Consider the following 144,179-nt stretch of genomic DNA (forward strand, 5'->3'; position numbering starts at 1 on the left):
CCGGCATTTCTGATCCAGAAGTGAAGAAACAGCTGAGCACAGACCTGAAACGGTTTGTTCAAAAGGCGACAGCTGAGGCTCTCTTCCCCGCCATCAAGAAGTTTGCTAGATCATGGGGCCAAATGACCCCAACTAGCACCTCCCCGCTGCCCTGCACCTCACAGGCGCCAGGGGAAGACCTCAGCCAGCTGACCGCAGAGCCTCTCAAGGAGCTCTTTGGCATCACAGAGGAGAAGGTCCAGAGGGGTTTGGAAAGCTACTTCCACCAGGTTCTCTGTGATGTGGTCGGCGTGGACAGAGTCGGCAGGTTATCTGGACAGTTCACAGAGATCATCGTTGAGCATGTTGTGACACAGGTGAACATGCTGTTGACAGTCTTGCAGAACTATCCGGACATCCTACGCCCTGAGTTAGCCTTGCAAATGCAGGAGGGAGTTGCCAGGACCATGCAAGCCTTCCTGCAAGCAAAACTAGAGGCTGTCAGGACACAGAAACGCTCAACTCTGTGTTGTCACACCAATCCCTCACAGGATACAAACACTGCCAAAGCAGTTTCCACCGCAGCAGAGGAGCTGCCTCAGAAGTCTCCAGGTGAGGCACTTTCATCTCAGTGCAGTTCCTTTAGCCACTCGACGCCTCAAGTGCATGGCAGAATTTCGGCGACGTCTCTCGTACCCGTAGAGATCACAGAGGAACAGATGCCTCAGCCATCCCACACTGACAACCACAGCATGAAGGATACCGTTTGCTCTACTGTCAATCATGTAAAGCTGGCCGTGGCAGAGAACAACTCTGCTCTGCCCACAGACAACAAACATGGTGACAACCCAGAGCTGGACGGTCAGTCTCTAATGATTGCTTGCTGCAGGACCTGCAATAACCTCCTGGAAGAGGTTTTGCAGTCCATTAAAAACTGGGTGGCGAGGTCAAAGAAGAAGGACACAGTTGCAAGGAGGGCGCTCGCATCTTCTCTCAACTTGTTGATGTCAGTCTTTAACAAGCCTGAAACACCTGAGGAAGAAAGGCCGTCCTCAACAGAATCTGCATGCTCAGACATCTGGGAGAGGCTGGAGGATTTCTACTGTGTGGCTAGGACTCCTCAGTCCTGTGTCATGTCTGAGCTGGATTTCTGTCCAATCCGGGCCTACTACACTGATATGGACGAGTGCCACACTGTGGAGTGGTCCTCTGTGCAGTCTGTTCAGCAAACAATGTCCAAAATAGCTGACACCATCATGGAGGAGGTGGGCAGCAAAGACCCCGTCCAGGACATCCCGGCCGCTGAGGCGTCCTCACCACAGACGCTGCAGACGCTGCTGTCCAGTGGAGCGATTCGCTGTTCTTCACCAACGCTCACTGACAGAATCTGCTCTGTGATTGAGGGCGAGAACCTGCAGACTCAGGAAATGTTCCTGATGGCCAGTCAAACAATTTCTGAGTCTGTGTTCCCGAAGACAGTGGAACTGGAAGTCCCAGGCACATCCAGAGATGACCCCGGCGACCTCAGGCAGATGTTTGCGGAGGAGCTTTTAAAACGGCTTCTTAGTCTTCCTCTGAGCCTGTGCCAGAGCCCGGGTCATCACCTGACCAACACTTCAGATGACGCCTCTGAGACGCCCTCCCAGACCCTCGGCCAGACCACTACGGCCGAGGCTCCCACAGAATCTCCGGCCGAAGGCAAGGAAGACGCCAAGCAGGCTCGCAAGACCAAGAGCTGCTTCAGGTGGATCCGCAAAGTCTTCTCAAAAAACAAGAACAAGAAGAAGGAGAAGGAGAAGGAGAAGGAGGTTCCTGCTGAGAACCCGGCTGCTCCCGAGGACCAGGCCTCTACCACCAGAACCAAAATGTTCTCCTACATGGTGAGAACATTCATCCGAGGTCTGTGCTGCTCAGTGGAGGTTCGGCCTATGTTGCCTTAAAAGCAGAACTCCCTCCTCTCCAGGGTCTTCAACAACAACAAGACAGACCCTGACGGCTGTTCACACACACACACACACACACACACACACACACACACACACACACACACACACTGCAAAACCCTCTTCCCCCAATCCATCAGATACCTCAACTCCCAGTAACCTTTCCCCAACACACACACACACACACACACACACACACACACACTGCAAAACACTCTTCCCCCAATCCATCAGACACCTCAACTCCCAGTAACCTCTCCCCAACACACACACACACACACACACACACACACACACACACACACACACACAATGTGTTGATAATAAACAGTCGTACTCCTAAGTTTGACTGACGTTGTGCAGTATACTCATTTTTGTTTTATAGAATGTTCATATCTTCAATATTTGTTGTTTACTGTCAGTTTTTTAAGTATTTTCCTTTATGGCCGTCAGCAGGACGGAACAACATTTCATTCTGCTGTGCTCTCGTTGCGTGTGCAGTCTGGACCACAATCAAGTTCATCTTGAATCTGTAATCTTGTTACACCATCTTCACCTCCGAACGTCACGTGGTTCAGTTCCTATGGGTAGCATTTCCTGTTAGCTTAGCATAAAGACTTGAAGTCTATGGGAGTCGTTAGCCTAGCTCTGTCTAGTATAAAGGAATTAAAGCTGTCAAAGCTTTATAAGTTGAAAGGCTCTGACAGCTCAGCAAATTCAACCAGTTCCTTTCCAAAACCATGGGAGACTCATACCTACTCTACTATACACTCATGTCTGTTGTTATTTTTTGTTTACTTTTGTCAGTTCTTATTATGTGTTTGCCTTGAAAAGGAAACACATCTTATTTTCTATTACAGCTGTGGAAGTGAAAAGAGCTGAAGAACACACACACACACACACACACACACACACACACACACACATATATATATATATATATATATATCCTATTTTAAGAATATACTATATCAGCATATGATGTTAAGATATTAATATAATATGTATATTAAATAGTAATTTCAGTCTTCTGTGTCCTAGACTCACCGGAAATACCGTTCATATGCATAGAATTGAACCTCCACTTCCGATGGGAACTTTCAAAATAAAACAATAGTGTAACAAAAAAAATTGCAAAATGTCCGCAAAAGGTCACCTCATCTGCCATCCGGCCAATCAGTGAAGCTGAAATGACAGAATTGACAAACAGAAAAAGTCAATTCTGATGTCTGAACTCCCAGTGAGAGGGATAGATATATAGATACAAGGCCCAGACGCCCATACACATTGAGAGGTACAAGTCCCCCCCAATGTTCAGGCACTCCAAAAAAAAAAAAAAAAAAATTGCTGGAATATATTAGCAATTCAATGTTCAGGCATTCCCAAAATGTCTGTCCCCCCAAATGCTGAAATGGTGGTTTTGGCCCTGCCCCGATTGGCCGACAGACTCTCGGCTGGTGTCTTATGATGTAGGAGGTCATGCTCTGCAACCTGCTGGCTGGGTGTTTGCAGGTCTGCCATTTTGTAAACTAAAATAACTACCTAAACTAACTAAACTAACTACAATCAAGTAATTGACCCTGACCCTGATCTTTTTAAATCTTTCTAAACCTTTGTTTGAAGGCAAGCAAACAAACGAATAAATAAAAGGTAGAGAAAGGGATTAAAGAACCTTTGCGAGACAATTTTTCTTGATATCCAGCATCATAGTGCACCAATCTGCAGTGCATCTGTTACTGCGTCCACTTGCCTCGCTGTTGACTTGAGGTTATGCAAGAAAGCGTTTTCATAGTGACATTGTCAGATGTTCTTGTTGGAATTTCAGCCACATTAAGCCGGGATGCTTTTCACTTGAATGCTAAAATTGGGGCCGTGCGATGTGGCTTATGGAAATGTACTTGGTCTGCAGTCTGGAAATGTGTGAAATCTTCTGCCAAGACCGCTTATGTAAAAGCTTGCAGGGAGGGAGGGATTCCCCTCGCCACTCACCATGAAGGGGACAGAGCCACAGTGTGTTCATGTTGACTCAGTCAAAAGCAATAACAAGAGCGTCCTCCTCCGTGCTGCAATTGTGTAGAGTAGGCACAGCGGGCCAAGCAGTTGGAGACTCACTGCTGATTGTAAAGACGTGGGATGATGACACTGATCTCATAATATTCATCTTTTGTTTGTTTTTTTCTTTTTCTTTTCTTTTTTTTTTTTTTTTTGATTACTCAGGGTCCATCCAGTCCTGAGAAAATGTAAAAAAAAAGACACACAGCATCTACAGTGTTGAAGTTTGAAGCCTTTGTCCACCATCACCTGCATCATCATCTGATATAGCTCTATTCAGCTACAATGGAAGAGACACTGAGGAAAACACACACACACACACACACACACACACACACACACACACACACACAATTCTATAAATGTTTTTTCCCTCCCACATTGACGCCTTTTAGTAAAAAGCCTTCATATGATGTGTAAGTACGTCAGCCTATGTATAGCTCAGTGGAAATGTATACTGTAGATTGGGAACTGCATTCTGTGCTGTGGGAGGACAGGAAGAAAGATTTGTGCATATTTTTCTTTAGAATTAAAACTCCTTATATAGCTTTGTTCTACAATACCCGCTAAAGCCTTCCATAAAGAGTCTATAGTTTGAGCATGTTGTCATGTCGGTGCTCGGAAAAGCGTATCGAAATTGCAGAACGGAGACGCTGTCTTTAAGAGGGGACGTGGTTTAAACTCTTATTTAATCAGGCGAGCTGACTCAGAACTACAGAGAGACTGATGTATCAGCTCGCCGATATCTGGAGCCGATACGGGCCTGGCCTTTCATGGTTTGCTGACTGATAAAGAGAGATGCGATCTTTTTGCAACAATTCATAAATATAATTTTATCTTTGTTATCTTTGTTATTTTTCTCGAAAGGACAGAGTATATTTTACCCCTCCCTGAAGTGAAATGCTAAAATGCATTCGATGTTTTGTAAGACTTAAAGGGACAGTCCACCCATTTTGACAGTTTTGATATTATCTCACTTCCCTCTAGCTGTTCTATAGGACAGTGGTGGTGCTATCTTCTGAGCCTGAACGTGATCGGATCGAGCCTGGAACAGATGTGAAATATGTCTTCAGTGACTGACAGCTGCATTAAAATGAGGCTGCAGTGGCCGTAGAGGGTTTTTTTTTTATATTAAGCCGGTAATTTTTTAATAATGTTAGCCTTCAGTGGCAGGAGACCAACAATTAGCAATTGGAGCATTCGGCTAGTATCCAGCACTCCTACTGGATCTCATCAATTTCTATACAAACAACACAACCTTATACTTTCAAATTGCCTGCAGTGCATACGCTGAAGTCCAATTTTGTGTGCAGGTGATGCACCAATCCTTCCCAATAAGATGTGTGGAGAGCAAATGTCATCAGCAAGGCAACATTTCACTGATCACCTTCGAGCAGAGAGGAGGGACTGATCAGTGACATCACCTGCTGGAGTTTTTGGTGGGAATGAAACCCCGCAGCCTCTTGGCTCTCCATGGCACATGGTTGCCTACTTTTGAACTATGGGAAGAAATGAAAGAATATCACATTTTTGGAAATGGGTGAACTATCCCTATAAAGGTTTCATAGAAATACACCGAAGGATTGTGAATATATCTTGTACGTGTGTGTGTATATACTGAAACAGCAGATGTGGCAGTTTATCTGCAGATTTTAGCGGTGTTGGTTATGTTGGTGGCAGTGAGGCCTCAAAGAACATTGAACAGTGTTTAGTATCTTTAATATCTTTCCTTTGAGGTATTCACCTGTTCACTGTCACTTGTTGTGGGTTCTGTGAATAGTGGAACACTGTTTTGGTTTGAAATCAGTATGGCAGTGTCATCAACAACTACAACTGAGCCGGACCTGAACCCGACAGACATTCTTTTTTTTCTGTCCAAACCCGACCCGAGCCTGAGATTTGCCTGTCCTCCATCACTAAGTTACATTTACCACCTGAAATAGCCTCTGTGTTGCCTTAAGCGTCGTCACGTAAACTCCAGCACTATACATGAAGTTGCCCAGAACAAACAGTAGGTCCATCATTTTTATTTATCTCACACTAGAGTTTCACTAAAATAACACCGATATGACCAAACCCAACCTGAACCCAAACATCATTTCTAAATTTTTGTCCCAACCCAGCCCAGCTTGTCGGGTCCTGATGGGCTCAGGTCAGGTATTGCACACTCTAAAGGACAGGAAGCCCTTAACCTGGGCTGACTTTAAATGACACATTCTGTTTGGATTCAACAAAAGCATGCATGAATATGATTTATTATTATCTTGGGTTTTGACTGAGAGTTTTGGTTTCCCTTGATGGTCTAAGTGCTGTTTTAGAGCATGCTGTTTTTTCCACCTTGAAAACAATAAAATTACATACATAAGTCTATAGGTGTGGTGCACAAAGTCGAGTTCTAAGTGTGTTTTCAGTCAAGGAGACAAACGCATGAAAGGCAGACAACAAAGATACTTCTTATCACTGAGGTGACAAACTTTACATCTTGAAAACTGCCTGAAGATAAATGAAAAAAAAAGAAAATGAAATAAAGTGCATTATGCACACAAACCGAAGGACTACAAGAATCTTAATATATATATATATAATTTCACAAGAAAAGAAATTGTATGCATTTTGGGCCAATGGGAGCTTTTCAGATGCTGTTTCAGAATTTCAAAAATGAAACATGATCTTTCGACAGCATTTTACTTCACTCCGGGAAAGTTGACATTTTGCAGGGAGGATATAGACACCTGACAGAAGGGTTGTGTTTGTGAATGAAGGAAATATTGAGAAGTTATCTGTGGCACAGGGTCTTATTTGTACGTCATGATGTCTCATTCTTACTAAAATACTGGTGTCAGTGTGGACCCCCCTGCTCTTGTTTTTGAGTAATGCAGTTTGGCAGCTAAAAGTATGGTGACACCCCTGTTTGTCATCGCTTTGATCTACAAAGTGATGTGCAATGGCATTTGTAAAGCACAAAGATGGAGACAAAATAGAACCAGGGCTAACACACACACACACACACACACACACAGAGGGTGATTAGGCAACAGAAGCACCAATACTCCCACAGTTTGAGCTGAGTCATAGAAACGAAGGGCCCAGAGGCCATTTTGACTTATTTGTTTATTCCGTCTCCCTCTCTCTTATCTCCTTCAACAAGTTGGACAAGCCACCATCAGCTGTCACTTCCATCACGTCTAGGCCTCCACACTTCATGGATACTTCAAACACTCATCTGCTGGAACGATAAGATTCAACAGGCGGTTGAGCGCAATGACAAAATGTTTGCTCATGTAGTCGCATGTGATCGAGGTCGTGCAGTATTCTGCAATTTAGCAGAGAGATGATTCTGAGCAGTCAAGGTGTCGGCTAAGCAAGACGAGTTAACCTGCTCAGGAGAGACTTGCTTAAAGGGGTAGTTCACACGTTTTGAAAAAAATGATATTTCAATTCCCCCTGACTGTTCTGCAGCACAGTAGTGGTGCTGTCTTCCTCTCATTGTTACTGAGTGCTGGATACTGGCTGGATGCTCCAAATGCTAACTGTTAGCCTTCTGCCATTGAGGTGGACTTCCCCCCAGCTAACATTCTGAAAAATAACTGCCTTAATCCTCTCAAATTGTTAAATAAATTTAGAGCATTCAGCCAGTATCCAGCACTCAGTAAGAATGCGAGGAAGATAGCACCACTACTGTCCTACAGAACTAGATGGGGACTGAAATAATATCATTTTATTTTATAAACCTTAACCTATGAATTATACTGTAAGCAACATGATCAACAAATCTGTAGACGTCCAGCCAGGCGAACGTGGCTCATGTGCAGGTGCTCACCAGAAGCCTGTCAGCCATGAAAAGTTGGCCAGGGCTGAACTTTGCCCGGTCACTGCCTGTCATGAGATTTCTGTGCCTCCTTGTTTCTCTACCACCGTGATTTTACCTCATGACTTCATGATTATGCCCTGGAAAGTGCAAAAAAGGATGGGAAGTCAGTTCCAACCTCTCAGTTCTCCACAACTTTTATTTGAATTTGAAGAACTGCAGAACTCAAGGTCTCAGCAGTCGGACACATGGATTACATTTTTCTGTGTATTTGCGACTAACACAAAGGAATCCCCCATGATGAGATCTTGCTGAATGACTAGATAGATGAAAATGGTAAGAAGAACCCTATCTTTAAGGAGACTTTCTGATGTTAAAAGACCCAAAGCATCCAGTACCTCCATGGAGAATAGCTGTATAATCCAGGAAAAAGGCCACATGATTAAGAAAAGTCTCTGGTTTCCACTATTTTTCCGAGCCCCTGTGGCTGGACTGCAGTGGCAGACACTTTTGGGCCGACATAGTGTGCGCCTTATCACAAAATGGAGAACATCAGACATCATTATGACCTTGTAGTGGTCAGATGAACATTGTACTTTATTACTGCTGAAACACTAGCCTACTTCTTTATAGCTACTACAATGACAGAATCAAAAGTCACGATTTTACTCCGAACTTTTTTTTTTTTATTACAAAATAGAAATGGAAAAAAAAAGACAAGCTTTTTCTTTACTGCAAAAAAGATGTCTATAACAGGAGCCAGACATCAGACAAAACAGTTTACAATGAACCCAATGAAACATCTTTTTTTTCTTTTTCTTTTTCTTTTTTTAGGTTTGGCATGCTATGGGCAGTACAGTACAGATGATAGTGCTCTCAGTCAAAGTAAGGTAAAGAAAAGAGGAGAGGGGAGGGAAGAGCTGATAGTTTAGACAGTGAAATAATCAGTTTGGTTGAATCTTAAAAAGTTTGGCTTGCCTTCCTCACAACCTTAATTGTATACATATGTATATAAGCTATGTTACAGTAAATGTGGGAAACTGAGATTATCCAGATTTCCTAGTAAATTAAACAATTCAGGGGAGACGATGCACATCACTCAGAAAAAAATGCATATTCAATAGCTACGTGCTGAATGTGCATATTGACTGATTATGCATCTTCCCCAACCAGAAAGGAAATCTGGGAGGTATTCCCACATCTCCTGATGAACCAGATGAGTGTGGCTGCAGGTAAATAATTACAAACCTTGTGAAACGACATCATTTTACACACGGGTGACAGTGATTTCCTGTTTGCAAACAATGTAGGATTAACCGGCACAACCAACCCTGCATCAGTGTCTTTGCCAGCATTACCATATTTAACACATGCTATCTGTATATCACATAATCACATGTGCTGCGTACTTCAAACAAATCCAATTCATCAGTCAGACATTTAACACATCACAGACACAGAGTCAGAGAACCTCAGAGGGGGATTTAGGATTTTCAAGCCTTCTAATCTGAAGCTGGACACAAAATAATGATTTGCACGTTCATCCAGCCCACATAAATTTACTCAGCTTTCCTCAGAGCATTCCGATTTTGAAAACTGAACTTTCTAGTTGACCTACTTCATTCCATCACAGACATCCAGTGTTTGAGGAACCACCCTTGAGTTCTTTACTTTGACAAATAACCTAGAACCCCTCTCCATTTCTGAGCGAGCCAGTGTAAGAACCGAAAGCAGACACTTCTCCATAGAGGAACAAACACTGCTGCAGCTGCTCCATGAAAAACGACTCGTTTCTTTATTAATTTAAGGAGGAAAAAAAATAATTATTTTTTGAAAACATAAATTGGTAATTTTGTGTTTGTCTAACCAGTGAGGTTTTCCCTTGTTTTAAATAAATAGTAATGAAGAACCATTTGATTCTAGAGTTGTGTATCTTAAAAGTTAGATATCTAAATGCAAATGCAGTTATGTGGTGGTTACAAGCCAAAGAGCCACAAACTAATCTTGTGAAATATTTCCTCCTTATTTGGCTGCTGAGGCTGAAGAGGACAAACTGGAGGATGATAATTAAAATCCACCATACACATCATTAATTCTGTATAAGGTCATCTCGTTTGCTTTACATCAAAAATTTAATTATTTTTCAATCAGTCATGCAAATGAGTTGTCAGCTAATCTGTTTAAGACGTGCCGGATTTTTAAACATTAAAAACCACAACGAAATAAGGCAGACGCCCCTGTCTCATGTGTTTTGGAATTATCCTAGGTTTGTAATTATCCTATCTGTCATTTTACCAGTCAGAACTGCAAGGTGAAATACTGAACCTCTAGCCTAAACCATTGATCACGAAGAAAGGTTACTCTGCTTTTCCAGCTCACACTATATCACAACATCAGCTATGATCATGAAATCCAGTAATTATCAAAAATACAGCCGACGGTCACACAGGTCCACCAGGAATCCAGTGCTGGGGAAGGAAGGGGTGACGAGGGCGGACACTCGTGCCATTCATTCAGGAGCCGATTTTCCGATAAAGTTTGAAGGTTTCGCGAAGGACTTACTTTTCGCGCGGATGCAGAGGTGTGTAACCGCACCGGCTGTGCGTAAAATGAGGGACAGGACTGGAGGAAGGCAGGCGCACGAACAAAAACAAAACTAATGTCACGGCGGTTGAAAGTAGGCAAAATTTCTTCTACTTTTATTGCTTCACTTCCCGACCTCGTCAAGCACTTTGCGGTTGAGCTGGGCCTGCTCCCGCTGGCTCTCCATTTTGGCCATCTGGATCATGTTTCTGAGCAGGTGGAAGGTCAGGTCGATGGACAGCGGCGGCTCTTCGCTCCGCTTCCACAGCTGCGCCGCCGTCCTCGCCACTTCTTCCGCCGTGTTGCCCTCGTCCTCCTCCAGGGGCAGCAGGCGGTGAGGCTCCGGGTTCCTCCTCTGGAGAAACCTCAGCATGTTGTCTCCCAGCATAGCCGAGGCAACGCTGTCTCCGGCGGCGGCGGCTCTGAGGAGCACCTCGTCCAGCTGCTGAGTCTGGATGCGGCCGCTGTCATCCAACCAGCCGGGGAAGATCCGCGGTCTGCCGGCGGCGGTGCGGAGGTATGACGAGAGGAGGACCGCGGAGAGGAGCAGGAGCAGAGGGACAGGCTTCATACCCTGAAATCAGAACGCACCTCAACTTATTTTTCACCTTTTTTTTTTTTTTTTTTTTTTTTTTTTTTTTAGCAGAACAGTTAGTACTAATCCACATTTTCAGACTGATGTAATATTTTCCTAGTAGGCCTGGCTAAATCAACAAGTATCAATTTCAGTTTCAGCTGTATCAGTTTTAATTGAACACTGCAGTACATCAGTGATGAGTAAATAGCACATAGGTCATCTTAGTGGTGGGCTGTCTAACCTTGAGTGTTTTTAGTAGCTGTTTCTATAGGCTGTACTATTAGTGTGCTATTATTCTATTTTAAACTTGGCTAAATCCCATTGCTTTTGCTGCTGCAACCAGATCATTTTCACACAAGAGTAAAAAAAAGTTTCATCCTGTGTGGTGTTATCTTACGCACAAGGAACCAACATCTAAGAGGTGACTGGATTATATTCTTGCAGGACAAAGTGGAGATTACAAATGCTTGAAAAATGCAGCAGCGTATTAAGACAAATTTTGAAACTTGACTGAAACTGCACCAGGCTGTTGTCTAAGATATAGAATATTTTAGACTAATTAGATGCACATTCCATGAAGTTCCAATCAATCTTAAGGCTGCTGCCGTAGCTTGTTATTTGTCACAGGCCATATCAGTGGCTCAAACATGATGAATCCAACAAAAACTGAGGAAAGTGAAATGGAGACACTTACTTTATTTTCTCAAGATGCTGCAACAAAACTTTGTGGTCGGTCGGTGAGATGTCAAGCCAGAGCCTGGTCTGGGAAGTCCCTGTGAACGGCGACGGGAGAAGCCGGGGGTTTTTTATACATCAAGGCTGTCCCTGCTTGACGTCAATGCAAGTGCAGATACCGTTTGGACACCAGGAGACTATCGGGACGAGAGGCAATATTGTTTTCAGGGACAGCTGAGGATGCTCTGATGGAAAGAAAATAAAAGACTTTTTTTATTTTTTATTTTTATGATTATTATTACTATTTTTTATTTCTAGTCTCTAGCCTGGGGGTTCTCAAAGCGGGGTCTGGGGCCTCCTTTGGGGCACTACGAGAGGATTTCAGGGGTCCTTGACAGGGTTCCAGTACAGGTCCTAGAAATGAAGTTATTCAGTTTGCCCACTAAATCAACAATTAAAATGTTCGCATATAGACTAGACTGAGGCTAATAAAGTGGGGGGTCTGTGACACGGAAATAAGTGTCCAGTCAGACGCTGGAACTGTCCGTGGTGCTGAATCTCCAAGCTGTTTTAGCGCTGTTTTACAAAAGCTGTACACTTACTGATGAGCATAATAGCTGATAAACTTAAGGTTCTCTTATTTTAAACATCAATGACCCTCTAATAGACCCACCTTAGACTACAGACCTCATTTGATCAGATTTAATCCCATGGATCCATTGATTTAGTACTATTCTATTCTAAATACCTTGGCAAGTATGCAAAAACACTGGGTGACGACTGAAATAATGAAGTCCAACTTTCTGGGGAGAAGCTCATCCCTCGGGGAACAGGCTATTTGGCAGATTTTCAGTGGATTCGTCAGACTCTTCCTCTTTGCTAAGTCCCTAACATAGTCCAAGTGTGTTTGTGTGTAAAAATATGAGGAGTTAATTTAGTTGACAGCCTAGCCTCAGTGGCTTCCCTGCCTCTTTGCAAAACAAACCAGACCAAGTGCACCAAGAACATTAAACTACTTCATGTAAAACTTTAAGACGTTTTATGCTTGAAATATGATCTTTAATATTGCAATTATGCACATTTTAAAAGCCATACCAGTGAAATAGAGCTTAAAGGAAACATCCACCCTGAAACATTAAATAATTGTCAAATAACTGTTAGCAATGTTGTTTGCATTTCTTGATCAGCTGTATTTTTGGCCAGTTATCCACAGGAATAAAAAAAATACATCAAACATAGAAGATGTGATGTCATGTCCAGATATTTCCAGAAGCTACAGGAGAAATAGGATAAAATTTCTCCATGGTCTAAACCATCAGTGCCAAATATCAGTCCATCAGACTCAAAAGGCCTTTGCTTGTCTGGGTGTCACACAGAAAAATAAAAGGTGCCAGTTGGAATCTAGAATGGTTCTTCAAGTGATGCCTTAGGAGTACCTTTTCTGGTTCCACAAAGAACCTGTCAGACCATGGGTCTTTAAAGAAACATTTTTAAATGCTTCAAAGGTTCCTCAAACACCTATGAAACAGTTCTTTGAATCAGCAATGGTCACTTCAAATAACAAAGAGGAGAAAAGGTACAAGAAAACAGCAGTTAATTCTCTTATGTGTCAACTGGAGCTGAAAATAATTCTTCATAGTGGTGCTAAAGGAGAACCATTTCTGATTCCACAAAGAACATTTCAGACCATGTTTCTTTATGGTCTTCTTTCACTGCCTAAAGAATTCCCAAAGGTGTTTAAAAGACCCATCAAAGAAGTCCTTTGAGGAACCAAATATGGTCTCAAAAGTTCTCTTAAGGGCCTCCAAAGTAGTTCTTGTGGAGATAATTGTTTCAGTGAACAATCCTTTTCAAATGTTTTCTTTTTTCCCTCAAATGAGGAGCCATCCACAAAATAAAGTGGTTCTTTAGTAGATGAAGGGGCTTCATGGACCCACACAGTCTTTTAGAGAACCATCTTACACCACAGTGTCTCACCTGGTAGAGTGTACCTTGTATAAAGGCTGAGTCCCGACCTCAGTGGCCCTCAGTGGTTCAGTTCCAGACCGAGTTCTTTGCTGCAGGTCTTGCTCTCTCTCTCCCTCGCCTTTCCTGTCTCTCTCCGCTGTCACTGTTGAATGAAGTAAAAAGGCCCGTCCAAATCTGACCCAGCACCTTTATCTCCCATCCTCTGTCACCTTTCTCTATACTGTGACAAATAATGTCAGAACAATGCAAAAATCTCAAAAAGTAATTTCTGAGAGACTAGCAGCCTCAACAGACCAACGCAGCCTGAAGGCATGTTGTGTTTTAATTAAATGACAACTGGAAAACTGGAACAAGTTGATGTGCTATTGCTCTGTCCACATACTCACATACATACACATACATACTATCAAACAACAAAAACAACAACAATAAAAATAACACAATTTACTTATAAACACCTTTCATGTCACCCAAGGACACTTTAAAAATCCTGATGAGACAGTCAATACATAATAAAAGAAAACAGTGGGAAGAAAATATGATAAATTACAATGCTTCCATTACAAATTAATTCCTGAAATACGTTAAACATCACAGGTTGTGAAGAGTCTAAAAGAATCTAAAAAGTGCAAGAGATTACATGGGAGGATTTTTCCTTTAATATTATGAGATTATTTATGTTATCTTTTAACATATCTATGAACGAAATCATTTCTGCTAATCAACAATATACTGTAAGGTTTAGCAAACTCTTCTTTGACATCAGTGTGTCAGCATGTATGTGTGTGTGTGAGTGTGTGTGTGTGGCTACACTTTCCAGTAACAGCGCCAAGTCCTATTTCCATAAATAACAAACTTTCACAGACATTTCTGCAACTGCAAAGTGAAAGTTTGACTTTCAAGTGTGAATTTGTCATTCGGAGTAGACAAGTATTTTCTTCTGACCTTTATAAGTGACTCAGTCACAGTTTTACACATTGGAAATATCAGAAGACTAAGTAGCCAAAGTAAGCTCTCTTCAGGCCAGAACAGCCCAAATCACACTACAAGTGAGTGCAAAGTCATCATCATCAACACTGACAGTCCTGAAGGGTTCCGGGCAGAAATGAAGACTTGAGATAATCCTTTACATCTTATTGGCCTTCCAGGACAGGTAGGAGTTCCAGACAACAGCGACGATCTGGACAACAGCCAGTCTGCAAGGAAGACACATTAGATGCCTTTACTTTTGTTGCATTTACCAAAGGTGACCGATAGTTTCATCAAAATGGAAATAAAGCTTTTTAACACACTTTTAAAGCAGGACACAGTGACACGAAATTTTAAGGCCTCGAAAATTGATTTCCACATTTAAAACACTTTTATTGAACTGTAAAGGCCCTAAATTAAATTATATAACAAAACTGCAAATTTTTGAAAGACCTGGATTAGACCTGGACTGAGCTTCAGAAATAAAATGTAACTTTATTCAAAACCAGTAGAATACATCACACAAATGTCTGGAAGAAAGGTTTGCAGTCGTAGTGGATGAAGTTGAAAGGGAGTCAAAAATTCAGTCATCAATATAATGTAGCCGATATTTCATAAAGATTTCTTTCAATGTATTGAAAAATCATGCTCAATTTTTTCCATTTAAGATTAACAGAGTTGAGAGCTCGGGGTGTTCCTGTAGTAATACTTGGTAAAACAAAATAATTCTTAGTTACAATAAATTCAGTGAGACCAAATATGAAGTTAGCCAGAGGACAGTCAATGTTTGGACAGATAAACTGTAGAGCTTCAAGACCAGCAGAATGCAGAATGAATACATGTGATGTGACAAGCCAAACCTGTTCATTTGGATAAAATGGCCAGTTTATCCAGAAAATCACCGCCATTCATTAAGTAAGAGGATAAAACGTAAACCAGGTGATACAGTACATGTGGGGCCAGTGGCTTGGCGTGAATTTTCCACTAGGTGGGGCTACAGCTCTCAGTAGCTCTATGTAATTTGGTCGTGTGTGGGCGTCCCTGGCAGTGGACCTGATAGAGCACGTGCTGCTTGTTGAGGCTGAGTCATGACCGCAGCATCCCGGGTTCGATCTGACCTCAAGCTATGTGCTGCATGTCATCCCCTCTCTCTCAGCTGCCTTTTCCTGTCTCTCTCTACTGTCACTATCAAATAAAGCAGAAATGCCAAAAAAATAATCTGCTGCCTTGTACTGTGCATGTTGTGTATGTATGTATGTATGTAGCCAGCTTCTGGTTGTTAGTGGCTAGGCTAGCAGCTTCTCAAAGTTTAAAAAAGTAGCTTTTGCTGGTGACTTAGCAACTGCTTTCACTTTACAATGATCAACGCAGTGCCACAACCTTAACATTGTGGACATTCATCATCAAAACCTAAAACAATAAATATGGAAATGCTGCAGGTTCGACTGTGTTTCCTGTAGTCCTGGCAACTGTTTGGTGTTAATCATCAAATGGGTGGAAAATCACCAAATTTAGCAACATTGCTTGGGTGTACATTTTTCATCCTCAGAGCCAGTTATTTTTGGCGTGCGGTGTTACAATCAGAGGCCACCAGGAAAAGCGAAACATATTACACACATAAAGCCACTGAGCAGAGAAAAGAAGGCCTTTCATCACTCAGACAAAGACTGTAGGCAGCGCTTCTTCATTAGTCATATCACATTTCTGTAATAATGTCTTCTTTATGGAAGACTAACAACTGAAATGTATACACAAACACACACACACACACACACACACACACACACACACACACACACACACACACCACAACAAAAGTGTTTTTTCATTTAAATATGTATTTCACAATTGGAAGTGCAGGAGGGGTGATGCCCCCTTAATGAACCACACGCCCCTGTATGGAAGTCCACATGTAACTGAGAAACTGGCCTCACTAAGGCAACATTAGTAATCAAAATAAGACTAACAAAGTCCAGGCTAATAAAAAGCATAACAAGCAACTCTCTCTTTCTCCCTGTCTGTGCATGTGAATAGCAATAGGAAGAACACAAAGAAGCCTTGCCTTTTCCTCCATGACTTATTCAAAGCTGTCCTTAAAGCACAACTGAACTCTGAGTTGTGCTTTAAAGACAGTGTTGGGTGTTGGGTTGTGTTGGGTTGTATAGTTACCGGGGGGTCACATGAGCCCACATCTTGGTGAAAAATCCTCATTAGTTGCTCTGTGCACAATGCTGTATTTGTATCTCTTCATTCACTTCCATAGTGAGGCAAAACATGCCCCAAAACTTAGCAGATTATGCCAATTTAAAAACAGCAAGTCTGAGAGCCCAGATTTTTTTTCAGGAAAATAAACATCTCCTCTTGTTATTTTTCCATCTGAACTGAAATGTAGATCCAGCAGGTAGCATCTGCAGGTATCTCCCACATAGTAGACTTGCGCAAGGAACAAACAACCTGATAATACTTTCACAAATAATTACACAAAAACAAGTCTAGGTCAAAGTCTAGGTCAAATCCTAGTACATGGCTGGACTGTGGTCTGGATAGTTGTGAAGTGACATGCTATGTTGAAACTTCAAAGCGGAGTAATCCAGGAAATATTTTGTGAGGTGCATATCAAGACTTATATCAAGGACGTATGTGCTGACAAAAGAGCAATGGCCAATGGGGAAACTCCACCACTCAGCCCATCAATGGTGTAGCTTCATCACTCAGTCGCTGACGGACATTCATGTTTGTAGGGCTGACCCTGCTGCTGTGGCTCAGCCAATAATGGGTCCCAGGACTTGTTTTTTATATTGGCATAATCTGCGTTGTTTGCCATCATTTATGTGCTAAAAGTGTTGATCAAAATTCAATTTTGCTGTAACTATGTCTGAGCATTTCCATGACCTAAAAAAGGTTCTTGCTAATGTTATTTTAAGTCGGGCTGTAAACCAAACGCAATCAAATGCAATAAATGTGTGAGACATGTTTGAGAAGATATCGATCTACATTCTTGCATAGTGACTGATCTGTAAAATTCCCTTACTTTCCCTATCTGGAATCAAATTCCATGATATTCCACAAATTTCAAAACAAGTAGAAACCCTGGTAGGTGTTTTCACAAGATGAATCACAAGACAAGATAAAAATCTGCTATAACACTTACATTCACAATACATTCACTAAAGCCTGGTTGGCTAATGTAGTTAGTACTAGAGCAGCAATTTGAATTCCATCCAAATCTCCCATGTACTATCTTTCATGGATTTTTATGGATTTATGGATTTTGCATGCTGGCGCCAGTAAAAATAACCTCAGGTAAAACTAGTTCCGTCTGAACTGATACATCTGAGATGGCTGGCGAGTACTGTGTCATTTCCTTTGGCAAAGGACCAACTGCTCGAATTACACTCAGATGCACCGTCTCAACTCAAGTCCTCTCATAGATTGCTTGGGCACATTAACATCAACTGTGGAAGTTACATATGACACATGGTATATTTTTGGTGTGACGACGTGTAACTGGAATACACCCTCCCATTTGTGAAGTTTTGGTGATATTACACAGATCTCTTATCCATTTCCTTTACAGATGTTCTGTGTTAACAATTACTAATAATTACTATACATACCATCCTGAAAACTGATTTGGTTCATTTAGAGTATAGGTGCTCTACATTGTACAATATAATGCCTTCTGCACAAATAGTGCGTTTCTTAATGAATATGACTGGTTATTACTGTGGGGATAATCAGCCTGTAGTCCCTTACCTGTGGTGCAATGGAATGAAATAGAAATTGGCAATCTGGACAGGTGGCCATAGCTGAAACACACACAAAAAATGATTCACAGTAAGAATGGACAGTAAATGGAGTCTTGGACTGAGCCACTGATTCTGACTGCACAGACCGCAGTCAGTCAGTGTGCATCTAAATATCAATGAGTACAATGACAAAACATGCAGGGAGAACTTACATAGTAATTTGAGATCAAGGCGTCTGTATAGTCCTGTGATGAGAGAAAAAAGTGTCACTTTTTCTGTGGAGTTCAAGTCTTAGGGACATTTTTCAGGCAGTAAATTGCTTATACAAAAATAGCTGTCATATAAATTTCTTGTTTTAGACCAATACTACTATTTTTGGTCTCGAACTTGTGATAACCAATATTTTAGTATTTGATTTGTTTTTGCTTGTTTGAACAAAGTTAAAAAAAAAAAAATAGAGAAATGTATATCAGAAGAACCCTGTAAAGCAAAATGGCCAATGTTAAATGGCTGAATGTAGTTAGAGACGCCCACAATACACCTTTATGGATTTTCACACTATATTTAAAAAGTGGTTGGATCTGAAATCCTGTATTTGGGATGAAAAAGAGCATCATGGCTGTTTATGTCTGCTGACATGCTCTCCTTTGAGCAAATGAGGAAGATTGGCCAGGCCAATGAGAAAAATGTTTCTGTTCAACTGGCTTGAACTGAGGAGGTCTGACTAGTTCAGTGCCCGTTCAAAATGTGCCTGTTCAAAACAGGGTGATTGCTTGGCCTCCCTTCATTGCTGCTTTCAGCTCTCTGGAGAACTGCTCCTCCAAACTTCACAACGGACACCGCACTTCCTTGGACCTCAGCAATACACATGTGAGGACAAGTGTATAGAGTGTGAAATTGATCAGATGGATGGTTGTTGAGAAAAACTGAAGCAAAGACAGACATATAGACAGACAGACTTTTCATTTTAGTTAAGATGTTGCGAAGATATCCCCAAATTATTCAGACTTCACGACGCCACTAAATTCATGGTGAGAAGTATCCCAAAACATCACTTTGGGCAGCACCAGCTGTCTGAGAGTGACCTCTCTGTCCCAGAGAATGAAAACCTAACTGCTTCAATATTGATCTGCACTTCATTAGTGAAGAATTAATAAAAATTTCACATTGCTGTCTAGAGTTTCAGCGATCAGCTCAGTGTGGCACAGACTCTCCCAAAACAGAACTACCAATGCTACAATGACTCTTGAGTGCAGAAGTATTATTTGACCTTTAGAGGTCTGTTGTCCTGTGTTGCATGTGCATCAGTATATACTGTTCTATGTCACAACTTGTTCCACTGTTTTCAAGATCTGAAAATTGAGCAAATTTCCCACCCGGAGCGATGCAATCATGGTTCCCTCTAAACAGAACAATAAAAAAGAGCAGAAAAAACAAAATAACACACTGACACCCTGGTGGAGGACAACCTGATCGTGGCAGTATCTGTCTATCCCTGTCTTTCTGATTCCACCTGTGACGGTTATCATGAACAAGAGCAGCGGTTCCCAAACAAATCAGATTCTTGGCCTGCTTTTTACATTATGGACTTCATTCAAGAGGTAGCAGTCATTTTTGTTACCTTGTATTGTCTCCCTTCACCCTGGAAGACCACCTGAGTGATTTCACATTTTCTTTTAATGCCATTAGTTTTACTTCAAACCCAGCCTCTCACTCTTCATTCCAGATGCTATTTTGTCACTAAGTGTTGTAATTTACTTTTTCAGTTTGCCACTTTCCCTCAATCTGCCAGTTCAGTTAGTCCCCAGAGGATGGGCTAAAGATGTATTATTTTCAGTCAAAGGTGAAAAGCCTGGATATTACTGCTTCATGTGTTGTTTGCCCCCACTGTGGCACGACTGCTGGCTCCCAGGCTGTGCTTTTGTGCTCATATTCAGTATAACAGCACGACTTCTTGTGTGATGTTGTTTAACTAATGCTGGAAAAAATGATGAGTCTAGAAAGAAGCTCTTCCTCTTTAATTTTGAGGGACTGACACCATCTGAATGTGATGTCACATTTGACCAGTTATCCAAGGAAGTAAGAAAAATACACCACCAAAAAACAAAATCAAACCAAGAATGCAAAGTCAAAGAACTGCTTTTAACAGTGAAAAAAGTGTTTTAGGGTAGATTTTCCCTTACATATTCTGTTGATGTTACAATTTCATCCCCATCATTTAACTGTTAAAGCAATATGTCGATATACTTTGTATACATATGCATGTATGAGTAAAAGGATAAATGCTTACACACACACACACACACACACACACACATACACACACACACACACAAACACACCACCACCACCAAACTACCCTTCCACACAAAATTCCCTGTGTCATCTACCTAAAGGTCAGCTCAACATGTCTCGACATATAAAAGCAGAAAGCCAATGTTCCAGCAAGTCTTTTTTCTTTCTTTCCTTTTTTCTTTTTTGATGGTTTTCTGGGGCGTAACGGTTTTCTAATTATGGCCAAACAAGCTACTTTGCCACCTGAGGTGAAATTGCCACTGGTGATCACTGCGTCACAGGGACATCACAATTATTCCTCCAAAACTAGGGAATGCGGTACCTGTTTCACACTCTCTCTAGTTTTTACGCTGGCCGTCGATGCATTTGGCAAATTTCCCTCTGTAGTTTTACATAAAGGAGTCAATTGGAATTATTTTATAGAGGTAAAGATCCCCTTAAGCCTGTTTTAAACAGCTATTGGCAATACAAAAGATATTTTTAGGTTCATTGGTGGCATATTTTTCTCGTTCCTATGGATAACTGTCTATAGTAAACCTGGACAACGTGGCGTCACCTTTGTCCAGCACAGCTACAATGGAGTTTGATAGCAGAAAAAAATTCACCTATCTAAAACATCAGTGTTAAATGATTTGGTGTCAATCCCTCAGAATAAAAAAGCAGGAACTTTTCAACAGCTACCATTACTATGCACTATCCACAATCATAAAGGGAGAGATCCATCACAGAAAAGGCAATTTCTTTAATGAAAACACACTATAAATTGACATGTGTCCGTTTGTCTGTTCATCAATGTGGTACTTCCAAACAGATGCTCTGACTCCCACAAAATTTGGCGGGAAAGTTGGTCATGGGCCAAGGAACATGTGCCTAACTTCCAAAAGGGGTTTGCCAAAGGGAAGTGTGGCATTGTGTGTGGTATATAACAACAGATTAAGTGGAATAACTTCCAAACGGATGCTTGAATTTCCACCAAATTTGGTGGGAAATTTTAGTCTGATATTCAGACTGAATGACCATTCTGGTTCAAGTCCATTATTCAGTCTGAACTTACCTCCGTGTTGGCTGATTCCTGCACACTAAGGGATTTGAATCCTGCTGAACAATCACTAGTGACTGACGTGTCCACCTGCTGTGATGTAGTTTTCAGTCGATAAAGCAGGTACTTTATCCAGTTTACAGCACCAATGCAAATGAGTTTATCTTAGCAACTTAAGCCAACCACAACAATGTCAGTCAATGTGCTCACTCTGTGCTCTTCATGCAAAGTAAATTTGTTGCTGAAAAGGATCATAACAAATCCAAGAGGTCTATATTGCCAAAAACAATAACAAATATTAAGGGAAATGATTCATTGAAGTAATTCCAGCTCTGGTCCAGGGCATCAGTGTCCATGACTAGCCTATTATTATCCTAGCCTTCAGGCTAATAACAGTCTAGCCAAGGAAACTAACTCCCTGGAACAGTGCTGAGCTAATTTTAATTCAAACAAACCAGGGGTCCCATCCAGCGATGATAATAGATAAATTAAGTTTAACTTTTTCCAAATCCCATCAGCCGAATGCAATAAACATCTTGCCCTCTAAGAAATCTCGTGTTTTTAGTTTTATATATTTAAAACACAGTCAATAACAGCATCTCTAACTTTATCATCCACTTTCTGTGTTGTTAGCCAACACTGTTGGTCCTGCCTTACTGTACAACAGCACTGATTGGTGCTGTCAATTTTCAACCAAGAAACTGGGCAACACCAGACCCTCTGAATTCCTAGCATTTTGATAAAGTGAAGGGGTAATTCATGAGTCTGTAACCAGGGTCTGAGAGTTGGTCTTGACACAAGCTTTGTTCTGGAGGCTAATTTGCATTTGCTAGGATAGGGATGGAATTTTCTACATTTTGGGTGGTCATTTTGGTTCACTGGTCAAGGATAGGATTAGGTATTACTTGGTTATGGCTAACATTAGGAAAAAGCTGTAGAGAATGAATCGAAGTCAACTAGGAATTCCAAAGCTATCCTAGGAAACGAAAATTCACATTCAGAACTAAGGAAGAACATATTAACTTCTCACTCTGATTGGGCCATGCCCCCTTCACCCCAGACCACGCTCACTTCCATTTTCTTGCACATTCTCTAAAGACATTAACACTAACAGCTCACCAATAGGAGTGGATGCACCACTGGTGAGGGACAACACGTGCACTTGTTCCTTTTGTCTTTAGACTAAGCTAAGCTAAGAACTGAGAAGCTTTGAGTGGCTGTAATCAACTTTCCATCCATTCTGTATTGGCTAGTCTGAACCATTGTTCATGCAGTAAAATTACTTCCAGTAGAGAAACAAGGTTTGCACAGCAATCTGACTGATTGCTGACAGCCAAACTGTTGACAAATTTTTTTCTGGACACTGAGCTCTACAGGAAATGAGAGTACTTCTACTGTCAGGTCCCCACCACCTCATGCTGCACTGCTCCATCAATAAACATAATGTAGTGGGGGTCATTACCAGCCACTTCCACCAGACAGAGGTGTTGTTCAACTGGTCAGTCGCTCCACTGCTTTTCATCACACATTTCCACGGCACCAGGCCCGCTGTAAGAAACACGTCTGTTATTTGTTTTCTGTCTTTCCTGACATTTAACTAGTTGGCCTTTCAGACCCTCACTCTAACTGCCCGTCTTTGCCTCTCCTTCCGTAAATAATTGATGGTGAACGGTGGAACGGTAAGTAAGCAAGGCAGTGATGGACGTTTGAGCTACTAGCAGAAGATGCCAGCTAACTGTCACCTGGCGCTGCAAACACATGAAGCAAATACACACTTCAACTTGCGCATCTGTCTGTCTGTCTCTGTCTCTGTCTCTCGCTCTCTCTCTCTGTCTCTCTCTCACACACACACACACACACACACACACAGAGGGACAATCACACATGTACACACAAGACATGAGTCACCCAGACGTTGCTATATTTTTTCCACTGCGCCCCCCCGCCCCAGTCCTCCTTTTCTTCCTCCATCGGAGGAAATAACTTCTAATAATAATGAGGGGTGAGAGCTAGAGGTCAGGCAACTTCAAAGAGAGCCACACCATCTCCTTTGTTGTAGTTTAATTTACCTGGAAACTTGTTAACAGGGCACACTGGTAATGCCTTCATTGGTCTGAAGGACTTACAAAACTTTTCAGTTGCTAACTAGCAATTGTAAACAGGAACATCCACTGAAAAAAAAACATAATGTATTGTCACACTTATGACCAAGATGGATGTGTTTCATCATATAATTGCCATGACTACTGATTAACAGCTGAAAAAAGTAGTCAGTGTGTGAGTGAGTGTATTACTGTTAGAAATACTGAATAATATAGTATTATAACGAAGCTCACCCTCTTCAGCTTGGTGACGTTCTCCTCCACCGTCAGTCCATTCAGAGTGCCAGAGATACAGAGGAAAGCTCCCAGGAAGCATGGAGCAAAACACAACTACAAAGACACACACAAATACAAAAACAAGGGATGAAACCTAAATGATCCCTGCTCTGAAACTGATTTATGGAAGCAGCAAACAGCAACAGGATACAGCACAGGAAAATGGAAAAATACAAATACAAATACAAATACAAATAAAGCAAACTTAACATGCTGCTTAACATAATGCAACCAACACTTCCAAAAATGTATTTAAATTATCAATATCTAAATATAATCATTAACTCAAACTTTTGCATGCATGCAAAAATCCCTGAATGTATAAATAACAGTTAAATAAACACTTGTCATACCAATTATTCTTCTTTAGTTCTCCAAACAATTGTTCATGGTTCGGCAAGCAAACTGATAGCACAGTTACTTTTCTTTACTAGCAACAGAGTTGCTAGTAAAGAACCCCAGCCTGGGGTTTAAACGGTTTAAAGTTTTAAGAGGTTTAAATGCCATAATGACTGGTAAGTAGCTACATACATTTAGTTACAGAATTTATCTTGCTGCTACTATGACATTAACCTAAAATTCTGAGTTGAATAAAGGTCCCAATGATGTCCATAAAAACAATTTACTGAAAAATTTCAAATTTTAGTTTACCATAACTTAGGTAAGTAAAATAACAGCTTTCTGAGAAACTAAAGAAAGAAGCTGCTTGTGTGCAGTAACCAAAGTAGAAGGTAAAAATAATCGCAATCCATACTTTGTCTTTAACATAACAAACTGCTGACTTGACTGGCATTACTGCTATGTAACACTGCAATACCTCTCACATATACAACTTACATAAGTACAAGAACCTGGCTTCCATCTGTTATTTGGAAATGACAATGGTGCTCCCTGTAGCTGCATTATTATCATTCTTTCAAGTCACCAAATAGCACTATATGAGCATAGGTGCAAACATTTTGCTCTAGTAAATATTTCAGCAGGGGGAAATACTGCTGCTCATCCAACTTTGAAAAGATAAATCTGAAGTCCTGTTTTGTTGTGGCCTTAGTTTGTCCTGTATTTATCCTGCTGCCAGTCGGCAATTTGCCCAAATCAAACAAGGCTGTGGCACAGCAAGTAAAACTGTTTCCCCTGCAGGTCCTTCAGTTTTCATGTAAATAATTTGTTTTCAGGAAGCTGCATTTAAATGTTCACTATACATCCATTTTAAAGCCAAGTCAAGGCTGTTCATATAGATCCTCATCACAGAAGCATTCTTCATAGCAAGACTTGACAAAGAGTCTGATTTTCTTTGCTCAATATATAAAATATACAAGTTATTAAACCATATAAAATGCAGGTTTTCATGAGGAAGACACCATGAGAAAAACCATTAGAGACAGTAATAAACAAAAGTAAACTTCGGCCAGTTATCATTTTGTCACAGTTGGCATCTCATCAGAGATCAGAGTTTGGGATCAACTAAAACAGGAGATGAAAGATAGAAACATACACACAAACACTCTTCTTTTGCACTGACAAATGCTAATTGAAAAAAAAAAAACCCACCATGCTCAACTTCTAGCTGACTGTAAACTTGGTGCAAAAAACAAAAAGTCCACAACATCAAAACATAAGAAGCATGGAAGAAACAAAGTATGATCAAAGGTGCTTAGCTTAGTCTAAAGCATTTTTCTTTTTCCCAGTTCCACAAGTGCAGACCATTTTCTGTATTTTTATCTTCCATTATTCTGCTCAGTCAGCCACCAATAGCCTGTAACCATTACAAGTGCAGTCTTTTTAATTTTGAGTAGGGAGCAGACCCACCTTTTAAATAGCGCTGCTGTTTTAATTTCAGCGAGAGGCCAGGTCACTTCATTTCAGTCCTTTCTGAACAGCTTGATTAATGAATTCATATTTTCAAGTGTTAATAAACACTAACAGCTCACATATGGCTGCTGTCAGGTCTTGTCTCTCCAAAATGTCAACTTAACAGGAATGACGAAGAAAAAAAAAACTGTTTTTTCTTTGCTTGACGATAACACCATTTTGTGTTCGCCTAATTGGTTCTGAAAATTATTATAAATTTTTTTCAACCCACAGAGAAGCATGTATTACCTCAGCTTAAGTTAAAAAATGAAAATTACATGAACCACATAAACATGAAAATTACCTCAACCACGAGGTTATCTAACAGTGACACTATATTCATTTTCGCTGTTAAATATGAATTCTGTAATCTATATTTTTAAACTTTGTTTAATAAACACCAACATCTAATAACTACTTAGATAATGATTATGATTTATTTAGAGCTATAACACTGCAAGACCGATGATATATTACACACAGAGTCAAATTTTGCTTAATAATACAAATTTTACTTAATATGTGCTGGACACGTTTACATAATGTGCAGTGGCTAGTGAAATGATAAAACAATTTCAAATCAACCACTGGATTGGCCAATTAGACCAAAAGCGCATATAAAGAGAACAAAAGAGGACTTCTAAATTTAGTCTATGTGATGCCATATATGGAGGAAGCCGTGTGTGAAAAAAGCTGCATCTGTGAAAAGCTAGTCCATTCTCTGTAGAGGATGTAATCCTCCCCAGGAGAGGGCAGCAGCGTGGGCCTCATTGTCCGCCTCTTCTATATTCTGCCTGTTACCAGGGAATTATCCAAGACTCATGTTCTCCAACCGTCAATGGGAAGATTAACCGACACAATCCCAGGAGAGGTGATGATGGCAAACATGGGGAAGCTGAAACAAACCCATCCCTCTTCTGCTCTAAGACTGATGTCATTGTAGTTACCGTGGAGTTCTACATCAAATTCAAAACTTTTGAATGACCTTCAAGACCTTGTCAAGTCAAATTCAAAATTTGCATATTTTAGGCTTAAACATTACACTGAAGTTTCATTGTCATGGTGTATGCATTAGAGTTCTCATCGGGCCTGAAAATTAAGACCCGACCCGAACCGGGCCTGACTGGGCCAGCCCGAGTCCCTACCCGACCCGACTAATTAGCTGAACTTTAGGCCCGACAGCCTGATAAAGCCCGAAAAAAAAAAAAAAAAAAAAAAAAAAAAAAAAAAAAAAAAAAAAAATCGCCAAATTCGCCATTATTTAGCAGCGCCGGTCGACCGCGGCACCGGAGCACCATCAGTCGGCATCAGGCCGGGTGGGCGCGGTATCGGACGGTGCCACGATCGGCCCGCCTGATGCCGACTGATGGTGCCGCGGCATGTGCGGGTCAATACGGTAGTCTAGAAAACTGGCGATTTTTTTTTTCTCGTGCTCCCCCAAGTAGATTGCGCCCTGGGCAGTTGCACTGCCCATAGCAAAAACCGTCCCTGCTGCCGAGTCTGCCAGCACAGCGGGATACTGCTGCAACTCTCTCTCACTTGTTTGCGCTGCGTTCGCACAGCTGGTTGTCTGTCTGTCACTGAAAGTTTAGCCTCCAAATCCAATCCAGTCTCTCACTCTCTCCACCAGTCACATAAAAATGAAACGTCATAATCAATAGCAGAACACATAATTCTATTTTTTATTAAAAAAAAAAAAAAAATCCCCCACAGAACCCGAAGCCCGACCCGACCCGCCCAATTCACGTAAATTTTAGGCCCGACCCGACCCGAAAATGTCGGGTCGGGTCGGGTTCGGGCAGAATATGAGAACTCTAGTATGCATCAAAAACGCAATGGCAAGCTTGTTCCCAGTTGGTGTTGGACTACACCAATGCTATGTTTTGTCACCAGTTCTGCTTGTGATTTTCATGGCCAGGATTTCAAGGTGCAGATGAGGATTAGAGAGTGTCCAGTATGGTGACATCAGGATTGGGTTTCTGCTCTATGCAGATGACATTGTTCTGATGGCATCATTAAACTGTGACTCCCAACATGCATTGGGATGGTTTTCATCCAAAGTGGTCAGGATGAATATCAGAAACTCTAAGTCCAAGGCCATGGCTCTTGAGGAAAAAAATTAATTGGCCCCTCTGAGTTGGGAATAAGTGATTTCCCAAAGTGAAGAAGTATCTTGTAGTCATGTTCACAAGTGAGGGTAATGGAATGAGAGATCGACAGATGGAATGGTTCAACAGGCTCTGATCTGTGGTTGTTGTAGCCTACCAGGCTGTTGTGCTGGAGAGGGAAATGACGGGGGAATATGGCCAATGTGGGGCTGCAAAGCCAGGCACATCAGCCAGACCAGAAGGGTCTTAACATAGTCATGCACCAGCTGGAAATTGAAGCAATACAGATTGTGTTTGAGTTTGGAAGGATGTGGGTGGGCAGGCAGGACTGAAGTCCTGCCTGCCCAGGGTGTTTTGCCAGGGTGTTTAGGTCGGCGGACACGGCTCTAGGTGGCTGCATGCCCTGGTTACCTATGATGAACAAAGCTTTTGATAGTGACTGGGAGTGTAGGATTGTGGATATAAGCTGCTGAAATAAACTTCCTTTGTGGGATGGCTGGGCTTGCCCGTATGGAAATGTGAGCAGCTCAGACATCTGGGAGGAGATCGGAGTAGATCCGCTGCTTGTCAGCACCGAGAGGAGCAACTGGATGAAAAGCAACAGATTAAGAGTGGCTCAGGAATGCTCTCACCTGGTCAACCAGCATTTTCTTCATGGCAGCACTTTTAGTTCCTCCAACCACCAGTCGATCCAGCACCTTATACCAGCCTCCTATTACTGGACCCTAGGTTGAAAAAACAAAACAAAACACATTTTAACAACAAGTGGAATGTGTAAATTTAAGACATTTTGAGACCTTCTTCAAGATAAAGTATATTTGAAGTAAAAAACTTTTTTACTCCAAAATAAGCTGAACAGCTAAAAGAAATTCAGAACACAAAGGCTAGCACAATATACTTTATGGTTGTGTGGAACTCACTGGCAAAATGGTACACATACAACCTTTTTAAGACTTGAGACCTCTTAAAGTCTTGTATGTAGATAATATATTTTGAGACCAGCAGACACAGCATTATGACATAAAAATACTAAATTATCCAAGGAATCATGTTGCAATCAGTTCTGACACATTTCTATTTTTCTGGACCATTTTGAAGATAAATATGCCAGTGAGCAAATATGTCCCAATATTTTTATCCTTTTCTGGCTCCCGTTTGTCATTGAGAAGCTTTGTTTTTAAGATGAGTATCTTGACATGTTTATTCTGTATAAGCTAGAGCAACACAATAGCCTGTGGCTGGAGCATAAGATGATTATGGTAATATAAATAAACTTTGCCAGCATAGTGGTGACGTCAAAACTTCACGAAACACACACACACACACACACACACACACACACACACACACACACACACACACACACACACACACACACACACACACACACACACACACACACACACACAGGAGAACAAATGTACTAGGTGAAACTAAGCTAAGTATAATTCAGAGGAGATGATCAGAGAAATAAATACACAAACATACACAAAAACATGCACATACACTCTGCTCATACATGGTATCCCTACAGTATGCACAAAGGTAGAGGTTTGCATACATGCACCCACACCCACACCCACACACACACATAATTTATAAGGTTAGGTATTTTGTTGGTATGAAGATAATTAAAATGTTGTTTATATGACCATATTTTCCTTATTGTGGTATTAATATCCCATTTGACCGTACTAGTTGCTGCTATAACCACCAATCTCCACTCAGGGAGTTACAACTGCACACATATAGCGCTACACACACACAACACTGGTAGAGAGGACGGATGAGACTCACCACAAAAAAGAACCCTATGCTCATCATCCTGGCCGTCCGTCGCACGCTGTGATTGGCTAGTCCCCTCCTCTCAATCAGCTGCTGAGAGATGACGTCACCAACACCCACCAAAGACCCTGGAGGAAAGACAGTGGCTCACACACTTGAACATGGGTGTAAAGGTCAAATTATTCCAATGGATAACTGGCAAAGCACAGACGATGTCATGTCACATCAAGATATTTCCGGTGTATTTCTACTACGGAGATGCACGGCAAAAAATGTTTTGGGCAATCTAAAAGATCAGTGATACAAATTACCAAGAAGAAGTAGACAATGCAGATTTAGAGAAAGTGGCTACACCCAAAAAGTAAACGATCAAACATCAAAGACCAACAATGTTAGATGTGAGGAGGGGATTTATTTGATTCCTGATGTGATCACTGTTATGTTGGATACATACAAAAAGGAAGAAGGACGATAAGTAGTAAGGAACAGAGAGACAGAGAACGAATGAAAGTCAGCTTGAGTATCATGACAATCAGCTTCACCCACTTTCACAACAGTTCTAATTCAATTAGCTCCTTAAGACTGTTTTCATACTGTGTAAAAGGCATATTTTGTGAAAATTGATCTCTGATGTACTCAAAAAAGCATAAAAGTTGCATGTTTAATTCATACTAGATGCCTAATTAGTTTTCATTTGGGCCTATATTTCACCCAGCTTTATGCTTATTGTACTTCATCAAAAGCTTTTCACATTTAGTATGAGGAAATTGGTCCATATCACTTCGTATTTCAAAAACGCAAGCATATTAAAATGACAATGTAATTGCACCATTTTTCATAAAAAACACAATTATGTGGAGTTTTGAGAATGACAGACAGAGAGGACAGTGATAACGGATGGTGGTTAACAACTCCCTGGAATCATGAGTGTGTGTGTGTGTTTGTGTTGCATAGTGCCAATCAGGAAGATGGAGCACATCATTCCACTCTGGATGAAATGCCATGGATCCCTCATCACTCTCTCTCTCTGTCTCTCTCCCTCCCTCTCTCTCTCTTTCTCACACATTCACACACACAGCCTAAATGGGCGTACAATTAGCAAATACAATTTTAACGAAAATGGTTCTATGAAGTGCCAAAAAGGGCACTTTTCTGAGCGTGTATCATGGTAGGATACTTTGCAAAAATATTCTCTGTACAAATCCATCAATCTCCAAACAGTGTGTGGCACCATCATGGATGCCCATTGGAGAATTGGTTGTGCAAAATTAATGAGTAAAGATATGACAACCAGGTCAGAAAAAGAGATACCTAAAGAAGACTGTTATGGTGGGTTGCAGGTCCATTGAGTGACATTATAGTTGTAGTTGGAGAAGAATCAGCCTGCACTCATCTTCTGGCCTTTTTAGCCAGCTAACAATTCAGCTACGAGCAAATCAACTGATGTTACAGGGTAATACCTGTGTTTTTAATTGTTTCCTTCTACCACGAATGCCTTCGCAGGGTCTAAGCTCACCTGTGTGTTTATTAGAAGCCCTTACTTTCTGTTCTGCAGTAGGTTTGCCTTGCAGCAATGTTATGCACAGTCTCTGAAAGCAGCTGGGGGAAAATACGTTGTCTAAAAAGACTGGTGGACTGTCCTGATGGCTCAGTTAGCTGTCAACAGTGTAAGTCTAGGTTGAGATCAGCCTTTGTTGCTTTGTTACAACTCCTTTCCCCCATTTTTACTGTCTTTTTTCAGGTGTCTACCTGAGCCTGTCTACTGTAAGCCCCTGAAGCTCACATGCACTGCTGAAAAGCAACAGCCCAGTTTAAGAACATGCACTGTACCCAGCTGGACGAGACCGTACCTTTCCCCTTTCCTTAAAATGTCAAGGGAGAGCTAATAAAGGTAGTAAGGGTGACTGGGTAGACACATCCTTCTTACACACACACACACACTGACAGGACAGCAAATGTCAATTGTGCACCTTCAGAGACAATAAATGTGTGTATTTTTTTTGTCACTTTGACTCAGACCCTATGACTGGCAGTAGCAGAGAAATGACTGAATCCACTCAGGCGGTGGTGGGAAATCTTCTCCACACATAGGAAGTGACAAATCCAAACAAAGTAACAGCCCACAACATTTTCATAACAGTCATGGTATGCTACTCTACCACAAACAGATACTGTATATTACCCAATAATAGTGGGTGGAGTTTGGAGAACTTTTAAAATTTTGGACAGCACTTAATGGCTTCAAACAGAAGAAGAACAGGGTTGTTTGCATGAGCAGCAATAGCCCTAATGGCAGAACAGACAAAGAGGAGGCAACACCTTTACTAAAAAAAAAAAAAACAGTGACTCTCAAGGATTACCACTCCATCGGTGACCAGATTTTTGTGAGTAAATCCAGGGACGTTTGTCTTTCACTGAAATATACTTAACACGATAAACATATTCCACAATCTGATAGGAATTGTATGTACAGGGCTGTACATTAACTTTTTGAGCAGGTAGCACTGAAATAAACACCCATACTAACATTTCTATAAAGTGCTGATACAATTTTAAATGTGACAAAACACAGACGGAGTGTTAAAGGTTTTAATGTAAATGTTCCTTTTGTGAAATACAGAAAAGTCAATCACTGTCCATCAATGGGATGTACTGGACAGATCTGCATGAAACTTGGTGCAAAGGTCACCCATGGACCAGCAAAAACGTAATCAACTTTTTGGGCGTCGACATCAACCTCACTGACCTTGGGGGCATGGCAATGTGCAGGGCAGTTGGTCATGGGTCAAGCTGGCAGTGGTCTACTGTCCACACTGTTTGGCTGATTGATGGCGCCCACCATGGCAGACATCTTTGTGTTGCCCTTCCGATTTTTTGGGGCATTAGTATTTGAATTGAATTTTGGGGGGCAGCTGCGTGCTGTAAAAACAATGTTGCCTTAAGGGGGTGGGACCTCGCACAAACAGGACTGAACTTTCCAAACATATCCACCTAAAATCACAAAAGCTGGTGGGGAGGTTAGCCATGGGTCAAAGTGGCACTGACCAACTTTCCAAACATGGCTAATGAGGGCGGGGCCAAGCACAAACAAGGGTGTAATGTCCACCTGCAAGCTTGTTTGTTTGTTTGATTTTTTATTTGTACCAGTCATGAATAATGCATCCCAGAATACAAAGTATCACCTCAGAAAAGAAAAAGTTTTTGATAAATAATGAAAACAAATAGTTCTTGGCGGACTAAGACTTTTGGAAACCATCTTTCTCTGATGCTTTCCCACCATCTAAATTAAGACAATGGCAATGAGTCATTTCAGTCAGTAGTAGCCTTTGTTACATAAGTATTTTAGACTGAAAACCATATGCATGCACATTTGCACACAAACACACAAAACACTTATTTTTAATACTGGTCATTTGGTTTGACTAGATCTTTGAGATCTTTATCTGCTATATACTCTGCTTCACTGCAGCTTTTACAATATTAAAAAATGTTCATTTGGCTTTCAGATGTTAAGTACCATGAGAAAATACTGTTCTTTCATTACCAAGTTGGTTTTTACTATGATGTGCCTGCTAATGGAACAAACTGATAAAGCACTTTGAAATGATAATTTCTCAAGTGTCTGCTTTCATCATTAAAGCAAAGACTGACTGAATGGTATTGTGGAGTTTCTTTGTCATTTTTATGATACAAGCCCCACTCTCTTGTCTCTCTTGAAAAACATCTACGATGAGAAAGGACAAATAAAAATAAAACTCGCATGTGTAATTTCAGTTTAGAACACACTGTTGAAACACTGACCCCCATCACCAATTTTGTTCATGTTTTAGTAATAAGTTTGAAATAAAATTATGATCTTTTGATACATCAGCTAATGGTATGATAGTTTTGCAGTGAATGAAGAGTTTGCTTATATTGGTTGGTTTTATAAATGTGACTTTAAGTTGCAAAGGGAAAAAGGAAATCACAGTTTTCAGGAGCAAACTGAATTAAAACTAATGGAAAAACAACAAATTGAATACAAATGATCTAAATGTGTGAAATAAATGTTCTGGTATAGAACCCTGAAGTACTTCTGGGTGCTCCTGGCTTACTCCTGAATTGGGAAGGTAAGGCCTGAATTATAAATCTTTGGTCCACTGCCTCCATCTAGTGGTAGTCAGTTGTACTACACTGAAAGAATCATGACTGATGGATATGATGCAGTTTGACTGAATACATATTTACTGTAGAACTGACCAATACTATTCTGGTACTCTAAGGGAATCCCTTAATCTGAACCAACTCTTGGAGACATTATGCTCAGATTCAGAGTTTTTAACCTCCAAAGTCCATGTAGAAAGCATGGAATACATGGAGTTGGAAATTTATTTTTGGGCCAACAGGCATCTGCTAATTTCTGGCAGAAGATGTGCCCATTCAGTGGTGGGCCTTCAGCGGGGTGGGGGCACAGATGGATGGACTTGAGCATTATTTTGTGCCCCTAAAACTCGAAAGTACAACCAAAATCTTATAAATCAAAAAAGTATGATTTTTTTTTTCATCTCCCCTTTTTGTAAAACTTTATTGTAACGTCACAAAAATTAAATTATGTTGTGAGATTACAAAGCTATAGAATTAGCATGGATTTTAATGCCAGAGGAGAACTGGTTGAAGCTACTTTTTACCTGTTCTTGATTATGGTGATCTGTTGCATATGAATGTACTGTCTTTGTATGTTGGATACCCGCTAATTCTACTGCTAAAACGAGTCAAAGAATCAGTCAAGTCCAGAATAAAAGGAGAGTAAACTGTAAACAGGGCCATGTTTCTTTTTTTTTTTTTTTTTTTTTAATTAAAATATTACACAGGGAAAACAAATGAGATCCCATATCTGACCACAGAGCTTGCTTACAAGTTTGGACATATCAATCAAACCTGACCTCAGATCTGACAGTTGAGATCGCTGACATTGCGTTGAAAAGACAGGTGTAACCCTGGCCTTCGATGGGCACCTTCAGTCACAGGCTCATGCTGCAACGCTGCAGCACTGAAACTTGAGCCTGTCACTGAAGGGGGGGATTTACTGTTGAACTCCAGCAGTGACTAGGGAAAAAAAAATTGATACAGCACAGTAACGCGATCTTTTGTGTGGCAATATTGTATTGATAGACAGACGCCAAGTATCGATATTGTATCACCAAGAATCGATGCAACATTTCTGACAGGTTTTTATGACAGAGTTGGTCAGTCTGTCTGCTTGACAATCCCATTTTGCTGCAGTAAAAATGACTGAAGTGAGATGGACAGAGTGAAACCCTTGGGGGCATAATTTGCAGATGCAAAAAGTAATAAATCGCATTATATCGCAATACTTTATAATTACTTAATTATAAATATATAATTACTTAATTCATATTATTACTAATTTATTACCTTTTTACTACCTTTGCTGTATGTATACTGTTGTGGCACCCAAAGTTTCCCCATGGGGAATCAATAAAGTATAATCTTATCTTATTATATTTAAAGATATTCTCAAAAAAAATATCCGCACTCAGTTTTATTTTAATTTATTCATTGCTCTAAGTGGCTAACTTACTTCTGTCTAAATGTGTGAGGATGTGACTGAATCAAGTTGTGCCACACAACTTCTTGATTTTGTTGCAATTAACTCGGCTTTTTAACTTTCCTGCTCAGTCTCCATTCAAAATGATCCTGAGCGGTCAAGAACAGACTGCTCTGCACAAAGGACCCACTCTCCTAACCCTGAAACTGAAGTGCTGGCTGCACGCTGGATCAAAGGTCAGTGTACAATCAACAACAGTTACATAGTGATGGTCTACAAGTATTTGGACAGTGACACAATAGCCCCTGAAAATGGGGTGATCATGTATAAAACTGGCTGTAATTTCTAAACAGTTAATGCCATATTTTTGTTTTGTTTTGTTAAACCCTTTAATCTAAAGCTGATCGGCTGCAGTCCAATCACGTCTTGATTACTCCATTTCAAATACTCTGTGGTGGTGTACAATGGCAAAATTATGAATGCTATATCACATCTCCAAATACTTGTGTCACATCTCGCTGGCCTCCATGTCAGTTCAACAACACCTCTAGGTGAGCTTCAGATGGACAAAAATTTCTGCACCCCTTAGTTAACTATTTTCAAAGTCAAGTCAAGCCTTTATCTTGTCCCAAGATTTTCAACTAAAGTCAAGACCACGTGTTATTAGATATGCAGTGTGTGTGAATGGATGTGAGAAATATTCTTACCTGCAGTTACTATCTGTACAGTCCATGGGTATTTGGTCATCAAGGCCTGGTAGGATCTCCACAGGCCTGCCATTGTCCTTCCTTTAGGACACACACATATGTCAATATATATCTATCTATAGTGGGGTTAGCCCTCTCACTATGAAATGCATCTGAAACCCTGAACCCGTCTTCCCTCAGCAATCAAACGTGACTCACATTAGTCATGCTAACAAGCCCCATACCGTTCTCCATTACCGCTTGGTTCACTTGAGGGATACTTCCAGGCTACTGTAATTGTCTGTCTTGTGGCTCATGCTATTCTATTGACAGAGCGTGACACAGAGCCCCTTTAAAAATGTTAGTTTAAATACTTCTCTGCCTACTGGTAAAAATTCATACTTAATAGAACCCGACTAAAAACGTTTTTTTAAGTGTTTTGTGTCTCCTCGTCAATTCGGCAGGGAGATAATTGGCTAAATAGCACTCTCTTACAATAAAATCTGAACTTTGAAAATTTGTTCACGATGCTTGCTACTACTTTCCTCGCTGTTTAGTGGAAAGAGACATGGTGGGAACAAAAGGTGAAATGATTACAGAACTTTTCATATTATCCTAAAAACTGCTGCTTTGTTGGTTTATATGGACGCCGCAGTAAATAGCTTCTCAGGAGAAAGTGTAGCAGCTCAAAAGTCATGTTGTACCTGTTTTGTAGGTTTTGCGAAAAGGTTGAAATGCTGTTGTAGTATTTTTTGAATGGAGGCTGGCGTACGGTTCTCCTTGACCCGACTCGTGCTTGGTTAGGTGTACTTAGTTACCAAACGCAAAAACACAGTCTTCATAGCTGTCCAGCAACTATGAAAAGTGTTAGCTAACTGCGCCAAATTTAAATTCTTTCTAAGTCAAATGACCACAACAATATTACCTATGTAAACTATAATGTAGTATGCAGTTTCGCTAGCGTCCTGTTCCCTAATTCAACGCATCTCTCAAGTGTGATTGACATGCTGATCAAAAGCCTCCACTACGCACTCTACGTACTGCTGTGTACTTCAGGAAACTAAAACAAGACAACTGTGTGTTCACATGTTCACAAACACTCACTGTGTCACTATGGGTCAATAAAAACACACCGTGTTAGTGTATAACAGCATTCACTAGCTAAATAAAATAAAGAGAATAGTAGTTACATGCCTTCTGCAAACCGACCTCACGTTTAGATCCAATCCTGCTGCTGCCTTCACGGTCTCACTGGAACCTCGGACTATGTCTCTGAACACATCAAGTGGTTTTGGTGGGAGATAACATTATTGAGTCAGAAAGATTTTTTTTTTTTTTTTTTTTTTTTTGGAAGGAGGCTGTTGTTTGTGCTGCAGTAGCAACATAAAGAGTAGAATATGAAGAGTGAAACTGCCCCTCATTTACAGTGAATGCCAGGTAATACCATTGAATGATTCTGTCATACTGGTCTCCAACTTGATATGTTTTACAAATAAACCCTACAAAATATTATTTAGAGATATTAAACAAATTTTGAACACTACGCTACACACTTCCAAGAATAAAATTTGTATTTTTGTTTTATCCTATATGCAATGTCTTGAGTTTATCTTTCATAACAATATTAATGATAACGATATTGTTATTATTATCATTATTGTTATCATCGTTCACAGTCTTTCCCACTTTTCTAGTCTTACTTAGCATTTAGCTATCTCTTGCATTTATTCCTTAATCGTAACTTTTGATATTTCCGATAGCAATGAAAGCACCATCAAATACCGGTTACGTCACTTCCGCTGTAAACAATGAAGCGGATACATGCTGCCCTCTTTAGGTCCAACACAATCATTTCATTTTGAGAGTGTAGCATCCCTCCTGGAGGTCTCACTGTATACTGCTGAGCAACCACCAGTAGGTATATTCAAACCAAATTAGTATCACAATATAATACCTCCGTGGGAGGAAAACAGCAAGAACATAGGACAAATTAAGAGTTTGAATTTCAACGTTCACACTTAATTGTGTGAACATTAAAAAACTGCAATTGCACTGTGCATGTCTTGTGGCATTTGATGATTTATTAAGGACAACCCCACTTATTAAACAAAGAAACAGCTATAAGTCTGTACATGGTGCTTTGAAAAAGCAAAACAATATCATCAGCAACCTCGGTTTGGAAAACACTGTCAATGTGTCAAACACTTATGACCAGTTTCCACTGCAGACAAATATTCTGTGGGGGATGACAAATGGGCCTATACAGGAGGTAAAAATGGTTTTTCTTTCAAGTTCTTAATGGTTATGAATGGGAAGAAGAGCTGAACAGAAATAACAAAATTCCATGAAATCTCCTCTACATCACAAAAAAGCTTCAATTTTTCTCTGATGAGGTTGGAAACAGCCCAAATGATGACATAAAATGTTGGACTGGATAACCAACTCCCACATGTTAGTTCCATGACAAAGTGTGGAACTGTTACCTTTGGACATTCAAGAATGCCTGTAAAATATGTCCACCACTATTGTTTTTGTATAACTATTAGAATATCATATATATTGTTTTGTATAACTTGTATGACCATTTATGAGACTACCAAACATGCCACAACCAGTACATGGTTAATACAATTACAATAAGACAAACTCTTTAAAAGCAGCTGGAGGTTATGGCCATTTTGTCAGGGCAGGCTCTAGGGTTATTGGAGGCCTTGCCCTTATTCCTCAATTCAAGCAGTCTTTGTAAAACGAGTTTCAGTTTCAGTTATGGCAAAATTAAAATGACAGTTTAAAACACAAACAATAACTTATACAAAAGAAAAAATTCAAGTATAGATAAATGGCTGTTCTGCAAAACAATGCAAAAAAAAAAAAAAATAGCTATGAGCAGCAAGAAGTAAGGCGAACTCAGAGCAGTGCCCCTTTCTACGTCTTTAATCCATTTTGAATGTATTTCTATTATTAGAATTCATGCAAATACAAATTACGTGCTACAGTGGGACTGTTAAAAATCTTTTTCACCTCTTCTTTTCCAAACCAGGAGCCAGGTCTGTCAATTCAATTGTTAACATTTTAAACTTGAAAATTGGACAAAATTTGCCAGTTTTGTATCAGTGACACCTAGTGGTAAGACACAGTAAGTGAGCTTTAAACTTGGTGTCATAGGGACTTGGGGCTCACGAGGCCTCCAAGCACACAACAAGCATTTTTCTGCTGCTCAAATACAAAGCTCGGCTGTTGCTAGGAACAGGTAATAATGATAAAATGCAAGGAGCACGTCATTGCAGTACTGTACCGCACAACGTTTTGCAACAACTTGAAAGCTATCAAACTGGTATTAGCTAGGTAGCCTTATGTAACACAAGAGATAACCTCTCTTAACAGTCTCCCCTTTCTGTGCTTTAAGAGCCCTCCAGAAAAGCCAGGGTTAAATCTCTGTCAAACTGCTGGAGAGAGACAACACAGACAAAACAAAACAAAACAAACAAACAAACAAAAAAAAAAAAACACATAAAGCAAATCACATTAAAGGGATAGTTCACCCAATGTTAGCTGGGGGGAAGTCCACCTCAATGGCAGGAGGCTAACAGTTAGCATGTGGAGCATCCAGCCAGTATCCAGCACTCAGTAACAATGAGAGGAAGATAGCACCACTACTGTCCTACACAACAGCCGGGGGAAGATGTGAAATAATATCACATTTTTCAAAATGGGTGAACTATCCCTTTAAGTCACTGTAGTTCTTCCATGTGATACTCAGATCTGTGGCAGCAAACAGTTTCAGACAACGAGCAACAGTGATTAACAACTGCATTTCACCTAACTGTTGAACAGAGACATTTTGAATTAAGAACAGCTACTCTGCTGACAATATCAAAGTGTTGGCTGTAACTCCTGAAACTGGGCAAAGTTTATGCAGCCCTTTAGAGTTTTTCAGTGTTTATTAGAGAATATGAAAACTTGGCACTGTGCTCCACAAGACGCATTTACAGTAACTGCACCATGTAAATAAAAACATTTTCACCATGCACTTTCAGCAAGGACCCAAAAACAAAAAAAAAAAAAAAAAAAAAAAAAGAGATTATTTTTGCATGAATGTAATGGGTCCCCTTAGCAAAATGCTAAAGTAGGCAACCCAACCCTCCCACCTCATCATAGGAAGTGATGTTTCGGCTGACATGTGGCAGTTTAGTTACAGAACTTGAACTGGAACAGAACGGACGTTCCCATTTAAATCAACGCAGCAGGATCAGGATCAGCAGGTCAGAGAGGTCAGTCACTACTCAGATTTATTCACTACTTTCAGCAAGCAGCCACAGCACATCTTCCTGGTTGTTCAGAAGGTGTGACACACTTTACTGCGCTGAATGTGCGCTGTCGTCATTTTATTCTGAAGTAGCCAAATGACCACAGCACACAGTTCCATGCCCGTTCTAATCCATTCAAGTTCTGTGAGTTAAGCACTTCCTTCCCCGTACAGTGCTGACAGACTGCAAAGGGAATGAGGTTGCAAAGAACAGCAACACTTAGTGCAGAGGGTGAGGAGCCTATTCTGAAAGAGAAACAGAGGATGTGACATAAAGGGCCTTACTGCTGTGGTAGACTACTGTAAATAAAACAATAAGAAAGAGAATTAAATACAGCAATAGCTGAGAGCATTAAAATCTAAAACAGACAAAGCAAAATATATATAAACATCCTCAAATATCTGCCTATTTCCCTTGACTATCAGTCAGTCTTTACTCTCCACTATAGAGCAATATTGTCCCTTTTTTCTGAATACCACCTAAAATAAAATTGCCTTTATGACAGCATAGATATCTGCTCATGAATGATATAGGGGGCTTAACTAGACTTACAGCCTACAGCTCTTTCTGGAGGTTTCCCTCTCAAACATCTGCAGTTTTCTGAGGCACACAAAAATTAAGAGAAACTTTGCTTAATCGAGTGATGTGGTTTATTTTCATCCCTAAATTAATCTGGTCGACCAGTTGCTGACTTTATAGAGATGCATCAAACTATATATGATGACAGGTAGTCAAACACACCTTGCAACTGGCAGGGAGGCAATTATATAGTGGCATTAATTCATAATAAATCATGGTCCATCACAGTATAATGTTCCCTACATAAACCACATCCTGGATAACTGTGGTATTGAGAGCTGCGTGTAAACTTACTCAACTGCATCACCTCTCAAGTAAAATGTCTTCCACATGATTACCTGAAGAAAATCTGGCCTATTCCATACCACCTAAATTGAGAATAAAAAGTCCATCGGTCAGAATAAAACAAAATAAGAGAGCTAAATACCCAAAGGTTCAGTCATGATGGTAAAAGCAGCACTGCACTAAAAGTTGGAAAAAGGGCCACTAAATTAAGACTGTCAATAAATGCATAACGCATGTTTTCAAACACTTCAGTATCAACCACGTTCCTTTCTAAATTTCTAAGCCTGTGAAAATGACTGTTACTTGTCAACATCATCCTCCTCAAGCATTTTACTTAATAGGTAGCTTGGCTGTTAAAATCACCTTGGTGCCACTGGCTTGCACTGGAGCACCTGACATGTAGAAAAGTGGTCTGTGGGAAGCCGATCCAGTTTTAACAGAGTGGGCTGGGCTGTGTGCTAACGGCGTCCCAGCCTGGTGAAGCCTGGCTAATATCATACATCTTCCTTAGGAGGAAAAGGTAACACTGTGACCTTTCACCCATTAGGGAGATAGATAGATGCACAAACCACGGATGAGCACACTTAGATTTCAATCCAGTTTAGTTCCCTCATGTGAATGGAGATGCCCATTCTTCTCCCACTGATCTAAACAGGATTGCTCATTAAGGTGTCCGAATGGAGACGTCGGTCACAATTCCATGAATGTAAACAGGGAAGATCTTCTGAGATTCTTGTGTTTCTGATGGAAATACTGGCTGAATACTGGCTGGCTTCAATGAAATCACTGGCCTAACAGTAAACCCCATTCAGTTTCCTGTGATTTCAATTGGCAGCCGTTCAAATGGCATCTCCTCCTGGATAAGAGGACGGTGACAGAGCAGGGCAGTGAGGGGAGGAGAAGAGCCGTTTCATGGCATTAATGGCTAAGCGCTTAAATGATATCTCTCCATTTCCATTGATTCCCCTCTGTCTTTAGTAGTCCATCCCTTCATCGCTTTCATACCAGTCTGAAGGAGCGTCAGTGCCAAAGTACCGATCTCCAAAATTACCTGGAGAAGAGAGAGCGGGTGGGGCAGTGGGTGAAGAAAAGATCAGATGAAGTAAGAACATCTATATAGTGCAGTTTAACTTGCTACATATTTATTGTAGAACTGGTTGTTTACAGAAAGCCAATTCGAATCAGGGCTTTGAGATCTGGACAAAATTAAATATCACAATATCTTTGACCAAATACCTCAATATTGATATTGTGATGATATTGTAAGGATGACTGTGGGCAGTTTCATAAGATATTTATACACAATATTTTTGTTAAACAGTCATTACTAATGTGGATATGATGACCAAGGAGGTACAGACAATTAAAACAGCTAGAACAGTATAATAAGTAAAGGAAAAGACAACATTTATGTCATGATATTACAATATCTGAAATCCCAGATGATACCTAGTTTCATATCACGATAAAGATATATATCGCCCAGCCCTAATTCGAATGACAACTGATTCTGTAAGACTCCTTTATCAGATTTAAAGTGTGGATACCTGACCCGGGCCCGTCAGAACCCACTGGGCAAAAAACAGCATTTGCTGGTAGACCTATTTCATATTTTAGCATTTTTGTTCATTTAATTAAGCCCAAACACAACCTATTATCATAGTTCTAGTTAGTATAATTGTTCCTCCTCACCGATGCCTGGTATGATGTGGAACTGGTCGTTGACCCCCTTGTCCACGGCAGTGGTGATGATTCGGACCTTAGGGAAGGCATAGGCCACTGAGTGGACACCCATCTCAGCCATCAGTAGGGACAACAAGAAGATCTTGTCTTCTGCTACATCATGGTCCTTTGCAAAGGGTTAGACAGATAGACAGAGACAGACAGACAGACAGACAGAGATAGAGATAGAGAGAACACTAATTAAGTATGACTTCTTGCCCTGAACATCAACTGCTGTGTTTCTATCCAAGTGGAAGTAGAGAGGTTGAATGAAACTAAAGCTGGAAAAACAATCTCATTATCACAAGAAGTTTCTTGGACTTTCTTGAGGTGGAAAAGGTTGCACTGATAGAAGTATCTTAGTTCTGTGACAAACTTGCACCAATGGAAAAGGCCAACTAAGCACAGTCCTACTATAAACAGCTGAAAAGAGGCTTTGGTTATTTTGAAATACTGAAAAAAGTCTATTCTACTGCTGTATTGTGGTTTTCTGACCATCCGTGGGCAAGTCAGAATATCACACATGCACAACATATCTAAGAGTGTCTTGCTTTGAGCGTACACAATAGCCAAAGTGCAGAGCTGTGTGCCAAGGAATAAACTAGGAAAAGCAACGTATGCCACGGCCATGTGCGTGGGTGCTGTGAAACTGAGTTCAGACGCGGTATGTTTACAAAGGCCTTGTTATAATCTATCCAACTCTGACTAAGTCTGCTTTTTGCAGGTTTGAGTTTACGTTGTGGCTCTGGTAACGAGTCAAACTAATTTTAAGCTTGCTTCAAGGAAAAGAAAATCCTGGCCTTATGTCGACTGACTGAACTCTCCACAAACAAGAAATAGTTATGGTTAGGACAGTATTACAGAAACTTCCTATCTTAAATATGAAATTTAGATAAGTAATATTTTTCTCATCTCGCTGAGCTGTTACTTTGAAACTGTTGGTTTTTCTCAAAGAAACTTTTGACTAGCTACAAGCAAGACTTTGCTAGTTGCTCCCCTGGTAAACTCCATTACACAGCAGGTTGAGATATTTTTGCTCTGTCAGCCACTTCACTTTGAAAATCTCCTTTTGTAAAATTGTGACAACGTGGGCTTAAGATCACCATTTGTCACTTATGTACCTGCTTATTTCTTAACCATTTCATTAACACCGTTGTTTGTTTAGTTTCATTACCTGTTACAGTAGTGGATGGTGCATCCAAGTACGGTAGGAAATTTGAGTTTCTTGTAATAATTATAATGTATGTTTTCTCATTGCTTTGTTTGAGATATTTGGTATGCCCACCCCTGTAGTGAGGATGGTTAGGGCCTAACACAGCTTAAGGAGTGGTATGTAACTATAAATTCATAGAGAGAGAGAGAAGGTTAGGCATTGTTGAGGCCAGGACTTGTGCCAGTATTTTGACTGTGTGGGGTTTTGAGTTGATTTATCCTCAGTTACATATTTTAAGTTATTTTTTGTAGTTTTTCTTGTCTTTGCACATTACCTGGATGCACTTGTAAATAAATGTCCACCGATGGGATTTCAACAAAGCCTCTTGAGTCTGCCTCCTACCTTACTATAGACCCTCTGGCTACTACTATCTTACAAAAATGACTGAATAAATAAAACAAAAACGGTCATTTGCTGGGAGGATGCAATGTGGCCTGGTCAGCCTCGGCAAAGCTAGTGGCGGTTGCTGGGCTATCTCAAATATCACAGCCGGGGGGAGGAGCCTGTATAACGAGCGTGCCATCATCAACCCACACCACACCATTTGGTCTGCCATAAGCCTTTTGAGATTAAGCTCTGCTTGTCAACATTCTTTTGGCTAAAAGCAAAGGAAGAGCAGCCTAAATCAAGTCCTAACCCTAATCACCATGGTTCTTAACAGTTTAAATAGGACTTTTCAGTCAAGACGTTTCTGTAGTATGGCCCCAGGTGTCCGTGCAGAGGAGCATCCCTTTTGCTGTGACAGTTTATGGTCAGTTGTTCCTGCTCTGAGCTCTTAGCTGCACAACATCCCTCGCAGTAAGGTTACAGACGTGGTGTAGACCTACCAGCAGAACTCTGACAGCCATGAGGGCAGCCGCTCCGGTGGACACAGTGCTGTCCATCAGAATGACATAGTCTTCACTGATATCTTTTGGCAGGCGAAGGTAGTGAAGCTGGAGGAAGGAGACAAGTCAGTAACCGTAGAGAACACGCAGTAAGTTGAGCGCCAACAACTACAGGCAAACAAAAAATAACTCATTCAATAAAAAGTAATAATATTTAGTGCCAACATCAAGTATCTTTAAAGGAAATAAAGCCACCTTAAACTTTTGAACTGTAAGATATCACCAATTTGTGATTTTCAGTGCAAATCAAGAGATTTTTTTTTGTATTATAGTATTATAATATATTATATATATATTATATATTATATTATATAATATATTTAAGTATTATAATATACCTTTTGATGTACACACTAGAGAGGAAACTTTCTTCATTTCCTTCTCCTTAAGTTAATGAGTTCTTGCAACAACCCTCCAACAAAGGGCATTAAAGCAAAATTGAACTTTGGTAGAGTGGTAGAGTGGTTGTACAGTTACCTCAGCATCCACTAGGTGGTGAAATATCTTCATTACTTGCTCCATGCTCCTCTAGGCTGCTAATCCAGAGTAATACATTTCTTTCTCTCCATTCATTTCCACAGGGTGGCAAAACAGCTCCAAAAATAACACTTCGAGTCTGAGTATCCTTTTTTTTTTTTTTTTTTTATTACAAGAAATTACAAGAAAGACAGAAACACATTATTGTAGATTAGCAGGGAGCATGGAGCATCTAATGAGGATATTTCACCACCATGTGGACTCAGGTCACACCCAATATTCTACCACTCTTCATTTTTGCTTTAACGAGGCGTTAGCTGCTGGTTATATACAAGATTTTTCCACCTGAGAGGAAACAAAAAGTCATGCCCCCTACACAAAATGGACCTTGTCTTATGGCTGCACATTATGGACACTGTCGGTGGAGAAACCTCTCCGTGTCTTCTAACACTGGATTTCACCCTGCATGACCATTGAATGTACTGTAGGTCTAGAAAGAAGCTACTGCTCTATGAGTCCAAGAGATCGATACAAAACCTTACATCTGCTGTTGATGATGTAGATAGCCACAGCATTTTCTGCTACTAAACTCTTTGTATCTGCACTGAAGATTCACTGATGTGATGTCACATAGAAAAGCTATCCAAATGTTTAAATGTTTGGGGTTTTCCTTTAAATTTGACCATGGTTATGCCAAAATGTCTTATTAGAATCAGTTAAGGTTAAGGGCTTCCCATAGATAACCGGTGTACTATTGACATATTCTATAATAGGTAATCAATTAAAGATTATAAGCATCGTATCAGCGGTAGTCCAAACAACTGGACCCAATATATTGGTGGAGCCCTAGTGTGACACAATTAACAGTAGTAGTAGGAAGAGAAAGAGGAAAGGGTTGAAGTCATCATCATACAGACACACACACCTCTGGTTCCCCTGTATCATGGTTGGTCTGGATCAGGATCTTCCCCAGGCGGATATCTTTGCAGACAGCCATCAGTGCCTGCTCCATGGTCTCCCCGGCTCTCAGGATGGACACACCAGTTATCTACACACATGCAAACATCCAAACAAGACAGATGACAGAATTCAGCAGCCTTAAATGGAAAAATGGCTTGTTAAAAATGGCCACTGAAAATTCTGATTTTGCTATTAAAATTTACTATAAATGTCTCAAAAATGAAAAAGCCCTAGTTTTAGCAGCAAGGGCTAATTTCAAGAATGACTTCTACACAAAACCTAAAAAACTACAGCATTACAGCTTTTTATATATGCATGTTTGTCTGTATATAATTCCTCTTTGGAAATTTACTCTGTGTATGCTAGCCAAGAACATTTAAATGGACTTTTTTTTTTTTTCCAAAAGGCTTCATCCAAAATTGATTTTGATATAACAACATTTTCAGTGATATCTAATCAATTCAGTTGTGGAATAGCTTAAAACATTTCAGATTTTGCAAAGTACTTTTCTTCACACTTTTATCTCATTAATGCCTAATGGCCAAATCACTTTGTGTGTTGTTGCCCAAACCAAAACTGGAGTGAGGGTGCACGGTACAAATGCAGAACTTGAGCAGAAAGCCATGGCTGTAAGTCTCAGTCTTATTGAGCCGGTTAGAAAGCCTCTCACAGCATGAGCTGCAATAAAACAGCTCTAGCATGCAGGAGGTTTAGTGCCTGAAGGAACTTTTCAGAGGTTGATGAAGTGGAGGAGAAAACTATAAAATTACTCCAAGCTCACAGCAGCATATGATGAGATACAACAGGCTACAAGGTGGCTGAAGTGTTCCATCAAAGAAAGCTTGTTGGCAAACTCTCATGCCATCTGTAAGAGACATCATTGTGGCAATTTTGACATCTCTTTTAAAATTGGACAGCAGTATTGCAAAGGCCACAAACTCACATGTTTGATATCTAGGCATTTGACAAACAAATCATCCTATCTGAAGGGTTTACTCTTGCCGCTTTTCGCAGCACATGGTACAGCTCAACTCGACTCCACTCCACTTTACTCTACTCGCCTTTGGTACCAGGTACTTTTCGGGATTTTCCACTGCAGATAGTTCCACCTCAGTGTAGCTGGTCGTTATAGCAATGCCACATGAAACTGCCATGAGGGAATCTTCAACATGACACATACAGGAACAACAGAGGACATCAAAGGGATGGTGTTCTTCGGTTGCCATTTGATCATGTCCAGTGAATTTAAACAACTGAAGCTGTTAAGCTGCAATTGTTTCAGTTCTGCCAAAATGTCCACATGTGACATCTGTAGTTTGTAAGGGGATGTACACATGGGATCCGAGACAAATGAAGCAACCAGTCACTGAAGCCAGTGTTATCGTTATGACAACCAAGTGATCACTGATGGACAAAAGCAGACTTACCCTTTTACCACTGAGCCTCTTGCCTTCATAGACGCCACCCTGGGGCGTCTCTACTGATACTGGCTGGAAAGAGAGGGAGTGCAAGGTAAATAAACAAAAACAGTCGAAATCTGGATTAATCTGAGTCTTTCTAACTTTCACCATTTCAACAGCAGTAAACTGTACCATATTTACTATGTATTTTGGATTTGCTACATATTCACTACACAACGAGGTTTGAGCTGGAGTAACGCAAGCATGAAGTCAGTAATTCTCACACCTCTCCTGCACACTCACCTTGAGCGGTAGAAAAGAGAGGGCATGCTCTATCAGCAGCCTCATTAATCTCTTGGAGTAAAAGATAAACTCATCTCGGTTGGTCTCCTTGTTCCTACACACACACACACACACACACACACACACACACACACACGAGCAAGACAAGAGACAAAGTTTAAAAGGACGAATAAAGACAGTGTGTGTGTGTGTGTGTGCATGAGAGATGATGGATAAGGATTGTCAGCACAGTAGCAAATAACACAGACAAGTTGCTGAAACCCTTTGAGAGGATGCTTGAATCTGAGAATAGCAGAGAAAAGACAATCAACACTGCAAATGAATTCAGGTTAATCTTAAAAGATTTGTTTTTCTTCATGTTGCTGACATATGATCACAATGTACAGCAGCTCAGTCAAAGGTTTAGGAGCTTTAGCCAAAATGTTTTTTGTCAAAGCAGTTTTCATCAAAATTTTTAACACCAAAGTTTCCTTGGCAATAAAGAACAAAATAATTGTAGGTTCAGGAGGTTTCACAATCTCTATGGATGCTTCACGATAGCAGATCCACAGTATCTGTCAGTGTATCAAGTGTATCAGGAAGTTTCATGATATACTGCATTATCAATATATTGTTCCGTTCCTAGTCTTACATACACAGTTAAGTTTTCTGGTCGTCTATGAACCACTTCTAAACATCTGTTTGTCCTGACCTGATGATGGTGTGCATGCCGCGGACCTGTGGCGTGCTCTCCATGACACTGAGGGTCTTGGGTAAGGGCTGTCCCTGGTGTGCTGAAGCCAAGGCCGATCTGCAGCAAACACAAACGCACACGCACAGACACACAAAGTGAGGAACTACACTGGTACGTCTTGGAATAAATAAAGTAACATACTGTGACAGTGGACTATATCTGTCCCCAACTAAAGACAATGTTAGTCCAAAGGCTAGTCTTGGGTTGTGTTGACTAATCAGCTCATCCACATGATGGGAACCTCCTTTTTCTGTACTGAGCCAATATTTTCTGCAAATATGAAGTATCTTTAAATCTGATCATTTTCATTAAAATTTTTCAAACAATTTCAGCAAATTTCATTTTCTAAGGGTGGAGCTGCTAGAACAGCATTTAGACCATCATTGGACACTATATCCAGATTACATTATTTTGGGGAGAGCAGCGCTTAAAGTCTTAGTGACCCACCCCACCTACAAAACAAAGAAATAAACACTGCCTAGCTAATGTCCATTATTTATTACAAGGCCACTATTGCTCTTGTATATAGAGTTACACATTTTTAGACATTTTTGGACTAAGTAAGTGTTAGTCACACACATCTCAGGCAGTGATCTGATTAGTCAACCAACCCATTAGCTGACCTGCCCTGCTATATATAGTTTGGTCCATAAGTATTTGGACAGTGACACAATATTTATCATTTTGCCCTTGTATACCACCACAGTGGATTTGAATTAATTTAAGGGGTTGAACAAAAATATGGCATTAACTGTTCAGGAATTACAGTCAGTTTTATACATTGTCACTCCTTTTCAGGCTCAAAGGTAATTGGAAATTTGACTAAAAAGCAATTTCTTGGCCAGCTGTGGCCTTTTCCCTCGTTATTCCATGACAAATTAAGAAAGTAAAAGGTCTGAAGTTCATTCCAAGTGTTTGCATTTGGATTTGGAAGCTGTTTATCAGAGCCCTCCACATGCGATCCAAACAGGTGTCTGTGCAGGTGAAGGAGGCCATCATCAGGCTCAAAAAGAAAAAAAAAAATCTATAACACAGATAGCAACAACTTTAGAAGTAGCCTAATCAATGGTTTGGTATATCCTGAAAAAGAAGGAATGCACTGGTAAGCTCAGCAACACCAAAAGGCCTGGAAGACCACAGAAGACATTTAAAGTGGACTAAAGAATTCTTTCACTGGTGAAGAGAAACGTTAACGTTTGTGAGAAAATAAATACAGAGGGCATATAGCAAGATGCAAACCACTGGTGTCACTCAAAAACAGGAAGGCCGGATTAGACTTTGCAAAAAAAAAAAAAAAAAAAAAAGAAACATCTAAAAAAGCTTGCCCGATTCTGGAACAAGGGTCCTCGGACAGATGAAACAAAGATTAACTTGTAACAGAATGATGTGAAGAGAAAAGTGTGGAGAACGAAAGGAGCAGCTCATGGAACCGGGTCACTGGTGTTTACTGATGATGTGACTGCTGATGGCAGTAGCAGGATGCATTCTGATGTTTATAGGGCCATACTATCTGCTCAGATTCAGCCAAATGCCACTAAACTGACAGGACAGCGCCTCACAGTGCAGATGGACAAAATATACTGCGAAAGCAACCCAAGAGTTACTGAAAACAGAGAGGTGGAATATTCTTCAATGGTCAAGTCAGTCCCCAGACCTCAACCAGGCTGAGCTGCTTTTCACCTGCTGAAGACCAAACTGAAGGCCCAAAGACCCACAAACCAGCAGCAGCTGAAGGAGCTGCAGGAAAGGCTTGGCAGAGCAACTCCAAGGGGGAAAACTCAGAATTTGGTGATGTCATCCATGGGGTCCAGACTTCAGGCAGTCATAGATTCCAAATATTGAAGATAATCCTTATAATTATAGTTACGTATGTTATATATCATTTGTCCAATTACTTTTGAGCCTCTGAAAATGGGGTGACAATGTATAAAACTTAAAAGGTTAATGCCTTATCTTTCTTCAATCTCTTAAATTAAAGCTGAAAGTCTGCACTTCAATCATGTCTTGATTACTCCGTTTCAAATCCACTGTGGTGGTGTACAAGGGCAAAATGATACATATTGTGTACCTGTCCAAATACTTATGGACCTAACTGTACAAAGCTTGGCAAGTCATGGGCCATTCAATCATGATCCTGTCCAGTGCCTCTCCACCTTGAAGCCAAAATCATTTCCTGGTGTAAAGAGGTATACATTCATTTTCAAACCACAATACTTACACCTTTTGACACAACAAAGGTAACAAAGTTGTGTGTGTTAGGTGTTAAGGTTTGACAGCACTAATTATTTTTCAATTCAAGCTGCTGACAGCCAATATTTTCTGTCAGATAAGCTTGTCAGGGTGGAAAAAGCTCTGAAGCAGCATTTGGCCACTGGACACAAAAAATGCTCCACTGGTTAGTCTATTCAACCTGGCAGCAGCAATAAACCATCAAGACTACACTGGTGTTATAACCCAAATGATTCAAATTAAACATACACTGAGTTTGGTTCCAAACTCCAAAGGTATGATTTGAAAAAAATGCATACAGAGTCCTACAACACTAAAATAACTAGCGGTAGTAAAGGATGTGCTTTGACAGATTTATGTCAAGTGCAAGTCCTCGATTTGCAGAATTTGAAGGGCTCAATGTGTTCAAGTGTTAATTTTATGATCAACCATATCAAGATCAATTCTCCATCTGGGAACTAGAGACAGCATGAGCTAGCTGAAAAACCCTGCAGTGATGTGAATGTAGATCTATTCAATGATGTTGTAAGTGAATGTGAATGGTGTGGTAAGGTAGAGGAAACTGCAGTGTCTTTAGTCGTAGTCTCCGAATCACTGAGTTGTAGCTTGAGAAGAGTTTAGTCAATGCTTTGCTAATTACTTGCAACTACGGATACTAGCTTCAACTAGATACATCAGGTAGTGTACAAATGTGTGAGCCACACAACAGCGAAGGGTAGCTAGCCAGATGCTATTATCTACTTAGCAAGGTGCCATCATGTAAACATAAAATCAATCAGATGTATCTGATGAAATGTTCAGGTCTGCGGAGACAGACATTACATACTTCCTAATACCTCAGCAATATCTGCACACTGTGTATAACTGCTGCTACCAGGTTGGGTAAAACTTTAGGAATCACGTTAAAGAGATACTTCATCCATAATGCATCATTTTTGTATCAAATACTCGCTTTTGTGGAAGTGGTCTTTAAAGTAAGATTTTAGTGAAAATGTGTGTGTTTGGAAAGAGCTGAGCATTTGACTGAATACCAGAGACACTGGTTAAACTGCATGAAAAGTGTGAGTTTTTCTTATTTTTTAAAAATTTTTTAACATAACGTATGATAGCATTTTGCTGTAAAATTGTAAAATTACGGCCCCACTTTTTTTTCTCCATTGGATCAGAGATGGCGAGCATTTTTTTGTGGAGTTTACCGCGAAGGCTTGTGAGTATAACTTTCTTCATTAGGGACTGAAGGCAACACACAGGTGAGTATTTGATACAAAAATTACGCATTATGGGCAAAGTATCCCTTAAATCAGCACAGCAACATGAAATGGCATAATAAAAATTAAAGTCTCAAACAAAATTTCAAATAGTTGCTAACAAAGTGAAGAAGCTTTGCCTACCAAAACATCAAGGACAACAAATAAGCATGCTAGCTTTACCACTGTGAAAGCATTCATTAAATCAATTACATTCATTTTTTTAAAAAAAAACTGCATATGATACAGCACGTTAGCAAGTTAACATCCATATAAACTTTAAAATGCTAGGATGTATCAGAACTATAAAACTAAAAGAAGATGCACAAGTTGACCCTCACATATCCCAACGGAGCTTCCTCTGAAGAAGATGACATTCATTTGATGAGATAAAAATAATGACAAATGGGACAAGGAAGAGAATAAAGCAAACACAAGAAAAGATAGAAATGGCAAGAGAACACAAAAACAAAACAAACAAACAAACAAAAAAAAAAAAAGAGAGGCAGAGAAGGAATAATATTAGAACACTGGTTGTGTATAGCCCTCCGACATCACTGCAGTCAACCCTGGGCAAACTCTTTCTAGGTATGGGCAAAATCTGAGCAGCCAGCTCAGTCTGATTCATGTTGTTCTCATCTTAGGACTTAGTTCACTTTTAGCAGCTAAAGTCATTATCACACAAGCGAGCTACTTCGAAGACCTGTAATCGAGAACAGCCATTGTTTTCTGCCCAGGTTTGCTGCAGAGAAGAGATCAAAGAGAACTCAGACCAGCCTCCAGCCCTTGTGTCTTCACCAAACTGATCCAAGACCAGAGTTTCTGGAGACAAATTCATCCAGCAACTCAGGGCCATTTTCACACTGCTGAACCATGCTTTAGGAAACCTATATAAAGATGAAAGTACATTTTTGTATCTGGCTTTCGAAGAGAACTCTGGCTGCAGACAGAAATTTCTGAAATGTTGAAAGTGTGTTAAAGCAACACTGAACTTTGGTAGTGTTGGTCTGTACGGTTATCACGTGGTGGTGAATATCCTCAGTTCCTCTGTGCTCTCCTGGCCTGATAATCAACAATGTATATGTCTCTCCTTTTACTTCTATAGCAAAGAAATCACTGGAAGTGTGGAACAGGATCTGTTTTGCGTCGCTGTGTGAAAATGGCCTTTGGAAATTTGGGGATGAGAGTCCACGCAATGTCATAGACAGTGAGGATATTTCTGGGTTTCACAGCTCTGAAGGAAGACTGGTACAGTCATGTTGTGAATAATGGAATACAACTGGCATGGAGCATAGGGTAGGACAGAAAGTAAGGCAGAGGATATAAGGTTTGACTGACACGGGGCTTACTGAGGGCCAGCAGCAACATTTTTGGACAGAAATTGCTAATAGCCAATACTCTGTGCCCACAGTTAACATGGATTAAAGTGGATGACAATCATGGCCTTCAAAAATTCCTATATTTTATGCTTAGCAATTATATTCTTGGCAAGATGTAAAAGCCTTTACAAGATCCATACATCTGGAAACTAAAATTCCACTGAAATCTCATAGAAATAACATTTTATGCATACATGTGTGGAATCTTATCAAAATGACCCATTAATCTGCTGAATTTGTTGGGTTGACTTGCACGTACAATATGTTAAATTTGAATAAAGACCACTTATTGTGCTTCACCTGCAAGAGACAACGTCCATTAGGAAAATATACCATCTTGCGTCCAGTTTTGTTTTGGGATAAGATAAATCCAGTGCCTTTAAACTACTTCAACAACATTTAATAATATTCATCATTTCATCATTTAATAATATTTTTGTTTAGGTCTTATTGAGAAGAGATGGACTGATCCACCTAATATTTCAGAGCTTAGCAGAGACAGAGAAATCCTCACATGACAAAGGCTGCAGCAAAGACAAAAGGAAACACAATGTCATGACACCATCATCCTTTACAAATTAAAATGCCCTGAAACATAAATTATAGGAACAATCCACCCTTAAAACACTAATACTGTTAAAAGAGCAACTGGTGAAAGTTCTTGCATTCCTGGGTGCATTGTGTTTGGTAGTGTATTTCTCTTACGCTCACAGATAACTGCCCAAATAACAGACTGTGAAGTAATGTGAAGATAATACCAGTGCAACAAGCTGAGTTTGAGCACATTTTTCAGCTATCTAAAACATAAATATCAGGGTAAATATCAGGTTTTGGTGTCAGTGTCTGAGAATCAAAAAGGAAAGGCTTCTATCTAAAGATACCATTTTTCACTGATGATCAACAATCATACGTGGAGAAATCCATCATAGTAGAGGCACAGAGACCAATTTCTACACCTACTGCTGCAGAAAAATGCAGGGTTGCAACTAATAAATATTTTCATTGTTGAGTCATCAGTCAGTTATTTTTAACTGCTTGTTCATCTATAGATTGTAATAAAACTAGTGACAAAAGTATATTACATTCTCATGTCTAAAAATTACACCTTTAGCTTGACCAACAACTAATAAATAAATGACTAAATAAATGTTTACTTTGTAATGACACATAAAAAGCATGAAGCCCCAATTTTATTTAAATTTAAAGAACTTCCATATTTTATTATTTTTTTTTAAAAGTTGAAACAGCTAATCATTTGCATGATAAAAAATTATGTATTTGTGAATACAAACAATACAATACAATGAGACTTCTATTTATTTGGATTCACTATTTATTGTGGGGTATTATTATATTTAATGGTTGCACTATATGATGACTACGCAATGCTGTGAATGCTCCAACATTATCTCGTTGTTTTATAACAATGACAATCAACTACTGAAACTGAAGTTGTCATAGTTCTTGCAGTGTGCAGGACAGCTTCCTTCCTACATTTTGTCAATTTTTGTTCCTACCATCAGTGTGCAGAAGTTGTCAATTTGCATTTTGTGATGATATGAAACTGAGAAAAGCAAGTGATTTCTGCTATAACCAGCGAATGTTATCAGTTATCAATCATATTAATAATCAACTAATTTTCTGTCTTACAAAATAGACTGCAGTGCAATGCAACCAGAAGCCATGTTTGTTTTGAGTAAGCTGTGTGGCCACAACATACGACACACACCAGTCTTTACAAACTAGTTGGCTATTTCTATGACTTTTATTGAAAGCAAAAACCTCACACCCATTCTCTACGGGCTGTGGGAAAGCGATTGTGAGAAATTAAAGAAATCTCTCACAGAGGAGTTGTAGATGAGCCTGTTTAACGAAAAATGGATGCATCCAATAAGTCAATAAATTACAAAACAACATAAAGTGAATCCTCAAATGCAGTCAACATCACAAATTTGGTGACATCTAAAAGTGTGTCTGAGGGTGGAATTTTCCTTTAACAGCAAACATTTGGAAATCTAGGTAAATAAATTCTCCAAATTATATAATCAATTTAACTTATACCTATAAAAAACAAAGACACTGAGTCTTCATTTTGTCTTTGCTGCCCCAGCAAATGTGTGTGAACACGGAGAGAACAACAGACAGAGCTGGGTGAGAAGAGGAGGAGGGCGGAACAGGCATACCTCACTGTGATCTCGCGCTGGAATGGTTAGACAGCATTTAGCCAGTTACGGGCATCGTGCACAGACAGGCACACACATACACATGTGCATGTGCGCACACACAGTGAGAAACATAAAGTGAAGAAAAAAAAACATGAGACAAGCCATTCCTTAAACACAAAACCAAAAACAAATGCCAAATACACCAACTCCCCTCCAAAGCAAATACTGATGACACCAAAGCCTTCCATTTTGTTTCAAATCAGAACCCACCATTTTATGAAAAAGGTTCAACCTTTTGTCCTACCTCTTGATTTTAACAGAGCAATCCTTGCACTATGTTTCAACCATTTTAAAAGGCACAAGAACCAGGACTGTCTTTAGCCCCCACTGTGTGTCTGGCTGACGATCTGAGGTGAATTTAATAGCAAGGACCAGTGCTCACTGCAGATATTCAATATGAAATTGCATACTGTCTAGGTAATAAAGGCAGGCGATTAAGTATTCTGCTCTGTCTATCTCTGGCTATAGGCAGAAGACGCTTTAATCTGCCGCTCTGTATTCATTTAGCACGTCAGATAAGGTTAAAAATGCCCATTACATCCAGGTGACATCTTAAATTTAGGTGATGTAATGAGGCTCATCGTTAACTGGAACTGATATCTGTCTCTTCTCACTGGAGACCATTCATTACTGAACACACACATGCCACTAAGTGAGAGGGGAATGAGGTGCATCGAGTCCATTTAGCACAGGACCGACAAAGTTTTGCTATAATGTGTCTGAGCTGTGTGTGTTTAAGTGTATTTCTGCTTGTCTACATTCCTCGTGTGTGTGTGTGTGTGTGTGCGTGTGTGTGCGTGTGTATGAGAGAGTGCATGTGATAGATGTCCTATGCTGGTCTGCCAGCATGATAGATATGTAGAAGGCTTAACAGATTATAGTTTGGCATAGCTCATAAACCTGGCTGACAGCACAATGGACTGCAGAGAGATGGAGGGCATGACTCTTGGCCTCACTCACTATTCCTGTCTTTCTGGGGACAGTGTGTTGACTTTACTCATTTACTTCACCCTTTCCCTAATCTTAACCATGACCAACTCATGCCTAATCCAAATCCTGACCTTAACCTAACCCTAATGTGAACCTTAACCTTAAGTTTCACTGATAAGACAAAATTTGCCTTTTTCCTTTTTGAGGACCACCCAAAATGTCACATTAGGGCCATTTGCTCCGTATCGTGCTAAAGCAAAAATTCCCATCTCCCCAGTTGCCGGTTGGCCTGCACTCACTTTACCTAAAGCCCAAACAGCGATCACACTAGTCAAATAATCCGGATTTTAGGGGCAAACGTGTTTGGGCACGGTACAAACTTGGTAATGTGAGCAGCTCCTATACTGACTGATCTCTAAGACCTAAGAACCTAAAGTGAAATGGAAGTGAACCTGACTGTCAGCAGTGCCTGCCACAGATTCATAATGCGGGGGTAAAGGTTAAAGACAATGGGGAGAGCTCAGGAGAGAGGGCTGCAGTGTTTCATGTCCACACCACTCATAATGTGAAATAGATTTGGTTGTTTTGAATGAAGCAATTGGCCTTCTCTGATGAAAAAATGAATTAGACTGACCTTTAGGTGAGGGTGCACTGACCACATACAGGTATGAGTCATTTATTTTTAGTACTAACTAGCACACAGTATTTTGGATTTGGTTTATATTAAATGGACCATTTATGGTTCTGATCAAAAAGAACATTTATTCTAAATTTTTCATGAACACTACATTCAGGGCAAAATGCTCCAAAATAGCTCACATGTTGGATTCATAAATTTTACAAACAGTTAAAATGTGCCTGCCTGAGGCTCCAGGTCAGAATAAAGAGTCTACCACTGGGTATATTGGTCATGGGCTGACTTTATCAGTGTCAACTACTTTGACTTTAGCCTGATACTAACTGTGCTCTCCTTAAGGTGTATGTCCTATGCAAGTAGCAGCCTATGTTGACAAGCCCAAATTTATAAAACCAATGGAACAACAGGATCAAGGTGGAGGACTCTGAGCTTGATGTTTTGGCATGTCAAAAGACTTTCATTGGACGAATAAAGTCTTGTTCAAGTCATATTGGATTTGCCATAAAATTCAACTGTAAACTGACACTGACATCAAGTTGTAACTGCAAGTAGGAAACATAGGACTTTATATATCCCATTTGAGGTAATGGATTTGCCATGTTTGCTGTGCCTATTTACAATGCACCAGTGTTGGCAGCGTCACATATGTTAATAGTAATCTACTTCCTCCGATAATGACAGGAGCACAGCATACCCTAAATCTCTAGTGCTGACACTCATCTAAGTAAGAGCACTGCCCTCTTTGTGTTTCTGACCCACTGGAGGGTTTTCTCATGGATGTTAGACCTCAGTCTAGTCACAATACACTGCTATGTCAGGTTTGCATGTGCAGGCCTAACAGCATTAGCCTCACGACAGGCTTGCCCTCGAAGCAAGTTAGCATTTAACATTCACACTATTCCACTTTATCATGCTTAGTTTTAACTGCTAGTGCCTTCTTATATTAAAAGTTGATGTGGAATGACCACAAGGCAGATGAAAACTTTGATAATGACACCAGAACTGGTGTCTATGTAGGCACAGCATTCTTTTCAGAAGTAGGAAAATTCAGCTTGTAAGGGAAGCAGACACTTTACAACAACCAGAGAGTAAACAGCCAATGTAATGATACAAAACCTGGAAGACGTTGTTACACTGATGAGCATGAGGCACGCTGGCAGTGTTATGTGAGATTTGGAAGTTTTTTTGGGTGATGGCCATGTCCTCTCTGCTCATATTGGCAGCAACTACAAGTGTGCCCTGTGCAAGCTGAACTTTTTCTACAGAGAAAGCACAATAGTGTGGATACAGACGAAAACTTGTCAAGGGAAACTGAACTTGAAAAACTGATCGTTGAACCAATTTCATAAAACCTTGTTTGAGCCCAACTCCAAACTCAACAGAGACACAAAACAATATACTGTAAGTCATTCTTACCTTCTCCAGCTGACTGTGGACGTGTTGGACAATCAGATCTAACGCTACAAAGTTCTCTCCACCTGTAAATAAGATAAGGTCAAGACACAGAGGACATCCCAAGGCTTGTTTTTGGACTAAAGATGCTGATTAAAGATATTTTGTTTTGCTAATATTCCATATCTTTTATATTTGATCATTTTCATATAAACAAAAAAACTCCCAAAAATGAGGACACGGCAGTAAAATAACTGCATCACATCCATCATATCAGAGGCAAATGACAACAACAGGCAAATATCTGATTTGTAAAGGCAGAAAGTGTAGCATCAATAAGTCATTGCCACATTATTTGTAAGACCAGGGATGCGCCGATCTGTTGACAATGGTAACTAGTCAATACTCATTGTCAATTTAATTCTAAATCAGAGACAGTAAATATTTCTCTCTTTTGGTGAGGAAAACCAATCAATGACACAAAGCACACGACCGATCACATGTGATGTGATGTGAAACGTGACTGTCTCAAATGTTAGTGAAGACACTCATTGAGACACACACACACACACACAGTTTGAACAACATCAGCAGTTTGGCAGTTTTTCAGTGTGTAAGGCAAATTAAACACAAACCATTTGCAACGTATGTAAAGCTAAAGTGCCTTGCAGGGGAGTCAAACTACAAGCTTTCAATACAGGAAACTCAATAAGAAACTTAAAAACACATCATCCTGTGAAGCACGGCCAGTTCACACAGAGGGCAGCAGAGGCAGCCTCTACGGCAGCGAGGCGATCAGTGCCTCGCTGCACTCTACACTCTCTCAAACCAGAGGCTGATCAAGCTTTACCACTCACCATCACTTTCCAAAACCAGGCCCTAATCTTTATGGACAGATAATGCTGGTTAGTTAGAGCGAAAGCAAAATTTGATGATTAAAGTAATAGGTTGTTGGCATACCATTGTCCTCCCTACACTATCACTGCCATGAGACAGAGACAACCAGTAATCATAATAAGTCCAGTTTCTTTAAAGTAATTCTAACATGGTATCACAATTAATTTCACACTGATTTATTATCAAAAATAACAGTACTTTTAAATAAACGTCAATACTGACAGCGTATCAGCTAAACAATTTATTGGCAAATTAATCTACTTTAAACCCTTGTGGAATCAGCGCTGATTATCAATCTATGTGTTTGATGTATTTATAGGAGATGGTCCTCATTCACCAAGTTCCACTGACCTCTGGGCACCACGATGTCAGCCACCTGAACTGTGGGCTCAATGTACTGCTCAAAAGCCGGCTTTACAAACTTGTTGTACTGTTTGATGACGCCACTGATGTCCCGCCCACGTTCTGAGATGTCCCTCTTCAGCCTCCGTACTAGCCGGATGTCCGAGTCTGTGTCCACAAACACTTTCATGTCCAACAACTGGAGGATGTGAAGAGGGAGATAGAGACAAAAAAAAAAATTTACTAAGAGTTTTAAGATCATCAAGTTCAGTCTATGTTTATAGCAGATGTTAGTGCAATTACAAAAACAACGACTCAGGTTTTTGATGACCAATACTGATAGCAGTATTTTTAGTTTAATGGGGCTAATAACTAATATTTTTCATAATATTCATTATTTTTCAAGTTGACCATCTTTGTGCAAATTATATGAGTAAGAATCAAATATTCAGTGGTTATCCAAGGAAGTGTAATCTTGAGTCGTCTGAAACAGAGGTGCACTATGTACATTCTATAGTTGGGATTCTGCTTCTTTATATTTAAGTTGCCATCTATTTTGCACCTACTGCACTTCCAAACCAGTTTGAACTTGCCTCCCAAAATGTAAGTGTGTCACAGTGGGAGTTCACTGCTTTTAAAGGGGATGTGAACAGCTGATTTGATTGGTTCCCTACCACACCAACTGATAACAATCCTTCTTGATCTAGCCCCTTTCACCCGTGTGCATTTGCTCCTGGTCATGAAATCACCATAAATCTCTTGGTCATGCCCATGTGAGCTTTGACATCACATAAACATTTGGCCTTGAATTCAGAAATGCATTAATTAGAGAGGAAGTGATGGAGATGAGAATGAGAATGAGATGAAAGCAGACAAAAAAAAACAAGAAACAAAGTGTGTGAATGCTGCATCTGCTACTACTCTAAAAAGCCGATAGCAATGTTGCTTTTCTGCAAAATTTAACAGCAAGTCAGCTGCCTATCCATCCAGCCAACCCCACTGAAGCTATATTCAGCAGCACACGAGGAACAATCAATGACTCAGCATCATAGCTCTGCTGGAGCAATAAAAAGGCAACAGCCTCGCTCACAAAAAGAACTATTGATGACTTTTAAATGAAAAAGACTGGGTGACTGCTTTAGGTTAGAATGACAGAGGGAACACAGGTATAACTCAGTTGCCCAACAAGCCAGTTGATTTTCTCCGGTGTAAATCTGACAAGCTTATCAACCAAAACAGGCCATATTGCAGGGTCAGCGGAGCTGTCAGCCTATGGGAGGAGGTGAATGAGAAGCGGTGTGTTCTGATAGGTCAAAGAGCAAGGCCTTGGCTATAGATCATAGTCTAACCTGGTCCTACAAGGATACAGTCACTTTTTTTAGCCTTCGTTTTGAACTAGAAAACTGTTAAACTGTTCCACAGTTTTATAAGCTTTTGGCAATAGTTTCTTGTGGGTGCATGGGCAGAGTAATATACGGACACATTGTTACTCATCTGATGTAATCAGTAGGCTAATCCATGCTTGACCATATGATTATTCTGATTTTCCATTCTCTAACACTTCATCCTAATTGCAAGTGTAGCAAGCAAGCATCAACAAAAATGTGCTCCCATTATAATCAAAGACACTGTCTAGACAGGTTGCAGGCGTAGTGGACAGTTTGATCCAGAGCGGCATCTCTCAAAAATCTGAATGAAATTTCATGACAACATTCATGATGCCTAAAGGATGATACCTGGCAATTTTGGTGACCCCATGACCTTCACTCTAGCCTCACCAGTAGGCCAAATTGTCCGTCTAATAACTAAAGAACTGTAGCAGCTAGAGATGTGGAACAAAGTCCTATTAAAGACTGGGCATACTACACTAACTGAATGAATTTTGTAGATCACAGACTCGCCACTTACAACTGAACCAAACTGCTCATGCCAAATTCATCTGAGAACACAAGATCTTGTGTTACTATAAAAACAGTTGAGAAATAAACTACAACTTTTGAGGTTTGCTCTGTGTTATGCTCTAAAAAACAGAGATTAGAATTTAACAAAACACAGTTGGATTAAATCCTGGAAGCACAGATGTAAGCAATATGGGCTATCTTCAACAGGATTCCAGTAGTACATATGCATGGCATTCCCCAGTGTTTGATTTTAGATCAGATGGATGTTATTTGCGCAGTATGTCCTGTTTTGCCCTTTACATGTAGTAAAACTAAATATGGTTGTGGAAATTACGAGGAGGAGGAATTATGTTTGGAACAAGGTTAAAAATGCCTTTTTTTGCCGCTGTTTAATTTTCCCGTCCAAGTATGCAGTTCTCCTTCGAGACAGCAGATGGCGCAGTGATCAGCTTTGGCCTTATGAAAAGCAATCTATTTCACAGATTATACATATTTTTGGTAATGTTATTGTTAATAGTATGAGTAATATTTATAATATTAATATATGTGTACATATATATGAGATTCAGAGAGAGACACATGTACAATCCATGTCTGAACCTGTTTGAAAGTGAAAAATACACATTGTGGGTGAAGGAAAAAGTCTACTTGGCTAAGAGACAGGTAGGCCTATATGGTCTGAAATTAATGTTATTATAACACACAAATGTACAATGTTATGTGTTACGTTACACAACTCCAGATCCTTGCCCATACAAACTTGCTTGGCTGATAAAACATTTTGATTCAGAGGTGGAAGAAAAACTCTGCATTGAAATGTCTGTGTGTGTGTGTGTATGTGTGCATGTAGAGCACGGCAGTATGACACTAAAGAAACCAAAGAAATATGTGTGACCTGCGTCACAATTTGCTACACTGAACCTCTCCATCAGCATTTCCAATAAGCAGCTATAATTGACTCAAATTACACAGATGTACACATAATACAAAACAATTAATCACCATGGACAATGGCTGTTATTAACTGAATCAGAGGGTAATCAACTCCACAGTCAGGTCCCTGGGGAGGCTGAGTGTCTTATCGCCACAGTCCAGCTCACACAATCCCCTCTCCCCATTACAAAAGGCTGAGGGAATAAATCAGCATAGGCAGGAGCACTGTGCAATTGAAAACACAAATACTCTCCTTTTCATTCGTATGGATTTCCTCTGGTTAGACCACAGAAAGGCAACACACACTGACAAAAGAGATCGAAGTGAAGTAAAAAGAGAAGAAAAGGTTCCTTAAATAGCATCATCATTCAGAGTCCAGTGTCCTTTTCCTTGACTCAAATGCTTTCCAATCTTTACATTCTCACACACAGGAACACACACAGGTACAACTACTATGGGCTTTTGAAAGCCAACATTGATATTTTAGAATATGTGGAAAATGTGCATTCATATTATAATATTTTCATGAACAAAATTTCAAATAATTCCAATTTTTTAGTGTCTGCCCCAGATTTCGATTCTAGTCAGAGTGGAAAAGCCTCTGAAACATTTGGACCATGGGACACTAAAACTCCAAGAACAACAACTTTAGCAGGTCTAATTGGATTGGCAGGAAAGTTAGGGAGCTAGAGGAAAGGTCATGAGGTCACCAGGGCTGACAGGTTTCTGGGCAACATCAATGTTGTCACAAAATTCAATGGCAATGCAAAAACTTTGAGATAATAGTTTGCAGTGCTGGAAATTTGATCTGTTGGTGGTGTTAAACAAAAGGACACAGGTTCACCAAAATGGATAGATTTCATCCTCTAGCCAACATGAATGCTGTCACCATAATTCATGGCAATCCATCAAATAAATGAAGATATGACCCTCTAAGCACTGACTAACGGACATGGTGACAGGGGCCTAATGTGTGAAACAGCTGTTTTACCCGTAATTTTTACAGTCGCAAAGCATCAGGCTATGTAACCTATTTTAACCCCCTTTTTGACAGATTGCACTTTTTACAGTGTTTTTGTCTGGTGAGCAACCCTGCTTTCTCCTAACTACTGGAGAAAAGGCAAGAAATAAGTCTGGAGACATTTAGGTTGACAAGTGGTTGTGGAAGCTGACAGGATGGGCTGACAATATAACTACACTGACTGGCTGTCCTTCAAGAACTCATATATCTAGAATAAACTTTGGCTAGTCCACAGTCCAGGTCTCCAGTCATTCTAAGCACAGCAAAGAGAGTGACTGGAGTGATTCAACTGCACAGTATGAGCAACTGATTCTAGATGATTTACTTACAGTTAAATAACTTTGGTTAGAATAAGAATTTATTTAGAGCTCAATTTTAACATATTTTCCACATGGAGAAAATGAGGACTAGTTCCTAGGACAGATTTATTTCTCATACTAACATATAAAGCACCCAAATAGATTTATCAGGGCACATGTACAGAGTCAGAGAAAGAAGTAGCTTGCTGATCTAATTTCTCCACTCCGAATCAGTGCATCAGTGCTCCATTAATCAGCCTGCTGGTCATCTGAGCTGGCAGAGCAATTAATCAGGCCTGGCACAGAGTAATGGAGAATGAGGAGATGTGATAAAATCAGATCTCAAAATGCTTGCAGGCTGCAGTCACATCCTACATGAAAAACACTGATAAAAGCAATATTTTTACATGTTTAGGCATTGAAACTCATTTGCTGTTAAGCTGCCATGATTCCATGCTTTATTTACTCCTGATCAGGTTTCAGGGTGCATCTCACACACTGTACCATGCATTAAACCAGGGCCTGCCAAATAACCACCAGGAATGAGTCGTGATTTTTGAATATGTTGAAAGAATGTTTGTACATTTAGTGGTGACACCTGAGTTTAAAATCCAGCAACCAGTTGTATCCTGCCATGACAATCCAGAGGTTTTTTTTTTTTTGCTTTTCTAATACATCATTAAAAAAAAAAAAAAAGAGCACAATTGTGTTTTTTCAAAATGACATGTATTTTAAAAATTAATGTAAATTAGACAAATGTCACTCAGAGTGCATACCAACACCATGCTATTATCAAAATCTGCCATTTCCACATCACATGTTGACCAAATTAAACTTGGTCAAATTTTATTATTCATGCATTAATTGAAGATAATGTTTTTGTTTACTAAATTCAAACATTAACCAGATATGTGTGTGTGTGGTTGATTTAGAGATTATTTCTGTTACTGTAGTTATGCACCTTTTTGTGATAGGCCATAGCCACCCCCACCACACTCCCTTTTGATCAATCATCATGAAAGGTTAATCTGCTCTTCCTTGCCCCATGACCAAGCTTTCCACAAACATTTGTCATGTTATGTGAAACCATTAGGAAGTTTTGCACCTTTTTGTTATAGACCATGCGCATTTTGGCCGATCAGTGTAATCAGTTCTTTCTTGCCCCATGACCAAGCTTTCCATAAAATGTTGCCATGTTATGTGAATACTTTCGGATTATGATTTTTTTCAGTTCTATGCCTTTTTGTGATCGACAATGCCCATCACCATGCCCCCTTGGCCCTTTCCACAAAGTTCTGTGCTCTTTCCATACATGTATTTGAAAAAAAATCAAGTGACCCTGGAGTTTTTCAACTTGTTCCACTCTGTCACCGAGCCCCATAGAGAACAGGAGATCAGACAAGAGGGATGGGGAAGTAAGTGTTTCTTGAACAGTGATGTTACCTTCAGCAGCTCCTTGTTGGCAAATGCCAGGATGCCCTCAAAGATGACAACATTGGCCCCATACACAGTTTTCTGCCAAAAGAGAAAACACAAAATAGGAGGTATTCAGTGACATAATGCATTCCCTGGCAGCCTCACTGGGTGCCCACAGCTCTTGGCAACATAGTTTTAACAGCTAAATGCTGAGCCATATTAACCAAACTGAAAAGGCTTTGCCTGATTCACGCAAGGACATTCAGTCTTCAGCAGTGCCAGTTTGATGATAATTTGATTTGGAACTTTAGCTACTGATGGTGTCAGTCATCTACTACAAACCTCCACAAAAGTATTGTGTATGAAAACATTTCCAAACTACTGTTTCAGGTAATGATAGCCATAGGTATTTCAATTCCAACAAGTGGAATATTTTCACTTTCCTGGATGGCTGGTTGGTCTTATCAGGGTCGAGACAATATTGTTACCCTACAAGGGTAACTAAAGCTAACTCAAGCCTGCTGGAATGTATTACTGTGGAAAATGCACTCTTTAATAATACATTTTATTTCAGCTATTGCCTTTTAGGAATTCTCAAATCTAGGTGGATGATGAAGAAATTACTCAAGAACAATACTAGAATAACAATGAGAAAATCCACATTTTTAACTGGGTTTGCCATCCCTTTTAAATAAGGCTAAATGGTGACAATGTTTAATTTGATTTAGAATGGAGCTGACTACTCACACCCTTAGGCCACAGCTATGGTCCAAAAGTTAGTATTTGGCTTACAGTAACTAATGCTAATTTCTCTTTTTTAAGCAGATTATTTTTTTGGCATCTCTGCTTTATTCGACAGCCACAGTAGAGCAAGACAGGAAAGACAGGAGAGAGAGAAGGGATGAGATGCAGCAAATGGCCTGAAGTCACATTCAAACCCAGGACTCAGCCTTAACAAAAGGTATGCGCTTTTGTGCGGTGAGCTACCAGGGCACCCCTGAATGAATGCAAATTCTATTGGATACATTGCATTTAGAAAACACATAAGTTGACCGACGTCCTGTAGCTTACAAAAGACTAGACAGATGAGAGGACTGAGCTCTGCAGTTTAGCTACGGGCAAATGATGATGAACCCACCAAAAATGAACTGTCCTGCTGCATTTCGCACGTATGTTAATAGTATGGTTGTAATGAGGGACTGTGAGGACAGGGCAAAATTTTCAAAACACAACACGTATCAATCAGGTCAAGCGATTGTGACACCAGTTGACCTTAAGCTGACTGACAATTAGCCTGCCTAGGAACAAGCTAAGATGGAAGGGTGCGTTTCCATGGCCTCCCAACTCAGGTATAATTAACCCTTTATAGGGCACTCATTGAAATACTTTGAAATTCAAAAAAACAACCCTAGACTGTTATTAGTGAAGATGACATGACTTCATTACGTTTCTAAAATTTTTCTAAAATTTTCATTTTCCTATAGAAAATCAAAGCCATTGAGATTGGTCAAATGCCACAATCATGTGACCTGGGATGTAGAGCGATCTTTGCTGATTGGCTGGGTGAACCAGTGATCTAGTTTCTCTGACATTATCTGATAAACCTCATTGTGAACTGTCTGTAACACCTGGGGGAGTAAGTGTGTGTGTATGTATGTGTATGTGTGTGTGTGTGTTAGGATTCACTGTCTCCATTAATGACAAAAAGGTGCTGAGTATGGCACAATCCTATTACCTTCCCCTGACCGGCTTCATGGAAAAGTCAATGAACTGGACACCTTTGTATTGATTAAGCTAGAGAGAGACACACACAAAAAAGCACGAAACCAAGAGAATGAGAGCAAGAGTGTGAAATGGAAAGAGTGAATAAAGAAAGAGGTGAGTGTTCATTGATTTGTTCATTTTCCTCAGTTACTTCTTATGAGGTGATTTAGCGAGGGCTTTATATCCTTATGTGTGCAAGAGACTGAAGGTGACCTCAAATGTTACTAGAAGGAGAAAGGAGGATGAGTTGTGTCCTTCCCCTAAATGACATAACTATACAAACACACACACACACAGTATAGCCTACAGCTAGTTCAGCCTCTGCTGCTGCCCCCCCTCAAGCCCTGAGGAACGATCATATTCATAACCATACACAAGAGTTAGGGATAGACCTATATTGATTTTTCAGGGGTGATACCAATAGCAATTTTTAGTGTTCCAGGACACAGGTTACTGATATTTAGGGACGCTAATCATTTGCTGTAAATTTGAAAGTTGCAGTGTCAAAATTCAGTGTCAAAAACCCCAACACAATCCTTACTTTGAATTAACAAATGCTTATTTTCTTTGTTATATTGTTATTATTATATACATTACGATACTTCGCAATATCTCTAACTTAAGAAAAAATATCCTGGAGAAAGGCCAAACAATTTTTCGATAAGCAGGAATCAATCATGTTTTTCAGTGTTTTAGTCTGCACAGGGACTGCAACATGAACATGACATAGCAGTTCTAGTTGAAATATCCAAAGGCAGGAACAAATACACCTCTCATAGGTGCTCAAATATGCTATTGTGCAAGTTAAGTTGAAAACTCAAATACAGATACTTGGTTTCCATAAGACGTCACAAGAGGAAGTACCGCAATATGTTGCATTAGAGATTAATTGTCCCACCCCTATTCAGAGTTGCTAAACAAAACTGGCACTGATGCAGCACACACTTTCAGTTCGACAGTGAATCCGTCATTCAGACAATCAGTCAGAAGGTCTTACCCATTCTTTACGTCTGCAGTGTGAGGTGAAGTCATACACTGGGACTTTGACGCTCTTGCCTTTCTTCAGCTTCCTGAGGACGGTGACCAGCAGCTCAAAGTCAAAGGCGTCAGGGTGGTCAAAGTTATACTCATTTTTGGCTGCTAGCTCCTGCTGTTCTTTATTCAGCACCTGGGATACACACACAGAGGACAGATAAATACATGCAGCGCTCCAGACTGAAAAAAAAAAAAAAAATCAGAAGGGCACAACTTCATACTCAGTCAGATGCTGGTGCCAAGTAGGGTTCTCTAGATCTGTGTTTTTGAAAGCTGAAACCAGTGTTTCTGGATCAAATTAGCAGATAGCTGTTATTTTGTGCCAATATTCATTATCTTTAAATGTGACTATTATTGTAATGGTGCATTAAACCTCTTCAAAGAAAGCCTTGGTAATAAAATTCTTTGAAGTGGGTTAACAGCTCCTTAAGGCAGCAGGAGGTGGGTTTCATTGCAGGCTTTACAGACTGACACCCCTGAAGCTATTAATGAAAAAAAGAGGAACCTCCAGTGTCATGGAGGTGACAGACATTGACTGGTCAAAAGCTGTTGTTATTGTTCCAGCAAACCAATATAGTTGTCTAATCCTACTCTATTACTCAGATTTTAGTATCACCCCCAAGCAGGGCCAAAATTAAGTTGTGAGAATTTAATCTGAAACGCTACAGCCTGTGGAAACAATTCTGGAAGCTATGAAAAAGGTGTGAAGTAAGGCTTGGAGAACAATTTTCATTGGCAAGCAGCATTCAAAATGCAATGAGGGGAAAATAGAAAGAGAAACACTGCATAAACGACAGTAGCAATTATAATATATGGAAGATATTTCTTACAAGGTATAGCTTACCAAATATAAGGCTTGCTAATCAAATAAGAATCAAAAAGACATCTTAGTCAACTCTTTTTTTAGGATTGCCTACCTAAATTGTAGAGTATGTCCTGTATCGTTGTACCTGCATGGACTGCAAATTAACAGATGACCTATTTACCTCAAAACCCATTCAAAAAGGGAAGCATGTCCACTATGATCCTTAACACCCAAGGAAAACTATTAATATATGGACTTTATTATAGTAGTGATACTGTCAGTTAGATACTGCTGCAATGAATAACTAAGCATGCTGAGCCAACACCTATCTATTAAAATCACCAACAGATAGAAAACCACCAATTAATTAAAAGGAGAAGTCCATCCAAGAACACATGCACAAAAACAACAGCTATTTGTAGTGATGATTAATTTATTCCTCTTATTCTGTGGGTCAGATAAAACTGATAAAACTGTATTCTTCTATTTTTTACATCCTTCCACAGATCAACTCTAGTGGTCTTCAGGTTGTGAATTCTAGACCCTCTGCCTTCTGGCAATTTAGAAAACGCTTCGTTAACCAGGCTTTTTTGGTTTCTTTTAAGAGTTAACCCAGTTTAAACCCAGTCTTGCTCACTAGTGTTAAATTCACACAGACTACAACAACTAGGGCCAGTCAATAGAGACCTCTGTAATGGCTTTCTTGGATTCAGTAAGTAGTGGAAATTGAGATGCCATTGACTTCTGGTCCCAGTTTGGACAGGGACATGATTGATATGAATTAGTTGGTTCAATCGCTTATCGGCCAGGAGGTTTTAGTCACTATGCTGAACTCAGGATTAATGACCTGCTGTCTACAAAGGCCTGAGAAGAGAAGGGAGTTGAATTTTACATTCATTTAATAACTCATTTACACCGAGCCATTGTTTTAAAATCAAAATTTAATTCCATCTTGTGGAACATTGGGCTTACAATGTTGAACAGGGCAAAATGAGATTACCTCACATGACCAAAAGAAACCTTGGTTTGTTTTGGTCAACCTTGGAACTTATCTATCAAAGATAAAATGGTCAATAAATAAACCCATAAACACTGGCACATGTCCCAAGGAGCTTTTACAGGCCTCCCCAGCGCCACTTCATCCGTACCCAGAATGAAATGAAACAAAAAAAATGTCCAACCATCAGTGAGAGACCAAATTTGTCCCATAAGTGTTTTTTTTTTTTTTTTTTGTGATGTGATAAGTATGCTAGGAGCAGACTCTTGTTTTGTCAATGCTGTCATAACGACTATGTTTTGTACCTTATAGAAAGAGTCCATGGAGAGCAGAACCACCCAGGGAACGTCCAGCGCCTCTATTATCTTAGTGGCAACTGTGGTTTTCCCAGACGCACTTCCTCCGCAAAGACCTATGGGAGGAAAGTAGGGAGAAATCACAAGACTTTCACCGGTGGATAAAGAAAAATGTGCAGGTCTACATTTGCTACACACATTTAAACGATATATTGGGTGTTTGAGGCTGTTAATTGATTATTTAAGTTTTGTATAGCTAATAATAAAGAACATGTTTTTCCTTCAATATTTCAGTATAGCAAAATGAATATTTGTATCTGTATCTATATAGAGCTGCAAGCGGCGATATACAGGGTCCAAGCACAATCGTTAGTGTGTGTTAAGTGTAAACCTGAGGAAAATTTGAATGCATGCTATTTTATATGGTTAAAAGAAGAATGTCTCAATATCAGCCTTAGCTTTCGTGCGGGGCAAAAGCAATGTTGCAGGATGCAGTGTTCCAATCCAAAACCCTAAGGTTAAGAGACCAGCACTTTATCCACTACACTATGGACATGGTTCTGATATCACAAGACTTGGTAGGGTCAATCCAAAGGGCAACTTTTGAGAAAGTCTAATTTATGTTAAATGCCTGATAAACAGTATTTTGTCTTTACTGCCATACCTACTAAGCAATGAACACATGGCTTTATAAGACACTGTCTTGATAGTCCAGACATCTGTTTTTGCACTGTATCCATCAGTACATCTTATATACGACTATGGAGCTTTAAAAGAGAGAGAAAAAGTGATTTAACATTGCAATAGCACACTGACTGTAACAATAATGTAGGCCTACTGCACATGGTAAACATAATCATTACTACATTTTGATCGTTTGTCAGGTTAGGTTCTCATCAGTCAGCCAAGTACTAACAAAAAAATCAAATGATCCCACTAGAGAAAAATTCATAATCTGTTTATTTGGCTGGTGAGGAGCAATGAATATCACCAAAAGCCTCAGAATACCAGATACCACCTGTACAACTTACTGGGCCAGACGCAGGGCACCATGTGTGAACATATTTCTCCTTAGTTTTGTTCATATCCACCGATTTGTTCTTATTCAATCACTCAATGTTTTCTTATTTTTGCTTTTCTCTTAGGTAATAGAAAATGTTATGAGTTGTCAAGAGATGAGGAAAGAATTTTTCCTCGTCACAGCTGACAAATTGTTTGTCCAAAGCAAGACAACATAAATTTATTTTAGTATTTTTTTTGTTTTAGAGTAAGTATGAGGATTAGATTAGTAAAATAATAATGTTTGAACGCAGAGGTTTGAGAGTTCACTGAAATAACAGTAACAAAACAGCAGCGAAAAAACAGTTCAATGTGTAAATTAATTTTAGAGTGTTTATACAACAACAGACCCAGACAGTGGGGCTTTCAGATACTGTCCTGTCCTCCTGCAGTGGTCACCATGGAGCCTTTAGCTTGGCCAATGTGTATTTTGCCCTCTGCTGTAATATTGAACCATTCTAATGTTATTTCAGTGCCTCCACCTGCTGAGACAACATTCACAGCATCACACATTTTTTGCCACAGTTGATTTGACTTTTCTGTAACATCAGTAGTGATTGGAAAAAAAAAAATCGCATTGCTTTTTTAAGTTAATTAACCAGAATCTGACTAAAATTAAAAGGCCATATCCAGCCCATGGGCTGCTACTGAAATAGGCCTACTCTTGAATATCTTCAAGTGGTAGCCGCTTTCTCCTATTTCCCTTTAGCCAATTTAACCTCCGAGGTTGAGCACCACAACAGGAATCCTTCAGGTCAACAATCCTTGGAACCAGGCCAAAAATACATGGAAGCTGGCTGGCAAGGGGGTAGAATGGCTCTTAGTGTGAATGTGTGTTTGGTAACAGAAATAGCCTACAAAGCAACTTCTCTGACATGAACAGCTTTCAGAGAAATGTTGAGATGATTTTTTTTGCTCAGAAAAGCCCTATTAAAGTGAAAACTGCTGACTGGGATACTCAGATCTGAAACAACAAACTGCACAGTTATACTCCGCATTTTTAGGTACTTTTGTAGCTGTGCAGAGAGGCTATAGATTATTATTTATGTCGTGTAAACTGAGGTCTTAAACAATTCTCACAGGCTGCTTGCAGCATTCCACAGAGATGATTCTTTTGCTGTGTCAAACAAAAATGAGGCCTGGTGACTGAAACTGCCTGTTACAGCAGATAAAATGGCCTTTTCTGCTAGTAATAAAATCTGACTGTGGAGACACCGCACTCCACTGCTTCAACATATCTACGTATTCTTGCATCCTCGCCCTTCTTTCTTTTCTCCATCCATTCCTTTCTTTTTCTTCTTCAACCATTGGCCTGGGATGCAGGTTGATTTTTCCATTCAGGCAAATTACACAGCCGGTGCTTTTCACCAGGACCCCATCGAGCAGAGCACAGCCAAGTGTGAAATTGTAACCGGTCATTGTGGGCCATTGACAATAACAGATTGCCTACTAAAGATAATGTCCACCTCTCCCTCCATGTAGTCCAACTTATGCTGATCTGATGTGTTTAATCATGGGACATTGATTTGGCAAATGTGTGTGTACGCATGCGCACGTACACACACACACACACACACACACAGTCTTGTTCTCTCTCTCTCTCTCTCTGTCATGGTTCATTTCATGGTTGGGACTCGCTCTGAAGCAGATATTTTACAGTGCTGATCAGCAAGAAGCAAAGCCTGTGGTGAAGTCAGTGCATCACAAACTCTGAAAATTCCTTACTGGACGATACCACAAACTGTTATTAGTGCTAGCTGTTAGTGTTTCCTGTAAACTGATAATATTTGGGCAGCTTGCCCAGATGATTTAACAGTAACCCAAGTACGTTTTTTGTTTTAGGTTTATTTGCCTTCAAAGCTGAAGCTGTGGTTGATAGTAGTTTTCTGAAAAGATTCAATGTGTTTAACCTCTGAAAGAGCGGTGCCAGTGGACTACAACAATCAGTATTAGTACCAATATTTGTCATCTCCTCACATCATAAATTGTTAAAGTGTGTCAATACAGGTTGCAAGTACTGCAGCACATCAACCAATGTTGACCGTCGAAAGGAATAACAATCAAAATGTATTCACATTAATACACTCAAACCAATTCATGAAAAGGGGCTGATCTATTTCAGGTCGTTTATGGTGAACTTTCTTAAGTAGAAAGTCTGGGTAAAAGGTGTCATTTCATTCAGAATGGTGATCAGCCAATCACACTTAGAGTCCTATTAAACCACAGAAAATTCAATTGGGGTATTTTCTATACTACTCGTTATTTAACCCCCCCAAATGGATGCAACAATTACATAGACCTCATCATGTTGGGAAAGCTTGATGCTGAGTGTTCCCTCACCGATGACGAAGGCCTCTTTGAAGGTGGTCCCTGTGACGTTGTACCAAGGTGGTCTGCCAGCAGTGTAGATGGTCCTCTTATTGGTCCTCAGCAGCGGTGGCTCTGTCTTCGATTGGCTGGTGGTGCGCTTCCTTGGAGACAGTGAGGGGGTCAGTGGGCACCGGGGGGCATGACTTGGAAGGCCGTCCAAGGAATCATCTCCACTCCCACTGGAGTTGCAGATATGAGGATAAAAGATGGACAAAAGGTTTATCAGGGTTGCAAACATGCTGTCCTACAGGTTTAGCCCACAGAGATCCATTTACTTAGTGGTTGCCATCAGAAATGCCTTGTAAGCTCACAGCTGCCCCCCATGCTGGTGCTCCAGCACAGCAATGTCAGTGACTCCAGGGTATCTGCAGGTTTTGCCAAGCCAAATGCAAGATTGGAATTTAACCTAAAGCCTAACTAAATACACAAAGCCATTAATAGAGGCCTATTTCTAAGTAAACAAAGTTCACAAAAGGTAATGGACTAAAGACAAAGGACACCAGGAAATTAATTAAGGAATATTAAACTCCAAGTGACATTTCATCATGTCATGACTTGGTAAAAAAAACATAACAACCTATGATTGGATTTAAGACATGTTAATACTTTTTAAGCCTTTACATTGAGATAAAACTTCTTCCATGCATTTTAAGCACCCATAGATACCCTGTGCCGACTGTCCCAGTGAGAGAAGAGAGAGAGAGTCCACTGACTCTAGGATCTCTCTCTGTGACCACTTCTCTCCACGGTGAAAGCTCTGCTGTCTGTGTGGCTGAGGGGGAGGTGGGGAAACTTGCCCACTCTCTCCAGGAAATCACACCGCTGCCCTGGACACAGCATGGCATAGGTGGGGGCTGCCACTCGCATGAGTAAGGCTGTCATCACTTGGCTGGAAGATTTAGTGGCTTGGCTCCAGCTCTCTCATAACCTCTGATGTGTCTCATTGTTCAAAGATCTGGCCGTTGAATGTTGCCTTGCTCATTGGCAAACGTGCAGGCTATAGTGTGTATTAGGGGTAGGAATCACCTGAGGCCCCACAATACAATATTATCATGACACTTAAGTCACGATATGATAGTTAGGGTTAGATATTTACAGGGATAGTTCAACTATTTCAACTATCAACTATTTAAAGCTTTGCCAGGGGGAAGTCCATCTCAAAGGCAGGAGCCTAAAATTATTTTTTTTTGCCACACTATCAGGAAAGGAACTGTCTTTGACTTTATTAGGTGCTGGATAACTGCTGAACTAAACATCTAAGTCAAAGTAATAAATACCTAAATAAATATAGAAATAAATCTAGATCACTAAATATCAAACTCAAAACAACATAAATAAATCTGGAACTGAAAATCAGATCATAAAAATAACTAGAAGGGTTTTTTATTTTTTGAGACATTTAGGTTACTTGTTATGGTCCTCTGTCTAAGGAGGAAGTCGTTTTTATGTAGGGTCTATTGGAGCCAAGGTCCACTGATACCGATAGATCATAAAACGTCCTATCGCCACCGATTAATCTAACCTCTACGTCGACCTCTACAGACACAGCCAGCCCCAGGATATCCCGACATACGACATGATGGGGATAGCATGGCTGGCTCCCAGGCAGACACCTGATCCCCCTCCACATCCTCAATGCCACGTCTTATGAATCAGCGAATATGTCGACAGAGTAGCCACGAAGCAGCAGCTCTAGCTGGCTTTGAGCTCTGCAGGCCCACCGGCCGTGGGTGCCGCCGCTCCCTGACAGGCACAGATGACCACACCAAGTACCATTACAAAAAAAAAAAAAAAAAAAAAAAAAGTCAGATTAAACTTTTCCCATGTCGGTAGAGGTGAACACCAGGTTGCACACGACTAAGGCCCACATTTTACCGCTAACTGGATTCAATGTGTAATTCGGCATCCACCATGTAGCAGTCAATGTTGTGTCAATTAAACTTCGGCTTCTAATGATGGTTACTGTGATAATGACAATTATCAACCAAACGACGGAAAGCGGCATTCATCAATTGTAAAAGTGTACACTTTATTCAGCTCCACTATTACTAAATACAAGACGATGGTGGTGTTTAAAGGCCCCCAGGTCATGTCCTGCCAGTTCTTGCTGCCTGCTAATAGGCAAAAGCTGCACTGTCATTTTGAATGGACGTGAGGTTTGCACCGCATGTACGTGACCAGAGCAAAACGTTAAGATACTAGCAAGAAAGGGAGGTTAACTTAGCTGCCTTTGTTAGCAGGGAGCTGTTACCAGCCAGCTACACCGGTTCTTGTGTTCATATTCTACTGTAACACTACAAATCCCTGGTTATCAGCTGGTGGCGTCTTTATAGTCACTACATGCGTATAATAGGGAAATGTGGCTGGTTTCTTTCAGAGAACTGGGGTTAAGTTAGCTCTCGCATGTCAGACACGCTGCCAAGGCGTTGGGAAAACAGTAGAAGCTAGCCGGCTAGCTGCGGTTAGCCAGCTGCAGCTGTCTGAGCTGCAGTGTACCGGAGGAGCGCTTTAATGTTTGCTCTGGGCCTGAGACGCTCGTCTTCTGTTCGCTACCTGTCAGATCTAGACATAGACCTGTCTTCTTCCACTCCATCATCTCTGTGCTGCTCCATCGTTTCCTCGGTGGTGCTTGTCGTTGCCATGTTTCCATATCTGTCACGGCGCCGCGCGGAAACCAAACACACGGAGGAGCGTCGTGACGTCTTTAAACTTGAGCGCATGCTGCGTTGAAGTACAATGGGAAACCTGTAGATAGGCGATAGTCTTACTGAAGATAGTAATATTGTAGCAGTATATTAGAATTTTAAATTAAATAAATAGATTTAAAGACTTTTATCTGACTTCAGTTTTCACATGGTAAGTAAAATTCGAAGATACCGTTTCCATCAGCTCTCAGATGGTCAATATTACGCTGGAATTCAGGATTTGATGATAAACCCTGCAGCTTCTTGAATATGAAACAAGGAAACACCTGTAGACCAAGTCAGTTAGTGTATGGTATGGTCATTTTAAACAACTTCAACATTATGAATGATTTTATAGCATAGGGTTGATAGAGTTGGTTTGGTTTGACATCAAAATATTGGATTTGCTGTAAAACATACAGTCAAATCACTTCACAAACTTGTGTGTGTGTGTGTGTGTGTGTGTGTGTGTGTGTGTGTGTGTGTGTGTGTGTGTGTGTGTGTGTGTGTGTGTGTGTGCGTGTGTGTGCGTGTCTGTGTCTGTGTGTGTGTCTATGTGTGCAGCACATATGCAGTATATGTGTGAAAACCGGGGGTGCGAAACCCGGTGGCTCAACAGTTTCGGCCGTTTGTCTGTGCATACTGTGAATCCAACACAACACACGCTCCCTGCACTCCGCACATATACCTAAACGGCCGGACCATCACCAAACTCCCCTGCACAGCTGTACCTTCACATTTCATCAATGACTCTTAGCGGCCATATAGGCTGTTCTTCCAATGTCCTCTTGCGGGATAATGTTTTGCATTAGGCTGTATCAAGGGCCCAGACGAGCCGGTCCTGTCTGCCTCAGTCTCCTGACGGCGCCATTTAATAACTGATAACTGAACCATAAGGCAACACTTTAAATTGAGACTGAAGCATTTCATTGTATCAGAGTTTGCTTATGAGCAAGTTGTCGCAACTTAGGACCAATTGAAAATGTCACGTTTTTCTCAAAGACGTCAGGGAGGTAGAGGTCGGCAAGATACCAGTCTGTCTATCTTGATTTTGTTTTTGATAGATAGATAGATAGATAGATAGATAGATAGATAGATAGATAGATAGATAGATAGATAGATAGTGAATACCACGAATAACACGTAGGCTAAATAAATGCTATGAATATAATAGATGATATATATGTTATGATTGAATGAAAAACATATGCTCTACAGCGTGTGTATATGTATGCATGTATGTGCTTATATATATGTGTGTGTGTGTGTGTGTGTGTGTGTGTAAAAGCACATATATGTGTGTGTGTGTGTATATATATGCTTAAATAGATAGATAGATAGATAGATAGATAGATAGATAGATAGATAGATAGATAGATAGATAGATAGATATAGATATGGATAGATACATACATGCATACATAGTCTACATATATAGTGAATAAGATGAAACTGATGTAAATTAATCTGTCCACCTCAACTCAGTAATTTTGCCTAAATGTCTCTTAAGCCTGGCATAAAGGCGGTAATTCATACAAGTCCTAGCGTCAAAGCCTTATGCAGATGTGCACTTTTAAGACTTAAAAAAAAAAAAAAAAAAGCATAATTGATTGCATGTTTTTTCCATTGATTTTAATTCCTAACGGTGGTTTGATTCTATTTTTTTCTTTCCATTTGCATCAGTGGTCATGCTGTGTCCAGTATGAGGGTCTGCAGTCGTGTGGCTCCTGCTGCTGCAGCCTCATATAAAGTCCAGCCAAGTGAGCGGCTCCGTCAGACAGCCCGGGCTCTCCTCCGCCTCCCGCCTCACTCCACCTGCTCAGCACCGCAATGAAGGAGCCTCGCCGCTGCTCACAGACACGCTCTCAGTGTCTTGGCTGACTTCTCCCAGCATCGTGTGAAGGTGAAGGACCGGGACCTGTCCTTGCCCGGCCAAACTCCTGCAGCATCTTGCGAAAAAAAAGACCAGCATCACCTTGACCTTATCTTTTTCTTTTCCTCACTAACGACGCGCCTCCCGGTGTGCAGACTAAATGGATAATAACGCTGCAAATTCGGAGAAATCTCACCTGATCCACGAGAAGAATGCGAAAATGTATTCTCTGAGAGTCAAAAGGTGGGGGAATGTTATGTTATGCTTGATATTTTTGTGAGAATATCTAGGCTATAGAATTGCTGCATGCTCTAATGAATATCCTGTAAACTTCCCTGAAGCTAAATGAAGAATGGTTGAATAATAATAATAATAATAATAATAATAATAATAATAATAATAATAATAGTTAATTGTGTTAAGTTGTCGGCTGTACAGGAGCCCATCAGGTTTTAGAGGCTTTGAAAATCAGGAGTTGGAGGTGCAGGAGTGGTTCAGGTGCTCGGCTGTTAAACACTGATGTGTGCATGTGAAACTATGGGATGTCCTGAGCGGAGCATGACAAAAAGCCAAGTTTGCTGTAAGGCTGTCTGTGGGATGCTGAGGCCGCGACGGGACTTGTTAAGCAGGCTGCCGCTCTTGCAGGCTGTTTTATGTGAATGAACAAATTCATTTCCATGCTTGGCTTGTTTCTGGACAGCCTGTGACAAATGGCCCCGAGGCCAGTTCACTGAGCAATGCTAAACACTCATCATCTGTCATTAGGGAAGCGGCAGCTCCTACAGTCAGGCTGGGACAGAGAGGAGGGAAAAAAAACGTTAACAAAATAAATAAATAAAATTAAAAAAAAAAAAAAAAAAAAAAAAAAAAAACACCCTCCAGTGAAAATGAGGCACAATATAAATAGACCTGCAGCTTCCAGGCCTGAGCTACTACAGATATATGCAACCTGTTTTTTTTTTTGTTTTGTTTTTTTTTAAATAAGTCTTTATCATTCTAAAAGCCTATTGAAAGATGCCATCTAATACCAACAACAACAACAACAAAACAGCATGGACAATATACGCCAATATTAAAACGAGCATTCTAGCATGAGAATTAATTCCACAAAGAAGGCCTTATTATTTCCTTATGGAATTTAGCTTGAGCTATAAAGACAGATTCATGACAACAACAACAACAACAATAATAATTTCCAAAATATGGAGCTGGTTACCAACAATGATATCAAAAAGATAAAATGTAACAAAATGAAAATAGCTAAATAAAATAAAATAAAATAAACCCCGCTGATAATCCCCCTCTCCTTTGTAATGCAAACTCGCTCGGGGTACAGGTTGCCCAATATCACACACTGCACCAAAAGTTCATTCAAGCAAATCCAAGTAGCTCAGTTTCACTTAGCAGCAAATCACGCAGATTACCCCGATACAGCCAAACAATCCGTATCGATCTCCGGGAGTGTACTAGTCCTGCGATGGAATGGATCCAATTCCTCATCACTGATCAGGCTGGTATTGGCTCCGCACGGTTCATTTAGCACAAAACCTCACCCTGGAACAACACATTATTCCTGCGACACCCCGCTAACAGAGGTGAAGGGCCTCCTCGTTTAATAAAGACCAGCCTGCCCTTGAAACGAAAACAAATATTTATAACCAATTTATTGAAGTCTTTCATAGCAGGACAGTCGTTAGGATGCGGCACAGTCAGGTGGGATTATTCCCCGGTCTTTCATTTCAAATAACCCGGGCTTTTTTTTTTTTTTTCATGGAAACTGAACTGATCCCATGTTACAAAATGTCCCAAAGCAGCTCCGTTTCCCTCTTTCCTCGAGCAGCTTGCCGAGGCTCCTCAGAGGGATGTGACCTGACAGAAACTCCACACACCATTAGGACAAGGCTTCAGCAGAAAGGCGACGGGACAGCCTAACCTGGATGGATCTATGGCCGTTCATAAATTCATATCTGACATGTTCATACAATAGATGTAGGCCTGGGCTGTAAACCCGGTTGTGACTGAACCATCACCTGCCAGCAGCCATTGAGGCCGTTATTTACCTGCTTATTGTCCCTATTAAATAAACCAGTACATAAACAAAAATAAGTTATGATAAATGATTATAGCCTACTATTGATCTATAATAATATTAAAAATACGCAGTATAATAAATCAGTGATTTAGAAGCAATTTAAATGTGATTTTTTAAGGAGGGGCCATTTGTTAAAAATATATCAGGGCACGTTTATTTGACAGAAAAATGCGTCACTGCTGCGATTATGTTGTGTGTTCTTGTTTGTTTGCTTTTTTGTTTTTAATAGTGTGCGTGCGTGAGTGTGTACGCGTGCGTGGGGGCGGGGGTGCATATGGTACCGCAGTTATGATTTCATGCACCATTTGTTCCGTCTCCGAGTGTGTGTGTGTGTGTGTGTGTGTGTGTGTGTGTGTGTGTGGAGGATGGGGTCGTGCGTGCGTGAGCGCGTGTGTGCTTGCTGTGTCATGTTCAGGATTACCCATCAAAGAGGCGTACAGTATAGTGGTATCTTACTATGGGCTACAGCAGTCTTATATGTAATATATTTATTAGGCCTAAATTTAATCTGTTTTATTCCTGATTTTATTTATTATCCTCGATCTGCAAACGACGTTTTTTTTTTCTTTTGGAAACTTTTGCAGTAAACCGAAAATCCTAAATCCTATTTCACAGACCGTAAAATTGTGCATCAAATAGGATAAATAAAGCAAGAAAACGTCGTATTGAGGTCGTTCTGTTTGAAACCCTATAAAAAGCTTGTCCTTGCAGCAGAATAAATTGTAATCTATGAAAGTCGTTTGTGTTTGCTCAGTTCCAGATGTTAATATTTCTGATGGCACTCCTCTGGTTAATAAGCAGTGATGCCAGACTTGCTCTTCATGGCCCTTTGAATGTGAACGGCGGTATGCGGATCATTCACCGTGATGTTCTCTATGTGATGACTGAATTCAGTTCAGCTGAATAAATGTAAGGACTTTCTCCTTTCTGCTTCAACTTCTGCAGATTTGACAGATTGGAAAGGTTTAAAAAAAAATCTGCAGTTTTGCGAAATGCTTAGCCTTTAATTTTCATATTTTAAATTTTCTATATATTCTTTTAATTCCTTAAGCGTTGTAGTCATTTAATAGTACAATCAATGTGTGTGTTTTTTTTTTTTTTTTTTTTTTAGCATATATGGCTAATCTAAATGCGTTAGTGTTCTCCTTATAGCCGATCCACACACTGTGTAATTTAATGTTTTTTTGTTTGTTTGTTTGTTTTTTAATCGTCAAAACAGCCTTTGTATTTCTACTGCCAAACAGGTCAACAAAATATCAGACCCAGCTCCTCTCCATTTGTCACCTCCATTGTTGTCCTTTGTATTTTTATCCAAAAACAACTCATTAAGTGACCATAGTTCCAGAATTGACCTTCTCTCCGAGGATACTATGATACTATATGTTGTGTTTGGCTACATCAGCCTGCTCCTGGTGGTGATGTATGCAATTTAAAAGAAAAAGAATGAAATAAGAATAAGAAACGCGCAGGATAACAATAGTGACCTCTGAGCTTCGCTCCGAGGCACTAATTACATACATCATCCTTGTCCTTAAGATTGATTAATCTCCCTAGGAAAACATTCATTCATTCATTCATTCATCCATTGCAGGAACCTGAATGCATCATAGAAAACGCAGTAGAGACAAGCATAAAATGAGTCCAGATTCCCTGCAGTTACTATTTACCATCACTAGATGTCGCTAATATGTCATCTTAACAATATGAAGTTCTTAAATTAATTAAGCACGTTAGGTAATTCTGTACCTGAAATAAAGGTTACACACAGTGAGTGCAGTTTTATTTTTTACGTGACAAAGCTGCATTTGAAATTTGGATTATTGCGCTGAGGGCTTTTTCTTTCTTTTTTTTTTCTTTACTCTGCGCTCATGTTACTGTTACATAGGCAGCGAAAATGCAATTAGTCTTTAACAGTCTAAGAGATAAACAGGAGGAAATAAATCCTGTTTTCATAAGGAAGTTTTGCGGTATTATTTCACAAGGAAACAGAAACTTAAATTTATGCCAAATATTGCAGAAATTAAATTACTAAAAAAAGTAAACATGAAATTTATTGTTGTTGTTGTTGTTGTTGCTATTTTACAGTGGAATAATGGGGCTTGCCTGCTGGCATAATACAGGAGGTTGATAGAAATAACCACTGAGACAATCTTTGAATTTAGCATATTTATTCAATCAGTAAGAATGAAAAACTCTCAGTATATGAACATTTTAAATAAAACATAGTAAATCTCCAGTCTCACTGAAGCACAGGCATAGATACAGATTTTGAAGTAATGTGTGTGGAAGTACATAGATGAAATGTTTTGAGAGATGCAGAAACATCTCTCAAAGCATTTCTTCTATGTGGGTCCAACAAAAATGGGTCCAACAAATATGGGTCCAACAAAATTAACTGAACAAATATGGGTCCAACAAAATTAACTGAACAAACAAATGAATATATATTTTCCAATTTCCCATTGAATTAAGAGGTGATATAAAGAGGTTAAAAAACTCTATACAATAATCCAGTTTTACTTTGAATAACAAGTCAGTCTTTATATGCTGCACATGCGAAAGGAAAGATTTAGCCCAGGAAACGGCCCATAAACTGCTCAGACATTAAGGGTGTTATTGTAACAAAATATCAATGCGAGTCAGTGAGTGAGTAAATAAATGTGCAAGTGAGTGTGATGGTGGTTCCTTATTTTTGCTGACGACCATGAAATTTGGCTTAGTTTTAAGGTGTTTTTCCGTCATGCTCTGTTTGGACTGTGTGAGCAGTATGGTGTGGTGTGAGAATAGTCTCTCGACAGCCACAGGGTAGTGGGGAGATGAAGGTACGACAGCCCGACAGCGCACAGGATTAACCTCTGCAGCATCACTGGTCCCTGTGAACATGGTGGTGTCACCCTCAGCTGACACCTGGGTGAAGGCAGGGAATGCCTGGATCTAGTCCTGAATGTGTTCTCTTAGACCAGACACCTTGAGTGGATCTAACACTTGGAGGACTGTGAAGAGCCCCATCCAGGGGTGCCTCTCCATCACAGTTTCCTGGAGGATCTGTAAGCAGGCAACCCATCCTCATTCAGCCTCCTCAGCCAATCCTTCCCACCCCCTCCTCCTAATATGAAGAAGACTTTAAAGGAGTTGCAACCCCCATTTCACATATTGAGAAGTCTGGTTAATGACTCAAAGGATCATAACAGTGATTTTGAATGGACCAAAGGTCTTAGGATCTTTTTTTCCTCACAAAATAGCAAAACAGAGTCATTGGTGTTTTGACAGGAAATAGGAAAAACGTATTCAATCTTTAACCAACCACAAGAAATCTTGTAAATGTGTGAATGAACTAGAGGATACACTCTTCCTGCCATACCCAGAGAAGATGCGAGAACAGGCTGCCAGGGGTTCACAGCTGGATGTTACAGGGAAGAACTATTTCTTTCAGCTTCCACAGACCAATATGAATATATACACCCCCAAGCTGGGCCAAACAGACATCTGTACTCATGAAATCTTTGTCACTGGATGTGCTAACTAGACAAAAGGTGTGCCGTGCGTCTCCCCTGAAGCTGAACTTGATGAAAGAGCTCAATGGCTAGACGCTGGCTGTTGACATCACTGAACCAGATTATGCATCACTGCATTAAAATGAATCCTGTTGCCTACACAATAACAGCATTCATCTATCCACTGTCCACCTTACCAGAAATATTGGATTCAATGGTTGGCCTTGTATTTCCTTTGCAGCATTGACCTGAATAGCAGGCACTGGCAGTGCAGAATGGACAAAGAGAGTATAGACGGTTTGAGGTTGTCTGTTCCACCTCTCCCATTTTAAAGGTTGGGTCATTTGGCCTTAAAAATGCCCATCACTTTTCACCCCATGAGGAAATGAAACTGGGAGATCTGTTTGCATGTGTTTTGGATATCTGGATCTACTCAACATCCTGCGAGCAGCATTTTCATGATAACCAAGCAGTTTTTTTCAGTCTGTGGCTGTCACAACATCAATTGGCGGTTGCCAGCATATTCGGGAGGAGAGCTTGTTTTAAATAGACCAGGCTGGCATCATTACAAAGAGTCATGCAGACACTGGCAACGGAGTTTTGGCTGTATCATGGTGTAGGGCGGTGCAGCTGGCAGGTAGTTAGTACGTTCACATTTTGTTGCAGCAAATCTTTAGAAAAGAAAATGTCAGGTTGTTATGTCTACAGCTGCCAGGATCGGTATTCAACCCACAAAGACCAGCAGTTCTAAAAATTCAACCACAATCCGTCAGCATCTCATCTTTTTTCAAAGCAGCAGGAGAAAGCAGGAGGAAACTGTGGCTGCAGGCAGTGAAGGGGGTGAACTGGACAGAGGAAACAATAAAAAATGCAGGCGTCAGTGGTCTGATCCTGGAAGCTCAGATGTTTAGAGTACTTACTGTGCAATTTCTATCATTTCCTCTCTAAAATGCACACTCAGGTGTCCCATGTTATCATAGTTTACAAACCCTCAAGTGGTCAATAATCACAGCCTATCAAGGCTTCTGAATTAATTAATGTTCCATATCTGCACTGACAACAGTTGTGTGTCTGGTGGAAACTCACTGCACTCATATCAATTGTATTAAGTGTTGTAGTGTTTTACACATCTCTGATAATTGAAGTGCCCAGTTATATTGTTTACTGGCGCTGTTAGTGAGATAATCAAGTTTGGAGCGAATTGTTCAGTTAATATTGATTAAGCTTTGCTTCAGTTTTCACAGCTGAGAGTGCATTAGCCTCTGCTGTGAGACGGTGATGCACACCTCCTAGGCACAGCATCAGAGATTGATTTGGATCAGTTCTTTACATCAACACATTAACCAGTTTTTTTCATTGTGTGGTGGCTGTGCTGACATTGGGGTGATGTACCACAGATGAGTCTGCAGTGGGCCTCCAAGGTTTAATGCATTAAAGGAAACCCTGAAGAGCTTTAAATTGGTGAAAACATAATCACTGGCAATGGATTTAGCTCATTGGAGATTAACGATATATTTGTCCTAGTGCACAATCCTTATGACACCTCTGGGCATAGTACTCATCTCTCCCATTTACCAATATGATGTGACCGCCCCATATGAGCCGGTCACATCACATTTGATTTATCAATAAAAAAAATTAAAAAAATTAAAAAAAAACATTCACCACAGCCTTCATGAGAATGACCCTTTTTTGTTTCTCATTATGTTCTCTTTTTGACTCATCATAGCGCCCCTCATAGTTTCCACCATATGATTTTTTAGGAATGGGGAAACTGGAGAATGGAGAGCACATTCTTCAAACAGTAGATAATGGTAGTAGATGTTTTTGGCACCCAATGATGACAATTAAAAACATTTTGATGAAAATTTGCATATTTCAGTTCACTATCCCTTTGAGCAGATTGGTCTGTGTTGGCTTTGGGCCTAGTTTGAGACAGTATTTTCCCATTCTTCTGGCAGGGAGGTGGAATCAGAATCCCTGAAACACTTAAAAGGCCCATTCAATAGCCACATATTGTGTAAGTGGGTTGGTTTAGTATCAGAGGGATTGGAACAACATAATACATCCTGGTTTATGTTGCCTCCTAAAGTACTTGATTCATAATAACTTAACTAGTACAACACACACACCTTAATTTCCTCCTTCCAGTAGAAAACCACTGCACTGCTTAGGACAGAGAACTTCGCCTATGTCTGTAACACATTTAGTGTTTTTTCAAGAGATAATGTTTAAGAGCACCAACAATGAAAAATGAAGGAGAACGAGGACATTTTTGACTGCATCCCTGCCTTGGCAACTGCAGGTTTGCATGTGCATCTGCAGATTGCAATGGGGAATAAATCAACATTCATTTTATCATAGGGGAGTAACATGTTGACCTTCCCCACTGAGTTCATCAATTTTAGATGTGTTTAAAACAATCCACCACAAGGTATAGGTTACCTTTAAATTTGGCATGGACTCTTTCAGAGATACATCCTAAATGCTAAATGTGCAACCAATAGACAGCTAAAAAAAAAATCTACTAAGTGATTAATTTAAAATATATTAAAAATATACTGTGGCCAAAAACAAAACATTAAAAGAACAAATGTAGCATAAGTTGTAAATGAAATAAAGGATAATGGTGATTTGACATTTAGTCTCACCTTGGTGGATTTGGCTTGTCATGCAGATTTGGAGCAGTATATTTTCTCTAGAGTAAAAGGACCATGTCCATCTCTGCTCTCATTTTAGTTTTTTTTTTTTTTTTTTTTTTTTGCTTTAGGCACACAGCCATGTCAGTTGTAAAATATTGTATGGTGTTCTGTTATAGCAGATTGCAGTTGCAATTAAATTCTGGATGGTTATTATTTGAGAGGACAGCTCTTCTGCAGGATCTTAATATCATACAATTTCACAGACCACTGAATACTCCCTCAGGTCCCTGCAGTGTTAATACAGAGTGACACTGAATAGCCAACAACTGTTGTACACCTGTCCCGTGGGAAACTCAACACAAGATCAGCTCCATTCAAAAACGATGATCATACAATATTTTGAATACATAAAAGACCCAGTAAGTTTTGTCGACAAAGCACTCAGAGAGGTAATGCAGTAGGGGTTGTGTAATGAGAACTTGATTTAGTATCACGCTTTCTTGAAAGTAGGCTTTGAGATTTCATAAAGGCTCAAACCAGCTACTCCTTTCTTACACACTGGGATCAAATATTGTCCCTAAAATAAAGGCTCTAATTGCATTTCCATTATGTAGCTCTTAAAAGTGCTTCCTTAATGGAGCCCACAGCTTTCTGTTTAACAGTTCTGCTAGCACTGCCATTGTTACAGTCCCTAATGTCAAGTCAGATGAACAAAGCCAATTTTTAGCAGGTCCAACTTAATTTGTATTTATTTTATTTTATATTATCTTTGTTGTCGTTTTGGCATCTCAGATATCATCAGCTGGTGGCCAGTACAGTGATAGCTTTGTTATAGGGGGCATCTGATTACCAACAAACACAAGTGCGTGTATGTGTGTTTGTGTGTGTGTGTGTGTGTGTGTGTGTGTGTGTGCAGATGTATAGTATGTTGAGCTTATCCGTGGGTAACCTGAATTCGTTCTTGTAATATTCTGCCAATATATCCAACAGGGATATCTGATGTGTCACTGCTACGATATCACATTTATATTGAGCAAACTGCTGTTTACTATAAGCTGGGGATTTAACATAAGTGTATCAGTTTTACAGAGTGTGTAGATTTTCACAAGGTGTGCTGTAGGTATGTCTCAGTAGCTCAAACTCATGGGTTTTGAAAATGAAGCATAATGAATGCTTTTTGTGTCAAAGCAATGACGCAGTAAAGCTCAATCACATGAAAACTGAACACAGCATTGAGGAACTGTTGGAGCAAATTGTGATAAAACGATATCTTGTTACTTAACCTGGCAACAGCCGATGTGGGCAAACACACCGTCACACGCAGAGAGAGCAAGCACACTGAGCAGGAGGAAGACAGAGCTGCTGCCAGTGACTAGCTCAGGTGTTTCAGTCATATATACCCTGTGGTGACGTTTTATAAATAAACTGATTATTACTTATAACTGTGTTATTCTCATCTTCATCAACAACTGAAATGATGCCCTGTCCCAGTAATAGGCTGGCTGCGGGTCACACTGTGAGCTCGATTTGTACTTTTATAAACTCCAGGGTGCACAGAGAGTGACACACAGCAGTACTGAGGGAGAGAATGAGTCCAAAATCCACAGTCTGTCCTTACTAAGTCAAGTCAAGCAGTATTTATTTAGGGGGCACATTTACAAATTAAAGCCATCAAACAAAATTACACAAACCAAACACTTAACATAAAAAACCTAATTAAAGCAAGATAGGTCAAATCAAAAATAATCACAGAGCACAGGCAAACCTAATGTAGAATTAATGTAGATTTAGAGGCAAGGGAGAAAAGGTGGGACTTGAGGCGGGATTTAAAGATGTTAACAGAGGGTGAGGATGCCATGGAGAAAACTAACTGTCGGCCAGTGAAGTGAAGGGAAACAGGGGATCTTGACATGGAGGGGATCATCATGCCAGTCTGAAGAGTCTAAATGGCTTTTGCTTAAAATTATGAGTTTCACAAATCTAGGGTTACCATCTAGACACAACCCCAGCTATCATGTAGGTACAGTCACCAGCTGGGTACACAACAGACACTGGATGTGTTTCTCATCCCCTCAAATCAACTAAACATTCTCAAATTCCAGCTGTAAGGGAATATTTTAATAAATTAAAACTACAGCTCCTTATAGACACACCTTACAACTTGATAGAACTCAGCACAAAATTACAGAAATTAGACTGCACCTAAATCATCTCGATGTTGTCTAATTTAGGGTCTTTTACCTAGTCGGCCCAGTGGTGAAGCAGCTCTGTGGTTTGTGTTCATTTTCACTAAAGGCCCATTTATGCTCAATGTTAAATACGGATCCGGATACAGATCTGTATTTGTTACGTCAGTTAAATTGATGTAACATCTCTATGATGTCTCTATGATGTTGTGTCAATTTCTCTCATCGGCAGTACTGGAGAAAATAATTCTCTGTCCTGTAGTCACAATGTATTTAACGGCCTCACCGACCACCGCCTCCTATAATGTTGCCTCGGTTTTAGCTTTTATGCAAGAAGTACATTATCAATATCTCCTCCACAGTCACCATTTTTGTTTTTGAGTTTTTTGTCATAAACTTTTGACTCTGGGCTGCCCCCTGGTGGAGATATTGGTTAACATCCATGCCAACGTAATGGACACATGGAAGTACGTGGGCAGTGACGGTAACATCGTTTGAAACGAACGCATACATTTTTGTGCATAAAGGGAGCATAAATGGGCCTTAATGCAGCGATTCAAAGTGCACAAAGCAAACAGCTCCCTGATCAGCAGCTTGCTGGAAACTAGAAGCATGCTGCCATGGGTTGAAAGAACTTTTTCATGTATGCCTTCCAAATACTTAGTGCAGCATCATTGATGTGTTAATCCATGTGCATATAAATATGTAAGCGTCTGCATCTACCAGGAGGCTAGCTGAACATACAGCCATGGCTTCACACTAGCTGTCCTGATCTCAGAGCGGTTTCCATGGTAACGCGCGTTGGAATGGCTACGTAAACTGTGGGAAAATCGACCCAGTGCCCGGAAAAGATGTATAATACCATTATTATATCATACCATATTAACCAAGGTTAATACTGCTGATTGGCCTAAATATAGGCCTTCTTTTTGGTTAATCAAAAATAATAATAAAATTACAAAATTAAAAAAATATATAAAGCACTTTTCACTTTTATTACTAAACAGATTACTGAACAGATATACAAATAATACAATATTTTCAGCTGCTACTGCAAAGCCCCTTTACAATGTCTGTGTGTGTGTGTGTGTGTGTGTGTGAGATATTTCTCACCTGTGTGTGTATTGCTACACACTTGGTTGACATTTTTTTGTACAAATCTTTGTCATAGTGTCTGCATGTGTCCTCTGTGTGTATGATTACAATATATGTTGCCAACACTCAAACCTGAACATACCCCACGGCTTGAGAGGATGTGTGTGTATGATGTGTGTGTGTGTGTGTGTGTGTGTGTTATGTCCCAGTGGTGTAATTGAACAGAATCTGTTTTCCAGTTGGCTGATTCTTTTCAGCTTGGACATCCCCTGAGACAGTGAGAGAGAGAGTGTGTGTGTGTGTGTGTGTTTCTGTGATAAAGCTTAATCAGGGAGCAGTGGCAATCTCTTACGTGAATGTGTGTGTATTACCGTGAGAGAGGGAGAGAGAGAGAGAGAGAGAGAGAGAGAGAGAGAGAGAAGGAGTGTGTGTGTGTGTGTGTGTGTGCGTGTTTATCTCCAGCGAGCCCAAATTAGTTTTTTTCCACCTCATTAGCCACATCATCGCAGCTCCTCCTCACTGCACATGGAGTGAACACCACTCTGTGTGTGTGTGTGTGTGTGTGTGTGTGTGTGTGTGTGTGTGTGAGAGAGAGAGAGAGAGAGGGGTAGAGAGAGAGGGGAAAATGTAGAAGTCAGCATTTCATTGACTCTGTTGATTAAATGCCAGTCTGATCTGTGTCGGGTCACATGTGTAATCCTCAGGTAAAACAGGGAAACACCTCACCATCAAACCATGTGGAGCTGTGCCGGCCAAAGTGTATGATGTATGTGTATTGTGTATTGAGTATTGTGCTTTTATTAAAATGGAATCTGTTCTGATCAGTGTCACCCATCTGTGATAAGACCGATACGATGCAGTTTGATTGATTCCACATTTAGATTAGAACTGATCAGCGGTGGCTTGTTTTCTATGGGGAGCCTTTTACCTGAATTACTGAGATTTGTGTTTTATTGTGATGATCTCAATTAAGAGAAAACAGTTAATCAAATTGTGATATGGCCAAGTGGAAAATCCAAGTCGCAGGAGCTGGTAAAATGTTTGACTAAATGCTGTAAATAAAGTTGTAAATAAATAATTGTGGTGCTACAGAGACGCCGTTGCCTATAAATTGTATTTTCCAGATGTGAGAAAACATGTTTGCTTGGCACAGATCCTGGCAAAAATCACTCCAACATCATTTCAATAGCATTTTGAAAATATGTTACTACTAAAATAGTAAATCATATTGCAATCACAGTATCAGTAAAAATTCATTCCAATTTGATTCTTTTGCCATATCATTCAGCCCTAATTTAAATGATCAGCCTTTGTCTTTGTTAAATTTGATTCATATTGTAGTCGTCTCATGTTTGTAGCATAATCTATTCACCCAAGAGGTTCATTGATACATCAGGTTTTCTGTACCCCTTTAGCGCCTTCCCAGACTCCAAAGAGGAGTATCCCAACTTCCCTTTCGAGAACGGAGGCATGTCCGGCGCCATCGAGCTGAAGCGACCCGTCGGCGTCCACTGCCACGGTGCCAAAGCGGCGGTGTGTGAGACGAGCACAGACAAGCTGCTGGCCAAGAAGAAACTCTACATCGCCTCAGCCGTCTGCCTCGTCTTCATGATCGGCGAGGTCATAGGTAACAGGGATATGAGAGGGAAGAAATGAGACAGCAAAGGTTAAAGAAATAGTTCACCCATTTTGAATTTTTTTTAAATTATTTCACTTTCCCCCCCCAGCTGTTCTGTAGGACAGTAGTGGTGCTATCTTCCTCTCATTGTTACTGAGTGCTGGAAACTGGCTGGATGCTCCAAATGCTAACTGTTAGCCTCCTGCCATTGAGGTGGACTTCCCCCCAGCTAACGTTCTTAAATGACCATCTTAATCAACTCAAATAAGTTTTAACACCACCTTATAAGAGCTGCTATCCCAAACTGAAATCCACAGCGACTGCCGACCAATGATAGTTTGGTCCAACTTTCTCCAGAGTGCTAAAAGATGTCACTGTTCCACTGTTCCATCCCTAACTCTGAACATCCCCGTCCATGTACTGGAGTGTATATTGCTCCGAGATGAGTGCAAGAGGTGAACCAGATATGATGTGAGCAACCCTAATCTTTGTGAACTGCTTCGGCCTATGAAGCTCGGAACGTACTCCAATAACGTCACATTTAGATAAGCAAAATGACTTGGGAAATAAATGGAAAGCATATCTGCTGTGGGAACTGGTCATATAGAGACAGATAGGATCTTAATTGAAACTGAAAACACTTGAGTGCTGTGGTGAATATTGGAATACCCCCACATTTATCTGTGAAAGGAAGGAACTGCAAAGCAGTGCTTGAAGGAGAGTTTAACATTAATTCCATAATAAAACTTTCTTTCTTAATTATGATTATTTAACTCAATAATATTTGGGTGCTGATTCAGTACATATTGCGATCCTGTGATTATTGCGATTCTATAAGTATTGTGATTCAATGTTATAATACTGGATGATTTTAGATGTATTCGTTTTACAGTCATTGTAATCAATGTATCAATAGATGAGAAAAAATGTAAAAAATGTTAATCAAATTAAGTAAATAAAATTTAATAAAAGTAATAATACAAATGAAATACTTTGAATGAATACTTTAATTTCATTTTTTTTAAAAATATGCAAAACTGTTTTTTTGAAATTGAATCTCTGTTTTTCTTACTTGCGGAAAAAGTATTGATTCAGGGTCAGCATGGTGATATGAATTGTGATTTGTAACTGAATTTACCCCCCCATCCAAAAATTAATTGTCTGATTGCCCAGATTTTAGAAGATGATAGAATGTCACATTGCTCGAAATAAGGCGTTATTTTTGTTCAGAAAAAGAGGATCTCAGTCTTGAATGCATTGAAGGGCTGAGACAGACACACCTGAAAGTCGATGCTTTTGTTGCTCAGAAAGTATTTCCAGTTGGCAGTGGCGGTACACGCCTTATAAACCCCAGCTTAAGCTGACTGTCCCCCCACCGCAACCGTCAAATAAAGCACAGGTGCCAAAAAATAATCTTTAAAAGGACAAAGGACAAGCAGTTACATCATTTGTCTTCCCAATTCTATGCTAATCAAATTATTTCTGATGCCTCGATGAAAAAAACTCTTTGATAACTTTTGGCAAAATAAGCACCTAAGTGACCTGGAGCTGTTTGAGCTGCTCGCTGAAACAGTGGCGTACCTGCAGTGGCTTCCAGGACAAAACGGTGCTGTGTGACTGATCAGGGCGAGTTTGTTAAGCTGACATGAATGTCTGTCAAAGTGCTCTCATCTGTTCTTTTCTCGTGTGGTACAGGAGGCTACCTGGCCCACAGCCTGGCCATCATGACAGATGCAGCCCACCTCCTGACAGACTTTGGCAGCATGATGGTGAGCATCTTCTCCCTGTGGATCTCCTCCAGACCGCCCACCAAAACCATGAACTATGGCTGGCACAGATCAGGTCAGGACCAGATATGAAACAGCTCAGAATGGATGGATGAATGGATGTTTCAATGCACGGGCGATTTACATTCATTTATCAAATAATGAACTGGGAATCAATGTATAAAAATCAAGAATATCAGCTATGTTACCGTGGAATAGAAAAAAACAGAATGAATAAATTTAAATGTATAGAATTTATGTGCATACTGGATATCGATTGCATTTTGAACGATAGTTTTACACACACACACACACACACACACACACACACACACACACACGTTTACTTATGTCACTGTCAGGGACATTACATAGACTTACCTTCATTTTCTGGAGACCTACCCTAACCCCAACCATAACAACTACATACCTAACCCTAACCTCAACCTTAAAGTAACCCTAACCTTAACCACCGACTCCAAACAGCAGCTTTTTTCCAAATGGGCACATGGCTTTTGTCCCATATTGGACAAGCTGTCCCCAGTTACCGGGTCTTAAGTCTGGTGTGTGTCCCGGAAGGTACTCAAAGACAGGCCCGAACAAATACACACACACAGACACACAGACACACACACACACACACATACACACACACACACACACACACACAGAAACCAGTATCAGGAGACGACATGTTCCTCGCAGGTTGCAGGAGTATAAGATCCTCTGATGGGGCAAGACCAGCACTGAGACACATTAGGAAATGCCAGCTGTGTTTCATGGGGTAAAAGGTGTTGGCTAATGGCAAATGTAGAGTGATAAACTTAAATTTAAGGTTTTTTCATTTGTTTGTTTGTTTGTTTTTTTGTCATATTTACATAGTTTGGTTCAAGATTTTGTGGCAACTGTATGAAGTTTTCAGTTTTCAGTTCTTAAACTTGAGTCTGATTGTGTGTGCCTTGTATAGCTTTAGCACACAGCTTCCAGCCAAGCTTAAACAAACACTCATCCAAACTATGGAAAACATCCATATACATCACTGTATGCGTGCACATGATATACACAGAGGATAAAACTATCATTCAAAATGCAATATAATAATGCAAATCATATGATGTGGATATATATGGAGTCTACTGGCCATAGTCTTGGCAGGCACCTGCAGATATATTGAGCTGTGGCTGTAACCTGACAGCATAAATCTCTAAAATAATTGCAAACATTTGAACCTGCATGTCCTGCTGTGTTGTCCAAATGTTTGAACTACGGTCCTCCAGTCAGCATCTGCAAACTTGCAGATATAACTGGCAAGCATCATCAAACATGCTTTACATAACCTCTTAAATACTACAAACTGTTGTATTTTAACCAAACTTTAGCGGAGAAGTAAAGTGTTTGTTAACTTAAGCAACTAATGGAATAGACGTCTTTCCATTGCTTTGGTTCTCACTGTAAAGTCTCTTACCTCAGTGAATTACCCGAAGTTGGTTTACACAGAAACTAGCCCGGTACCACAGCAATGGCACACATCAACCATCCCAGTATGTTCCATTGACTGGGAAAGACCTTTCTACTCCATTCAAGTTCAATGGTTTTCTGTCATTGTCTTATATGAAGATGAGCCACTGCCTATAGGTCTGCCCTTGTTTCCCAGTCTGTGGCCGTCCTTAGCGAGCCACTCTTGTTGGTAGTGGGAGGCTTCACTCCAAGGGCTCTAGTTTCCCGGCGCAGCGCGGGGTGGCGCAGTGAGGCGAACCCCGCGCAGAGCTAGTTTCGACCGGCGAAGCGGCAGAGGCGGACAGTCTCCAAGTTTCGCAGGCGGAGGTTCGCCGAGATGGGAGTGGCGGCGCAGCGGGGGGAGGTGCCGACAGATTCGGCTTGGCGCAGTGACAGTTTCGTGCTAAAAGGCTTCGCTGAGGTGCGCCAAAAGCTCGCCGTCTGAAACCACGTCTACTTTCAGCGCAAGGCGGAGCGGAGCTGGCGCAGTGGAAGTTTGGCTGGCTGGCGCACATTACCAAAACCTCACAATCAGCACAAACGGTGCCAATCTCCTTTGATCTGACATCAGCTGTGACGGGACAGTTGATATGGAGATATATGTATGTGCTGATTGTGATCGTAGCATTGAATAGTGTTTTTTTCGGTATTTATTGCATTGTTCATGTGTCTAACATCCCGGAAGCCTGCCTGTGAGGTTTTGGTGACGTGTCCGCACTGCTCGCCGGTCTCCGCTCCGCGCCTGTCTCCTGAGCTCCGCTCCGCCCGCGGCAATAGACCTCCATGTCAGCTGTGTAAACTTTCATTACGCCTTCACGCAGCGCATTTTAAAGGCGAGGACAGGGGCTCATTTGATTGGTTACATGTGAATCGGCTGTGTCAAACCCACTCCATTCCTTCTCTCCTCCCCTCCGCCGGTAGGAGGGATGGCGGAGTACTTGCGCCACCGAGAACGGCGTGCCAAACTTGGAAAATCCGCCTGGCCACACCCAGTTGGCAAAGCGCATCTGCGCTACGCCCCCGCCTCGCCTGGTCTGCGAAACTAGAGCCCCAAGTGTGATGAAATTTTCCTGCATCTCCATGTAGAGTCCACAAGACGTAGGATGATAAGGTTTGCAGGGCTTGGAGAGACATCAGAGACCCTGTGTAGAAGGAACCTTAAGTTCTTCCCATTCAAATAATGTCTTTGAAATAAATCTGGTAGGTTGCTGGTAGGTGCATGTGAAAGCTGACATTTTGCATGGATTTTTTTTTTTTTCTGTGAGTGTGTGTGGTTTCTGCAAGCCTTCATATAGCAGCTCAGGAAATTTTGAAAACTCACAGGATCAGTTTTCTCCTCCACTTTGGACCATTAGCTCTACAGTCCCATCTAGTCCACTACTGTCATTTACTGTGCTGTCAAAGCACACAGCAGTTTCAAAGTTCAACCAAAAGTTCAACAAAGCTTTGGCCAGAAAAAAAATAGTGTCCTCTCATTGCAGTGGCCAAGGATAATGTGAAGTCTTTGTTGTGAATGTAGCTTCACACTCTCCCACTGTGTCCACATGTATCAAAGGTAGGATGTGGTTGTCTGCACCCACCCAGGCCAATGACGGGTGACACGCACCTTATTTATACTCGGTTTAAAATGTGTTTCAGGTGATCCAAGCACAAGCAGAGAGCAAAGATACATCACCGTTCACACCCGTCTTTATCGTGCATCTCTAAACAGTGTTAGCTGACCACTTGCATTCGGATTCTGTTTCTGCCTACATCCCATCCTTAAATACGTCCTTGTTGGGGACGCATCACGATACATCAACATTTACACTTCAAATGATATGTTGACGAATGCGTCCCAGTCCTCGAGTGGTGTGGGTGACTGGATCACAATGTGTCTTTGTGGTCATTGACACTTGTATTTAGCGCTGTCCACTTGGAATGTGACCACCAGAAATCCATGTTAAAACCACATGTAAACACGGTCAGGAGTGTGGTAGACACTGAAAAAATCTTGGCATAATTGCAAGTGTTGGTTCAACCAGAGACAGTCCACCTACAAGAATATATGAAGTCACCTCTAGGGGGCATCATAGAGCACTAAAACTAACTAAACACAGTCAAATGAGCAGCGATCAATGGGACTTATCCAGAAAATCATCTCTCCAAATTATATGTAGGAAAAAAATGCCTTTACCCCTAAAATGCATTCACAACTAGGCAACACCATATAGCCTCAATGCTAAAGGAAATTTTATTTTATTTTATTTTACCAGTAGAAATATTGGGACGGGTAACGATGACAGTAATAGTTCAGTTACTCAAAAATATATCAAATCGATTGTGGTGATAATAATACAGCATATTTAGCCCCACTGCCCAAAATATACTCTACTTTGTTTAGCAAGTGTTCAGCACTGCCCCTGTTGGCCAAAACACGGTACTGCACTCTTTTTTCTGTTTCATAGCAGTCAATGGCTGTGGTTTCAGTTTTCTCTCTCTGTAGGTTTTAACTCAGCTCTAGGTGTTGAAGGTTCTGGTTCAATGCTGTGTTGTCCGTTATGGAACTTAATGCACTAGACTGTCAGAGGTCTACTTTGCTCTGTGTGTGAGTTATCAGTATGTCTGCACCGACATCAACATGACAAATTCTTGTACATTTTCTGTTCTCAGCCATAAAAGTAACTCTGATTCTTGCTCTGCCTATTCTGTTCTATTCTATTCTATTCTATTCTATTCTATTCTGCTGACAGAGATCCTTGGGGCACTAGTCTCTGTCATGTCCATCTGGATCGTTACGGGCGCTCTGGTCTATTTAGCCATCGAGAGGATTGTACGCAATGACTATGAGATTGATGGCCACGTGATGCTAATTACCTCTGGCTGTGCTGTCATTGTCAACATCATGTGAGTGGTTCTCAGCATGCCTGGTATTCATGAGCATATGTCACATTTGATTTTGTGATACACTGTCACAGTCACAATTCAATTTAAAGCTGCGTTGTCTAAGATAATACGAGAAATTATACCCGAAAATTCTGTTCACGTAAAATGTAAGGAATTATATATTCATTTCTCTGGGGTACATTAATGTGAAATGATTGCTAATAAACTGCATTCTTAAAAAGATACATTCTCAAATATTGCAGGTTACATTTGTACATGAACCTGTAAGGATACATTTGCATGGCATATAAACAAGCATGAATTCCTCATAGCTGTGTCCAGGTATGCACATGCATCCATGCGTGCACACACACACACACAACCTCATAAACATTTGACCTCCACACCAAATTTCAGCCTCTTTGGTAGAGAGTCGCAGCTGCTCTAGCGTGGGCGGTTGCCCTTGTTAAAACTTTACACGGCTCTTAGGCATTGCATCTTATTATAAACTTCTATATAACTGTATATTTGGCCAAAGAAAGTGAAGAAAGAAAAACGACTCTCTACGCCTCATGGCTGTATGACAAGCAGTTTATCAATTACGGAAAGGGGTGGGGCTAACATGTGGGGGCGGGGCTAACACACCATTGAAAAAGGAACTCTGCTGAGTCCAGCGATACCTCCCACACGGTGTGGGGGGCATTGGCTGGCCTACACCAATGAAAAACTACTGTAGTGGATTTAATAACACTTTGGCTCATGACCAACCTTTCCACTACATCTTGTGCAAGACTGTGAAACCATTTGGAAGTTATGTGCCTTTTTGTGATTAGGCTGCTCCCATTGTCACACCCACACACCTTCACCCACACACTTGACCTCCATGCCAAATTTCAGCTTCCATGAAAACTGCAGTCGCCAAAGAGTGCGGAAAGTTTTGTGGAACAACCGATCGACAAACCAACCAAATGATCGACTGACAGAACGAGCTACAGAGCTGCTGGTTGCAGCTAAAAAACATCAATAAAGAAATAGCACCTTTCATTATAAATACAAGACCTCACAAAATTCCAGTGGGCAAATACTACATCAATGTATATATACTGTATGTTAAGTAACAATAATCAAATTTACATCTACCCAATTATGTGTCATCCATATACCAGTACTGTTGTTGTTTTGCCTAAATGCAGGTACAGAATTCAGTCAGCTAGTGTCATTGGAGTTGGTGGTGGAGAGTAGAGTTCTGCAACAATGCAAATTAAAGAACAAATGAACTGATATTTCTTTCTTCTTTTTTTAAGACCAGTCTTTGTTAGTGCCATTCTATTGACCATGAAGTTGTATGACATGGTACACTTGGTAAAAAGTTGAGGTTACTGTAAAGTCCAGTCAAGTAAGAAAACAACAGAGACAGTATTTATTCTTCAAATAAAACTTAATGCATCGTGCAATGATGTAGCTCTGCACTGCCATTAAACCAGTCCAATTGCAGTTAAATAATATAGGCGTCATCCAGTGGGCAGTCACTGTGTCAGTAACGTAAATTAGATTAAATTAAATTAATAAAATAAAAAACGAAATATATAAATAGACATGCTCCTCCTCTCATGAAATGAAATCTCTCTCTCTCTCTCTCTCTGTCTCCCTCTTTCTCTAGTATGGCTTATATCCTCCATCATTCCACCACCTTCCACGCCCATGGTGCTGGTTATCATCAGATAGACGAGGACGGTCAGAGTCCTGTCGCTCACGGCCACACTCACACACTCCTTGGTGGCCACGGCAACACCAGTGTTCGTGCAGCGTTTATCCACGTGGTCGGCGACCTGCTGCAAAGTGTCGGTGTCATGGTGGCGGCGATCATCATCTACTTCCGGGTCAGTTCTAAATCACGTTCTTGTTATGATGGGACCAGTCTGCCAATATATTATGGACATTGGCCTTTTAAGAAAAATCAGAGACTGTCCCGTTCCAGTCTGCAGGTGTCCGGTGTACAGTCACAGCTCATATCTATGTAGTTCAAATTCATCATAGGTCACAGTTTTCCCCTGGTCAGCAAAATGTATCATCACAGTGAACAGGGGATTTGCAGGCGACTGAACTGTAAACTAGAGACTCTTTTTGCAAGGAATGTGATTCCACTGAGATGTAACCAATTTGTGGACCAGTTGTTGAGAGGCAGTGGTCTGCAAACTGGAAAAGACAAATCATCTTTGTCTTTGTGATGTTGAAAAACACAGTTTGATTGATTGTTTGACTGTCTGCACTGCTGCAGAGCGGGGCCAATACATAACTGTGTCGGTCAGGCTGTGTCTCAGGCTGGTCAACAGTTAGGTCCAGAGGCCCATCTCTCCAAATCTATCATAAGGGAGAGTCGATTGTTTGTTTTTCCTACACCAGTGTTAAGGTGATAATAACCAAATACTATCAGAACTAAGATGTTATAAAAATTATCTCTAGAGTCTGCATCCCACTTTGCATTTAGAGATGTTTCTGGTGGAAGCCTAGTCGCCTGCTGAGCCCCGTTTATCAGCACAAGTGAAAAGTGGATTTTAAATCCTTAATTTCCAATCAGTCCCACATATCTGACACCCTGCATCTCCATTCTCCAGCTGTCTGCTCATGTTAAAGATATGATTTGGATTGTGATGTTAAGGATAAGATCATAATGTTAAATGGAACTATCAAAGTAGTGGTCTGCTTGTCTTATCTGGGTTTAAAACTCAGATAAGAGATAATGATATTCCCATGTACACAATGTTATGTTTTTCTTTGGCACTAGGCTTAAGTTGTCCTTCTAGTATTTCACTGGCGTGCTGTGATGTAACTTCCCCTACCCCGTCCTACTCCTGCCGCCCCCTGGCAGTTTGCTACCATACTAGATTTGTCAACACTATGGCTACGTTACACTGCCTACAGCTTTCCAAATTGCTCTCTGTCAATGCACTCTCATTCCTAGGTCGTCAAATACCAATGTCATGCCCCTTTGTGTCTGACGCACTGAAACCTTTGGTTAAGATTAGGGAAAGGTTAGATTTAGGCATAAAACGATCTCGCTTCATGTATGAATGGTTTTGCTTCAACAAAACTGTGTCACTCCTTCCCGTCCTATTATGAACTTGGGTTTTGTGCGTCAAGGTCCTGTAGCGTCTACCCCTGCCATCCACCCTGACCACCTCCTTATGCCAACTTTCTCATTCTTCAGACTACGTCACCATCCCTCGCGTCTCAAGCAGATCCCAAAGGGTAACTCTAACCCTTTGGCTTCAAATGAGTGCCTTTTGCGTGGTATAAGACACTGAAGGGTGTGACAAAGCCTTGGTATTTGACAACCTGGGAATGAGTAGTTCTAAACATAATGATGAACAGCAGTTGTTCAAAACTTGTCTGGATGATGACTGTCCGACTGGACTATATTGAAGGATAACAGGAAGCTGCAGCAAAGTAGCACATAGGTTAAAGATATCATACCTATCCTATACATCTTTAACATAACTAGATGTGCAGTCAGTGTACAACAGCAAGGTATTTACAACATATGTCTGATGCCACCATTCATTGCCATTTTAATGTTTCACTGTGCTATGATCTTGGTGTTAAATTGCAAGAACACAGAGAGGAAATACCACTGAATTTTGGGGGTTTATTATGTGTGATGTTGGGAGCTGCACAGACATTCGGTTTCAAGAGATTTAACTCTCGCTGTCATCATACAAGATGTTCCTGCTTGGCTGGCAGTCTATAATGCTGCCCTCAGCACTTAAATGCCTTTTGGCACTTTGTGCAAAACACCATCTGATGTCTCCCCCATGTCCGTGTACTTCATACGCCTTTTAAATTTATTCCTCCATAACCTCCCCTTTCTCTCTTTCCCCCTTCTCTCTTTCAGCCTGAATATAAAGTTGCAGATCCTATTTGTACCTTTTTGTTCTCAGTCTTTGTCCTCTGCACCACTGTGACCATTCTCAGAGATGTCTTTAGGATACTGATGGAAGGTAACAACCATGCAGATCCACATTTTTTCCTGATCCTTCCTCTGTTTCAAACAAAACTCATTTTTAAAGTCACGTGAACATTTGGTCACGTGCAAATGTGCACGTGACCAGTGATGCAGTCAAGGGAAAACCCTCCAAAAGTTTAACACCTTTTAAAATCTTTATAAATCTTTGACATAAATACAATATAAACATTTTAGTAAGTAGTATCAAACTGAGGTTATATGAGAATAGGATGTTTAAAGGGGAGAAAAATCTAATTTGCTAAAACTAAATCGCAATTATCACAGAATGCATTAATGCTATTGTCATTATTCTTTATTTATTAATTTTCAATCACAATCTTAGATGTGAGGGAAATGGAATACATTTTCAAACTCCATATGCTGAGATATTGTGTTTCATTGTGTGGCCTGTTGTTTTCCAGGGGCTCCCAAGGGAATAGAGTTTAACTCAGTGAAGGAGGTGCTGCTGTCTCTGAAGGCTGTGAAGTCCATGCACAGTCTGCACCTCTGGGCTCTGACTGTCGGCCAGGCACTGGTCTCTGTCCACTTGGCCATAGGTAACATAACATGCCACTCTACAACCACTACAGCACTGTGCAATGGAATACACAAGAGCATAGAGGAGCAGAGAACAGCAGCACAGAGTAGAGTAGAGTGAAGCATCGTTAAAGGACTTGTGATTTTCACTGTTTGGTCCATTTACTACAATTCACCCACATTTTACATTGCAACAAGCCATTGCGCAAATCATGTGGGGATACTAAAGATTTCACAACATATAATAAAAATTTTCAAATTTCAATGTTTGGTTGGAATATCCACTTTATAATGTTATGCTTCTGCGGCAAAAAAGTCATTAACATTCATAACCCACAGAACTGATGATTCATTTCTCTTGGAACTATTTTCCCTGGAGGAGAGATCGTTTCACTGCACCCAATTTGAAGTCATCAAAACCCAACAGCTGCTGCTGGTTTTAAGAAAACTAATTTGGACGACTTTATTACAGTGATGGAATATTGGTGTGAAGAAAGTTTGAGGCCTCTGAAAGTTTTTCATTTTCCATAGAAATTAAATTGTGTAGAACCAGCATGGGACTTTGGTTCATGGCAAATTGGAGTATTTCCAGGTGGTTCACCTTACCAAGGCAACAACTGTATGGGTTCATTGATGTCACCACATCAAAAGTTTGTGTATGCTGGGGACATGGTTTATGGAAACATGTTCTCTTTTCACAAGACAACGAATAAAAGAATTGTGAAAATGACCATGTAGGTCTTAATCTTGTTTTGAATTTCAAAAAGCATTGGTTTTAAGAGTAGTTGAGTAGTGCCTGGTAGGTTGTAGCTTTGCCTTAACAACAGCGCACATAATTAGGATTAACTTAGTTAACAACATCTAATTAGCCAATATTAACATGAGCTTGAAATAAGCAGTGAATTAGCCTTCACTCATTTTCAATAACTTTGGCAGCATGTCAGTGATTTTAAATGATTGCATTAACTTTAACTAACTCCTTTGTTGGTGCTGTGAGCTGTGCACACTGTGAGAGATCCACCTATAAATGGCAAGCTATAGTGCTTGTTTTGTCTTGATGGAAGACAAAACATTAGAATTCCCTATACAATGCTGATCTACCCATTTCAATTTCTATATAATTTTTAGATTGTAGTGTAATGATTGGATACCAATGGCTGGATGAAAAGGTAGGAAAATGATGTGGGAGTTAGAATACGCCTGCTTGCTTTGGGAAAAGTTTAGCAGAAACCTGAAGTTTGTACAATTTGTAGATCTTACACTAAACATGCAAAATCACTGGTATGTTCCTTTAAGAAAAGTTGATCAGTAACTATATTAAGAAGATAAAACATAGTGGAGTCAAGTAGAGCTGAACAAAGTAGTAGAGTGGTATACTGTAAGCAGAGCAGAATATATTAGAGTAGCTGAAAAGAGAGTGGAGTACAGTAGAGTATAGCAGAGTAGAGTACAAGTAACGGGAGTAGAGCTGATAAAAATAGGTTAGAAAACACACAAGAATAACAGAGCAAACTATAATAGAGCACTGCAGAACAGCATAAAGCAAAGTAATGTGTAGAGTAATCTGTGAAGTAGAACAGAGCTTTATAGAGCTAGCCTATAAAGATCTATTCACTTTGAATCCAATGCAAAGAAATATTGCAAAAGTGGAAAATAGTGTAAAACAGTTTTTTCACACCAAAACTATTCACTCCAACTTAGGTCAGTTGGTCATGCTTCACCTGGACACCTCAGACCACCTTTTTCCAGTACAGAATCATGTTGTCAGGTGCTGATCTTCATCCTGACTGCATCACACTCAGCAGCAAACCACTCTTGCATACAAACCAGTGAGGTCAGAAGGACGGCATCATCTGCAAACAGTGGATGGTGTAATTTTAAAATGTCACTGATCTGAACAATCTCCATGAAGATCACAAACAGGAGAGGGGTTAGGGGGCACCTTAGTCCTTGTCTGATGGCCACCTTATACAAGCTTGACATAACGCAGCTCTGGCTTACAGTGAAAGGCAGTGGCACCAGGCACTGGATTCATCACATGGGATTCAGTGTGAATAGACCCAAAACAGATCTCGAGGAACACAGCCATAGGCCTCCAAATCCATACAGACAGGAATAACAAGCACCAGTGACCCCTCAGTTATCTGTGAGACAGTAAGAGGTTGGTCCACTGGTGTGACTGGGACAGAATCTGCACTGTTCCTCTTGAATCCAAAGTTCCACAGTTAGGAGTCTCTATTGGCATGCTCATAAGACTGAGCAGTTTGATTTTTAATAGCTAGAACACACTGTCTAGTCATCTACAATTATTATTAAATTTCAATCTATAGTATGCATTTTCAGGTAATTGTTTAATTTATTTAATGCATTATTAAGTCAGTGGTTCATTATAAGAATGGCACATTTTAAGTTATGGAAGTCAAATATGATTTCCTCTGGCACCTCTCTATCAAAGAATAGGCCGTTGTTGGTTGGTGCAAAGTACATTAGAGAAGACTAGACTACAGGAGAGCAAAATAAAACCGAGTAATTGTTGTGCTTTCTCTTTTCCTGTCATGTGCTCCCACCAGAGGAAGGTACTGACCCCCAGTCTGTGCTACAGGAGGCCACTGATCTCCTGCACAATAAGTTTGGTTTCTACAGCATCACCATCCAGGTAGAGCTGTACTCTGAAGACATGAGCTACTGCTCCCGCTGCCAGGACCCCAGCGACTGATACTGGACTGGACTAGACTTGACATGGACTGGCTCAGACCCATTTTCATTCTCACTGGGTGGACTGGACTGATCTGAACTGTGTTCCCAAAGCATCTTCCTGTTAAAAGGAATAGAGTGAGTCATTAAGTTATTAGTCATTAAGTTGATGAGAACATGTACATCAAAATCATCCACATATTCAAAGCAAATTATTGGTTCTAGTGCCCTCACTCACTCACTCACTCACTCACTCACTCACAGGATCATGGTTAGCTAAAGGTGCAAGGGGGCGGCACAAACTGTTTAAAAGGAGTGTGGGTGGAGTTTTCAACTGGTCATTATGCCAATTGTGAACTGTAGCTGTGAAAGAAAACAATAAATAAATTAACCATTACTCACTCCTTAAAGCTATATTTCAAAATCATCCCTGTGCTTCAGCAGGATTATGATAGTAATTTGATGACAAATTCACCGTGATTTAGCTGGTATATGTGTTGTTGGTTCAGGACAGCAAAACTGGCATGTGCTGGTCGGATTTTGGAGCACACCCAAGCAATCAGGCAGCAAATTCAATCTGACATACATCTAAAATATTGCACTGTTAAGTTTAGAGTGTGCACAGGTGTTCAGTTCTTTTATCAGTTACCTGCTCAGTAATTTATGGCTCTGCTCATTTCACTGACAACTTTTTATTTTTAACAAATTATATTGCACTAGAAGTTGCGGTGGAATGGGGGCGTCCTGGTGACTCACCTGGTAGAGTGTGTATCACATTTCAAAGCCTATTCCCCATTGCAGCGGCCTGGATTCAAATGTGGCGTAAGCCCTTCACAGGCATGTCATCCCCTCTCCCTCCCCTGACTTTGCTGTATCTCTCTGCTGTTGCTATCAAATAAAGCAGGAATGCCAAAAAAATAATCTTTAAAAAAGAAGGCACTGAAGCTCCAGTGGAGCTTCAGTGCCTGTTGGGCTACCTGCATTCATAGTGGCTGAACCCAGCAACAGTTGTCAGTGTTCCCTGATAAACAGCGGCTGCATTTCATTTTGCATTTCAGTTTTGTTTAATGCAAATAATGCAGGTCTCTGAAACGCTGTCCAACTCTTACTTCCGTAACAGTTTATTTTCAAATGTTTATTTTTTGGATTTATAGGTTTTACACACACTACCCAGGTTATAATGCTTCATTCAGGTTTTAACTGCCCAGCCTAGCAGCAACAGGCAGCAGCAGACATTTCATCCTCTGCAAATGATGAAGTTCCCGTTTGGGCCTACCAGTCACAAATTTGTCACCTTGCATAATTGTTAATGCTGGAAGCAGTGCCGCAAGTTTTGTCAAAATCAGGTCACTGGTGTCCGAGATATTGTGCGTCAATCGTGGAAAAATGAACAAACGATATCATGGGTGCCTCGAGCTAATCTGCAGTGGGGAGAAGAATCACTTCCTCAAATTCTGGAAAATTCTGAAAATGCTGGGATGGAGCAGGGACACATTCTCCACAGCTTCATCAAATGCAGTCAATGATGTCTGAAATACAATATTCTGCATGATGCACATACTGATGCACGGATGCTCTGGGGTCGAGCCATACAGTAATCTCTGTTTCATTACACTATTTGATATTTTGATATTTATAAACTAAAAACCCAGCTATTCCATCTGGCTTTCATGTAGTGTTTCATAATTTTATGGTTTTATATTTATACTTATTGTATTTATTTTCATCATTATTATTGTATCCTATCCTTTGGTGTACAATCCACTTTTAACATCCTATATTTTGTCAGTCACCTGTGAAGCACTTTGAATTGCAATTTGATTTATTTGACAGGTGCTACATAAATAAAGTTTGGTTGATTGAGATATTTGGCTTTAGAGCTGCTACCAGTTCTCATTGCTCATGTCTCAGATCATGCTGGTAATGCATGGTTTATGCTAAAGTGTGAGACTGCTGAACCATGGATGGTTTCAGTGTGTATGTTCTCATCACTTAATGTTTGTGTCGACCAAACGGTCCATCTATTGAAAACTCACTGTGTTACATTATAGCCTCATTTCCACTAAAGGGTCAAACGGTACTTGGCACTACTGGCTAATCATGAATGACATTCCTCAACTAAATGAATATGTAATAGTTTTTTGTTCATTCTGATGGCTGCTGCTTTGTGATGGTCACCTCAGTGTTACTTGCCACTACATCATTTGAAACAGTGCAACAGCCATCAAAGAGTATTTTTCTTTTTCCTCCCTGAAGTGATGGTGCACTCGCTCAGCGATGGCTGCAGATGGCCCAGCAACTGACCCTCAGTCTGTTGCCTGGTGTTGGTGCAGATTTTAAAGCAAACAGCACAATACCTGTCACCATCTACACTATAACCAAAAAAAAAAAAAAAAAAAAAGGGATAACTTATCAAACAGTGTTTCCGTCCTTGTGTTATCAATACTTACATTCAGACATAGCCTTGATAAGTCCCGCTTGGCCCCGCGGTGGGAAATCGGCTCGTGTCATAAGATGTCTTTTGGGATTCTGGATCATTTACACTGGACATATAGCCTTATCTATACCATGCTAGCATTCCCTCTGAAATGCCATATTTCGGTTTAGATCACACAAGCTGTGCTGCACTGTACTGTACTTCCTGGACCATGCTAGCATAAGTCTTTATGATGTTTCAAATTATTCTTGGTTCTGGACTTGACCAAACTCTCCTCTGTACTGTACTGTACTGTGTTTCATGTTATTGCATCATACCAAAGATGACTATTCATCACTCTGCATTGTGCCAGAGGGAACGGGTACTGGTGAAAAACTTGGATTAACTGTGACGAGCTCTCTAACCACTCGACACCTCAACAGTATCATCATTTTTCACTTTTTCACTCATTCCAAATGCATTCGGCTAATAATGTGACAGTAATTAAAGGAAAACTCCATCCTCTGCTATTTATTTGTAAAGTTCAGTGCATTCAAAGTTATTTTGTTAAGGGGGTTATAATTTGCTTTTTTTTTTTTTTTTTTGGAGTGTCCACTCTCCCTCAAGCTGCCTCATCTACTTGTACTTCAAGCACTACTTTCCTACATTTCCCACAATGCCTGTTTGAAGTCCCTCAGAGAAGGGGCCTATTGTTTTCAACTTCCAGCCGTGCAGCCCTTTTCACACTTGCGTTCCTAAGCCCTAGGCGAACCTGAGCCCTGTGTTAGCCCAGGCCTAACAGTAAGCCCTGGTTTAAGGACTCACATTTGAGCCTTTTTCACACTAAACTTAGCCCTGGACTACGACTCTGTGTTAGCACTGGGCTAACTGTCTATTCACCACTTACCACTCTTAGCCCAGGGCTGACAGGGGTCCTAACCTTGGGCTAAAGGCCTTTTCACATGTACATTCCTTAGCTCCAGGCTAGGTAAACCCTGGGCTAACTGTAGCTAGGGCTTAGATTAACCTCAGATCAACCCAGGTTTTACGGTAAACCCTGGGTTAAGGATTCACACTTGAAAATCAAAGCCTAGGGTTAACGTCTTTGAGCCACAGTTTTAACTGGACAACAAATGTTCTATTGCTTTTCAATTCAGTGTTCAATTGTTTTTGTTCTAACATTGATTAGCACTACAGACTTTAACCCTGACTTTTGTCCCCCAAAAACCAAAGGATAGCCATGCTCTGGAGCAGGGGTTAGTTAGTCCTGGGCTAAGAATGGGAATATCCACATTTTAAGGTGTGAAGAGACTCAGCCCAGGACTGAGAGTGGTGTGAAAATGTCTTCATGATTCTTGGGGCTGACGGTAAAAGGTCACCTTCAGCATTACTGATTTATGTCAAACATTTTTTTTTACTTGATGTCATGTCATGTCATCTGTGTTTGGACAGTTTTTTCTGTGAGGATAAGAAAAACACACCACCAGACAACAACAAGGATGAATGTCAAGGAAGTAGCCTATCTCATCTGCTGGGATTGTTAAACCTGGTGTTTCTCTGTGCTCTGGCGCTGAGAATTAGAGATGCAGCAGCAGTTCATTGTAATAGCTCACCATGGGTCTCTATTTCCTTGTAGTACATGGGTATTGACTCCAGAGCTCTGAAAGCCAATTACAGTGCTGTTGATTTGGTCCTTAGTCTAGCGAGAGGCGTTTTGCCAAACAGTCGGTAGCATATTGTTATGGATGGTCTGCACAGCTGAATGGGAGTGGATTAGTGTCAGATTGAGGAAGCATCCAGCCAGCTCCGACAACCCTCTCAGCTGAGGGAAGATTCAGATCTGAGGGTGAAAATCATTTAGTCGCTCGGAGTCGGATGATTAGCTCCAGCTCTGCATTGTCATCCATCTATCTCTCAGTCCTCCAGCAGCTCCACTATTATCCACTCATCTATACATCCCTCTGTATCCCTCAGCTCTCTATTTACATCTTCATGTCTGCTTATGTGTGTGTCTATGTGGCCCCTCTGGAGGCCTGAATGATGAGTAAGGAAGAGTGAATGGTAATATATCATCATAAAGTTTGAACAATATGGATATCTGACGGACGTATACAGTGCATCCCCCATGGTTTTACTCTTGTCTGGGCGGTAAAACCTCAGAAATACCATTTACACCATGATATACCACTACTACTGATAAGAAAAATAATAATGTGGCATTATAGTCAGCTCAGATTGTGCATACTGTAGCTCAGTTTGTTGCAAAGGAGCAGCGCCCTCTTTCTGTTTTGTAATCCAGCAGATTTGCCCCCCAAATCCCACCTGACACCAAAAATAAAATGCACAGTAGAGGTCATTACAGGCTGCTGATCCTCTCAACGCTGACCTTATTTGTTATGGTAATTAAACTCATGTTAGAAAATGATACATGTAGCATCTTTAAAGGGATAGTTCACCCATTTTTAACATTTTTAGAGTATTTTCACTTCCTCCCCAGCTGTTCTGTAGGACAGTAGTGGTGCTATCTTCCTCTCATTGTTACTGAGTGCTGGATACTGGCTGGATGCTCCAAATGCTAACTGTTAGTATCCAGCACTCAGTAACAATGAGAGGAAGACAGCACCACTGCTGTCCTACAGAACAGCTAGGAGGGAAGTGAATTAATATCAAATTTTCCAAAATGGATGGACTGTACCTTTAAGAAACATACCATGAAATACAAGCAATGTATGCAAAACTACAGTGACTCAGATCTCCTCCACTCCACCTTGCACATAAATGACTGTCTGGCCAAAAAAGGCGAGCAGTCAGTGGACATGCCTCTAGCGTTTTCCTGGTGCTGTGAAGTGTTGATGTTGCTCGCTGCTCTCCAGATCCACTGAGGAAAAGAAGGGACAGTTGTACATTGTCAAAGCCCAGTGGACACCCACTCTGAACCAAACATTTGCATGGTTGTTAGCTGTTATTCAGATTATGAACAGTAAGGAGATCCTTGTTTAACTGCCAATCAAAAGGTGTTGATATAACATGCCGAAGATTAATCACTGAAACAAACAAAAAAAATGTAATGAAAAATTTTATATTTTCACCTTTTTAGTGAGATATATCGAAATGTAAATATCTAAATGCAGTTATTTTTTCCTTTTGAAATAATCATGAAAAGTGAACAAATATGGACCCAACAGCTTTGATTACAAAGTTCAAACAAAGTGAATGTAATAATGACCGATGCATTTATTGTGCTATTTTTGATATACATGCACACTGGGGTTGCCCTCCTACAGCAGGCTACAATGTTCAACTGAAGCCAAGTATTCCAGTTCATTCCTGAAAAAATGCTGTTTCTGTTTGCTCACTATGGAAGTGTAACGTTTGAGAATGCTGTGTATTGTACTGTTGCTGTCTGTGACAATTATACAATGTGTGACTACTGTAAATATGTCAGATATCATTTATTTTGTGTGTATGATTTTCTGTATACTTGTGTAAATACATCATTTGTTTTATCAGTCTCTACAAAGTCCTGTTTGTCTAAATGTTTGGTGATCTTGTATATGAAGCCACTTGTCACGTGTGATGTTTGATAGTTCATTTTTATGTGAGTTTTTGTAAAGAGAAATAAATGAATGCTGACCATGGAACGAAGCTGGATTATTTCCAAGAATATACACCAGCGGTTTGCAGTCGGGTCCTCAGCAAAATGAGGAATATTCAGTGTAATTTACTAAAAACTGTTAGTGTAGAAAATGTGTGAGGGATTCTATATAATCATCATGTTGCTATTTCCAATCAGCTTAACTGCTTGAAACCTGCAAATTAGTGAAAAATTACTTGGCACATTAGTAAAAATGAAAATGAAAAAAGGCTTTTCATGTTTCTACAGTAGAAAAAAAATCCTATTGTTTGTTTGTGTTTGATGAAATCCCCCACTGAGCAAACATTAATGGCCTTAGTGATGACATCCTCAGGCGCTGTGGCTCAGTCTCAGTCCAAGGAACTGGCTGATAGGTAAAGACGCCAGGGTATCGGATGAAAACTCGAGGCTAATTTTTCATTTTTGTACATCCACATGCCCAGGGAGTTTTTCCTCAAGTTTTCACATGAAACTGTTTTCAAAGCTATTTAATAGAGATGCAAAACTCTGTAGATCCTTGTAATTCCCCGTTAAAGAAAGAAAATTTCATAGAAGTAGAATGAAACCACTTATGGGAAGCAGATTAGGTTAGATAGGTTATTTCTAGATGGATCACAAACATAATGTTCAAAATGTTCCATTGTGCCAAACGTTGGCAGCTTGGCACAAAAACAGAGCATGCTAGGGGCCTACCTGAGGTTTGAAGATAAAACTTCAAAGGTCAAATAAAAATAGTTATATTTCAGTAGATAGGAAGTAAGGTCTTGTGTGGTGTGTATATACACTCAGTGGCCCCATTACCAGCTCCACCTGCACAATCTAATCCAATCCAACACATCTGTTGTCCCATAAAGTTTCCTTTTCTGCTGCCTATAATGCTCAACTTTTCTTTTTGTCACAGTAATAGAGGTGTTCATTCACTTCTATGTTTGGCATTGAGCTCATAGTTAGTGCTGCTGTTGGACTGGACTGCATTTTATTGAGAGCTGTTTCCAATATTTTGTCCCCCCTCATGTGTGTAAATGGGGAGGACAAAAAATTAGAAACACCTCAATGTAATGTAGTCCAGTACAAGACCTCTGCAAACTACAACCTCGATAATAAACACAGAATTAAATTGACACATTCTCCACAACGTCAACAGAAACTGAACATTATAAACTTTGTTAAAAGGTAGTAAGATAGAGACTGATGACCTCACAAGCACCCTGAAATATTATTTATTGAAACATTTGTGTTATGAAAACAATTTGAGAATTTTTAATATTTTAGTAACAGCAAATCTGAGCAAAAAAAAAAAAAAAAAATACAAAGGGAAGCAGGTGTATTTTATGATTCCAACATGTCACTGGGTTTTGTTAACACCTACGAGAGCTACGCAATAAAATCAAAACGGTCAAAGCCAGAAATACTGATTACTGCATTTCCCAAACCTCTAAACAAAGGACTGTTGTCCAATTAAGACTATTTTAACGTGTTAGCTTGCCTCAGTGGTTACATTTTGTTTTACTGCTTTCTAGGCACTGAAAAAATTATAAAGCCATGAAAAACTAAGAAACCTTTTGTTGTAAAATATTGTGCACACCTACCGCTCAAATAATTTAGAATCAGATATAAAATATAGATAAATGGAAAAGCAAAATAAGAGCTCTTAAAATTCTTCACATTAGAATAAACTTACAAGCAGAATTACAGTAAAAAAAATTTCAAGTATTCACCCTCAGTTCTAGCCTGAGTATTTTTAAACAAGATAAAAGTGAAAAAAATAATGATAATTAAACTAATTTTACATATATAGCAGCAAGAAGAGCTAGAGGTATAAAACCACAAAGGAACTGAGGGCTATAAAAACATAAGTGGTGTGTCAACAGACTCCATATGCACACATCTGACACAAAAAGTCATGTCGACATCGAGATCCATTTTTTTTTTGTTAAAATCACTGATACAGCATTTTGTCTGGAGTGTAACATGAGAAAGACTCCAGGGGTGACATTTAGAAAAATTCTCACATCTCACAACTCAGTCCTTCATTGCTTATATCCTGTGGCCGGTGAGGTTGCTGGTACAAATCCCCGCGCTGACTGAGAAAATTTGCGAGGGAAAAAAAAAAAGGGAATGTGAAGTTGAATTCACCAAGCAGGATATGTCACCTGTCCTATTTGTTATTACCCTTAACGGAACAGTTTTTCAGTCTTTGAACACAGCATTACACTCATTACACTCAAGCAACTAGCAGTGAGATGCCCTTCAGCAAGGCACTTGAACCCAAACTCCTCCAGAGCTGCTAAGTCACCCACAGTGCTTACACTGGGCAGCTCTCAGGGTTGAAAAATTAAAAACTGCCACCATTAACACGGTTGATTGTCATTTGCCAGTGCGAGCTGACAGATGGAGGACGTCAAGGAGACACTTTACAAGGCAGTCAGGTTCCGGGTGGCTGCTGTCAGTACGCTCAGCCTCAAAGACGCTGAGGTTACAGCAGGAAACTCTATCTAAAGCTGCCCGTTAGTCTGATCTCCTCCTAATGGAAGCTTAATGGCCTCGGCACTGAAACTGGACATCCAGAGGCATTGATGTATTGGTAATTTGGAGCTAATTTTGCAGAAATGTCATGCCCTCAGAAAACCCTCACTGTAACAAGAAGAATACACACATGAGAAACTGGGCCATCAGTCTTCACACAGTTTTTTGCAGTTCCTGTAAGTGTTCTTCTTGTCCGACAGCAGCGACCAGCCCGATCCACAGCTGTAGTGTGACGATTTGGAGCCATCAGTCGTGTGGTGGTGTTGAAGTCGTGCTATAGCTGGTCCTCTGGTGAATAAAGTGCGTTGAACTGGGCCTGATTCTTGCTGACCATCATCTGGATGTTGGAGGTGTTCATGCCCTGCAGACAGTGGACTCTGACGAGCCCCGCCTGGCCTGCAGACACCAGCCAGGTGTGGCAGCTCATGTTGGGGTTGAAACGCACCTGAGGAGGGAGGACACGATGGTGACTGGTTGAAAAAAAAAAAAGTCTCTTGTCTGACTGTGTGTTCGCAATGAGAAGAAACTGGTGGACATGTTACCAGAAGTCTGTTCATTTCCTAAAGAGTTAAGAGACTGGCTAAGAGACTCTCAATAAAGTTAGATGCTCTTTCAGGGGATCTGCCTTCTAGAGAAGAATCCCATTCTGTGGGAAACACAAACGATTTTAATGACGTTTAAAAGCCAGATTGATGGCGCTGGATTGAGGTCAAAATTTGTGAAAAGCTGCTTCAGATGCCTGTCACAAGCATTTAACCTTACTGCCCCCCCTTTCCCTGAAGCCCCTCCATCCTGCTCTGCTCTTTATTGCTACAGATTGCCTTTTTTCTTCTCTTCCAAGTCAGTCTCTCCTTCCTTTTCTTTCTAAACCATCCATCCCCTTCACATAAAAACAGCTGATGGCATTCTGTATGTTTTTGGGGGGGTTTTAATACTGTGCCATGAACTTCCCGTCGATCATGCCATCCCAGAGGGCTCTGTAGTTGCTTTTTGCTCTGTCTTTCTTTGTCCCTGTGCCCCTTAAAATTAAACACATCAAATCCTCAAATGGCTGCTTTCCATCTCCCCTCCCCTCCCACAACCCAGGGTGACATTTTTCTCATTTTACACATCATTACATTCAGTCTGTCTTTATGGCTGCCTATCATGGAAAAAGCAAGAGGAGGAAGAGTCTCACCTTTCCTCTTTTTCTCTCTCTCTCTCTCTCTGTCTGTCTCTCTCTCACCTCTAGTCCTCCTTTCTTTTGATTTTTTTTTTTTTTTTTACAGTGTGGATCTTCCTCTTTCACACACCATTTTCTCCCCTGCTGTGTTGGCGTTGTGCTGCAGCAGGAGTGTGATGACGCCTGCATGGTGTGTGTGTCTGCTCCCAGCGGGGTGTACAAACCTTATGCAGTGCACCCACGGGCAGCACGTCCATGCTGACCCGAGACTTCACCTCAGTGGCTTTCATGCGTTCCCATGGCGCCCGCCTTTGGGAATTTTTGAAGTGCCGCTGGAAATTGGAAGACGCAGCATAAACACATGAATTTAAAAACACAACGTGATACTTCACTGGTTATCAATGGGAAGCCCTCAACCTGAAAATATTAAGATGAAACATTTTGGTCAGATTCCAGACAGTTACGTTTAAATATCTTTCACAGTGGAGCTTCCTGCTTTGTGCTGACTGTGAAACACAATGAGGCACAATAATAGTTTGATCTTGATTATTTTGTTTTCATAATTGTTGGACACCAAAATCATGATTGAAAATAAAATTCAATTAATAGCTCAGCCCTAATTAATACTTATTGCTTGGTGAATTTGAGCTCAGTCTGTGCAGAGGGGAGTTGGCCAGCTGGGTAATAGTCACGCTTGGTGGCCTGTGACTTGTACAAAGACACTGGGCTACCGTGTGTGTGTGTGTGTGTGTGTGTTGTATAAAGAGCAATGACAGGGTCAGTGAACTAGAAAGCAGAGTAACAGATGGAACTGGGAAAGAAGGGGGGGGAGAGAGAGAGAGAGAGAGAGAGAAAGAGAGTCAGAATTAGACAGGAGAGCTGCTCTTTAAGCTAATGATGGGTGCAACACTCAATCATGTCCTTAGCTGGAGAGCTGAGCCGCCATCATGACGCCTGTCAGACTGCTGAGCCAGCATCAGGGCAGCTGTGTTTCCATGCAGCTGGGCTTCCACTTCAGACTAATTCATGCAAATCATAATTTGAAGTTTTACACAAAAAAGTGCACAGTACATTTGTGCACTATAACAGTAACTTGAGGGTGTCTGTCATCTGGGTCAACAGACCTATGTCTTTGCCCACAAGGTACATTATTATTGCGTTTTCAGTTTCAGACTGCCTCAAACATGGATTATGCATCACTCTAATCCAATTATATAAATTACTATTAAAGATATCAACTAAAACTGTGTGAAAAAACTTTCTGTCAGGACAGGGCCGATCACTGCACCATCTGCTGTCTTTAAGGAGACTGTATGATTGCCTGTGAGAATAACACACACCAGCAACAAAAGGCAGTTTTGAACTTGGACCAAACACATTTTTGGGACTCTGAAAATGCTAACAGGTAAAGAAAGAGAGTTGATGCTGTTAGTTCTCGGTAACTACGAGTAAATATTTTCTAAATACCACCACAATCACCACTGGTGGCGCCTCTAATGATAAAGCACTAGAGACCGACAGACACCATAGCAAAGTGGCAGGTCTTTCCAAGCCCCCGTCCCACACCAGCCAGTCTGAGACAGAAGGCTAGGCATAATCTGCAAACATACGTTATTGTATGATCTTTAGTTCGCACATTAGATCATATGTATTGTCATGTCATCTCTCAGCATCTTCACTACAGTGTCTACGTACCATATCGCTGTCAGTGTAGTGAAGGTAGTACTTCTTCACAGCCTCTCTGTATGTCTGGGGTGATGGAGGGAGGCTTCCACTCTCTCCTGCTCCTTCTCCCTCTCCTTCTTTCCCATTACCGCTCTCTTTGTCCCCTTCAGCTCCAGCATCCACCCCTTCTGGATCTTTTCCTTTCTTCTTTTCCACCACATCTCCCTCCTGCTCTAAGCCCTCCATCTCTTGGTTTCCTGCTTTGGCAGTATTTGCATCATAAGGCACCATGTCTGTGAAGAAGACCGGCTGAGGACACAGGAGGGAGAAAACAGGAAGGTGTAAGGGGAGTGTTGGCCCACATTCACATACTATCAGCAAATATTTGCCCCAGAAAATGTAACTTCTGTGGGATCTTCTTTTCTTTAACTTTTAAATGAAAGTTCACTGAAAAGCACTGAACTTAAAGGGAAAACTTCTTGAAGAGAACCCAGAGACTTACAAAGCGTCTTTCTATCGGCCGCTTGTTGAACTGGGGAGCAACGTTCATCATCGGCAACAGCGCAAAGATCACCTCACCGAGGGTGTCTGATGTCAACAACGCGTTCATCCAATCAGTGAAAGATATGGACTGCAATGACAAAAAAAAAAACAACAACAAAAACCAAATAATCAGCACTAAGATATTAACTAGGACAGAGCACTCTTTGCCTGAATGCCCTCTCCAGAATTTCACATGACTCACTTTTGTTGTCTTTATCATTAATTACAATATCACACAGAGTATGATTGTACAAGAAATCCAATGACCTTCTATGTATTAAATGACTGGGAAGTATTCAAAATGTCATCATGGTTAATAAGCAGAATATGCTTGATTCTTTTATTTATGGTGTTCTTGTTTGTTTGTTTGTTTGTTTCTGTACCATAATTTTTTTCTGCAGCAATCATCTAGTTTTCCCATAAGAATCTTTAAAGTTCATACTGAAATGGCCAAGCCAGCAAAGGTGGAGTAGCACTCACCCACATAGTGCCGCTCCTGGGAACCAGAAAGATCGAGCGCTGGTTATGGTAGCCCAGGTCAAAGTAATGGACTCCATTCAAACCACACCTAAACAGATAGATAAGCATCAGATAGAATTAAATATGACAGGAAGGAAGGACAGAAAAAAGAAAGAAAAAAAAAAACAGGAAATAAAAGAAACACTCCTACTATGCCCTAATGTCAAATTCCACGACTTTCTCAAAACTTTCAATAATTAAGTTGGGACCTAAGGATCCGATCTGCGATGCCTGAGTGTCGATTCAATATGTAGTGTCCTGCAAATCTGTAATAACTGTGATCTGATTTCATGATATCCGACCCAGACCCTTTGCTGCATGTTATCCCCGCTCTCTGTCTCTCTCCACTGTGACGGTCTAATGAAGAACAAATGACCAAAAAGTAATCTTTAAAGTGTGGAGGTGCCGCATGATTTTTTCTTTTAGTCTTTAGTAAGTAAATGTTTGTTTGAACAGGTCACACCACCTGCTGCATTTTAAACAACATTTTGCCACTATGAATAAAATCAAAAATATTTTTAAAATTAGGGTGATTTCAATTCAGGGGCAACGTGGCAATAAAAAAAAAGTAAAAAAAAAAAAAAGAAAGAAAAAGAAAAAAAAAGCCATTTGTAGCTGAAGCAATTATTTTTCCCATCTCTATTGGAACATCTCTTCTTTGAACTACTCAAGCTGTGGAGGACCTAAGAGTGCACAGAGGACTGTAGAAAGACAGGCAGTGTGCAATGTATGGAGGAGCCACTTCATTTAATGCCTTAGAAGCAATGATGGAAATTTTAAAGTGAATTCTAAAAGAGCCAGTTTAGTCCATGTAGAATGGGAGTTATACATTGTCTCAGTTTAGTTTTGTTCATAACCCTAGAAGCAGCATGTGATGTAGTCTGTAATTTAGCAATTGCTGCATTTGGAAGGCCAGTAAAGAGAGCGACACTAGAGTCAGGGCGGCTAGATATGAAAGCATGGACAAGCTTCTCAGCACAACAACAAGAAAACACTTTAGCAAAGCTGTGCAAATGAAAGAAGGATGTTTTTTATATTAAAGAACAAAGTAAAAAAAAAAATCAAAAATCAAATCAGGATCTAAAATAACACCCAAGCTTCTCACTTAAGGTCTGGTCAGTGAAAATAAAGTACCCATGTTGGAATAAATTAAATCCCTCTTGAGGTTGGTGCCAGTGATGAGAACTTTAGTTTTGTCCTTGTTCAGTTGTAAGAAATGATTGGCCATGCATGTATAACAGCTCAAAGGCAACTGATTACTTGAGAGCAGTGACAATTTTGTCAACAAATTTTTCCAATAAAAATAGTTGATGACCCTTTTTATCATGATGACGATCAAACAATGTCATTAATGAGTTTCTCTGAGACAGAGACTCAGTTTCATTCATGGGGAATCCCAAGGAAAACCAACATCTTAACGCAAGCAAAGAAACTGGACAGAACAATAAACCAAGGGAGCTCAGAAAATGCAACAGTATTTTTAGAATAACGTCCTGTCATTTGACTAAACTGACTAAAATGACTGTGACAAATTATTTTAAGTGCCTCTGACTAAAATCATTTCAGAACTGACCCAGAAAGGCTAACCCAGATGACAAGACAAGCCCCTTCTTACGTTGCGAAGGCAGCCTCCTGGGACAGAAGGATGCCAGATGAACTTAAAGGCCAATAGACCTCAGTGGTCAGGTAGCGTTTCTGAGCAGTGAGCGGCGAATAGGCCCTTCTGAGATCCCACGTCTTCACCATGCGGTCATCTCCTGCTGTCACCAACAGATGTCTGAGAAAGACAGAAATAGGTATTAGGAAGAAGTTATACAAATGAGACAAAGTTTAAGTATTGTAGCCATGTATGATATAAGTCAAATTTTCCATACAACTGGTGGGACACACAAGATTTCCTTATAGTTGAAAATCAAGTATGACATACTGTGGTGGACCAGAGAGCAAATTTGTAGAGCAAAGACAGACGGCTATATGATTAAATTTCGAGTCCTTTTCAATTTCACATCATTCTGACTTATGGTGTAGGACATTTAAAAGGTTAGAATGCTTTACTTGTGAGCTGCAAGTGCAGCACCTCCCTTGGGCCATTCAGTACAACAGGAGCTCAGGGGTAATGAAATGCCAAAAGTGAGCTGCATCCTTCGCCCAAGCTTGATCAAAATCCCATCACCGGTGTCTGGCATATTGAATGTGCCAAACAAACAAACGAACAAACCAACAGACAGCAATCCATGTTCTTCCTGATTTCATTTAGAAAAAAAAGGGAAGATAGATGTGGAAGGTGAGGAGGAGAAAAGATGACAAACTGTCCAGGTAGGAAAAAAGAAAAAAGATCAGGGAGGAAAAAACAAATCAAGAGATAAAGGAGAGGAACAAAGCAAAGGCACACTCTCAATCTATTTCTTCATGGTTCTGTAATTAAAAGGCAGTGATCTGGACAAGATAGATGTCGTCTAGTCTCTCTCTCTGCTGCCAAGGCAGCTTCTCTGGTGAATAAACCTGTTACACACACACACACACACACACACACACACACACACACACACACACACACACACACACACACACACACACACACACACACACACACACACACACACACACACACACACACACACACACACACACACACACACACACACCTCTCTTTCACCTCTATGTCTACAGCCCTCATGTTTTCCATATCTCTTGCTTTCTCTCAATCCCCATTTCCCCAAAATACTACATGTTCCTATTTCTCTTTTGATTATATTAAAGTGGCAGTATTCTTCAGTATTCTTTCTCAAGTACAATCCTCATGGTGTCACACTGCACCTCAGTGCAGGTTTATCATGAAGCCAAACTGCCAAATATGCTCAATGTGGAAATTTTTGGGTTTGATCAACCTTTTGAAGGCAAACATCAATATCAATGAATTGAAGTTGCATCAAAAGTTGCAATATTCAATATTATTAAATTTGGCTAGTCTGATGTCAAAAAATGTTATTTTATTCTATTTTACATTTTGTGACCATGCTGCTGAAACTGAGGCAGTGTAAGCAGTGTGAACCAAAGAGCAAACTGCATGAGAAAAAGCACATGGTTGCTCCTCCTCTGCATCTAGCATTTAATGAGTTCAGTCTGGACCTGCAGAGCTGCCACCGAGATGAACGATGCTGCAGTGATCTTAATGGCAATGTTAATTAGCTAGGGAAATGACTATACAGTATATCGGCCACAGGTCTGAGATATGAATACAAATCTGTCTTTAGACAAAAACCCATAGATAAACCCTAGAATTACCCAAGAACAGGGTAATAGCCTATGTACTGTAATGATATTCAATACACATCGGACCATTTTCACACCTAGAACTAACAAAATTTTACATGAATATAGTGTTACCCCACTGTTTCATTCTTGTTAGGGTGGAAAAGCCTCTGAAACAGCATTTAAGACAACATAAAAGACTTATTTTTTATACAGTTCAAACGAGGTGGACCAATATCACCCCCTAATTTTCTGCCTCCTCTAAACGTGTATCAGTGGAGCAGAGAAAGGCGATTAGATAGAGGGAAGCCACGATCAGTGTATGAGTTTGTACATGAGTCTGTACAATTGTTAAACAACACACTGGGCTTTGGCCTTTTATTAAAAATCCAATATTGGCCAGTCAATGCAGCTGATCTCGGCACAATCTCCACTTGCATTAGGGGTGCATCTACATGCAGTATGTTTGGAGCAGGTCACTGGAACTGTACTCCTTCAGTTTGGTTCTTCTTGTCCTCTTCCCATTAGAGAGCAGAGCAGTTTGCCAGGAGTAAGAACATATCCAAACCAACGGCCTGCTCTGCATTACTATAGCCATGGGAAGAGGAGGCTGCAAATTTGACCTTTGTGCTGTAACACACTCAAACAATGACTGATCAGCAAGATCTCAGTATAGATTTCTGCACTAACAATTAAAAGTCCTGCTTTGGATTGGATTTGAATACTTGACATGCTTGCATCGTGCTTTTTTCACTGTATGTGAACACATCCCTGACCTGAAGTGGATGAGGAAGAAATTCAATGCGCTTGAAGAGAGGAAAAAGAGCAAATGGAAAATCCTATAAGTCACACTATGTGAGACAGCTATCAGGGTTTGATGGTTTAAAGTGTTCCTGCATTTCGACCCATCTGAGGATGTCAAGATGCTACAACTGGAGTTTTGTAGTAATCATACATGTGACATGAATACAGCATTAACACTCGTGTCACAAGACCAGAGTGAAGGAGGTGGCTACCTGGAAGCGGCACAGAAGGCCATGGCTCGCACGGCATTGTCATGGGCCAGGAAACATTTATAGGGCAGCAGGGTCATTGAGCGGTCTGGCTCTCGCACACGCAACAGCAAAGACTTAGTGGACAAATCCCACAGACCAACTATGCCTACAGAGAGAGAGAGATAACAGAGAGGGTATGAACACACAGAAGGGTATGTAAATTATACTTCAGTGGGCAATGGACAGTAGTATAAAGGTACAGCTACAGCAAATGAAGAAGTGTACTTCGAGCAACTAATAAAAGAAAAAGTCAAAGATCAGAAAAAAACTTAAGCAAACACTTGTAACATAAAACTCATCTATTTGTTCATTCAAACAATGAACCAAACAATGAAACAACCAACAAAATCAGTTCATACCGTCATAGAATCCAATAGCCATTACATTGTGCGGTTTCTCAGGCAACCAGTCCATAGACATGATTTGTCCACTCCTTTCATGGTGCGGGGCTTTGAAGGAACCCAGTTTCAGCGTAATCACTCCTTCAGCCTGGGGGAAAAAAGCAAGAATGAGGAACAAACTAATTTCACTACTACTACCACCAATTTCACAACCACAGTGGAAAGACCTATATGTAGCTCTTTCCACCATACTCCAATGTAAAGTTGTAACGTGGGTGCAGTGGAAACCTCAAGGGAAGAGAAGTGGACTTGTATTGTCAGACTATCAGTCTGAATTCCTGACTGAGAAACTTGAGTGGTGACAGAAAAACAAACAAAACAAAACAATAATGCCTTCCCCTTCATCATAAACTCCTGTCATTAAAGCTACACTATGCCATTTCTCATGTTGGTGGCCCCAAAGGATATCAAAGGATGCCCAAGAGATAAGCTTCAACTTAGTATAATTTTTATTAGCATGCCCCTTCCATGTCTGAATGAACTTATCTATGGCCCCAGAGAGCAAACTATCAGCTCCATCATCATGTACCAGCTCTGTTTCCAGTGGAGGGGAAGTTCAACCAAGGGACGTTTCCTACTGTATTATTTTATATACAGTACACTGGAATTCTGCATTATAAACCATCCTCAGCTAGTTTTTAACAATCTGCTGGCTTGTAACTTTTTCATAATCTCATGTAAATATCTCATGTAAAGCACATATAAAATATACAGACCATGTTGTTCCATACATTTTCAATTTATGTCTGTTTAGTTTCTAACTATTATCATTGAACAACTGGTAAATTCATCCAAATCCACTGATTTCTCTAACAGAGCCCGTTGTTCCATTCCAGCAAAGGAGTTTATGATAAATACACAAGAAATTTAACATGTTAAATGAAAAAAACGTGTTTAAATATTTGATGCGGTGTGGTGCTACAAAGGTCAGTTCAGTAAGTCTACATGCACACATCAATATTACCGATATGTAACCAAGACAATAATATGAGTAAGACAGGACCCGTATAAGGTGAGAATCCTGCTAGAAAATTCAGTAACAAGGAAGACATGTCTATAAAGTAAGCATGTAGAAAATAAAATAAGAGAAATTAATGAAATTAGGATGAGAGTCAGACATAAAGAAATAATATGAGCCTACCTTGTATATGAGCGGCTGTTGGCTGCCTTCTCCTGTTGAAATAAACATGATTCAGATGTTAAGTCTCCACTAGTTATCTCCTTAAACCCTGATTTTTTAGTAACTTTCCACTTAATTAACTTCTGAACTAAAGAAACCAAATGTTTCCACAGAATTGGACAGTGTCACATTCACAGTGTGTATCTGCTTGTGGCAGCGCTTCATTAAAACTCCATCACACTTAGAGTGAAGTAGTGAAATATTCAAAGCCAAGATGCCATTGTTTTATGGCTGCAGGAAACCTTGGGATCTCAAGTAGTATATAAAATAAATTTCTGTGGTTTTGAGCAAAGCAGAATGAAGAAGTTATGAACGATGAGATAATTAGAACTAAGTGAAAACAAGTTGTGTACTCATTTAACATCCAGGTAACTAGAAAGTTCAATTTTGCTCTAAAACTGTGACTGGCTCCTGGACTCAACCATGGGAGTGAAGGGCACACAATACAATACAGTGAGAGCCAGGCTGTGATACACATCTACAACCAGCCACTACATAAAAAATACCTGCAATGCCAATCACAATACTGGAAGCAACTATTAATTCACTGTGCCAACATGGACAATTTGACAACTTAAAAAAAAAAATACAAAGAGAACAACAAAACAACAACAAAGAGTTTCCCATCTTTAGTTTTCTGACTGCAGTCCTTGATGCCCACCTCCAGTTACATTATTGTCTAGATCGAAACAGTATTAATAGCCATCTAAAGCTGTCCTCCCCCTGTCCCTTTCACTCTATCAACCCCGCTCCATTTCAGAGAAAAACTACCTTGTGCCTCTGAGCCTTAGAAACCCAAAATACAAGTAGTGATCTTAGTGAAACACCCTCATTAGTACTGGATGTACTGTGTACTATATACTGTATACCTTAAGTACTGCATTTGTGTCTCTATACAGCTCCCAATATAACAGTTAGCACATAGATGGACACAAAAAACAGGGTTATGCCAATATAAAAAACAGGTCCTGTTACCCATTTTTGGGGGGAAATTAAATGGCTCTGTTCTTGTTATTTTCTTATTTTATTAGAAAGTAGATTCGGCATGTAGCATCTACATGACCTTTTTGCATAGTAGCGTTATGCCAGGAAGACTCAACTTAATAGTACTTTCACAAACAATTGTAATTAAATGAAAAACATAGGTAATGGGTCTTTTTGGTTGACATAATCCACTTTGTTTGCATTTGGTTATGAGGTAAAAGTGTTATTTTGGGACCTGTTTTGCCATAGAAGTGAATGGAGAGATGCAAATATGATGATGGGGAGCACAGAGCAATCAATGAGGATATTTAACCACCATGTGGAACCAAAGTTTAATTTTTGCATCAACTTTAACCCTCATCTTACCCTGCGTGGATTTGAAACTTACAAGGTAATGCCTGAAAAGATCTCACTCTATTCCTCAGGGACTACTGTCATGACTGGCAAAAAGCTAAAAATCGGTTCTAGGAATAGGCAAAATGTGCAACTTTGTAGGTCTAAAACTCAGACCCACTCTCACAAGAATAGAGGTACACATAGACGCGTCCTGGCAGTCTAACCCAGCCTCCCTTTGACACCGCCCCCACCCAATCCCAAGCAAGTCCTTGGTGACTGACAGATCAGGGGGCCAGGACGTGTCAGCTACAAGGCTTAAAATTCATGGCTTCCAACACTAACAACTGGCTTGGTGATGCATCTTCTTTGTCATTTCAATTATAGATCCTTGTCTGATGGAAAACTGTGCTGTAAATTATATGCGTTCACCACACTGCCTAAGAATCAAACACCCCCCACCCTCCTCTTGATTCCGCTGCCTCCCTTTTTCATTTTCTCACTCATTCCTTTCTATAGATGGATGGACATAGGCCATTACAATTATCTGTCGCAAACAGTGCTTGCCTGGTAGATGGATACCGAGATAGGCACACACTCTGTAACCCTGTCCAAACCAACTCCACCTTCAAGCCTTTCAGCCAGTACCCAATCATACACAACAGATTTCCAAAGCATGACAATGTTAAGCAGCTGTTCTGCATTTAATTAGCAGTCGTGATCTCAGACTGAAAAAAAAAAAGCTGGATGCTATGGGGAAATTCAAAGGCACACACTCTGTAATTTTTCACTTGGTTAAATGTACCTTTACTGCCTCCATCTTTACTGCCTCCCCTGTCTGTTTAGGGCCCGTTCACAATAATTTTTGTCATCTGCCTTTGAAGAACATCCTTGCTGCGGGAAAGTATTTTTTCCTCTAGGGTCGCAGAGCAAAACTAAATGTGAAGGCAGATTCTGCCCATCTGTCTGCATTTGCTTTGGCTAAACCACTCTTAAAATCCAGCGGTGAGTAGCAAAAGATACTTTATACAGGAGCAGATTTAGACCAAATGTCCTTCAATTTCAAACAGGATCCAGGTCAATAACTGTCAAGACATGATAGATAGAACGCAGTTTGATTGATTACATAATAACTGCAACATTGATCAATACTACACTGGTTGTCTAAGAGAAGTTCATAACCTGAAATAATTATAGATTATTAATATTATTGCAATCCTGCAATTCAGAGGAGAGTTTTAGCGTCCCATGGCTTCAACACCATGAGGAGAATGGGCTATGAACCGATTCCAATAGGACATTGCAATTAGACTTTGATTTCACAATTATGTGAAGAGGCTAGAAATCAGGGTGATACATCTCTTCGCTTAAACTTGTAAGATGGGCTTTCACGGTCATGAAATGTTCACTGTAGATTAACGGTCACACAAATAACTGTGATTAATGATTTGTCAGTTGTTTTATGCCACAAGCACTGACTCCGCTGCACACAGATGTATTTTAAGTAGTAATGGCAAACACTTACTGAAGAATCTGAAGTGACCACAGATGTTTAAATGTACTCAACACTGAGGGGAATGGGGAATGGTTAACATGAGTGTCGTGCCAAGACGGGCATAGTTCTTTTGTAACCACTTCTTTCCACTGGAGAGACACTCCTGCTACTGCTGCCTTTACTGTAGATAAGGAGGTAAGGACAATTAATTCATGACCCATGACAGGCTATGATATATTGAATCGTGTGTGGATGCATGCAAGTGCCAGAGCGCCTAGGTATATATCTCGTAACATATACTTACTTGCATGAGTGAGCATCATCCCCATATTAGTGATGCCATATGGCCAAGAAGGAGGGTAAAAAACATTTCTTAAACCTAACTGATGGAAATGCTCCGGATTTGTGCTTTATTTGTTGCTGCATCTCGAACACTGACTTTAAACCTCCTTGAAGTGTGGATGGAAACATGATTGCAAAACCTGATGATTATGCAGCACATGACTGCAGTCAGCTCAAATAATTGCAATGAGTGTTCACACGTGTAACCTGTCAGAATGCCACACATCCATTCATCCATCTCCATTACATTTAAATCAACCATCAACAAACTGCATCAGATACTGCTTGTAAGTGTAAATGCCGTTGACTGTACTGGTCTGGATATACTGTGGCAGACTGTGGTTGTACTGGGCAGCTCTCACATCTGCATGTGGTGCAAGGCATCCATGATGGAGTGCCTACTGGGAAACTGGATTCAATGACCCATGGCCGCAAAATGAAATGGAAACCAGAGGTTGTGAAGAGATGGAGATTAAGAAAAAAATTAAATGTCAGAGCTCTTAGGTCAACACTGTAGCACTAGAAATTCTTTCTAACTGAGAAACCATGGAAAGTAATATGGCTAAATCCAATGGCAAAAACTATCAAACCATTAAACAACACAGGTACTGATGTTATCAAAATTCAGCTGTGAAATCTGTCATCTGGTTTAAGAACAATCACATTTACCCAAACAAAATAAACAGGCCTAAACAAGCATGATTCACAATACTTAAAGATATTTAAATAATGCATATTCAAAAAACATAATTTAAAATGTTTGAATTTTAAACAACTGAATTTTGAAGATGTTCTCAGACTAAAGACTTGACTTTTCACAACTCTAAAGAAATAACTTCCAAAGAGGGAACTGCCAGAGTACGTCTTATGTAAAATAGGCTTGGGAGACTAGGGGAGCAAATCGACTATTGGGATTGGCTGATTTTTTTTTTTGCATGACTCCTTTAAGGTATAGCTCAGTGAGTAGGTTGTATTGCGTGTGTAGTTGAGAGAGAGAGAGAGAGAGAGAGAGAGAGAGAGAGAGAGAGAGAGAGAGACCCAGAGATGGTGAGGCTGGTGACCGCAGAGTATGAAGTTCAACTGATATTGGATCAGATCGGTCCCAGTTCCAGTTTTAAGATGGCTTGTTGCATTCTCAAACTGGCATAATGCCTCATCAGATCTTGTCTGTCCTGCTGGGTAGATAAACACACACACACACACACACACACACACACACACATATGCGCACACTCACACACACAAAGCCAGGTTTCTGTGTATGATGGATGTGGCAGATAAACTTGCCATTAATCTCGTTCATATGGTCTTTTATCACAAGAACCCCAGAGGCCTGTGATGCTGTCATCTGAATAGACTGGACCACAGGCTCCACCATCCATAATGTCAGCATACACACTCACTACTGAGGAACACTGTCAGAGTGAGTGAGAGTGTCTGTGTGTGTGTGTGTGTGTGTGTGTGTGTGTGTGTGTGTGTGTGTGTGTGTAATGCTTGATTCCTTTTAAAAGGTTGGTTAACTACTGTCATTTTTAAAGATTCATGAGATGGTTTGATAAAGTGATAGTCCATGGGCACTAACAATGCTCACACACACACACACACACACACACACACACACACACACACACACACACACACACACACACACACACACACACACACACAGTGATGGTCCTGAGGCATAGAATAACGGATTTTGTCCTTTCATTAAAAGTTTTATCTGGTCCAGGCAGTGTCTCTCACCTCTGGCATGACTGATATGATGCATTTGGTGCTGCCTTAAAGTATCCCTTAACCACAATTATTTCCAGTGATGCATGTTCAAAATCACATTCCACAATAGGAAGTATTATAATCAATCATATTGTCGTCTTGGGTTTCAGATGAAATTTTTAGTGTTCCACAATGGTCTACTACATTCTATATTTCAGAGGCTTTAATGCTGTAATTAGAAAAAATGGTGCAAACACTGAATGTGTGGAATTGTTGGTGTTAAAAATAATCAAATATGAAGACATGGAAAGATATTTAAACTTGGGAGGAATCACAAAATGGCCTTAAAAAAACATATCTGTCAAAGCCTTGGTTGGTGGAGGGATCTAACAGATCAGTGGGGAAAATTAATGAAATTCTGCACAAACACACACATATAAAGACAGTTCTCTCCTCCATACAATCACACATGGAGAATTTAACCTCCACCCTTGCTGTTTTATTAGTCTCAGTGTGAATTAAGTGTATTGTAATGCATGTTTTGAAGATGCATTTCATTTGGTGAATGTGTTTAACTCCAGTGTAGTGCTTTATTTTTATGACCAAATAAAAAACACTTGGGTATTGCTTCATTGCAGCTAGAGGATAAAATTCCATGGTCTGAGCAAGCTACTGTAAAGTAGCAATCAAACACAGAAAGGCAACACTGCCCTCTACTGAAGAACAAATAAAACTACAAACTGCAGGGTGTGATTTCATATTTACTTGACTTCTTCTCATCTACCCAGCAGAGGCAGTTCAGTGAAAATACAAGCTGTAAAAAAAAATGGATAAACCAATGCATAGAGTCGTATTATTGAAAATAATATCAGGTTCAAGCTGCTTCAGAGGCTTTTCCGCCCATACAGTCCTGGTCAAATTTACTTCAGAGTCTGCAATTGACATATAGTCTCTAGTGTCTAAATCACCTGCCATTATAACTGACTCTCTAAAAGTGCATTAGATTTCTCCTCTCAGTCTTACCAGAGTCAGGGAGCTTCTTGTTGTTGAGCAGGGCATCAGGATGGGGCAGACTGTAGATGGTGACCACGCCTGTGGAGGTAGCTGCTGCCAGAAGACCCAGTCTAGGCATGAAAGGAGCCTGGCAGAGGTGGAAATATGGAGGTAAGACTGGGTCTAACTAAGTAACTGGATATAATGATTATTTTAATCTCTTTATGAGTAAAATCGGTGGGTATTACTTCATGACAATTCAGATCGTTTTGGGAAATTGAGACGTATGTTTAGACCAATAAATTAGTTTGCGGATATTGGCCATTTGATTATGTATAAAGTTCAACTCTTCTGTCATTAAAAGGACCATACAAGTGATTTTGAGTATTTGGCCTACTTACTACAATTTACCCCATTTTACATCGCAATAAACCATTCTGCAAATCATTCAGCGGTATGTAAGATTTCACAACATATGACCACCATTTTCCAGTGTGAACTGTTGGTTGAAGCAGCCACCTTATAATGTTCTGTGTGTGCAGCTAACAATGTCACCCCCACTCATAAACCTCAGAACTGATAACTGGCTGTGTAAAGCAAATGTTTCATCTGAGAATATTTTCCAGCAGGGAGATTGTTTCACTCACTCAATTCGCCCAATTTCAAGTCATCAAAACACAACAGTGCTGCTGCTTTTAGGAAAGCTAATGTGGACGACTTTACTATGGTGATGGAATACTGCTGTGAAGAAAGTCTGAAGTCTCTGAAAGTTTATTTTAATATCGTAGTGGAATGAATGGAAACTGATGGCTGGAGAAAAAAGATAAGAAACATGATATGGGAGTTCTAAAATGCAACTGCTTACTTTGAGTAAAGATCAGCAGAAATGTAGAGAATATACATTTTGTACATATTAGACTCAACATGCAGAATCACTGATATGGTCCTTTAGAATAGTCAATTTAAAAATATTGATCTTGGCACAATGTAACAGCAGCTACAGGCCAAAAATATTTGTAAAGGCTTTCAACAACCTATATCAGTACAAGTCTGCCTTGTGTGTGCCCTACCTTTCGGCTGCAGCTGGGAAGCTCCCACGCTCCTGCGGGGCACCACTTGAGGTGCCAAATGAAGCCTTTGTCCTGGGCCAAGCCATAGGCCAGGACTGGCTTGGATTCAGGGCTGCATTAGGAGAGGTGGATCAAAGTGACGAATGTAGTAAGAGAGGAAAGAATAACAGTAACAAAGGTTGCAATGCATTAAAATGCAGTTAGTAGCAGAACAGGGCAACAAAAACATGAAGTAACAGTGCACTGACTGAGTTCTGAAGTTATGAGAAAAGTTATAAAAAGTTCTGAAGTTATGAATTGACTTATTCAACAGTATAAAATGGTCAGAATTAATCAGCTAAATATGCATATCAGCCTTTACAAAAACACAATGGTGGAAGCCTGCAGAATTAATTCCTACCTGTTGTCATATTCCAACTTGCCCAGGTCCCACAGCTGGATAAGTCCAGGCTCGGTGTACTTCTTGTTGGCAAAGTGCTGGTCGTCCATCCCTCGATGGCAGGCCAGAGCTACGTACTGTTTAGCTGTGGCATCGTCTGGTGATGGACACCACTCCATGGCCCAGACTGGCCCGCCTGCATACAGGAACATATCCCAGCGCTGCGGGTGGGGGGCCACCGACTCAAACCTTTGCGAAATGTAATCTCTAAGTTTTCATCTGGGTTACATTCCAATACTAACTCAAAATCTCATGTTAAGGATACAGCTGATGCTGTTTTTCAGAGAAGCTTCCAATGAGTAGGCAGGAAGGAGTATAAGTGTCTTGCTCAAGGATACACAATTTCGACAGGACATATAGTTGGCACTGAGCCTGACATCTCCTGGTTACAGTTTACAGAAAAGAAAAACTGCATGCCCTGGCCTAAACAAGCATAATGTGCAAGAAAAAAGGCAAAAGCAAAAAAGGGGGGAATTAATTTTATTTTCTCCAGATTCTGGTTCCATCAATGCCCAGTCTTGGATTTGCTGTGTATGAATTTGCGAAAAGATTTTATCAGCCTGCAAACTTTCAAAAACACATTATGCACAAGAAGTGGGTGAAAAAGCAGTAGCGGAAGAAAGACAAAAAACAAGATGAAGAAGAATATGTATTTAAAACCAATCAGAGTCCAGTGCTTCAGGCTTGGACCCCAAATACAGTACCTCACAGTATGTAAATACAAATTGGAATAATTATGATGGAGACATTGTCAGCTTTCTATTATTTGTCAGTTTGATCACACTAGAGATATACGGCAGATTTCTCACTTCACTCTGCGTTACACAATGTGAAATGTGATGTGATGCAATTTTATTTCAGTGGTTTGGAAGTTAGCAAGAGAATGTGAAGCATGTGTTTGAAATAAAGACATGCACCTCCCAAATTATGAGTGAGTATGTCATATCTTATTTTGCATACAATAAATGATGGCCAAAACCCTTGGAAGACTGCATTACAACTTTCATGTAATGAAATTTCTCATAAAACAAAAACTTCCAGGTTCATCTTTGCAGGAAAATCAGTAAAATATAAAAGAAAAATCACTGCTTCCTAAAATTAATGAGGCACATTGTTTAAATGCTGAAATAAATTTGGATATGGATAATATGATGTTTGATTACTGATCATCCTAACCTGTTGAGTCTTTGCAGAAGCGTCTCTTCATTGCGGAGGCCTTCTCTGGAGACTTTGAAAGCAACAGACTGGAGCTCCTGAGGTAGGTATTTCTCCAAATCACTAAAGAACACGTAAGACACACAAAGGATGAGGAACTTCCTTACAGTTAACAGAAGCTTTGCAGTTGTGTCAATCTTCCAGCAATTACAGCCTGTTTTTTCAAGGGAAAAAACAGGCAGTAATTGCACAGTGAATGTAAGCATGGAAAAGAAGATGCTATCTGAAAAAGATTGAAAAAGTAGCAGGGCTGTAGGACCATTCAGTAACAATATAAGTACTACTGAACAGCCTGAAGTACACATTGTTTCCAAACATAAGATTCTGTGACACAGTAAAGAGTTTTGAATCTTTAACCTTAGTTTCCTCTCCAAAATAGTCAGTTGTAGCTTGAGAAAGGTCATTATTAAAATACAGTATACCTCCCACTTTGTTGTGGTCATTTCCCACATGCCCATCAGTGAGAAACTTGAACAAAGATTTACTTAATATGATTGTAGATTAAAAGTACTTACCAGCTTGGTACAAGGTGCCAAGCATTGATGGAAGGGACCCATTCTGGGAACACCCAGCTGCTGCAGTGCTCTTCCAGACTGAAAACACACACACCATGATACTGTGTCACAAACAAACACATATAAACACAACCACTGCAACAAAACCAGCCAATAGATTCAAATATTGTAATATGAGTGATATATGGCAAGAGTTCTTAGTGTCATTTTGTCAAACTCCTAGCTCACTTGAAAATCACAAAAGTATTTGTAACCTGCATGCACTGACAAGTAACACGGGAGAAGGCTGCATTTTAAGAGCACTTTTATTTGAGCCAGCGGTTTGGCATAACAATACAACCATGGTGGTTTACAACACAATCATAACCCAAAACAGAGTCACGGACCAACGAGACCTATCAAAACAGCAGAATTCTTGTATAGTGATTGAGCCGTCCATCAGCACCGCATAGCAAACACACAGTGAGGGACAGACTATTTCATTTCCAAGGTCCATAAACCAACTAACAGAAGAGTGGAACCCTGGTGTAGTGAAGTTTAAAAGTACTGTGTTTCAGTAGAAAGTGCATTCATTCAATACCAACAAACAAACATTTACAAACTGTGTAAATTCTGCATATATACATATAGCAGTTTTTTAAGTTACAAATATTAAATGAAAAAAAGAACTAACTTGGACAAATATTACCATGTAGCTAGAAGGCCTGGGATTAATTTAAGCAGCACTGAGCGCAACTACTTACAATTTCTTGCTTGATTCAATTGATTCCTTGACAGTTTGCATGACGTTGAGGGTGAGTCCATTGGGAGCTTTACCATTCATTTTTTTCTGACCCTGCACAGAAGAGCAGAGAGGATAAGAAAATCAGGTTTTATTTACAAGTATTTAAATTAAAGGCTACTGTAATTCAAGGGGCTGGTAGGGATGAAATTGGTCTAGAGGGTGCTGTACCACAGATTTCTGCTCATGTTGCTGCAATTCTTTGGGTCACTGATTAAGGTTGATAAGGTTCATAAATTAGTCGGCCCCTTTAATCTATCTTTCTACTGCCTTATGGTGACAGGAAAGGAGAACTGCACTAACAATGTTCCTGTGGAAGTGTGAAGCTCCTGGACTTTTTCCAGCTGGCTCCAAGTCTGAGTCAGAGTCTGAGTCCTGTGCCTCTTCTCCTTCCATATCCTCTTCTTCACCATCTGGTAGAAAATCCTCATCTTCTGCAGAATCAGCACTGTCAAAGTCCATGAACGTCCTCTTTTGGCGTCTACTTCCTATTAAACACAAAACATCCTTTATATCGGAGTATAGGGAGACCTGCAATGCCGTCACTACAATTGATAGTGCTAATTTAGTCTTATTCCTGGAACCTATACACAAGTGCAAATAATGTTTGTACATGCTACATCAAAATTCATCATAGTTTCAAGTGCAAACAGTTACATTCAGAATGAAATTTGGTGCAATTATACTCTTTGAAGGAAAAAGAAAGAACAGCGTTTATATATTAGGACCTTGTTTATCCCAAACCACATGGTAATACATTAGGATTCCATATTCAACGTCAAGCAGGGTATCTATGGTACCTTTGCCGCCCTTAGGACCTTTCTGTCTTGGGCCTGAGTCTGGACTGGATCCCTCACCATTTGCCCCTGGCTGGGATCCCACATCATCACTGCAATGCGTGAACACCTCTTTTGCCAGGGAATGAAGATACTTCAGTGCCCTAGTAGAATAATTGTTAGAACATTGTTAGAACATATTTGATATTATCCTGAATGACTGGCTTGCTCTATCAAAGCTTGTATGCCAAAAGATCCTTTCTAGTTCTGAATAAAAAATCATTGTAGAAGTCTGATGCAAAACTGACTGCTGAATGTTATGGGGTTACCCAAAAGGCGAATAGCTTTGGGCTGTCCCTGCGCTCTGATCTGTCAATAACAACTTTGCCAGTACCAAATACTGCGGAAGTTTAATAGAACGGGCCAAGTTTGTAAAAATGAATGTCCCCTTGACCCGCGTCACTTGGCAATTCCAGCCAAGCCCACAGTCGAATGTACACAGATAAAGTCACGACCTTTCAACACCTTGCTCTGTGGGAAGGGTGACAAGAGGTTTCGGTGTGTATGCCTCTGGCCCATATGCATTAATAGCATTACCTTGGACATGGCAATTATGAAGTGAAGATACACTGCTTAAAAGTAACACATTTGCTTTTTTGCTACATTCATCATCAGTAGCAGAATTTATATATCTTTTTCTTCACTTCCACTTTCTCCAATAACCTCTACAGGACATACTGCTTGTAGAAATTAAGAATAAAATATATCCATGTTGCAAAAAGATACATAAAATGTAGTGACAGACTTGATGTGACCTACGCTTTAGCAGCAACTCTCCTGGGGCGCCCACCAGGTGTGGTCTCATCTGCAGGTTCAATGGGGTTTTCCTCCTGATGCTCCTGAGGTGCCGAAGTTTCAACTGGTGCTCCTTCCTGTATGGTTTTCCTTCTCACATACTTCCTCTTTGGCTTTGGTGTCTCCTTTTCCTGTATCCCTGTTTCTGCACCCGGACCTTCTGCTAATGAAAGGTCAACTTTTGTGGGGATATTTTTCTTTGCAGGAGTCTTTTTGGCAGGAGTCCTTTTTGCTGGAGTCTTCTTGGTTCCTACTGTCTTTTTAGGGGTTTCCTGGGTTGTTTCATCAACAGACTGGGGGTTGTTGTCGGTTGCTTCTTTGTCTCCATCTGTCTTTGCTTCCGCTGCCTTCATAGATTTTCTTCTCTTTGCCGGACTCTTCCCAGAAGTTTCCCCTTCTTCAAGGCTTTTTTGAACTGAGGTCCTTCTGAGTCGTTTCTGTCCGGGACTTTGTGTGACTTTCTCATCAGTTACATAATCAAAATATTTGGGATTTTTCTTTCGTTGTCGTCCCTGTGACCTGCAGGTTAAATCTGACAACTGTTCGGATGGCTGCTCTTGTCCTACGAGGAGATTGATATTATTATACATGAGTTATATAAAGGTTTGAAATAAACTGAAACAATATGCCAAGAGATAATTCAACTCCAATCATAAGAACCACATGCACCTGGCTCCGCAGAGATCAAACTCCACCAATACATTTTCTTTTGTCATTCTTTTCATGCTGTATTCCTTCAATAAGTCACATTATTTTAGTAAAGAAATATACTTATGGAACATAGCACATGTCATGTTTGAAGAACAAACAACTCTAAAGAATACACTTTTATATTTAAAATACTTTAGAACCATGGTGAAAACTACAGGGGAGCCAGGGGGAGAGGAGCTCTGAGTTTGTGTATACTAGGCCTAGCTAACTAGAGGCTAACTCAGATTGACTGACTGACTGCACATCAAAGGTCTCTCAATGCCAGCGAAGTCACAGCTAAGTCCAAGTCACTTAGCTGCAAGTCAAGTCAGGTAACAAGTCTCAATGCTGAATAAATATGTATATATGACCACCCCTGATAATCATTATTCTACCACCTCTACAATACCACTGCAGATTATCAAAAACACATTTACTATCAACAACGATCAGAATCTATGTAGAGCAAAATGTCTTTAAAGTACATTTTCAGTGGAAAAAAATGAACAAAAAAAATGTACTTCTGTTTGCCATGGATTACTTTTTCAATGAAAAACTTGTAAAATAAACTACTACTATTCCCATGATTGCTTTGGTTAACTTTGTAGTACAAAAGGACAATGTGAAAAAAATTTACTTGCATATCTGTTCCTTTTGTATAATGTCCTTTTCTTTATTATTCAGATGTTTTTGTTTTCTCCCGGTATCAGAGAGATAAGGACTCAATTACTCATACTCCATTACTTCCCATTTCAAATCAGGTACTCCGTGGTGTTTAGGAGTCATTATAGCCAGGTTTCACTTGCAGGAATTTTCAGGGACTAGGAACTTTTAGACGTACTGTCTGTGTTTTGACCACAGGGACCAGGGTAAAAAAAATTAGTTACAAGGACTGTTTTTTTTTTTTTACTCTAGAGCAAGTCAGACTTAGGGACTTTTGAATCACTCAGGAACATTGAGGGGTGGGGCTTGCAGCACAACATTTCTGATTGGTCAAACACACGCAGCGCAGCTGCTTCAAGTTGTGTACTTCATTCACATAACAAGAGAATAGTCTAGTATCAATTTAGAACAGTGTAGGATGAGGGTAGGCCATTTCTCTTTGTTCAATAACATTAAATGTAAACTGAGGCTTTGCTAACGACTTCTCGACTCATTGTTTAAAAAAGATGAGAAAAAAATAAATAGATAGTGTGATCTGGCTAAAAGCATAGCTGACTGTGTGGTGCTATGCAACACACACACAAACACACACACACACACACACACATACACACGACTATTTTTCTCCTGCAGGCAAGAGAACAGCTGCTAGCAATAGAGAAACATTGTAAAAAGTCAATAATCTGTTGACAATAATTGGGTTAAAATAGGTTCAATAGCCTGATGCTTCACAACTGTAAAAAATTAAAAAGTAAAACAGCTGGTGCTGTTTCATATGTCAGTGGACTAATTTGCCAAATTCTTGCAGGTCTTCAGACCACGATGGAAATGTAGACAGCAAGGGTTGAAGGAACCTTTTTAGTTCCTTGAAAAGCAATCCCTGGGATTACTTTGCCTATAAGAACTATAAGAAGTGAGATTTTCATCAAGTCATCAACAAAAAAAAACCCCGAGGCTTATAGATGAAACCTCACCTCAATGATGAGTGTAAGCAATAATAAGTCATGCAATCAACAAAAGGGATGCTTTCACTTTGACCAGTGGAGTTTACACAGTTGCCCAGTGAATGAGTGAGTCTCTGACATGTGGGGTGTGTTCCAAGCTTCTATTATGTCAAGTCTGTATCCCTATGAACCGATTTATTAGACTCAGACTACAGGGCCAAGCAGGTTGAGGACGTTTAACAAGGAGTACCAACTGGTTGCCATACCCTTTCATCAAGTAATTTAATCTGTGCATAAGCTGTTTTTGGATTTCTTCATTAGGCTAAGTTATGACAAGAGGCATCTTAGTGACTCTGAGTGATCAAGTGACTCAACAGCCTCACGCATGAACTAGCTTTAGCTGCGAACCCTCATTAGGTAAACTAGTGTTACTAGCTAGCATAGCTAATTTTTGACTTACCTTTCATGGTGAAAACTTTTACAATTGTGCACAAAATTCGATGTGGTCGACAGTGGACTAAAGTAGTTAACTGCATCTTCACTCCACACTTCTTATAGTGGGCCATTCTGGAATTTACCTCGACTGCATATTGAAAGTATCCGAATGAAATGACCCTTGACAGAGACATCCTCAAATTGCTGGGCTGTGTAATAACAGATTGAGGGGAGCTTGAAAGGCAGAACACACTGGTAGACAATTACACATCCGTAATGTTGTTAACTGTCAAACATCAACTTAAATCCATACAAAAATAACAACAAACAAGCTTTTTTTCTTCTCAAGTAATCATAAGTCAAATCGTGCCAATCCCATCAGGGATCCCATGTCTAAGTCAAGACCAAGTCATTTCTAATTTCTGAAGTCCAAAGTCACAATAAATGTGTCTCGAGTCATCTTGACTCAAGTCCTCACCTCTGCTGTTTTAAATGGAAAATGTGGCAATAGGATGATGGAATATTTTCCAAAAGATGTGGAGAGTATGAAGACAGATGAAAAACAATGACACAACATGTAGGCTAGTAAGTGAAGTGATAGCTTCTACTCCTATTCCACATTTCCCAGGTCCCTCTACCCAACTTTCAAACCTTTCCCTCTGAAAGGTTCCAAAGATGCCAGGACACAACGAATTCCTATCCTAAGTCAGTCACACACTTCATTCACAGAGGAGCTCCCACTATCGTACCCCACTTCATCTCATCTCTGCCCCGGGCCACTGCATCTCAGATTGCTGTTTTCCAGATATGAATGAATAATATCTCATCAAAGTCAGTGTTTCCCAACCCACCCGTGCCCACTGATGTCCCAGTGATTCCTCTCAGGGCTGTTATAACTGCATCCTCATGTCACATTGTTTTAATATATGTAAGTCTGATCTGAAGCAATTTCATTTACTGTAACTGTCTAAAAGGAAAATGTTACCCTCAGACTCTCACACTGTTACAACTCATTAATCTGCAATGTTTAATGGATTTCAGGGGATATTTTTGTGATGAATGGTTGTAATTGGGGTTGCACAATTTGTTGGAAAAAATATATAAACAAACACACACACATTATCTATCTATCTATCTATCTATATCTATGTAGATATAGATATGTCAATTGTTTTAACACATATTGCATTATAGACAGCAATATGATAAACATTTCAGGTGATATCTAGTATTGTTTTTTACTTTGTGCTAAATGTAAACACGTGTAAAAGGGATATAATCATGGGAAAAATTGTATTTTGAAAAAAACGTCTCAGGATCATGTTGATGTTGATATATGAATTGTCTGAGCAAATAAGTTAGGGGCACTGCCATATTTAGAGGCCTGTGTTGTTGGTACTGTAATGTAGTGATATACTGAATTTGTAGTTGTGGGAGATTGAGGAAGACGAATAAGTTTTATAAACTAAACACAGGCTAGCAGATGAAAATAACCTAAACTGCTAAAAATTTAGAGAGTTTAACCAATATTTATTTCCAATACTACAATATCTCTACCATGTTTTGGTATTGCTTTTTAAAATACATTACTTTTTACATGTGTTTTGATCAGTATGATTGAAAATTTAAGTGTAAAAGCAACAAAAACATAATTAAGATCCTGCTCCCAAAACATCTGTGGATTTAGCCAGAATCTTGTGTGGGCACAATAACACCAAGTCTGAACTGCAACTGTCTGTGCTTATTCTCATTCGTCCAGGTCACAGGCATCTAGACTAGTCTAGTGAACAGCATGAACTGAAGAAGCCACTTGGATAAGGGGCGAAACGTCTTCTAGACATATAACTAAGTCCAGTTGACCTGGACTTACGTCAACTATGTAGGCAATGTAGGCTATGCCCATTTGCGCCTGTATAAATTGTCAACCATTTTGAACTTTGCCCAAATCTGTTGTTTGCTACTCCTCCTACAAATGTTGAGTTATCAGCACCAAATCTAGCACATGACATATCTGGACCAAGTTGGGAAAAAAGCACTTTGTTATGTTCAGAACTGTTTTGCCACAATGCATTTTTGAAGTCTATGCAAATTGCTAACTCTAACCAAAACCACCAATAACTCAGTAACTGTTTGAATAATCAGAAAAAAAAAAAATCCAAAAAAATCAAATGTGTTCTCATGTGTGGGCTGAACATTTGTGCAAAAGTACCTCTTGTTCCAACTGAATAAAACTGCTGCTATAAAACCAAAACATTTAAATCTCAGAATCAACCGTGTGGATTCTTGTTACATTTTTTTCCACATGTTCTCGGGTCACCTGCAGTTCATTGTATGAAATTTGGTCATGATTGGTGAAAAGGAGCGTGGTTTTCATGTAAAATACACATTTTTATCGAAAGTTAAAATCTGAAAAATCATTAAAAGTATACCATAGGTCGAAGAGAGCTGATTTTTTTCACTACGACCTAAAGCTAAACTGCAACCTATCTCAGAAGTCTGTCATGCTATATTTTTCAAAACATGCAAAAGCAATTAACATCTAAATCTCCAAGTGTTCATTCAAAAGCTCCCAATATTGACCCAGACTTTCTCTATATGGTAGATGAAGTGTTCCAAGTGGTGAGATCGATTAAACTGTGATTCCACAATGATATTCAGTATTTCACTTTAATTTGTACTGTATGAACATCATATTCTTTTTCACCCAGCGCTGGATCAAATGCCACCAAAATATTTGACAATTCACTTGAAACCAACTATTTTTTTGTCTTCAGAATTTTATCACTAAAATTTTTACTGTTGTTAACATTACAAGTTTAAACAGACAAAAATACCCCAGCGTGGCACACATGATGTCTTTGCCTCAAGTTGTCTCCCCAGTGCTGATGTCAGTAGATCAGTTTCACTGGGGGCACAGCGGTCCAGGGTTCAAATTCCCACATGGCCTAGTCCTATTTGCCAACAACATGGCAGTTCATGCATGAGGCATGTTTTCAGATTCCTCTTAAGGTCACATTAGATCAAAGACTGTCTTTTCTTCCTCAACCCTGCTCATTAAAAGTGTTACATTGATTCTAAGTGTTTAATTAATTGTAATTATTCTATATTTATCCTTCCTTAGCTTCGTCCTTGACATTAGTAAACAAAGTGATATGCCTTCCCATTTGAAACTACACAGTCTGATACTGGATATCATTTTTATGAATTTAAATCAAAATTCTACAGTTACTACTACTATTAATCTGACACCCATCCTACCTTGTACTGAATCAGGGGCATCCATGGGCTCTTGTTTTGATTGTTGTGCTGTGTTCCTCTCATCAGATGCTTCCTCATGTGTAAGAGAGAGGTCCTCACTCGTGCCTTCCTGCTGCTCAGAAAACAACAACAGTTACATTTCATTAACAAATTCACATACATATCCTGTCAACCCTGTATATACAGCATGGCACCATAAACACCCTTCTCAAAACACATTTAAGTACTTGATGTCACTTATCTAAGCACAGAAAATAAGCTACACATGTAATAAGGGCATGTATTAAAGTTGCATCATGATACCTCCATATGTTTCCTCCCTTGGTCTGGACCCGCGGGTGTCTCAAAATTGAGCCAACACGGTTAGCTGTAATGACAGCAGAATGCAAAGACTTGTCATACTTAACATATGCAGATAGATGGTCTGACACGTTTTGCTGGGGTTGCATCAGTATTTAAAGTCAACATGATCACATACAGAGACTGCTACTCCAAACTCCATGCGTTTTTTCGTCACTTTTAAGTTTCCTTGTTTACTGTCGACCGTAGATACCAGCCGTAATATGAATGAAGACGTTTTGAGACTCATCAGGGTTAATTCTTTAATTCGGCACATATTCAGTACACCAAGGAGCATTAATGAGGGCGTTTGCATCATGGTATCCTTGAGGACGGTGGATGGAGAGTTGGACCGGATAAGACGCCTCATGTTGGATGGAGATATGCACCCACCACTCGTGTTGTTCACCTAGCTCATATCAGACCACATGTCTAACTGAGCCCACTGCTAAATGCGAATGCGGTGCCTGACACTAAACTGCTCCTCAAGAGACAAGAAGCCAAAGTCCTTGCGTCCTCAGGCTACGTTGCTGTCGGCAGTGCTAGCTACCTACAGTTAGCTAACACCAAACAGCTAACGTTAACTGACCATACGGGCTACAAAGTGCTTACAGTAACGTTACTACCCCAGCAGACGTGTGTGTCTGCAACAGACACTGTAACATGAGCACTACCATGTCAAGAGAAAAGGGTCTGTGAACACACAATATGGCTTATCCTCCGTGGCTCAGACTGAACAGACTCGTATGAAATCCGGCCTGCTAAGTCTGACACCGGCTTACCGTGATCGAATCCCACGCTCTGCTACCGAGAGCCAGTCGGTGACACGATACCAGAGCCTGGCCAGCATACAGATCCTTAAATAACATACAACAAAGTCCACTATCACTGTTTCTACTGCCTTTATTTTCTGAGCAGAAAGTTATTCTAGACTACCGTGTTAGTGTTTTGGCGGCATGGTGTGTCACACTGCTCCCTACCGGTGGCCTACAGCAGTGCTTTTCAAAGAGGACTCTGGGAGGCTAATTCGAGTTTCCTAGCACAGCGACGGAAATTGTTACATTTTGGGGGGTGGGGGGCTTGTATCTGTCTATCCCTCTCACTGGGAGTTCAGACGACATCAGAATTGACTTTCTCTGTTTGTCATTTCTGTCATTTTGGCTTCACTGATTGGCCGGATGGCAGATGAGGTGAGAGAACAGGAGAAGACTGAAATTACTATTTAATATACATATTAATATATTAACATCATATGCTGATATTATATTCTTAAAATAGGATATATATATATATATATATATATATATATATATATATATACAGTACAGGCCAAAAGTTTGGACACACGCTTGATGGTTTTTGCAACTCCACTTGGGGACACATTTAAAGTTTTTGCAATTTTCCGGACTGACTGACCTTCATTTCTTAAAGTAATGATGGCCACCCGTTTTTCTTTAGTTAGCTGATTGGTTCTTGCCATAATATGAATTTTAACAGTTGTCCAATAGGGCTGTCGGCTGTGTAGTAACCTGACTTCTGCACAACACAACTGATGGTCCCAACCCCATTGATAAAGCAAGAAATTCCACTAATTAACCCTGATAAGGCACACCTGTGAAGTGAAAACCATTTCAGGTGACTACCTCTTGAAGCTCATCGACAGAATGCCAAGAGTGTGCAAAGCAGTAATCGAAGCAAAGGGTGGCTATTTTGAAGAAACTAGAATATAAACCATGTTTTCAGTTATTTCACCTTTTTTTGTTAAGTACATAACTCCACATGTGTTCATTCATAGTTTTGATGCCTTCAGTGAGAATCTACAATGTAAATAGTCATGAAAATAAAGAAAACGCATTGAATGAGAAGGTGTGTCCAAAGTTTGGCCTGTACTGTATGTTTTTTTTTTTTAATATATCTTCAGCTCTTTTCACTTCCACAGCTGTAATAGAAAATAAGATGTGTTTCCTTTTCAAGGCAAGCACATAATAAGAACTGACAAAAGTAAACAAAAAATAACAACAGACATGAGTGTATAGTAGAGTAGGTATGAGTCTCCCATGGTTTTGGAAAGGAACTGGTTGAATTTGCTGAGCTGTCAGAGCCTTTCAACTTTTAAAGCTTTGACAGCTTTAATACTTTTATACTAGACAGAGCTAGGCTAATGACTCCCATAGACTTCAAGTCTTTATGCTAAGCTAACAGGAAATGCTACTCATAGGAACTGAACCACGTGATGTACGGAGGTGAAGATGGTGTAACAAGATTACAGATTCAAGATGAACTTGATTGTGGTCCAGACTGCACACGCAACGAGAGCACAGCAGAATGAAATGTTGTTCCGTCCTGCTGAAGGCCATAAAGGAAAATACTTAAAAAACTGACAGTAAACAACAAATAATGAAGATATGAACATTCTATAAAACAAAAATAAGTATACTGCACAACGTCAGTCAAACTTAGGAGTACGACTGTTTATTATCAACACATTGTGTGTGTGTGTGTGTGTGTGTGTGTTGGGGAGAGGTTACTGGGAGTTGAGGTGTCTGATGGATTGGGGGAAGAGTGTTTGCAGTGTGTGTGTGTGTGTGTGTGTGTGTGTGTGTGTGTGTGTGTGTGTGTGTGTGTGTGTGTGTGTGTATGTGTGTGTGTGTGTGTGTGTGTGTGTGTGTGTGTGTGTGTGTTGGGGAGAGGTTACTGGGAGTTGAGGTATCTGATGGATTGGGGGAAGAGGGTTTTGCAGTGTGTGTGTGTGTGTGTGTGTGTGTGAACAGCCGTCAGGGTCTGTCTTGTTGTTGTTGAAGACCCTGGAGAGGAGGGAGTTCTGCTTTTAGGGCAACATAGGCCGAACCTCCACTGAGCAGCACAGACCTCGGATGAATGTTCTCACCATGTAGGAGAACATTT

At 40.2% G+C, this 144,179-nt stretch overlaps 5 protein-coding genes across 11 annotated transcripts; 1 reads left to right on the forward strand and 4 right to left on the reverse strand.

The window, feature by feature from the left end:
* Positions 1-8,233: 8,233 nt before the first annotated feature.
* Positions 8,234-11,729, reverse strand: uts1 (urotensin 1). The gene is made up of 2 exons (XM_030046666.1): positions 11,637-11,729; positions 8,234-10,939 (listed from the first exon to the last, which is right to left on the reverse strand). The coding sequence occupies exon 2, from the start codon at positions 10,934-10,936 to the stop codon at positions 10,490-10,492; it is 447 nt and encodes a 148-aa protein (XP_029902526.1). The 5' UTR covers positions 10,937-10,939; positions 11,637-11,729; the 3' UTR covers positions 8,234-10,489.
* Positions 11,730-12,654: 925 nt separating this feature from the next.
* mpv17 (mitochondrial inner membrane protein MPV17) lies at positions 12,655-37,268 on the reverse strand. Of its 4 annotated transcripts, none has more exons than XR_003927909.1 (9): positions 37,203-37,268; positions 36,015-36,095; positions 29,772-29,887; positions 28,607-28,699; positions 23,974-24,069; positions 18,516-18,548; positions 18,311-18,363; positions 13,765-14,781; positions 12,655-13,632 (listed from the first exon to the last, which is right to left on the reverse strand). XR_003927909.1 is itself a non-coding variant. In XM_030046665.1 (8 exons), exons 2-8 carry the CDS (start codon positions 36,085-36,087, stop codon positions 14,712-14,714), a joined length of 534 nt encoding a protein of 177 aa, XP_029902525.1. In that variant the 5' UTR covers positions 36,088-36,095; positions 37,188-37,256; the 3' UTR covers positions 12,655-14,711. The 4 variants fall into 4 exon arrangements, 1 of the variants encoding a protein (XP_029902525.1); XR_003927907.1 differs by having other exon boundaries at positions 37,188-37,256; XR_003927908.1 differs by lacking the exon at positions 37,203-37,268 and adding an exon at positions 36,698-36,900.
* Positions 37,269-40,089: 2,821 nt separating this feature from the next.
* On the reverse strand, positions 40,090-76,700 carry LOC115355774 (uridine-cytidine kinase-like 1). The gene is made up of 15 exons (XM_030046664.1): positions 76,587-76,700; positions 74,004-74,212; positions 70,614-70,720; positions 68,469-68,639; positions 65,735-65,806; positions 60,147-60,336; positions 58,923-58,984; positions 55,898-55,914; positions 48,818-48,916; positions 48,127-48,220; positions 47,851-47,913; positions 46,389-46,511; positions 44,927-45,034; positions 42,857-43,013; positions 40,090-42,215 (listed from the first exon to the last, which is right to left on the reverse strand). Exons 1-15 carry the CDS (start codon positions 76,673-76,675, stop codon positions 42,139-42,141), a joined length of 1,638 nt encoding a protein of 545 aa, XP_029902524.1. The 5' UTR covers positions 76,676-76,700; the 3' UTR covers positions 40,090-42,138.
* Positions 76,701-78,750: 2,050 nt separating this feature from the next.
* On the forward strand, positions 78,751-105,101 carry slc30a2 (solute carrier family 30 member 2). Its single transcript, XM_030047375.1, has 8 exons — positions 78,751-78,833; positions 91,515-91,726; positions 93,413-93,559; positions 97,713-97,866; positions 99,506-99,725; positions 101,738-101,843; positions 102,271-102,405; positions 104,956-105,101. The coding sequence occupies exons 1-8, from the start codon at positions 78,751-78,753 to the stop codon at positions 105,099-105,101; spliced, it is 1,203 nt and encodes a 400-aa protein (XP_029903235.1).
* Positions 105,102-112,333: 7,232 nt separating this feature from the next.
* Positions 112,334-142,239, reverse strand: gtf3c2 (general transcription factor IIIC, polypeptide 2, beta). Of its 4 annotated transcripts, XR_003927934.1 has the most exons (22): positions 142,058-142,239; positions 141,240-141,303; positions 140,937-141,048; positions 134,911-135,508; positions 134,116-134,255; positions 133,619-133,803; positions 133,278-133,369; positions 132,535-132,612; positions 131,981-132,082; positions 130,766-130,993; positions 130,366-130,477; positions 129,326-129,443; positions 123,394-123,425; positions 122,211-122,340; positions 121,813-121,957; positions 119,160-119,321; positions 117,506-117,593; positions 116,985-117,113; positions 116,513-116,791; positions 115,042-115,149; positions 112,628-114,100; positions 112,334-112,593 (listed from the first exon to the last, which is right to left on the reverse strand). XR_003927934.1 is itself a non-coding variant. In XM_030046958.1 (21 exons), exons 2-21 carry the CDS (start codon positions 141,243-141,245, stop codon positions 113,930-113,932), a joined length of 3,012 nt encoding a protein of 1,003 aa, XP_029902818.1. In that variant the 5' UTR covers positions 141,246-141,303; positions 142,058-142,239; the 3' UTR covers positions 112,334-113,929. The 4 variants fall into 4 exon arrangements, 3 of the variants coding, with proteins under 3 accessions (XP_029902818.1, XP_029902816.1, XP_029902817.1); XM_030046958.1 differs by having other exon boundaries at positions 112,334-114,100; positions 140,937-141,045; XM_030046956.1 differs by having other exon boundaries at positions 112,334-114,100.
* Between the last annotated feature and the right edge of the window lie 1,940 nt (positions 142,240-144,179).

Source organism: Myripristis murdjan, chromosome 24, assembly GCF_902150065.1.
Source record: "Myripristis murdjan chromosome 24, fMyrMur1.1, whole genome shotgun sequence".
In the NCBI taxonomy this organism is placed as follows: domain Eukaryota; kingdom Metazoa; phylum Chordata; class Actinopteri; order Holocentriformes; family Holocentridae; genus Myripristis; species Myripristis murdjan.

Coding starts and splice junctions, on each gene's coding strand:
- mpv17 (XM_030046665.1), bottom strand. CDS start 36,087: ATGGCAGGCCTGTGGAGATCCTACCAGGCCTTGATGACCAAATACCCA. Junction 29,888..36,014: donor TGTACAGATAGTAACTGCAG/GTAAGAATATTT, acceptor TCTTTCCTCCAG/GGTCTTTGGTGGGTGTTGGT. Junction 28,700..29,771: donor GCATAGGGTTCTTTTTTGTG/GTGAGTCTCATC, acceptor TTTTCAACCTAG/GGTCCAGTAATAGGAGGCTG.
- uts1 (XM_030046666.1), bottom strand. CDS start 10,936: ATGAAGCCTGTCCCTCTGCTCCTGCTCCTCTCCGCGGTCCTCCTCTCG.
- LOC115355774 (XM_030046664.1), bottom strand. CDS start 76,675: ATGGCAACGACAAGCACCACCGAGGAAACGATGGAGCAGCACAGAGAT. Junction 68,640..70,613: donor CCATGGACTCTTTCTATAAG/GTACAAAACATA, acceptor TGTGTATCCCAG/GTGCTGAATAAAGAACAGCA. Junction 58,985..60,146: donor TGACATCGTGGTGCCCAGAG/GTCAGTGGAACT, acceptor TCTTATTTACAG/GTGGAGAGAACTTTGTAGCG.
- gtf3c2 (XM_030046956.1), bottom strand. Junction 133,804..134,115: donor AGGTCCTAAGGGCGGCAAAG/GTACCATAGATA, acceptor TGTGTTTAATAG/GAAGTAGACGCCAAAAGAGG. Junction 117,114..117,505: donor CCAGGAGCGGCACTATGTGG/GTGAGTGCTACT, acceptor TTGTCATTGCAG/TCCATATCTTTCACTGATTG.
- slc30a2 (XM_030047375.1), top strand. CDS start 78,751: ATGGATAATAACGCTGCAAATTCGGAGAAATCTCACCTGATCCACGAG. Junction 93,560..97,712: donor CTATGGCTGGCACAGATCAG/GTCAGGACCAGA, acceptor TTCTGCTGACAG/AGATCCTTGGGGCACTAGTC. Junction 97,867..99,505: donor GCTGTCATTGTCAACATCAT/GTGAGTGGTTCT, acceptor CTCTTTCTCTAG/TATGGCTTATATCCTCCATC.